This window comes from Acipenser ruthenus, chromosome 1 (genome assembly GCF_902713425.1).
Source record: "Acipenser ruthenus chromosome 1, fAciRut3.2 maternal haplotype, whole genome shotgun sequence".
Classification (NCBI taxonomy): Eukaryota; Metazoa; Chordata; class Actinopteri; order Acipenseriformes; family Acipenseridae; genus Acipenser; species Acipenser ruthenus.
In genome coordinates, this window is record NC_081189.1 from 37,544,940 (window position 1) to 37,689,118 (window position 144,179).

General features: G+C 37.0%; 2 protein-coding genes and 1 long non-coding RNA gene across 5 annotated transcripts; 1 reads left to right on the forward strand and 2 right to left on the reverse strand.

The window, feature by feature from the left end:
* Positions 1–625: 625 nt before the first annotated feature.
* Positions 626–92,711, reverse strand: LOC117964777 (collagen and calcium-binding EGF domain-containing protein 1-like). 3 transcript variants are annotated; one of them, XM_059024762.1, is made up of 11 exons: positions 92,375–92,711; positions 92,053–92,133; positions 17,368–17,420; positions 16,797–16,931; positions 15,915–16,052; positions 12,409–12,515; positions 9,739–9,856; positions 9,079–9,218; positions 8,728–8,763; positions 8,024–8,059; positions 626–5,421 (listed from the first exon to the last, which is right to left on the reverse strand). In XM_059024762.1, exons 1-11 carry the CDS (start codon positions 92,482–92,484, stop codon positions 5,185–5,187), a joined length of 1,191 nt encoding a protein of 396 aa, XP_058880745.1. In that variant the 5' UTR covers positions 92,485–92,711; the 3' UTR covers positions 626–5,184. The 3 variants fall into 3 exon arrangements, with proteins under 3 accessions (XP_058880745.1, XP_058880749.1, XP_058880750.1); XM_059024766.1 differs by lacking the exon at positions 92,053–92,133; XM_059024767.1 differs by lacking the exons at positions 92,053–92,133; positions 92,375–92,711 and adding an exon at positions 21,890–22,137.
* A 4,703-nt stretch (positions 92,712–97,414) lies between these two features.
* LOC131737209 (uncharacterized) lies at positions 97,415–116,798 on the reverse strand. Its single transcript, XR_009328796.1, has 3 exons — positions 116,661–116,798; positions 98,420–98,496; positions 97,415–97,853 (listed from the first exon to the last, which is right to left on the reverse strand). It is a non-coding gene; the product is annotated as an uncharacterized LOC131737209 (long non-coding RNA).
* Positions 116,799–116,907: 109 nt separating this feature from the next.
* LOC117420699 (embigin-like) lies at positions 116,908–134,291 on the forward strand. Its single transcript, XM_059024769.1, has 9 exons — positions 116,908–117,286; positions 119,513–119,614; positions 121,615–121,807; positions 122,441–122,529; positions 123,906–124,033; positions 124,630–124,915; positions 125,367–125,394; positions 131,201–131,261; positions 131,879–134,291. Exons 1-8 carry the CDS (start codon positions 117,046–117,048, stop codon positions 131,256–131,258), a joined length of 1,125 nt encoding a protein of 374 aa, XP_058880752.1. The 5' UTR covers positions 116,908–117,045; the 3' UTR covers positions 131,259–131,261; positions 131,879–134,291.
* The last annotated feature ends 9,888 nt before the right edge of the window (positions 134,292–144,179 follow it).

The window sequence follows — 144,179 nt, forward strand, 5'->3', positions numbered from 1 at the left end:
GCAGTATGGAACACAACCAAAAATAAAGCTGGCGTTAGAAAAATGTAATACTCATGTTAAAGTCATAACGATATAATATTATTTATCTTAATCTATAACAGATTTTAACATTTTGTTTTCGCATGTGACATGCAATTCCAGTCCTCTGCCATTCTAAACTAGGCTTACCAGGTATAGTGATAATAATAAGAGGTTTAATTAATTCAATTAAACAACTGAGGACTGGTTGGAACACAAACCGTACCTAATCTGGAAGGACCAATATTGCCAATCCCTGTGTTAGTGTCAGTGTTGGCCCTTTAATCCAGGTCTTTGTTCAAACCATGTTTTAAAGTAGATAATTATTCCATTTGACCTGTATGATATTTGTAAATGCTGTACATTAATTACTTGGTAGTCAGGAGCGATAAATAAGGAAGTGTGCTATGTGTGTTCTGCTGTATATAGTGAAGTGGTAGTGGAAATAACGGGGCAAAGAGGAGCCATGAATACACCTGTAACTCCATATAACTAATTCTGCTTTATACAGGGTCGCTTATAAGGAGGAAGCACTTGGTAAAAAGGTTCTGAAAAGGAAATGTATTTATAGTAGTACATTGATGTTACAGCAAAGAGGGATCGAAAACATGTTTACTGAATAAATCTGTATTATCTTTACAAAGATTAGATGCCAACGTTTCATGTGCATAAAATATAAAATTACCTTGAGTTCTAGGGATATATGTTGGATATAATATTTAACATCCTGGTACAATTAGTTTCCTTCTGCATGAAACCAGTCTGTAAAACTCTATTTCATCTTGTTACAATATCAAACTGGGGCTGCCGACGGTTTCATCTCCAATCCAGATCTCCAATCCAATCTGCAATCATATATTTATTGAGTCTATTGTGTCACATTTTGGTATAGTTCCCATGTTTAACTGATGGTAACACTAATTCATAGCCCCAATGTTTTCTTTCTTTCTGCAGTTTATCACCTGTATCTAGCAATCACATTGAGCACCCAATTTCCTTTATCGAATTGGAGAGAAAGTTCTGCCAACCTGCAATCTCAATGGGGACTGATGGAGTCATGATTCAATCTTGTATAATCTTGGTCGGCTGTCTGTGAAAATGGACAGGACTGATTTCAAATCGCTTACAGTCTTAGTGGCAGATGGAAAAGTGACATACAGTGTAAAACAATTTCAGTTATATTTGTTACATAGATTACACTATTATACTCATCTTATGATTTAACTATTACATTTGCAAAAGACATCCAGTAGCAGCCAGAATGAAATAGCTTCCACAAAAAAAAATAAAAAAAAATAGCTATTATAAATTGAACACTAATTCTTGTCTTCAGGATAAACTGGGTGTGTCAAAGTTCCCATATAAAAGTGTGTTGCATTATACCGTGGTAAAGGCAGAACAAAGTTAAAGCATGTTAAAGTATGGACATGCATGACAAAATACACAGGAAAGCATGGAAAATGAAAAATTTATATTATGACAACGGCAGGAACCAAATCAAAACTTTGACAACCTGCTAATCGCACTTAATAAAACCGTATTTAATAGTGTTTTTTTTTTTTTTTTTGTAAGTATCTTATTTCTTCTACTCATAAAAAGAAAACGCTATTAAATACAGTTTTGTTAAGTGCGATTAGCAGGTTGTCAAAGTTTTGATTTGGTCCCAGCCAAAGTCTCGTGCATTGAGTTTACTGCCAGTTAAAGGGAAGCCTAAAATGAAACAATTTTAACAGTACGATTTTTACCTAACTGACAAATCTTCCTCTGGCTATTGTTGATTTTAAATTTCAGATGACTTCCCCTTTCTAGTGCTAGCAGGGGCAGACATAGTGGTAGGCAATGGTAGGCACTGCCTTCCTAATTATTTTTGTTTTAGTTGCCCACAAATATTGCTGGGTGTTAAACATTTAAAAGTGGAGCGCACACATTTAAAAAGAACTGCAAGCGCATCTGTGCTGGTGCTTGTGTAACAAAGATGCTAATTTCTTAAATGTATTTCACCAAAATCCTACTCCTAGGCAATAATTTGTAACTATGAGAGCCTACTACACTACTTGGGAGAAACAACAGCATGCATTTTTATTTTTGTAATTCTCAGTGCTTGATCACATGATCGTTTGTGTTGTTTCCAGATGGTATATTCTCAGACTATAAATAGGTAAGTATTTATAGGTAAGTATTTTTCATTGCTCTTTTGAGATTTGCCCTAGAGTTATTAAAGCTTTGTAAAACAAACTTTTAACAAAGTGGTTGTGTTCTACGGTTGCTAAATAGTGATCTTCCACATGTAGACAGTGTTCTTTATTATACGTCTTAATTTTTATAGGAATAGAGGGGCACAATTCGGAAGCTGACCTTTTTAAAATACTTCTTTCTGTATATCTTGCAGGTACATTTATCTTCCTTGTAATTATTTCTGTTGTAATGCCAAGTAGTATTTCTTTAATACTGTTTATTGAATGCACTGAGCGGCCCCCTAGACCCCCCGTTATTATTTGCCTACTTCATCAGTACAATTGCCTACCATTTCTGTCACCCCTATGTCCGCCACTGAGTGTTAACCTCAGCCCTATAGCTTGTATGAACCCTGACTAAATGTCTATTAAAAAGGAAAACAGTGCTGTGAGAAAAATAAAAGAGAAGTAAGGGCTTAGCCCTTTTGTTACCACGCACCCCAAATATCTGTACACTTAGGGGTAGATGTACTAAGATGGGCCAGTCGCAGCGCAAACATACCACAATTTGCATTTCTGTTGCAACAATTTGCAAAGTATACATTTTGTCATATGTACTAAGAGAAAATATGTTAATGAAGAGAGCTGCAATATACTAATTTAAGTATTTGTTGCGTCCTTTTAGCGAGATCTCTAGCATTGCGCGAGTCGTGCGACATTTTTTGGAATAAATAATAAAAGGCAGTTTAATCCCATCAGATTCTATAGTGGGGATCCCACCTTCACCCCCAAATAAAAAATATGTTTCTATCAAAAAGCTTTTCATAATCATACAGCAGCCCCTAGTTAAACCGGATATGTGTGTCCGACATAAGGAGGTGTCGGGTTTAAGAAAATACAATAAAATCGGACACACATACATTTACAGTGCTCAGTGTATTTTAAATGTATAAATCATTGCGCTGAAATAACACTAATGTGTTTTGGGTAGGCTACACATAACATTATTAAAAACATATAAATCTGTACAGTACGCCTATACTGTATACAGTACAGCAGTAAAATTAAATTAATACCTAGCGCACTTTCTTGTTACTTTAGCCTGTAGGCTACTGATAACACAACATAAATCATGCTGCTGCATTGTACACATTATTTTAAATTTAAACTAAATGATTTGAGTGTTTTTTAAATTATAATTATTATTAACTTGACCTACTTAGTAGCCTAGTCAATTAACACAAAACAGATCATGGTGCTGCGTTATGACACTTACAGAAGAACAGTCAATTCTTGTTAATACAATTTCAAGGGACCAGCAACAACTTTTGCATTACAGTCAGCACTCACATATTTGACCCTATAAAATGTTGACTTCAGTGTCTTCAGTGACGGTTAAACGAGTGTGATGCATATCTGATTATTTCATTTTGGCCTGTTCCAACCCTTATCCATTTTTTCAGGGAACATTTTCGTCATGTGAAATTGGAGGAAGCGTTGTGTAACTGCACAATAAAGACTTGGCATGCGAGAAAAAAACAAAACAAAAAAAAAACAAACGCAGGCTGTGACGGATAAACAAGTACATTGTAACATTGAAGAGCTTTGAATCAGAAAACTGGTGACAGAGTCAGAAATCGCGTGTGACGGGTAAGTGCATTAATTTGTTACATATATATAATTGGGATTGATTTTATTCTTAATACAAGGGCGGTAAAACACGACTGACATGTATGTGGGAAACGGCTACATGAGTGCTGACTGTATACCACCAATTCATATTATGATGCGTAGCCTATAAGCCAATGGTATACTGTCAGTTTTTATTTAAGTTAGTCAGTGGTGCAGTGCTAAATTGTGCACAATTACAAACCACCTGCACATTAATAGAACAGGTGTGTTCCCTATCCCTTCAGAATGAGCTGGAGTTTTTAATGCACATGTGTGCCCCCAACCCATTGGGGAAACCAGAAATGTCATAGAAATGTGTTTTCAAGGCTTGTAAGTACACCCTGCCTTTAGGGAAAAATAGGTATTTGGGTGTTCGCCTCAAAAATGCATTGAGCACAAATGGCAACACACGAGAAAAAGTAGACTGGGAAATGCCAGCAACAATTGCGACTGTTTTAAAACAATCTTTCAAAAATTCTTAATGCAATTGTAAGTGTTGCAATTGCCAGCAGCTTTAGTACATCTTATTGTAATATTTGAGAACCCTCATTTGCACGATCTCTGCCCCCTTTTTGCAAATTTATGCAGAAACGCCTATAATTACATATTCATCTAAGGCTGAACCGCAAAGAAAAACTGCTGCCGCAAAGCATTTCCTAAAAAAGTCGCTAACAGCATTGTGCTTGTTTAGTACATTTCACCCCAGACTTCCGACTTGTTTGCAACTGGTTTGTGACTATTGCGACAGACACAACACTTTAGTACATCACCCCTCAGTGTTGTATGAGATTGAAAGTTTGCACAAATTGGGACTGACAGTGTGTTTTCTATCCATTGAAGAGTTACATTTCTAAACATAAATGATTAAGCATCCCCCTTCATTTGCAACACAACTTATGTAAACATTTGGATTAATAGATATATCTAATAATAAACTAATAGCTATACAAATAATGTGCATGTTATGACATTCATTACTGTATGCATTATTAATTTCCAGTAGTTTTTAATCATGCCTCTTATGTTGCAAGCTTCACCTGGGAAGATCTATTTTTTAAGCTCTCGAAAGGAAGTGTGTCAAACATACTTTGTAATTTTGCATATGCGTAATTGTAAATACATATGTGTGTTTAATTACGTATGCACCAAATCATTTGACACCAGACTGAAACAACATGTTTAAAAAAATAAAGATTTTTCCAAAGAAATATCAATTTCACTGCAGCAAAGTCACTTTCAATTTATACAACAGTAGAAGACTTCTTATATACAGCTTAGGAAATATTTAATGTTTTTTTTTTTTTTTTTACTTAAATAAGGATCAGTGTGGGGTTGATTTCCTTCTTCTAATATTCTTTGATGTAGCCCTGTGTCTGTAGTCCTCTCCCGATCCCAAGTCTATTATATCCTGAGGGTCCCTCATGCCTTGAGGAGGAAGGGGGAACTCCTCCCCTGAAGAATGGGTTCTGTGTCCAAACACTTTCTCCTGGAGCTCTGCAATGTCATTTCTAATGTCTGCCATCATCAGCAGCAAGAAGTCAAAGGAGCCTGGTGGGCCCTGCAATGATATAGGAAACAGTGTTCTTAATCTCATTATAATTTGAAGATATTTGTACAGAGTAACCACTTGACCTTTCTTGCTTTTTTTAAATCAATGAAACACTATACTCATTCTTTTGGTGTAAAAAGAATGACTATATGCAATAATTATTCTTCACAAAGTTGACTGGACATTTCCTAATTGTATTAAAATTGTCACTTAACCCTTTAACAGCATGGCACCCCACAGAACACTCACAGAAGGTTCATTAAAACTAAAGAAAAACGTTTCTTGTGATGACATGTATTGCTTTGCTGGGGTTTATTTCAAATTCAGTATATTTAACAGAATCTACATATTTCTTAAAAAAGAACTATTCAGAAATCATTTTAAGGGAACCAGCAGAGGGCGCCTGATGGAGTAGAGCAGAGGTTCCCAAACTTTTTTTGTTGACGGATCCTTTTTCAAATGGAGTAATAAATCTCTTGAAATCCTTTATAATTATTACACAATATTCCTGATCACAAATCTTAAACAAACTAAATGTTAAAGTAAAGTGAAGAACTTAAGTTATACGATTAAGTCAGTGTGGCAGGATAGAGTCACGGCCCAAGCTGTTAACGGAAGAAATTTGAGACTCTGAGACAGAAAGCTGCAGTGAAAGTGCTGGTTCGCACATTAATAAAACTTAAACAGGCATAAGGTCCAAAATAAAAAGTGCAAACAAAACAAATCAAAATACTAACACTACTGCAAAGGATTTCTCCCTTTATTATACATGTGGCCATTCCCCAATTAGCACCAAATTACCTAGCGGTAGCGGAGCAGGAGACCAGGAGACTTTTTAAAACCCCTCTGTGAGGGGGTGCCCATTTAACCCCCGTGGTAACCCCTGGGCTTCAATAAGCGGGTGCCCGTTTAACCCCCTTTCTACCCACTAAGCCTGTGACTTTTCCCCACTTTCCACTTGTCTAAAGAGGTTGGCCCCAACGCTGGCAGCGGTGAGGAGCACATTGGCAGCGGTGGCTGGCTTTCGCTGTGCTCCCCTCAGCAGCAGGTGTAGCGGCTGCTGATATTGACCCGGCTGTTGGCCCTCCGAGTCTAGAGCCAGCGGAAGCTCCTCCCCTTTTGGCACTGGAGATGAAAACTGTTCGTTCCCCTTCTGGCTCTGGAGAACGTGGAGCTTCTCCCTTCTCCCTCTGGCACAGGAGACAGCGTTGGCACCTCCTTGCTTGCCTTCGGGAGCGGCCGCCCCTCCTCTTCTTCCTCTTTCTGGTAGGTTGTTCCTCCTTCTCGGACACTCGGGCGGGTACCTCCACCTGATGTTGGAAGTGCTCTAACTCCCCTCAGACGAGGCACCAACCATGGTCCTCAGGGCAGGCAAGGAGGGCGTCCAGTCCACTATACCACAGGGTGTGGAAAGCAGAGGAGCCCGTCTCGTGTTGTCAGCTGGGTTTGGACCTTCAGACTGAGCCATTCCTTGGGCAACTCCACCTCATCTCGTGTGAAGGCCTCCATAAATTGCGGGTCTTCATACAGGCACACATCTCGGAGGCGCCCAGCCTTGCGCATGCTCCGCAACCCAGTTTTTCTATTGTTTTTTTTTTTACATGCAGTCCTGCTCTGAGTCTCCAGGAGGCATTATCCCACTTCTAAAACCACCAAACAAAGGATTTCTCCCCTTGTTATGCATGTGGCCATTCCCCAATTAGCACTCAATTACCTAATTGGGGAATGGCCACACATGTGATTGTTGGCAGGCAGGGACAGATTTAACCCCATCTCTGCCATCTTTACATTCCCCCACACACTACTTACATCAGCAGGGCTTTCGCCCTGCCACAGTCAGTAACTCATGGTGGATATTTAGTGTTTGCAGACTGCATTTGACAAGTTTCTATATAGTACATTTCCACATATAAAGCATAAATCTCCAAGACCAAAATAAATGTTTCCAGGTGTCATATTAAAAGTACTGTAAGACTGTCACAACTACCCCAGTACTATATGTGTGAAACTAACTGTGCTTGCATGTTTGTCAAATGTCAATGGGTCAAAGACTATGTTTACAACAAAAATAGGGATATTGTGATTATAGTTGCACTATTATTCCTGGAAAAAGCTTTGACAGACCCAGCTTTTTAGTACCACAACATGTATACAACAGAATCTGATATTATGTATGATGTTTAATTGAGCAAAAAAGGCCCAGGCATAACCCCTCCAGGCGTACCATGCTTTGAAGTTGTAAACATAGCCATGTACATTAACTTCAAACTGGCCATGCAACCTGATTAAAACATTGAGGCTTTTATGTGGAAGCTAAAACTGAGATTACCTGAACTGATCAAGATTATGTTTTTGATTTTCCTTGTGCAGAGTATGTCACAAAATCATCTGTATCTGGCATGAGTCCTTACGTATATCATGACTTTTAACACAAAACTTTGCACCATTGTACTTTGCTTTTCAGATGACCCTTCTCCATTTTCAAATATTAACTGCCAGTCTCAATGAAAGGTTCATTATTGGTTCTGCTAAACCAGAGTCTTTTATAGCTTTTGTTTCTTTGAAGTGCCATGTAATATGGTGGTTTAGGACCATTTAAGAGTTTACTTACTGGAGGTCCTGTCGATCCAGGAGCCCCTCTCTCTCCCTGTGAAATAAGTTTTGGATCAACATTATTCTAGGTTTTTAGATCACAGCAGAATAACATCAAAATTGAGCAATAAACAGCAGATGGAAGCACTTAATTTAAAGTGGCCAGGATACTATAACATTATAATTCAATTTATAAGCAGTAACATATTTCTGTAATTACAGCATAAAAGTTTGAAACACAGTACATACAGCTGCTATATTCACCAAGTAAAGTCACCTGCTTTGTCATCCAGTATGCTTACCAACTTCAACATACATCTGTTGGTATGCAAGTAGTAACTCTAACTTCAACTGAAGGTTTCAATACAAATTAAAGACGCAAGAAAATACGAGTGGAAATATAAGTAATCTCTCATAATTTAAAGGTAAATCTAAAATTATATAAAATCGGACAGCTGTTTAATTTAAATTTTTTGGCTGGAGTAAAGAAACAAACAAACAAAAAAAAAACATAAATTATTGTAAATTATTGTAAATATTTAAAACCAAAATGTCATGAATGGTCTATAGCAAAACGTTTCTTCCCCCAATTATGGATATTCATTTCCATGATTTTAGAATTTAATGATGGATATTCCCCATCTCTCCTCCAAGAGACAAGCTTGATAATAATAATAATAATAATAATAATAATAATAATAATAATAATAATAATACTCATACCTTGGTGCCATCTTTTCCAGGAGCTCCAGGTGGACCCTAAAACACATTCAAAATGTTATCTTGTGTTGATCTACAAATAACTTTTACCATAAAACATAAAAGCTCATTTCAACTAAAAACAAAAGTCCCTATCTTAAAATGCCAACTTCAGACTGGTAGAGTTATTACCTGAAATAAGAATTACACAAAGTTGTTGCTTCATAGGTACAAATATCATTTTTGTAGGAAAGCGATTCATACCAAGCATAACAGAAAAATACAACTGTATACTGTAATGATTTTTTTGGGGGGATGTTTCATGAAGCATACAAAATAAATCTGGGTGAGAAAAATGTACAGTAGGTCACTGACCACAGGGCCGCGTCTTCCCTGCTTGATGTGGGACATATCGGGTGATGGCCCTATAGGTCCCATCATTCCTCTGGGTCCAGTTGGGCCAGGGGTGCCAGGTGGTCCCTGGTGTCCAAAAGACCCTTTAGGTCCAGGGGCACCTGTGTTAGATCAAACAAAAACTAGGTAAACATTGAAGACTGTGATACAATTCAATACAGTGCATACAGTACAATGTGAACTTACTGTACAGCAGCCCCATGGAGATTTGCAGTACTATACAATATAGTATTTAGCCAGCAGAGTAAGCTAAAAAGTATTTATTTACTTATTTAACCAGGAGATGTATCAATTGAGACCAAAGCTTCATTTAAAATATTGAACTAAAGAAACTCAAGCTATCACCTTAGGTGTGCGAGTTTAAAAGGGAAGCCCTCACAAGTTAACTGAATGAAACATGCTATCAGCTGTTGTACCAGTTGCTTATTAGTTGCCTCAGTACTGGTATTATTGACCCATGGTGTTGTACTTGTAGAGCATCCAGTGCTACCACAGGAGATGGCTGCCAGTGAGGTCTTGCCAGCTTCAATGTGCAGGCAGAGGAGGTAGAGGGCTGACAGTAAACACAACAAACAGGCATGACTGTATATTTATACAGCCATGAACCATTAAATATCTTACCTGGCGGGCCTGGGAGCCCAGGTTGTCCAGGAGGACCAGGCAAATACGAATTTGACGTGAGCATTTTTTCACTTGTTATCTGTTTGCTAACATCAGCATTGTTGGGCAATAAGGCAATCTGGAAACAAACACATGACATATTTAACATAACAGCTTTGGATTAATAAACTAGAAAAACGGTAGGAACTGATTGCGGAAAACCTTAAGTCGAATTTGCCTCTGTTCTTCACACAGTGCACCAGATTGACTTGAACATTTGGTTCAGTACTTGTCTCTGGTAGTGATTTTCTTATATCTGCCTGTTCTGGTAGCAATGGACATCTCCCCTTGTCCTTTTACTGCAATACCAGCATGGTTGTTTTTGGATGTCTGGTTAGCTAACTGTCCTATAGCTTTTACCACTCAAATGGCTCTTTGGGCTGTATTAGCACCTTCAATACTTGCTATCACTGGTAACTAGCAAATCCATTACATTTGATGTGGTATAGCACATCTGATGCTCTATATCAAGGGTTGGTCCAACACCATACATGTTACTGTATATGAGAAATTGTCCCTTTCCCACCACTAGGCTCAAAGTCCTTCATAATTGTAAAAGTTTATCATCTTTCCAAACTTTATAATAATAATGTTTTTTTAAACTGGATTATTTCTCAGGAGGAGAAAGAAAAACCTCTCACATTATGATTTCAATGATCAGTTGTCTGTGGGATTTGGAATTGCTGCTTACTCCAAGTGATGGCTGAATGTTCATCACGCTCAAGCATTCCCTTAAGGAAACCCACCATAGCAGTTTATCTACCAATGATTTACAAGTGGTCTAGACAAACCTCCAAATATGTGATTGCCAAGTGCAATTAAAACATATTTAAGAGATGCCAGCTGTATGTAGAGGAAGAAGGACACTACAGTATCTGGGAAAAATAAAGCTCATAATTGCTGTTGAACTTAGTCATCTACGCAACAAAGATGGGAACTTCTAAATGCATGCTGATAAGACAATCCAACGGAACCCTAATCCAAAGAAACTCATGCTTACAGAATTGGACAAGTATTTAAGACAATGCATTTCTTAGACCTGGCTCTTATTCCCCTATTTACTTCTTCATTTTAAGACACTTTTCCTATGGACTGTTGTAAGGGGAAAGAGTCTCACTGGATTTGGCTGGGACAGCAACACACTTCTGGTAGCCATGTTCTGTCTGAGTTGAAAACCTTGTTATTCCCTTTCTTTCCCTGGCGGCTTTAGGATGAAAAAATAATGTCTGTATATGTACAGTTGTGGCTGCTTTTCTGTGCCAGAAATGGTTGCGATTGGCGATCCAAGCAAATAAATCCCACAAAAACATAAGGCAGAAGCCTATGAGGATTAAAGTAATTTATTATATCACCACAAATAAAGTGTTTCCCATACATTACTCTATTAACTGATTTTATATTCTGGGCCAGTCATGAAATGTACAGTAGAAGAAAACAATTTCATTTTAGCAGCTTCAAAGAAATGACTTGATGACTGGGAGTTTTTACAGAATTTTTACAGTACATTTTGATGCCCAGATACTACTTCTTTAACAGTATTATTTATATACGCAAATAGGGTGAATAAGTAGAACCTGCTTGCTATAGCAGAACTGTAAGAATGCATACAGTAGTTACAAGTTTGTTTTGTGTTGCACTAGGTCACATGAAAAAACTTAATTTTTTTCTTAAATAGTAAACAAACAACATTTTTTAATGCATTGCAGATTTGGATGGGTTGCAAGTGTTAAATCCACAGTGCTCTTTATCAGTCTCAATGTAAGCATTTCCTTCACTAAAAATGGCTAAATGTCAAAAACACTCTTACTACATACCCAAAGCAGCATATCAAATATATTTAATGATACATCTTGTGACTGTGTATTCATTTTTGGCTGCCACTTTATCATCTGTAAGTATCTTTTAATTGATTATCCCTAGTACTGCTGCGTTTGGAAAAGGAAATCGCTAAGTGAGGGATGGATCCATCAGGGACAGGTTCTGTAGTCTGGACAGCTGTAACAACACACAGTGCCTAAAATCAGATATCCAAAAGCAATTAAATAACCTCCTGTGACCGCAAATAAAAGTTGTTGTGCTGTAAATGTTCCTGCCTGCTCCACAATGTATTTCCACTCTTCTGTCAGAATACTTTTTTATTTGCCACACCAGTCTCTCTAACAGAAGTAATAAAACCCACCCACATGTGCACAAGACACAATAAAAAACGTATTTTCCACAAACACACGCTTCATTACTTACTGTGTGCTAAGTGATTTCATATTCTGTTATCAGTGGCCAGAATGGATAAAACACATATGAAAAGTTTATTTAAAATAGTAATTCATTACTCCCAATAGAGTAATGAAAGGGGTCCACATTTAGTGCTCAGAGGTTCTAAAGACCAGAGGGTGGTGGCATTTTCTAAAAAAATCCTGCGCAACACTTACCTACAAACACAAGCGTGCGTCACCTATCTCTCATTGCACGATGCCCTTTGAAAGTACATGATTTATTTCCACATGACAAAAAAAAAAGTTATCTTTTTCCAGGTGATATCAAGACATGTTCCACCTTTAGCAACAAGATAAATAATGAGCTATTTAAAATTTCAAACTGCAGTTTGCACAAGAAGGATATTAAACTCAATACCTTTTGCTTGAGCTGCAGGACCGTCTGTCTTATCTGCTGAAACTCCTCACATGTAGCTGAGCATGTCCCTGCTTTCATTACGTTGTCTGACTTTTCAAAGTGACTGGCTATAGAAAGAAGTTCATATTATCATATGTTACAATCAGATCTCTAACACCAACATAGGTAACTCATGGTATTTATGTATTACACTACAAGCACATTTGTATTCCTTTCTTTTTCTCTTTCATCATACCACTAAAATAATTGTTTAGTGACATGTACCAGAGAGGCTTGCGGAAACATGAACAGCTGAATACAAACAAATACAACATTTTCAAATGCCATGGACTCGTATGTGTTGCACGGTTACGCCCCTTATTTAGTTAGGGTCTGTGCTTCTGTAACATCCTTGAAATTGAGATTGATTCTCAAGGAATATTCTAAGCTAATTATTTTGTAATAAATATACATATACATGTTAAACAGATTTGAGATATTGTAGTAAATATACCCTCTCTCCCAAGTTATTCGGAGTTGTTTGCCCTAATTTTCTTACTTGTGGTTTTATAAAAAATGCAATTTGGATTAGAAATCCTTTTAAATTTTATCGTAAGATTGGTTTGGTAACCTATTATTAAAATATCTGTAAACTTTAATGGAATGTGAAAGCATTAAAAAGCCATGTAACACTATCATGCAACCAACTGTTCTGAGTGTTCTGCCAGAAGGTCATAGACTTTACAATTTATAAAAGTGTTTGTGCTCTGTTACTAACTACTGGTAAATAGCTAAATATTGCACTGCAGGTGCATATCAGCTGGGAGGCTGTTTGCTCATTCCCCAACTGTGGGAGACTCAATCTAGATTACTATCACTTACACCCTATTCACGCTATCTAAAAAATGCAATATCAACACAATTTGAAAACACAACTGTCATTAGAAGCCTGTTTTTGACCCCTGTTGATTGTGCATTATTTAGGTAATGCGAATAGGGTATTACACAATATGTTGCTAAAAAATGAAGCTCATCCTGTAAATCTTACTACCCTCCACCTGCAAAACAGCTTAAAGTGGCTGCGAGGGTTAGAACCTGACTAATATTTAAATGCATGTTATTGTGTTTATGACTGTTATTGTTATTCTAGTGGCGGTAGAGCCGTGGTTTATTTTCTATTGTGCATGTTGTTGAGCAAGTGTGTTTGCTATATTTAGATTAGGGCGCTTCCCTTAACGAAGTTGCCGTAGCTATAAACGTGGGACAATGGTTTTGTTATCACCATATGTACGGTAATATTCCAAGATAAGGGGTAGTCAGCTTTTACCGGTAATAGTTAGGGACTAGAGAATAATAATGACAATGATAATAATAATGAGTAAACAATAGAATAGTTTAAGGACGGTATTCATACAGGTTAAATAAATACCTATAAAAGGAGAAGAAACATGTTTAATGTATATATATATATATATATATATGAACGTTTGTGTAAATGCTATGAATGTAATAATAGTTTATTTTTGTATAAAATCATTCCAGGTGTAAATGTTTATTGAATAATTAATCCTGTTACGAGTAGGCAGGGCTGGGGCTTATTTAATGCATGTCTTTCTTTAGGAGGGGATTAGTTGGTCAGTCGTGAGATTGTTATGTAAATGTCAGTCATTGTAGTTAGTTGTAATCTGTGTGAAATATATTTCCAGTGCTGAAATAAACATCTATACCTGTGAACACCAAAAAATGCTGTTTTCCTGTGTTATAAAGACATCCTGAAAGGATAATGCGATTGTGGATGGGGGTAAGCTCGGACCATCACCCCATTACAGCTGCGTTAAAAACATATTTATTTATTATTTTATCATCTTATGTTGGCCCAGTTGCATCGAATGTGCCAGCAAGCATTTTCCATATGAAAACATTAACGCCTGCAGAAGGCATCCTTATAGGTGTCTCTGTGGAAAGTCCTTCAGTTTAATTACAATTAAACACTGTGGTTAAGGAGGCCAAACCATCAGTCATGTTGTTGTTTTTGTTCTTATACCACACATGTAGACAGGGAATTGGTGGTTAAAGCAATACGACTGGAGTAGTTTATAATTTCTACATACCACAAAGAACTTTAACATTAAAATTTGCTACAGTACAGAATGTCATCAAAACAACTGCATTTTCAATAAGGGGCCTTGATGTCATTGACCCAAAGTGGTCAGTGGCCCAAAATACAGTACATCTGGAGATTGAAGGACATGCCTAGAACTATATTTAACTCCGGGGATTATAAACCAGAGAGAGACGGAATGATTTGGGGTTGTTGAGTTACACAGATAATGTATTAGTTTCATCAGACACACACTGTACTGTGACCAAAGTATGCACTTTGAGAGTTATTAAATGTGGTTTAAATAGCATCTAACAAATTTGGATTTTAGAATGAATTATGTTATCTAACACAAACCTTATATCATACATTTGGTTCTTCCTGTCTAATTGCATACTAACATATGTGGGCACACCGACATAATGTTAAAATTGTATCATAATATTGTTTCTGTAGTTTTCATCAAGTGTCATCCATATAATACTGATAAGTGTGCTGTATTACATTATTATTGGTTTCATATATTTAAATTTCTGCTTTATATCTGTAATGCTATATTTCCCATTGTCAAGTCTGTGGTGAAGTAGCTTGCCCTGAAATAGGTTGATTCTGGGAAATTTTTACCCTCACGAGAAAACTGAGACTTGGCAGCTGTATTCCTACATATGTCTGCATATTCTGGTAGCAATGGAAAAACAGATCTTTTATGTGTTGGATTTGGGCTTGTTTCAAGTTGCACCTCATATGACCATTACAATTAGATAGAAACCACATATTGTATGTCTGTTTTACTTATTTTATTAAATTTAATGCAACAGGTTGTAACTAGCTTATGGATGCACAGATAGGGAATGAAGTGTTCCCTAACCCAAACCTTAACCCATTTTTTTTTTTTTTTTTTTTTTTTTTTTTTTTTTTAATTAAAACAAAATACCATGGGCATTTTAAAACTCTACATGTAAGACCATCTTCATGAATGGCAATGCATGACAGTTTATATTCATTGATTTTATATTTTATTTTAATATTATTAGCTATACATTTAATACATTTAAGGGGTCAATCTATCACTCCTGACTTGGGCATATGCCATGCAAATTGTACAATGCTGTGTTTGGCACTCATTCAACCGGGTACATATAGTACAAAAGAATATGATCCAAAATCCCTTGGTGCAATTGCTAGGAGACATTTTTCTGATGTACTAATGTGGAAATTACTTGGCTCTGAAGAGAGAGTAAGAAAATACATTGGAATGCCTTTACATTTCACAACCCACATGCTGCGATATGATGCGTTTGTTTGTTTGTTTTCTCACTCTATACAGGCAACAAAAGTTCAAATGATTTGGATTGAGAAATTTTCCGAAGCTAAAGGACGGGGTATTCAAAAAGTAAAATAACTTCTGTCCTCACTAATCACTTACCCCTTTCTCCTTTGCTACAGGTTTTCCCATCATCTTCTAAGAAGTAACCCTTCTCGCACTCACATCTATAACTGCCAGGAATGTTTATACAGACCTGAGAGCAAATAGTCTCATTTTTAGTGGCACATTCATCAATATCTGCAAAAAACAAAGAAAAATAGAAGCTTACCATACTTGCAATATCAGTCACTTAACCATATCTAAAGGTACGGTATGTTCTAGCTTTTTTTAAATTTTAAACTAAATAGTTATATAACAAAGAAACAAAAGGTAGTGTGCTTATGAAAGAGAAAGTACTGTCAAGACTAAAAGTCCTTTATCCAAAGGCCAAGTATAGCAGACTAAAGGATAATGCTGAAAATAATAAGGTAATCCAGCTACTTACTAAGGTGTTTTAGACTAATTTGACCAGTTCTAAAAAATAAAAAAAAAGAAAGAAAAAAAAAAAAAACAGCAGTGATTTGATGTTGCTACTTTGATTTAGAGCAGATTTAGGGAGGTCAAGGACCTGGCGTTCTTAACTCCCTAATAAATGAAAATAACTGCATACCTCAGTGAAAGTCAAATAAATGGTTTATTTTAAACAGCCACTGAACCTTTGAACTCAGCAATCTGTACACATCCTCCCCCAGATTGCGAGTAGGATCAGTAAAGTACACCATATTTCAGAGCTTCACAGGTTTCTGTAATTCAAATGATCTTATAATGTTGAACAAATATTCTCCAACAAAGTTCAAGCCTATGTTACTCCTTAGATCTTTTCAGAAGTTTTGACTGCTAAACTTCATTGTGTTAGTGGTATGTACAAAGAAAGAGAGTAAAATGAAGGCATTTTAGTGTCCTGTCAGAACATGGAAACAGATACATTGCTTCAGTTCTCACCGAGGCAGTAAGGACTTTCTCTGTTCCTGTGCCGATCACGGTCATATCGATACCCAGCATAGCAGGTACAAAGCACTCTGCCAAAATGATCAGTGCACTGCTGCTCGCAAGGGACTCCAGCACACACATCATAATCTGGAAATAAATGGAGAAAACAGGAGTTTTGAGAAGATATTAGACTGAAAATATTGAACTATACTACTCTTATACTGCTTGTTGTCGATCATTTATTACTGGTTTCAGCACACATGGAAATTACCACTACAGGTGTTAACCTCATCCCACCCTGTTCATTTTTTATTGCAAATCTCACTGTTTGGGGATGAAATTACAAGTGCACATCCCTAGTGCACCCCTTGAGGTCATTTTTATATTTTTCATCCTTGCTTAGGTTTGCTCAGGACTATCTCACATGTAAAATATGCTGTTGACTTTATACTTAGGTCAAATCTATTTTTTATTTTATTCTATTCTATACGATGCACACATTTTCAAACACCTGCTCTGTTACTGCAAGAGTATGTATCAATATTCATATTTATAAACATAGAAAAGTAATTTAACTACCTACCTTCAGGGATGCACTGTCCTAGCACAAATTTAAAACCTTCACAGCATTTTTTCCTGTCAAAAAAAATAAAATAAATAAACTTAATGGGTGTTATATTATGGCTACCAGATGAACCCTCATTGATTGCTTGCCCATAAGTAACTAGATAGATAGTTTTGATGCTGCGCAGCCAACTATTTAATGAATAACAACATTATACTGTTCATCATAGACTGCAGAGGACCTTTTAGCCTATCAGACAACATCTTTCACCTGCTGCATTCCATGACACATCACTGAGAAACCACATTCATTACATCAATCTCAGCTTTCAGCATTGGTCCGTTCACTTCTACTTGTGCCAATATTCCCCTCATACACAGCCGTTCACCGTCTTATCCTTCCCCTTATGTGGCAGTATATGTCTCTCCTTCTATATTGTGCATTTTTTACTGTATGATGCACCTTTGCCAAAGAACTGCATGTTCCAAGCAATTCTTTTATGTGGTTTCTCCACATGTATTTGTCAAAATATGATTATTAGGTTTGAGTTCTTAGACTAACCATACGAGCTGTCTGTTATTTGTTTAATATTATAGTTTTGTTTTACCTAAACCAAAATAGAACAAATTGCATTTTTAATGTAAAGACCATGAGCAATCTGTCCTAATGTATGCAATACATACATCATCTAAGATTTATTGATAATCCATTATCCAGGTGAACAAAGGAACATATCAGAGGTTTTGGAAGCAAAGTGGGTAACCAAGTTTCATCAATTGTAGGTTTTGTTGCCATTAGGAAACAAATGGCCTAGGTCTGTGAGAACATTTAGGCGCAGATAATAGGTACTGTATCATTAGTTTCCTGAAACAAAAAAAATCGAAGATGTTTACAGATGTTTATAAGATATTTACAGTAGTGTATACCATTAAACAAATATGTTTTTATTTTAAATGGTCTGTCCCAAGACACAGACTCAGAAGTTTCTTCAGAAAATATTTGGCAAGTGACCAAGGTCAGTAACAGTCTGATTCTCTTTCAAACATTGTCTCAATATAAATACTCTATTCTATTCTACCTATTCTGAACACTAAAACACCATGCTATGTATTGGTAGATGGGGTATCTTGCAGTAATTCACATCTTAAGTTACACTATAAGGTTTAGTCATGTGAATTTGTCTCAGTAAAATGATAACAGATAGGAGGAGAGATGGATAACACCCCACCATGCACTATTTACCAGGGACAGGAACATGCTGCTTAATTATGATTTGTTTCTGTATATATTTTCAATTACTCTACTTAACAAACCAGCTGAATACATGTTTTTTACATTGAAATAATACATTGCTAACTACTGCACATCAGCAAGTATTGAAGGCCCAGCAGGTTTTTTGGGAATTCAATCCATGCATAGTCTTTGAAGTTTTGAAAGCTAGCCAGGAAATTAACAATTTAAAAGAAAAGAGCAATAGCCATCATCCCCCCTATGGACACACTCAGAGACTGGGGTGGAAACGGTCCTTTTTAAGCAAGATTTAATGCCACTCACTCTTGTTTGCTTTTTTTTACACATGAATAAATAATTTATGATTACTGTAAAGCACAGGAATAAAATGGAGCCATCCAGGCAAAAATATGTACAGGACTTATTATTTATTTTTATTTTTTTTACGTTTTTTTCAATAACTGTGAGATAGCATTCTCTAAAGCTATCCTCCTGTATCATGTTCCAGCAAAATATGAGTTTCAGTTTATTCATGCTTGATCGCTGGTAGGCTATCTAGAGACAAATGACGACTATCATAGTGTTTTTTAACTTGTAATTAAAACTTTATTTCAAGCAGAGCCGGACTGTTCCAGAACATTTTTCAAACTAAGCTATGAATAACTAGAACAGTTGTGACACTTGAAAAGGCCTTTTTGAATTACAGATACTAAGGCATATTTGAAGTACACCTGTATAGCAATGACGTAATAGGAGATTAGAGTCAATATTGAATTAGAATGCAGCAATAACAATAATAAAAACAACAACAACAACAATAATATTTTTAGAAACATTCCATTCAGGAACCTTAGATTAGAAACAGACATTTTTTGTGAAAAATTGCTAGGTTTTGTATTTAAGCCAAGTACATGTTTCTAATATGTATAATAAATATACCTATGGGTAATAACAGATTCTTTGTTAGATTCTTTTTTTATAAAATAGGATAATTAAGAACCAAGGTTTAAAAGTGTTGCTATTGAGAAATACACACACACACACACACACAGAGACTTTCCATTGTGTTCATGTAGTCAGTAGTCCAATTCGGAATGAAAGCCAGTATTCCTTTCTTGAACTTTATCAACTAACCAAATGTGTTCAGGGGCAACCTAATAATCAATTTTTTTTCTGACAAAAAAATCTCTAGTGAATCAAACTGCTGTTTGGTTCATAGTTTAAATGATGCTCGTTTTCAAAACTCACTGAACTTGTCGTAGAAACATTCAGCACAGATTTGCTTATAATTCAGTGTTTAGAGAGAATTAGTATTTGGCTGTGCTCTTGTGTATCTGGGGGACCTAGTACATTGACACTAGGATGGAGTACCCTCTGGATGACCCATAGTTTTTATCACAGAATAACATAACTTTACACGCAAACATCTACTGATAGCAAACGGTACTCACGCTAAAATAAACAGAAAGAAATGCCTAAGTAAAGATAAATAAACCAGGATGGAAATAATTACTGGGTTTCAATAAGAAATAACCCTGATGTCTTAACAGGGTACCCCTTACTGTAGCTGTTAACACTCTTTGTTAAGGACCCTTCATTAATTTAGCACATCATTCCATCATTTACTAAGTAAATGTAGACATATTTTACTTCAGTGTAGTATGATTCAGAACTCATTTGGATTCTGCCGCCTCAATAAGCGCCATGGTTTTATTGGCTAACTCCGTTTTAACCAGCTTTGCTTTTGCAGATGGATAGAAAATAAAGAACCGAATGAGTTAGGTTGAGGATCTTTTTGTGTTTGATATTATATGTTTTTCTAATCTAACTCTATTCTTAGTGTCAATTTCCTTTTTAGTATCTGTTTTTTTTTCTGTGTTTTGAGCTAACCAAGCAAACCAAATGAGATTACAATAACAGCATTGCAAATGTTTTCAACTAAAATCTACCATACAAAGTTGAAAAGCAGTATTTTTGACTTTGTTTTAATTATCAACAGGATCATTCAGTTTGAATTATGCTTTCAATGTATTTACACGTGTGTAATTTGTAAACAGTCATTATTCAGAAATACATTACAGCTGAGTCAATGACAGCTTCCACAACATTCCACACACTGTGTGGGAACTGCTGGCATATTCACATCCTTCAAATGCACCGAAAATAAGTCAACTCATAGGTGACAGACATAAAATGTAATGCTTATTTGTTTCTAAACATGTGTTTCCAATCGTTGCTTTTAGCTGTCCGTGTCCCAAAAAAAGAAACAAACAGGAAAAATGACCACAGACTGTAACTAGAAACTATATTTACAAGTGACATAAAGACATTGGAATGGCTTTTGGATTCATATTAAAGTGCCATCAAATATTAGCCATTTTTTATACAAGCTGAAGCACACATGACGCACTGCAGCCCTCCTATTGCATTGTTTCGTCTTCATTTTGATTTACAAAACGCATGAGAGTGAGGCTTCCCAAGTCTTGTATTTTTCCTCTCTCCTGCAAGGTTTCCCAACATGTGTTTCTAATTTCCAAATATCCTGGTAAACACATCGCAGGCTGCCCTTATAAAGGTTTATGCAGACGTGTTGTCTTGAGAGTGTGAACAGTCTGAGTAATGGGTCTGATGCCACTGTTCAACACAATAGCCCTTAAGTGGCTCTGTGACTCAAAGCGCTAACAGTTTGGGTTCCAGCTTGACAGTTGCTAAACCTGCTGCTGATCAGAAGCAGCCATAGATACAGTATATATGTATTAAAATTAAATTATTTTTAGCACAAATCACAGTAATTTGAATTTAGAAATAATACCCACAACAGGTGGCATTACCAGAGAATACTGACTTTTTATGGCTGTAATAAGCCTGAGCTGTAATCTCTGGTAATTCCTGATGTGGAGGGTATGGTACAGTACGTCAGTGACACAATGTATTTCTGCTTTATATATACACACACACACACACGCACGCACGCACACAGTAGGTGCCACTTATTAGCAACCACTCAGTTCCCATCAAAAAGTTGTTATTAACCGGACGTTGTTGTTAAGCGAAAAGCCACATTTTCAAGTGTAAACGATGTATACTATAGTTGTAGAAACAGCGCACTGAAATACACGTCTTGGTTCATTACAGTGTTAAAAAATAAACACGAAAAACACCAAATATGAGAACAAACAGCTGTTTACTAATACTACACTGATGTGTAAAACAAAAAGTATACATAGTACTGTATTGTACACATAGTACTACAACAACATACTATCAGTATCCATAAAAACAGTAAACAAACTTGGTGTACAGTACTTACATTTAATACAGAAGCATAATTTTAAAAGTAGTTGTCCAATGTTGTTTGTTTTTTTACGATTCGCCACCTCCAGCTGTAAATCACTATCAATATTGCGTGCAGCTTTGAAGCCAATTTCAAAATGGTGGATACAACAGATTTTGAGATGCCAAACCTTTCTGCTACCCGTACTTGTTTAGCACCGGGTTCATGTAGTGCCTCCAGAATCCGAACTCTATCGACTATAGAAAGGTCTACACATTTTGAAGCCATGATGACAGACGACAATCAGACTCAATAAACGTACAGCTGCGTTATGAAAACTGATACATAAATAGACGCTGCAATGCGTGCGCGCAATGTATTCGTGTGTGCGCCGTAGCCATAGAAATTGTAAAAAAAAAAAAAAAAAAAAAAAAGTTGTCATTAAGCGACAGACAGTTGCTAATATCTGAAATCCATTAACATTAAAGCATATGGGATGGGAATGGTTCCCGTGAAAATGTTGTTAATAACCGAAAGTTGTCTTTATCAGGGTTGCGAATAACCGGCATCTACTGTATATTTGATGTACTTTAGATTGTACATTCTTCAATTGGGAAAGTAGTTGGTTGTTTTTCACTTTGTTCTCCTTGTCTCCTTGTGGTCATTGGGGATATTACTTCTAACTGATAAGGTAATCGTGTTTTTTTTTTTGTTTGTTTTTTTTACAACCATAGTGTGTGCAAATGCAAAGTGACTTCTTATACAGCAGTGTGCATACTGTAGTGTGTCATTAGCACAATGCATCATGAACTTATCCATGCATTTAGGTTTCCAAATATGATCTGGAAATACTGAAACCATCCTACACAAGCTAACTAACTTACTTCAACTCGTGAGTTGAAGAATAACTTCTGAATAAGGCATGTAATAAATAAATAAGCTCCAAAATGTTATTAGACTATTTTATTTTCTGAATGTAAGGTTGTCTCAAATTCCTGTGCAGGCAGTATTTTGACAGGAAATATTTAGCTGGACTTATTGGGAATTGTTTTCTTTTTCCTCATGTCAAAGCCAATTCAAAATCCTGTCAAATATGCATATTTTATGTCAGACACAAGCTGCGTTGCAGGAGTTGTGTATAAATAACAGACAATACACATGAAATGGTATTAATTTAGCACATCTGCTCTAATTAAAAGCAAACCCTGGAGAAAAGACAGCCCTTCACCATGGAATCAATGAAATCAATCTACAGTAGAAACAAGTAACACATTATTCCAAGTGTTCTCAAAGTAAAAAAAACAGATGTTCCAATGATGCTCTGGAGAGCGGAATAAAGCTGAAATTGATTAGTGGAGGTGAATGTACTCAAGCAATGAAATAATTATTTTGGTAACCAAACACATCTTCCAAGGCTGGAGACTCAATGATGCCCTCTGCCTCTCCTCAATAAGTAGGTGCATCATGCTTCGCACTCTATGGCATATATTGTATACTGCCTAGAATAATAGCCTACAAAGTGTTAAGATGCATGAAACAGTAAATGTGTGAACTGAGGTAATATATAGCATTCAAAAATGTGTTGTAGAAAATGACAAAGGTAGAATGGAAGGTTTTCTTTTTTTATCACTAAAGGCTCAGCAGGGTTCATAAAGTAGCAACATGCTTCTGAAGACCATTTCAGGTACCTTAGTTTAGTATCGACACTAGGGTGTCAATGATGTGAAACCAAAGGTTAGCCAAGAGAGTGAGACAAATCTGATTATTAATCTCACCTTCAAACCCTGTGTTTGCTTTACAGACAATTGTGTTATGATGCGCTGGCTGAATGAATTCCTGCTGTTAACAAGATGCAAAGATGTTTCCGTGACGTGATGAAAAACAAAAACAAGACATAATTAAAAAAAAGAATAACATGAAATGGCATGTGGTTAAAAGAAGTATAAAATGTTATAAACATTAGAATATACACTCATACACTCTTAAGAATAACTCAGACCGGTTGCTCAGGTTTCACATCTAAGCTCCAGTCAACCACTGCATGACCCTCGGGTGAGTCAATTAACCTCCTTGTGCATCAGTGTCAGCCAGCTTTGAAATAAGGAACGAGCTGGGTCCCTGTGGAAATTACATGCAACTAGATAAGCTGAGCTGTGTAAATGATTTTGCAAAAAAGAAATTCCACAAGTAAAGGAGAAAGAAAATATTGCTTTACACTGTTCCTAATCCTACTGACGACCACAGACCACTTGAAAGGCTGCTGTGATGATGTCACAGCAAGTGCCATACATCTGACGTTAGTCGACTTGAATCATGCTGTGGATTCCTGTTCTTTGTAGTGGTATTCGATTACAACATAAATCACCTTTTCCTCACCTTTTCCCCATTTTATGAATTACTCTAAGGGGGACCACCCAAAACATGTTAGCTTCAGTAAAGCACAAATTATATGTTAGGATGAAAACTACTGTGCAACAGCTGCAAAAGGGAATTTAAAATATTTGGTGGACAGTACTGTCAGAGATATTCATTTTACCATTGTTTTAATAACATTTAATTGTTCTGTTGTCACTCAATGTATTAAATCAGTAAATTATTTTAATAAAGGTCACCCCGATTTAGTAAATATTGTGTTGGCCTATATTCTGATCATTTAACATTCACGAAAGCATTATTGTCATTAGGCAGCTAGCCTAATAAAATTAAGAAGCTGCACCAGTACAATACTTAATGCTTGATAAGTATGCCTATCCAAAGGCACTGCAGTGATTTACTTAGATCATTAACTTTTTTAATACTGTATTTACCAAAATAAAAATGCATTAACTGTTGAGTTTGGTGTGTTTTTAGGTGCTTTAGCAGTGAAACTAAAACTAATCAAATACTTGTATAAAACTGGTTAGACTTGTCTCTTTCAGTTCCTGTGGTGTGATTTACATACACAGCCACACTACCACAAGTCTGTGAAACATGTTTGGAACAGCTCAAAAGGCTTTGGTCTGAAACTGGAGGAAAAAAACAACATAAAACAATATCTGACACTATCAAACAGAAGAAAGAACTAATATGAATACAGTATAGATAAACTTTAATAACACATCTGTATTTCTATAAGTGAGTTCAAAAAGTGAGTGATTGCTAGTCTGATGCTGTCATGTGAGCGAGTTGTGTTGAATTAACAATTTGCCAAATTACAGCAGGGCACAGTTGACTCAATGTAGGGTAATTTGCAAGCCACTGTCTAAGGCACACAGCTCTCGACCTCCAAGGCAGTATATAAACACTGACGCGAACATAGTGTACCAACATTCAGTGCCAGCTCACCAAAGGGCCTCATCACCAAAGGGCCATTAGTCTAAACTGTGGTAGTCCAAATGAGGACAAGCCTACATGGACTGGCTGCAAAATGTTCTATCCAACACTGAACTGACGGCTCCAACTCCAGACCAGGTTTGCATACATTTATTTATTTTCTTTTTTTAATTAATGCTCTCGCTTCTCTGTTTTCGCCTCCTTCTCGGCACCACTCTCTCCCATAGCTATTTCTACTTCCTTTCCTCTACTGTGCCCTACCATGACTAGCTTTAATATCCCCGTAATCCTCTCCTCTCGTTCCTGTCCTCTGTCTTCTCCCTGCCACTACAAATCTAACTCCTCTAACCTCATCTCCCTGGACCTCGTCTTCACCAGGGACTGCTTTCCTCCCACCGTCTCGGTCACTACTTTCTTTATCTCTGATCACAACTTTATCTCCCTCTCTCTGTCGCTTCTATCCCTTCCTACTCTGCCGACCCCCTGTCACCTTCCATCGAGACCTCTTCACTACCTTGCCTCCTTCCACACCCACCCCCTGTCCTCTGCTCACTCACTTATTCTCCTGTTCCTTCCTCGCTGACCTGGGACTCTCCAGCACTGCTCTTGCCTGGTTCTCCTACCTTTCTGACCGCACATACTGGGTGCCTGGCGTGACTGTGACATTTTGTCCCGTATTTCTACCTGCCTCTCGGCTATCTCCTCCTGGATGCATTTGCATCATCTCAAACTTAACCTCTCCAAATCAGACCTCTTTTCTTCCCCCTCTTCCTTCCCCACTGCTGATCTCTATTTCTCTTGAATCCACCACCCTCTCTCCCTCCCTCCATCCACCAAGAACCTCGGTGTCACCCTCAACCCCTCCCTCTACTACTGTCAGCACATCTCTACTCTGGCACGCTCCTGTACCTTCTTCCTCAGCAACATAAACAGAATTCGCCCCTTCCTCACTGACTACTCCACTCTGCTCCTAGTTCAGGCCCTGGTACTGTCCCGCCTTGATTACTGCAACACCCTCCTGGCCAGCCTCCCTGCCTCTGCTATCCGTCTGCTCCAGCTCATCCAAAACTCTGCTGCTCGCCTTGGCTTTTCCCTTCCTCGTTTCGCCCATGCTACACCGCTGCTCCACTCCCTCCACTGGCTCCCTATCACTACTAGCATCCAATGCAAAACTCTTGTTCTCGTCTATTGCTGTCTCAACCTTTCTGCTCCCTCCTATCTCCAGATATCTCAAGTTCTCCCTACACCCCCTCTCGGCCCCTCCGCTCCTCCACCACTGGCAGATTAGCTGTATCTCCCCTCCACTCTCCCGCTTCCAGAGCCCGCTCCTTCTTCACTGCTCAGTCCCTGACCACCTTCCGACGCCTCCTTAAGACACAATAGACTATACTGGACTATATTGCACCCAATTGTACCAGTACTTGCATCAGCTTATACTTGCACTGAACTGCTCCATACCCTGCCATATTCTACCATTGCTCTTAACTATAACTACTTCATGTATCTTGTAATTGATTTTACTCTTATAGGTATTCTTATTCATGTTTTTAGTGGGGCTTGTCCCCACTTTAAATCTTCAACATACTTCTTCTTCTTCTTCTTCTTCTTCTTCTTCTTCTTTGGCATGCTACTCCTCTTACACCGTTTAAGCTAGAAACGCTGTTCAAACTTTAAAACATGTAGACCGGTCTGGAATAGTGTGCTTGTATACAACTTTTTGATATCTTTTATACTTTTTAAACTATTAAGCATTTTGTACTTTTTTGTCCATCTTCATTCACTTTAATGTGACTTTTTTCAAAATTCTAAAGCTCCCCATTGTTTAAAAACTCCCAGACTTCTAACATTCTATTTACTGTAAACGATGTAACTTTTGACACAAATCAGCTACTTTGACCACTTTCCCAACAAGTAAGACAAAAAGAGAAATAACTTTTAGCAATCAAGAGGTACACCTGTTTTAGTAACCGCACCAACTAAATTTTCTCTAACTTTTTATAAACAACTGAAATTTTGACCACTTTCCCTAAAGCAAGCCCCACAACTTTACTTGTAAAGTTACCATCTAGTTTGTAATTGCTCTTATTTGAAATCATCTCTTAATCATTTTGTTGTGCTCTTAATGGACTTTACTTGTATATTGTTAGCGTAAGTTAACTGCTCTTAAACAAACTCGCTCTTAAATGTAATTACTTAATGTCTTCTTTATTTTGTTCTTATTTGAATTCAATCTTATTTTCTACTGATTTTACTGTAGTTTATAACAGCTCTTATCGGTAATGTGATATTCTGATATTTTATACTGTGATACTTTGTAACAATTGTATGTCACCCAGGATAAGGGCCTCTGCTAAGAAAGAAATATAATAATAATAATAATAATAATAATAATAATAATAATAATAATAATAATAATAATAATAAATTATGAGGTACATAATTTAACAAAAAAAAAGAATTCTTAATAAAAATGTGCAATAACTGAGCAGTTTTTCTTAAAACAGTGTCCTCGAGTCCTAAAAGGAAATAACAGAAAGTAAACTCCTTTAAAATACATCAAAATCCAACATGTTTTCAAAAGCCAAAGAGGCAGCATCAATTTCAGTACAATATCCTTCATGTTTACGAAAAACCAGCACAAGAAATACATAGACACATTCAATGTTGGTACTGCACACCAGTGAATGTAATTTGAAAAGGTTGTAATGGCAAAAGGAAAGTACTCTTGACTTCCCACACAGCAGTTGTACAAAAGTGACCCCTGAGTTACACTCACCGTGATTTGCAATGTGTTGACTTTGCAGAGAGCAGGTTACCAGCTCAAAACTCAGCATGCTGCCTTCTTGTTAAATGTAAAACAAATCGGATAATGTGATGGTACTGACAGCTCTGACCCAACATGTGCAAATAGCGTGGCTGTATTGTATGTTGTGTTTGGCAAACAGTCTGTTTCTTTTCCTTGCCTTATAGGCTCATCTGATTGACTGAGCAGCATGCAGATCATGGATTAATAAACTCTTACTGCCACCAGGAGACTAGGAATTTTCCAGTTGATTACTAAAATATATTTGCCCATAAATACAGAAGTTGCCTATTTAGTGGGTAAATATTCACAGTAATAACCAAGTGACTGACTGATTCATTGCACTTGGTTCACTGGAGTGTAAAGAGGGTTCATTTATGACATAAGAGTGATTTGAATTATGAGGTTCATGGGACAGTGAGAATGGTACCTGACCTAAAATAATTATTAACAAATACCATCAATATCTTTTTTTAAATGTATTTCTGTGGCAATATGCTCCGCCCCTGTGTGCATTTCTGTGTATGTTACGTGTTGTGTGTAAATGTTGGTGTATAGAGATGGCTGCACGGGATATAAATGGGTGTGTGTGGAGTATTTAAAATGTGTAATTGTATTTAGGCACGGGATTGCACATCACTTCACGTGCATTTAAAGTAATTAATATGTGAGCACGGGGTTGCACGTAATTAATTCACGTGCTGGGATTCAAGTGAATAATTAATTAGTAATTGAATCCCAGCACAACAGTATATATAGATGCACGTTTGACTCACTTGTTGTTGTGTGTTCAGGGCGAAAGAACGGGAGAGAGTGAGGAGAAAGAGAACGAGAAAGAGAAAGAGAAAGTGAGCAATTGCTACGTGGTGCTGGAGGACCAGCACAGTACGTGTTTGTTTAGTGTTCGTCCTTGTTTGTTAGTGTGTGTTCGTTTTTGTTTGTCTCTTTATTCTGGCTACCAGTGCCGTGCCCTGTGTTTTGTGTTACAACCTTTTTATTTTCTGGCTGTTAATTATTAAATGCTGAGCGCGATCACGCGCTCAGCTTCACCAAAACCCCAAATCTCTGTTGTTTATTTCCTGGATCTGGTCTGACGCCACCCACTCCGGCCGTCTTTGTGACAATTACGTACAGTATGTGTACACTTAAAAGTTAGGCATATCAGACATAATTGGTCATATGCAATGCATTATTATTTAATAAAATAAAAATTTATACTGACAGTAGATTTTCTATGAAACCATGGCAGCATTCTATTTACCCTGAGTTGAAACACTGGCTGCTTTCTTTTGCAGTCTAGCTTGCTACACCCCTTGCTACAGTGTTCAGTTTTGCAGTTTTAAGAATATACTATTAAGACCATAGAATACATCATTTGCACCTATTTATTACTCATGTGATGCAAATAAAAGTTAACAATCTCTTCACAGCTCATAAGGTTAATTTAAGTGTGTCGATACAGATTCGGTTCTCCCGTTGGTGAGATGAGAGGAGGTTAAAAGAAGTAAAATCACAATTTCTTAAAATTGGTGCAAAATGTATTTTTAGTGTAAAGGCCATGATAAATCTGTCCCTCTTTAACATAACAAAATGTCTCTTTAACATAACAAAATGTATAAAACAAAGTTTTTTCAAAATAAACATGGATCCACTTTATAATAACACACTTGAAGGCGTTTGATGTTATCAAGACAACCCACTTCTCAGCTGGTTGAAGGCACCAGAGGCATGTATTTTGCACGTGTGGTAACCAACACATAAGTTATCACATAAATGTATTTATCTCCATTGCTGCTGTCGACTACATTTTAACCAAAGATCGGGTTTCAGCCAATCAAAGCTGATATCCACCTCTATCTACATTTTGTTCAGAGGCAGATGGCGATTGCTTATGTTACATGATAAAATCAGATTCATGCTGCTTTTATAGTAACTTTAGCAGATCAGTAAGAAACTGACCAATTATATTATTTTCTCAGCTGGTGAGAGCATAAAGATTGAAAATTACACTTCACCTGCAGCTGTGTGAATATCCTAAACCTATCAGTAACACCCTCATTCCCATGTGAAAAAACATATACAGTCTAACTTCATTATAACGAACCCCCCTGGGATCTGACGAAATGTTTGATAAAAAGGGGGTTCGTTATAAGAAGGGTTCGTTATAGTGAAGTTAGACTGTATAGCAATTCATTAGACAACAGCTGGATGGTGCTCTCCCATTGTTTTCTATGTTACTCAATAACAGAAAAGATGACACCAATTAACTACAGCTGTTCTAAAACCAGTTTACTGATGACATCACTTCATGCTGAGACACAAGTTAACTTTTTTAGTAGACTACAATGATTTTCAGACAGAGGTAAATAAATAACAAACTTTAACAAGCTGTATAATAGTGATAATAGCATTGCTGTGACATGTTCCTCTGTGATAATGAAACTCCCTGGTTTAAATAATGTCTTCTACTTCTGTTCTCATGCAAAAAATGAGTTTTTGTGACCAAAAACAAAGCATTCTTACGGGTCATGTCATACCAAATCAAAGCATTTGTAAAATATCTGTTTAACTGATTTATCTAGAGGTTAACCCTTTCAGTCCTGAAGTGACCTCAAGGTCCCACCTTTTCTTCGCGTTGTATGTTAACATTCACATGGGAACCTCACAGGACTCCTACTGTAGGTCTCAGTCAGAGGTAGTGTATAAATATATGTAAAACATTAACACTGAATGTGACTCGAGAATCAGTGCCACTGATGATGCATTTTTGGTGAACATGATACAGTTGAAAATAGATTTCACAACACTTGAACTCCCCTATTGTCTGCGTTAAGCCAATCCAGGCGCAAAGTAGGCTATATCTAAGTACATGCTGGAACAGACTGTTTTATAAATCTCAGGTATACTGATTAGAAGCAAGCTGTTCCTTTCATCTAGCAATTGCCCTTGCCTCACATAATTTGTTTAAATGCTTCCTGATGTTTCCAATTGGATTTAACTACACAAAGTATAAGGGTGACTTCAGTACACCATGATGCATTTCGGATCTTGATAGCCGGATCAAGAGAAAAGAATGCATCGCTCATATTCCAAGATCTAGCATCTTGGCCAGATGTTTGATATATAAATAAAAAATACCATGTGTACCTCTCATCGGCTTCTTAGACCAAGAACAATCATCATAGTTTGGTTATTTGAACAAGAAATGTTTGAATTAAAAATATTAAATTAGCCACAAAACGTTTCTTCAGTTTTGGGAATGTTGCATTTACAATGTTCTTGCCCTCAGCCAATGTCGTCTAGTTAAAGATGTTTAAGTTACTAATGTCATACAAGTCAGATTGTATAGTTATAAAAATGATGCAGTCAAAGTTTGCTAAAATAGAACATTGTTGGGTCAAGAAGCTAAATGTAAGTGTGAAAAACGGATAGGCACCTCCATATATCCACAGATTCTGAAACATTTGCTAAAGAGCCTCCCTGCCAAGTTTCATCAGAACTGGGTAAGCTGTTCTCTAGATGTATGTACAAATGTAAGTGGTTTTGATGGTGTAACAATTCAGTCATATCCACCAACAAGTATTCAAATTTAAAGTAAAGTAATCATGTCACAATTTTCCATCAGATAAGATACATTGGTGTCCTTAACTAATTTATATATTATCAACACATTTTGTAAATTGAACTGAATGACAGCTGTCAAGATCATTACTTCTGCTGAAATTTAGAAAAAATAAAAACAACAAAGCAGATGTACTATATGTTTAGTACAGGCATACAGGATCTTTTTTTTTTTTTTTAAATACAGGTCTAAAGTTTACTGGGCACAGTCATTACTATAAAATTATGCTGGTCTGTTACTGTTTGCCAAAGCAAACAACCACACAGCCATTCATTCAGTATTTTCCATTGTCTCATCATGCTGCTAATGAGGTTTTCTACTCAATAAAATGATGTTGAGTATTATAAAAGCCCTTCAGTTCCTTTATTATTATTATAATCTATTTCAGGAAAGGACTATAAAGAGACACAGCTTTCAGATAAATAGGTTTTGCTATATATATATATATATATATATATTATATATATATATATATATATATATATATATATATATATATATATATATATATATATATACTGAAACCTGGCCTAAGACTTTGTTATGTTATGATGTTACCAAAACAGTAAGTCTGGTGGAATACTTTTTATACTCATTTTAAAATGTTTTTCCAAGTGTTGTACGACAATGCGCTCAGATACAAACTTGTGCTTTCATACTACTTGTGAAGTGTACTAGTTGTATAGGGATAGAGACGCTGTGAAGTTTCTTTTCCTTCTTGAACTGCAATTCCCACATTACCTTCACTCTCACGTTGAGTCAAAGCGCAGAGCAAGCTGGTTGAAGGCCTTAATCCAGTACTAAACCCACTACATTTAGCTACAGTTTACTTTGGGAAGTAGTCTGTGACTGTACAATAAACAATACTGTTTACTGTAGACCCCTATGCACCTTAATTAACTTCTGACCGCTCTACCCATTTATATTTTGAGCAAGTGCATTATGCAAATATGGCTTAAAGTGATGATTTAGTGCTTTTGGTCTGCTCTGATGGTTAGACAGTAAAATAGTGTATGTACAGGTTTCAAATATTTGTATAAAATGAATATAACAGCCAAATGGAAAAACATCTATAGGAGGCTAAGAATATGTGATAACGTTTGGTAAAGACTGGTGCAAAAGGACAGACAAATGGATGGACAATGATCAGCATACAGTCCCCATTTTTTGAATAAGAACCCTACAAATAATGTCAATAATTCCACAGAATGGTCAGACCGAGCACAGCTGTTAGAAACTGTACTTTTACTAACAATGATAGATTTGTAGTGAAGATATTCATGTTAAATAACATTAAGTGATGTTTTGAAGCAGTTTTCAAGATCATGTTAAAAAGAGTAACATGTACAAACATACAGTATGCAATGCCCCATACTATATCACTGTGCTTCCACTACAGCACTCTTGCCTTAGTGAAAAAAAATGTGTTTGCATGATACATAATTGTAAAAAGTAATGAATCTACCCAGATCCTACCTAATTAACAACTGTCATGTTTTGGATTAAAAAATAAAAGAATCTGCTACCTCACGGATTACCTGGTTCCAATGGCTTTTGAGCAGGGATCATTTTACAGTTCTTGAGGAGATAAAATACATGTATTGTTAGGCTGCCAGGTGTGATTGCCTGGGAGGATGGGTGTATGGTTCCAGATATTCTACAGAAAAAAACTGTTTTAATGTTTATGAACTATGTTTTTATGACTTGTGTTGGTAGGTTTATGACTGCCTGGGGACAACAAAAAAGACTGGGTTGGGTTTACTATTTGAGCACATGGCTTATGCAAATAAGAGTACATAGACCTTTTCTTTATGCACCTTTTTATTTCATTCATGCTCATTTGCCAAGTGTAATATCTGCTGCTTAGGTATTATTTTTGAACTTGATACTGGATTAATTGACCGTGTCCTGATCCAGTCTCCAAACATGGAGACAAAATCTAAATAAAATATGACTTGTTGGTTCCTTGTAACACCTGCCTTCAGCCCCAAGCCCCTCAACAAAAAATAAATAAAACAAATAAAACAGACCCTGCATTCAAATCAAAAACTGTTCATTGTTGCACAACACAGCAAGGACAATGCTTAAAGCAGATGCTATGTAATGTACACATGCACCTTTTTACAACAATCACAAGTCATATGGGTTTATTCGTAGCTGTTGTCAAAAGGTAAGCTTATGAGTTGCTACCCAGAGTCAACTATTCAACTTAGTACTGTACTATAATGTCGAGCAATGTTTCATCTGCATAAGGAATACACTAAGTATTAAAGAATCTGATATACCCAAAGGATACTAGCAGCCAGGAAGTATGAGGAATTATTTCTAAGAAGTGATGGAAGCATTTACATCTGGAACAAAAGTACGAACCCGACAGGAATTTACATGCAAGAAAGACAAATGTATTCGTACTGGAAATCTGCTGTGAACCCATTGTTGGTTTTTAAAGTTTTCAGATGTTGTGGTCAGTTTATTGGAGAAATGTTGGCCAGGCTAATAAATAAGTTATTTAAAGCCTATGGAACAGCCTTTGACAATACGCTTTTCATTGTTTTCATTTTTGGCAATTAGTTTAGCGAAGTTTGCAATTTCCTGAACTTCTGCTCTGTCATTTTCTTTGGTTTACTTAATTTAAAATCCCCAAGACAATTCATCTGGCTGAAGTTATATTAAAGACAAATTGAGGACAATCATCTGATTGTTAATCACTTTCAATTACGTCTGACTATTGAACAATAAAATGAATCTCAAATGTTAACACATTTACTCAGCATGTATTTAAGAAGCCCACAGCGGCTAGTCTAGCACAGTTTAATATCAAACTGTACTTTAATCATAAATGTATTTTAATTTGAGCTAAAGCTTTGTGAACCCATTCTGTGAAAACTACTGACTAAATGCTCGACCCAACCTGAACCACTCCACAGCAGAAAACTAAATAATTAGGATAGGCCCACAGTACATTGGAATACATTTGTATAACTAATTTCATATGAATTTTTTGGTATAACATGTGGGAAATGACAGGCAAGTCAACCTCTTCATTTTAGCTCATGTTACTTATATGTTTCCTAAATTCAACTACAGTACCTTCCATTTTAGAATAAATCAGTGTTGTGTACATTTGTTGCCATGTTTGTTAACTCCAGAACCAGACAGCCAATGTATACATCCTTAAATCAGAGAAACAAAGCCAAACAGTGTAAACCAAGACAAGTATAAATCAGCGCTCCAAATAAGCTGCTTACTGGGTTTTATGCATTGAAAAAATATGCATGATATTTTAATATAATGTGTAATGAATATGCATACAAATTTTGCTGCCCAGCTTACGTATTTTTATGTATTTTACTGGATTTTTAATAAAAAAATAAGGATGTTTGAATCTCACTTGCAATGCACGTTTGTGACTGTTGAATAGCGACTGGATTCTTGATCTTCAAGATTTCTCAGTGCTGTCTTAGTTCCCCTCAACGTAACTTACTAATTTCCCAACTGAATTATTGGAAGGTAAATCTATAATAAATACAATATTCTGTGTTTGGAGAGTCAGGATGCTTTATATTGCTACAGCTAGGAGAAGACTCTGTGAAAGCAGTAGCTAACTACAAATTGACAGTAGCAACTTCTCTGTCTATAATATTATTAAGACAGGACTAAAGGAGGAATAAATACGACCTAGTTTTTGTACAGTAGTTAAAATGAATATTACAGTTTAAAAAATGTAAGACTGTAATTAACGGATACCCCATTAGTTAGCATTAAAGTATGTACTGCATTTATTGGAATTACTCGTGTCTTCAAGGTAATGTTGCTTTTTACTCACCCAAAATACACTCTACGCACATGGGCCCAGATTTTCCAAAGTTAGTAAAGGTGTTTACTCATAAGTAAGGCCTGTTTTGAATGAATTTACACAGTATTCCAGTCTTTAGTATGTAAGATCATTAATGATGTAACTGAAGCCTTGATAAAAATAGCTCCTGCTTTTATTAGATTCCCACTATCAGTGGCTGAGCAACAGCAACTTAAATTAGATTTTTATCAAGATGCAGGAATGTCTCAGATAATTGGACTAATTGATTATACACATGTAGCAATAAAACCTCCTGCAGAATCTGAAGCTGTTTTCAGAAACAGGAAAAAATTCCACTCGTTAAAATGTCCAGTGAGCTCGGGGAAGTTGTCTTCAAAGCTCTATACAATTCTGCGTTTCATGGGGATTTTTGTTTTCATTTAAAAAAATGTTTTTTTAATTAAATTTTTAATTGTTCTGTTCCATTTTATGTTTTTATATAGCATTTGCGTATGTGGCAACATCAATCCCATAATTCCTAGTGACTACTTAAAAATATATTGTAACTGTTTTGCACGCTGTGACAGAAATACAACAAGTCTTGGTAGTAAATCTCCCTCCCGACCTGTGAGGGCGCTAAGCAGCGAGAACAGAGTTCTTTGGACGGGCTGGTCTGACAGTTCTTTCCCAGGGTCGGGAAGTCGGCCAGTCTGGATGAAAGCGAGACTTAGTTGCAAGAACGCATTGACCCGGAAGGTAAACAATGTGGCAGCCACAGATTGGAGAGGTGGTTGCACTCGTTTACCAAGGGGTCATGTGCGACGGCATAAAAAAGGGACAAAGAATCGTAATCTGTTCCTTTGACGGCTAAACACAAGTTCCGGAGCTGTCGCCAGAGGCCAGCACCCACCCGGAACATCACTGCACTAAAGCACATTATCGTTATATTCACCACTAGCACTACTCCACTCACTAAAGGACTGGTGACCGTGTATGTTTTGTCTGTGTGTGTCTATTTGTTTGTGGATTTGTGTGTTATCATTTGAGACTTCCCCGTGCATTATTTATACAGAGCAGTACCAAGCATTGAGTACTGCCTGTATTTCATCATTGTTTTCTGTTTGTCAGTTTTGAATATTAAAAATAAAAGAACCATCATATTACCAGTACTGTGTTTGTCACTGTTTGGAGCCCTGCATCTCTAACCTGCGCACTATAACCCACTTTGCCACACACGCTCATAAATTATTATTCATTATGGGGCAGGAGATTTTACTTTGAATTAGAAGACACTTACTCAACAGTATAGTGCCACAACTATCAATGGAAAATTGCAACATAAAGAACATACCAAACTTTTAATGTAGGTTATTAACCCTTACTCTGAGTAGTTTAGCAGCTTTGGAAAATCAATATTATTATTTGTTTATTTAGCAGACACCTTTATCCAAGTCGACTTACAGAGAATCGGGTGTGTGAACTATGCATCAGCTGCAGAGTCACTTACAACTACATCTCATCCGAAAGACGGAGCACAATGAGGTTAAGTGACTTGCTCAGGGTCACACAATGAGTCAGTGGCTGAGGTGGGATTTGAACCAGGGACCTCCTGGTTACAAGCCCTTTTCTTTAACCACTGGACCACACAGACTCTGATTCTGATAGTGAACTGTTTGCTAAGTACACCACAGGTTACCTAGAACAATATAAAAAAAAATACTCTCAAAGCAGTGTCAATGTAAGTTAGCTAAAATTGAAGTTTAATAGTTATGCTGCAGTTGTAAAATGATAGCAAGTTACAGCATTCAACAGTGATTCACACTGGAAGAAGCCCCTCATAATGGGTGATTCTTAAGGCTAATTTAGCTGCTACACCTTCAGAAGATATTCTAAAATATCCTGAAACAGAAGTTTAGGATACAATTCTTCTACAAGCCTGAGAACAAGTAACATAAAAATGTTTATGGAAAAATGCAGTTCAAAGCCAACTGTGTATTGTACACAGTGGAATAATCACTGCTGTTATTCAAAGCCCTGTATATGCCAAACGGATGGTTTACTGGAATGTACTTGTAGTATTTCTTTCTTCTTAAAATAAGCCTTTGGCATTCTTAAGACATAGGATTTATGATAATCCTAGCTCGTATTTCTGCAGACTTTTTTTTTTCAAGACCACTTTGTTTAAAATCAAATATCAAATAAATGTTTATACTTATTTCTATGTGTTATATGATATCGAAATGGCTTGAAAATGTGACCTTTTCACAGAAAAAAGGTCCTTTGTTTATGCTGTATAACAGATGGGTCAGTGCGTTAAACAGTGGAATGCAGAAACTGGCATTGTACTGTACATGTATCTTTAGTGGTCTGTAGAGATCATTAACAGGCATTGTTACCTTGCTTAAAACTTTTAGTGGAGCTATGTGGCGCATCGGGCTAGCCTGTACATACTGTGATGAACTCTCCATTAGTAGAGCAGTAGAACACGTCTTTATATCACATCACTCAGCAATGCAATCATACGGTTCATCAAGAACCAGCACAATTGGTCCAACACAATTATACATAGTTTTAGAGAACTGCGTACTTGTATCACGTCACACATTTTTCAAGAATAAATAAATCTAAACAAAATCTAAATTGTAACTGTACCACTAATTCACATTATTATTATCTACTTTTATGTAATGTTTAATATTATAAAACACTGTATTATTATTATTATTATTATTATTATTATTATTATTATTATTATTATTATTATGGTATGCAAACGGTTAAAAACACACATAACCAACTGACATACTGACATATTTTGCAGAAACCTGACATTAATTTGCTGTCAAAGATGTACCTATTTATCTATATATAAACAAACATTATAAAATGCTGAATTCATGAATCACACTAAAAACTCATTTTTTCCACAAAAACAATGCAAATCAGCTTTGCGGACTGAATAACTTACTATAAGACCTACAGAAAACATGCTTGGTCTACATTTACACTACTGAAAAGTTTCAATTTTCTGTAGTCAGATTAGGTTGACTTCTAACACGAACTCTGGTTAATCAAAACCAAACTAAGAAGTACTTCCTCTTTCTATACTGTATGCATACACAGTGAAGGTTCTATTCTGTTCTATTAGGAATTCCAAAAGTCCACATTTTGATCCTATGTCAAATAAAGAAATTACAGAACTTAGGAGGGAGTACTTGTAGTTGTAGTTGAAGCAGGCTTTTGGAGTGATGACAAAAATGTTTCATCAATCACTGGTAAAAGAATGAAGGGGGGACAAAGGGTTATTAAAGTTCATTTTCAATCTGTAATGATATGCGCGCTCCCTGGTTTCTGATATTAAAAACAGTTCCTATTTCATCAGTGTCCTAAAGTCAGGATACTGCTGTGATGTGTAATGTACAGGTATTGCAAGATGTGCCTACATGGTTCCACTTTTAATGCACCCATGCACAGCACAGTCTGCCATGCTGGCAATCTGGGCATGCCACCTCCTTGCTATAAGTATGTTTCACATTACTCATCATTGACCTACTCTTTTCATCTTTGACTCATTTAAAGTATATCCTTTTTTAATTTGTTAAATATATATGGAAGTAAAAGTTGTGTGTAAATTGTACTAGGATTATTTGCATGTATTTAGAAGTAATAATTCAATAAGGTAGTTCAACTAACCTTAATACATTCCCAACACTGTGGGCGTAGGCCTATTCATTTTATTATAATATGCAAAAAAAATAAATAAATAAAGATTAAGCAGACCATCTTGAAACTGCTATACTTTTTAATTTAGCAATATGTTGGATAAATGTTTTTGTTTTTTATAACCCACTTGCCAAAATAAATGAGGACATGACCTGTCTGGTCACCTGCTAATTACAAAACATGTACACTGCCTTTTGGATTATCAATAGCTTTCAGATCAGTGATTAGGGAGAAGAGTTTCAAACCATAAAGAAAACTTGCAATGCAGAAACTGAAACACCCATGCATTGACTTAATTAACAATACAGACAGGCAGGGTTGCCGAGAATCTGCCCCTCCACCTTCCCCTCGTCTTGCAGTGTGTTTATAATGCTGTAGCCTACTAGCCTAAATTATGTGTATATGAAGGTTCTCTAGCAGTCACCACAGTCAACACTGGTTTTGTTTGTATTTTCTTTGCTCATCTGTAATTTTTTTTTTAAAAGCAAACATTTTCAAAAGCATAATAAAATACAATGGTGAAAGGCCTAAGCTATAAACACCAGATACATTTAACCCTATAAAAATAATACACACCACTTTCCTTCTTTCCAGGGTCACTACATTTCAGTACAGGACTGAGAAATAACATTAAAACCGACAGAGCAACTTTCAAACAAATCCACACTCCCAAATAAAAACTACGGTAGAATGCAAGAATGTATCCTCACAGTTGCAAGTCATAAACACACATCTAACATTTCTCACTACACATTTCAAATATTGAATTTCAAACAAATTAATATTATTCTGACAGCACCTGCATTGCCGTGTACATTACATTACCACATAAGCTCATTGGTTCAGCGTACAGTACTATAGCGGCTGTAGTGCAGTGTAGCGCAACTTATCCTGAAAAACCTTAATTTTTAATGTGGTGGTGGGCACGAACGCAAATGGTCCTGTGCAGGGCTGAAGGCTGCCGCTGTTACTTGTTTTTTTTTTATTTTTGAAATGCTTGGTATTGATAGACCAGAATTATTATTATTTTTTGTTTTCGGTCAGTGGGCCCTAGGGAAATTTCCCCGGCCTCTCTGCCCTCTTGGTGGGCCTGCAGACAGAAATCTAAGTAATTAGGAACTAAATGAAAACAACACCTACTGTAGCAGGATAAGCCGTAACACCTTCACTTCAAAGGAAGTGTGAACGTTGATACGGGCTAGCCAATCAGAACGAAATAACAGAACTTACTTTTGTAGGAAAATCATATTATCTATCTATCTATCTATCTATCTATCTATCTATCTATCTATCTATCTATCTATCTATCTATCTAAGATAGATAGATAGATAGATAGATAGATATTTTTAATATCCTTTATTTCAATCAATCAGAAACATATTAACATTACAAAACAAATAGCACAAATATCCATACAAACCTTCCATTACAACAATTACAAGCACATTTTTAAATTATCATCTTCCACCAAACACACCACCTCCCCAATTGCCCAAATTGCCTGAAACTTTTCTAGCTGGTGCACCAATTTATAAAAAGTAAAATCAACTTTAATTCTTGAGATTACCAACACTTTAAAAATAGGTATTACCGCATCAGTTAAAACTCCATTCATTTTATTCTTCCTACTTTTCAAAATTGCCATTTTTGCCTGACCCAGTAGAAAATTTGCCAATTGACAAAGATTTTTATTTCCTTTAGCATTCTTCACCCCAAAAATAAAAGTAGTTTGAGTAAAACTCAGACCCAATTCACTAAACAAATCATTCAATAACTCAAACAAAGGCTTTAACCGACCACAAAATAAATAACAATGAAAAACTGTTTCCCTTATTGAGCAGAACTGACATGTATCTCCTCTCCCCGGCTGAATGATGGAGAGAAATGAGTTGGTGGCCACAATGGTATGCAATATTCTCCACTGTAGATCCCCCACTCTCTTAGGAACTGGTGATCTATAGAGATTCCTCCATGCAGGGGTGATGGAGTCCTCTACCTGTAGCCTCTCTCGCCAATGTGTATCAGGCAAGTTCTTTAAATTTTGAAAATGCAACACTTTCACACACATCCGATACATTTCTTTTTTTTGTATCCCCCCGAACTGAACCTTATATCCTTCTGCAAACTTTAGGATCTGCCCCGGGGTATCAGTGGTCTGCCCTACTGCAGGTTCAACTTGCAGGTCCAACTCTGGCGGTTCTGTCTCCAGCTGGCTTTTTCCTAAGAACAACTGACTCATCTGTTTTAACATGTCTGCAGGCAAAACCGCTTTCAACTGCACTAAAAACCCCTCCATCACACGCACTGATCTCACACCCAGCTCACTTGCTAGCAATTCTGCAGTTTTCCAGGCTCGGTTATCAAAATTAATTAAATCACCGACCTTCACTACTCCTCTGGAAATTAAAAGTAAAACAAAACTCTTTGATTCTAAAAGATTGCATTTTAATGCTGAATTATAAATTAGAGGCTCTTCAAGCAACCAATACATCCCTACAGACTTCAAATCTCTGTTAATTCTAAAAACCTTCCAAGCATTCAGCATCCCCCTATAAAAAACAGGCAAGACCGAGAGATTTAACTTTCCACCATCTAATAAGAACAGATGCCTATCAAAATTCAACCTCCCTACTAAACGAAGAAAAGCAAAAGCCACTGTTCTCCAGGGTAGTGATTCTTGGCAGTACAGCAGCCTCTGAAGCGACTGGAGTCTAAAAGCTGTTATTCTGCTTTTTATATCCATCAATCCCTGTCCTCCTTCTTCTACAGGCAAGTATAGCACCCCCTGCTTTATCCAATGCAGCCCATCCCAAAAAAAACTCAGCAATACTCTCTGAATTTCCAACAGCAGAGAAGGAGGGGGATCCCCACACATTAATCTATGCCACAACATTGATGTGACCAGGTTATTAATAATTAAAACTCTTCCTCTATAGGAAAGCTTAATTAGAAGCCACCGCCATTTATCCAATCGACCTTTCACCTGATCCAGTATTCCTTCCCAATTCTCTTTAGCCAGTCCCTGCTCTCCCAAGTGAACTCCCAAATATCTGAAAACCTCCCTGTTCCACTTAAGCCCTGATGGTAAATCCGGTGGTCTGCTGCCCTCCCACTCTCCCATTAAAAAGGCATTACTCTTGTCCCAATTTACCCGAGCTGAGGACACTCTTTCAAATACCCTCAAGCTCTCCTCTATTATCTGAATGTCTCTCTTATTTGTTACTAAAATAGCAAGATCATCAGCGTAAGCCACCACCTTAACAGGCTCCATTGTCACAGTAGGGATAGACAACCCAATCAATATCTTTCTCAATTTTACCATCAATGGTTCAAATGACAGAGAATATAACATTCCCGATAAAGAACAACCCTGGCGAATTCCCCTTTGAACTTTAAAAGGAGCACATAATATACCATTTATTTTAAGTACACTAAAAATGCTACTATAGAGCAACTTAATTTTTCCCAAAAAATTGGGACCAAAGCCAAATGACCTAATAACATCAAAAAGATACCGGTGGTCTACCCGGTCAAAAGCCTTCTCTTGATCCAGAGAGAGCAATCCAGCTTTAAAACCAAAGAGCTTGGAGGCAACTATTAAATCCCGCACCAAAAATATATTATCAAATATTGTTCGGCCTGGTACGCAGTATGTTTGGTCTGAATGCACAATAGTGCTCATTACTCCGCTTAGTCTGTTTGCCAATGCCTTCGACAAGATTTTATAGTCAGTGCAAAGAATACTTACGGGCCTCCAGTTCTTAATAAAACACAAGTCCCCTTTCTTAGGCAGCAGAGTCAGTACTGCGCGCCGGCAGCTCAGTGGCAGTTCATTTTCCACAATGCATTCCTCCATCACTTCCAAAAGGTCACCTCCCAACTCAGACCAGAAAGTTTTATAAAACTCAACAGGTATTCCATCAATTCCGGGTGTTTTACCCGTGTTGAGCCCTTCCAGAGCTTTAGAAAGTTCCTGCAACGTCAGTGCACTCTCCAGCTTCTCCTTCTCGCCTTCTGGAACCTGCGTTAGCCCCTGGAGGAACTGCTTGGCTCCCTCAGATCCATCCACAGCCTCTGCCGTGTACAGTTGTGAAAAGAAACCCACAGTGTGTTCCCTGATAGCCTCAGGCTTACACAACAACTGACCATTCACTGTTCTAAGACAGTGTATTGCTTTACTCTGAACCACTTTCTTTTCCAATGCAAAAAAGTATTGAGTTGGAGCATCCATCTGGGAAAGCTTTAAAAACCTTGAACGTACCAATGCTCCCTGTACCTGTGAGTCCAACAACTCAGCCAAACTCCTCTTTTTGAGCTTCAGATCTGCATAGAGCCTGTCACTGTATGTGGTCTCCAGTGCATTATGGAGTTCAGTAATCTCCTCCTCCAGCTCTCTCATCACCTCACTAGTGCTCTTTGTAGCATTCATAGTGTACTGCTGACAAAACAGTCGGGTCTGAATTTTACTCACATCCCACCATTGCCTTATTGATAAAAATGCCTTTTTCTGCCTCCTCCACCGTTCCCAAAAGAATTTGAAACATTTTAAAAAATGACTGTCTTTTAAAAGTTTAGTATTAAAATGCCAATAAGACGAATAAACACGTGCAATAGGGATAATCATATTCAAACTGACCAAACTATGATCAGATAGACCTGTGGGGTGAATAGTACATTTAGAATAACAATTTAATTGATGCTTAAAAACATAAAACGTATCTAATCGAGCTAAACATATATTCCCATCACTCCCCTTAGCCCAGGTATACTGCTTCACATCAGGATTCATTACTCTCCACACATCCTCCATATCCTGCGCTGCTAAAACAGTGACCAGCTCCTTAACTGACCTGGGATGAGGCTCTGGACCATTTCTGTCTAGCTTGTCGTCAACTGTGCAGTTAAAATCACCAGCTAATAAAACCACTTCTTCAGTCTGACTCTGGGCAATAACTCCATTGAGAGTCTGAAAAAACAGCACCCTCTCTCTCCCATCATTTGGTGCATAAATATTAACAAATACTAACTTCTTACCTTCTACCGAAACCTGCACTTTTAACAAGCGTCCTTTAATGATCTCACTTACATTGATAGAGTCATACTTAAACCCCTTCGCAAATAATATGGCAACTCCAGCACTAAAATTCGTTCCATGACTAAAAATAACCTCCCCTTCCCAATCCTGAATCCACTCAGATTTATTATTATCATCTGTATGGGTCTCCTGGAGCATGGCAACGTTAACTCTCTTTTGGGTTAAATATTCAAACAGAGCTGCTCTCTTTGCACAATCTCTACCCCCATTAACATTTAAAGTTCCTATATTAAGAGTATGCATTATAGAATTTAAAGGAAAAATACACACACTAATAAAAATGTAGACATGAAAAAGAAAAAATGCTTGTGTAGACTTATCCATTATGACTTTTTTAGAGAGGCACGAACTTTACTTATTATATTTTTTAACTGATCTCTTTCCCTTTGCTCCATTCCCAATACAGCTGCATTACGTCTAATTTGTTGTGCCGAATTTAAAAACAATTTTAAATCAGGGAAGTGATCAATAACTTCAATCCCTCTTTTCCCTTTAATAGCACTTAAAAATGCCCGTATGCTTTCAGCACTATACCCCCCTCTCGCTTGCTGACTAGCCGAGAGATCAGAGCTAACCGATGAGTCAGTATCACTACCCCCGTCCTCACTAAAATCGCCACCACTGCCTGTTGCGCAATGCATTTGAGCGCAATCCACTCTCTCAGATAACTCACTCACTAATCCATCAGCCTGGTCGACTCCATCCTCAGAAACAAGGCTGCGTTTTGCTACAAAACTATGCCTAATTTTAGCCTTTCTTTTCCCTTTGGGGAGTTTAAACTCACCCACTTCCCTCTCCTTCTCTAACACTAAAACTATACCTTTATTCTGTGCAAAGCTTTCCTCAATCTGTTCTCTCCCCTCACCACCCTGTCCGTCAACTACCACCCCCACCACAGGTGTTTTTGACGATTCCTGCAACTCACTTTCCCCATCTACCATACCAGACTCAACCAAACCCGGGTTGACTTTTTCAGTCTCTCTCTCCGTTCTAGTACTCTCCGCAGTGCTGCGATCCGAAGGTCCCTCAGCCTGGCTCCCCAGCTCAGCTACGCTCTCTCTCACCTCAGTGACTTCTTCCCCCTCACTTTCAGTTTCTCCTTCAGTCCTCTTACAGTTCTTTGCAATATGCCCTTTACGGCCACATTTAAAACATTTCATTGTATCAGAAGAAGCAAACACTACATAATCGCTACCCTCCACCCGAAACCTAAAAGCTACATTCAGCTCTCCAGTCGGGTCATTCAGCAGCATATATACCTGTCTCCTGAAAGAAACTACATGCTTTAACTCAGGGGCCTTACAACCCAGAGGAATCATTGTAACGCCTGACATTAATTGACCATGACGACTTAGCTCTCTCACTACAAGTTCATTTTTCAGAAAAGGCGGAATATTGGAAATTGTTATTTTCCTAGCGGGAGCCGCAAGAGGCAGAACAGACACTAACACTCCGTCAATAACCAGCCCTTGCTGAACCATTTCGGAAACTATTAATTCATTGCTCAAAAATACAACTACAACCTTATTCATCCGTGACGCCGACTTGATATTCTCACACCCAATTACTTTTCCAAGTTCTACCACACATTTCTCAACCGGGACAGACACATCCACTACAATTTTTATGCCATTTCTCCGTGTCATATGTTCAAAATTGGGAACTGATCCCCTCGGGATTCCCCCGACTTTGGCCATCACGGCCGATAAGACCCAACTATTTTCCCTTCTTTTATTTTTTAAACCTATAACATAAAAAAAGGATGAAAAGTGAAAAAAGAAATGAACAAAAACAACGGGGAAAAAAACCCCTCACTCACTCTGAGCTCCACACGCTGCAAGCACTCCCAACAGACACCTCGACAAACAGACAGCACGAATAGATAGATAGATAGATTGCAGATAGATAGATAGATAGATAAGTTGCAATCGCAATGTGTCTTCAAAACAGCTGCCAAGTTGTTTGGCTGTACCACTGCTCCATGTCATCAAAAACAGCTGTAAGTATGGTATTGTTGCTCCACGTTCTTCAAGCAGTCAGCACCAGGAGGAACCCAGTCTTGTTACCTTAAGAAGCCCTTACTACTTTTACTTAAGAGGATGCTACCTACACAAAGGAAACTTCACACAAGGTTAATGCTTACTGAGGCTAAAGGAGAGTTAAACAATGCTATAGGAGTTGAAATATCTGCATCCATGTGATTAGATAACATATCTTACCATATAAATGTTAGCTGAAAAGACTGTATCCAGTACAATTTGATTTGTCTACGGAAACTACAGAAGAGTTCCCATTGTAATTGTTGTAAATTACGGTATTAATTGCCAAGTCATTTTTAGAGAATGACTTGTATGCAATACTATAGAATTTGCTTTGTCAGATACTAGTGGAAAATATCTTAGAATCAGATACTCCAGGAATGAAGCATTGCATTTTAACAACAGCTTAAAGGGTACATAAGGACCTTTTTATTTTATTGTGTTACTATGTTCCCATGTGTTGCTACAACTGTTTACGTAAGGTGTATTTTTATTTATTTATTTATTTTTTACATTTTGACCACTTTTATATTGTATTCCCTATTTGGTGTGTTTTTTTTTTATTACCGTTATTTCAATAGGCGCAGTGATAGAACCAAACAAGGAGCTTTTGGAAATACGTATTATTATTATTATTATTATTATTATTATTATTATTATTATTATTATTAATTTATTTCTTAGCTGACGCCCTTATCCAGGGCGACTTACAATTGTTACAAGATATTGTTACATACAATTACCCATTTATACAGCTGGGTTTTTACTGGAGCAATCTAGGTAAAGTACCTTGCTCAAGGGTACATCAGCAGGGATTGAACCCACAACCCTCCGGTCAAGAATCCAGAGCCCTAACCACTACTCCACACTGCTGCGGGAACAGTAGTTAGAAGCTCAAAAGTGGAAGCGCTGATCTCTTCTTAACAGTTATACTATTAATATTTCACATACATTTTAAAATGGTTTGTAATGAAACTCTGTTAAATTGTCACACTGTTCTATTATTAAAGTACTATTCATATGGTAAAATGTGTCTTGTTCAATATATGAACACTAAGTTATGTAATATTTATTATTGCTTAAAAATGTGCAGAATAAAATAAAATACTCTGGCCCGCCTTTTTCAATCTGGCTCCCTTAAATTTAAAAAACTAGTTGAGGAGCCCTGCTCTAACTAAGGCAACTCTATCTGTCCAGGGTATACAAGAAACACATGCAAGCAGTTTTACAGCAAGTACAGCATAAACCAGTCTGCGTTGTTGCAGATGAAACTACAGATGGGAGAGAGAAGTGTCCTGAACATTGTATTTAATTTGTAATTTTATGGAAATTGTATATTTTTGTAATAATGCCCCTCGTTTTCAAATAATCTATATATTGTAATGCCAGCAATAAGCTGTTTTTTTTTTTTAAACATCTTATTTGTTGACTGACCTACAGTACATTATTACTAGTGGACTGCTTTAAGTAAGACTCTTCCTGAAAACTGCAGTATCTCAGGGACTTAAATAAAAAAAAAATGAATTCAATAGATTTTTAATGTAAAAATGTTATTTATGTTCAAATTACTTTGTTAATTCTTAATAAATTGATAAAAACTGAATTGGTCATTTTGAAAAACAGAATTTGTCATTCCCAAGAATGGAAAATCAGGAGCTCTACATTCCCCTGGGAAACTACTATATATATTCTTCCCACCCCTTAAATCCCCTTTAACAGCAAAAAGCATCCAATCCAAAACCTTAGTATTAGTTTATCATCAATGCCACATGTTTGGAGTCCATTTATATGTGTCCTCTTTTAAACATTCTTTCAAATCTATCCGCCTATATCTCAAATACTTGAAAAGGAAGGAAGAACATGTCACAATGAATCACTGTAACAGTTGGTGCCAACTACCTGAGTGCTCAAGAAACAGCTTAACCACAGGCTGACCCCAGCACTCAGCCTGCTGCATTAGTTGTAACTGGGATTGCATGTACCCCTCTTTTTAAATGGAATGAGATTCATAAATGGGACAAATCTTCAAAGCTTTTACTCTAAATTGTTAATAGTGCAGTTTTGCTTCTGAATAGAATACATACCAATTACAATTCTGAAATGAATAAGTAACAACTTAAGATTACTTACAAACTCTTGAAACTCATGAAATGTCTGGTCTGGTAGTGTTATTTGCTGCATTGCTCCACTCTGAACATTTTAAAGAGCTGTAAGAATCTAGCCCAAAGTACCTGGAAATTAGGCCTTGTTATTCAAATTTGCAAGGGAAATGTCTTAACGGTGTAGTGACCCCCGAAATAGGAGGTAAAGGAAAGGATTCAACACTTCAACACTTCAAGGTGTTTATTGAAGCACAAAACAGAGCTCTGAAAAATCAACTGCACACGGCCAAAGGTGTAGCAAGTCAGTTTTTTTTTGTTTTTTTTTTAAATGTAGTCGTTGCCAATTATTTTTACTATTTTCTCCCCAATTTGGAAATGGCCAATTATTTTTAGGCTCAGCTCACCGCTACCACCCCTGCGCTGACTCGGGAGGGCGAAGACGAACACACACTGTCCTCCAAAGCGTGTGCCGTCAGCCGACTGCTTTTTTTCACACAGCGGACTCACCATGCAGCCACCCAAGAGCTACAGCGTCGGAGGACAACGCAGCTCTCGGGCACCACTCAGGAGCCCCCCAGCAAGTCAGTTCTGCCAGTGAATCCTTAAGGGATGCTTTATATACAATTATGATTATATGTCCCTTTATCCAAACCCTACACCTACGCACTTTATATTCATTCATTAACCCATCACCTGATATGTCGCAGTTTAATAGCCCCCCTCTGGTTCTTGTGGTAGCACGTACTTCTGCTGAGACATCTGTTATTGCCCAAGTTGTTATTGCTTATCGAAAAGAACATTCTGTCAACCTTGTCCTTCTGACACTTTATCTGTGTATTTGAGTTTATGCACAGTCGACCCATTGTTCTTGTTTCATTCTAGAACGTTCTAGCACATTGTGGTTTCATCCAGTGGTTCTGCCTTGGTGCAGGAGATTTAATTCCAGAACGTTCTAGCACATTGTGGTTTCATCCAGTTGTTCTGCCTTGGTGCAGGAGACGATTTCAACATTCGGTTTCTACAATGGTATGAAATGTGTGCTTCTGTTTGAAGCAGGGTGTGGTGGTTTTTTCACCCTTCAGTCATTTAATGTATTTGAGGATTATACTTTTACATTTTTAAGAATGTACTTGTGCCTAATCATGTCATTTTTAGAATTGTGAACAATTCTAAAAATGTGAACAACCTATAATTTGTGCAGTCGGGAATATTTTTCAACATCACAGCTGATTTAAAAAAAAATGTATATGTACTTCAAATCCACATTTTTTTAATATAGAAAATACAATTACAATAAGAGTTACTCAATAGGCAGAGCGCTGTCCGAATCCAGACTGTCAGTACATTTTGACCGGACCATTGGAAATGTTGTGAATTTTTGAGACAACATAGGTCTTATGAGAGTTATAGTAAGTAGCAAGTTTTCCCTTGTGGCTCGACTATTTTTCCCAAAATTTGTTCATTCAACGTGTGCTGGTAGTTGAGTCAATACATTCTATTTAGTTTGATTTCATTTTGCCCAATGAAAGCTCTTGAGCTTAATCACATAACATATGCATGCAACAAACTTTGTGTTTGGCGGAAGGACAGAGGCTCTAATTAGAAACAGTCAGCGGACGCCGCTGGTTGCTTTAAAAAAACAAAAAAAACACATGGCATCCAAACGGAAAAAGAATGTTAGAAAACAAATTGTACAGGCCAATTACCAGAATCATGTTGTAGCCCAAGGGATACCAGTCACCCATGTACACACAACTAAAATATGACCGTGCTACTAGTCTCAGGGAGGTGAAGCAGTCATGGTTTCAAACATACCCTGTGGTCCCGAAAGAACATTTTCACAGACGGCAAGCCAGAAACACGCTGCTTCAAGATCAGTTTTTTTTCCCCCACCATTGTTTGCTATCTCTTTAAAATGAGTGGATTCGAAAAAGGAACAATTTAATAAAATAAACACATTTATTATTTTAAAAAGTAGGATTCGTCTCACTATGATTTATTGAGTTTTAATGTCAGAATCAGTGCAATATTAGTGTCAGTAGTCACAGGTGAAAGAACACGGTAAAAAAAAAGAAAAAAGTTTTTTTTTAAACACAGTAGTGGCTTTACAATCCTACTAATATTATTAATCACATTAGTACAATCTTGTGTAACTAGAGCTGCAGTTGGTCAGGGAGGCATTAATATTAACATACACTAATAGCACTATCTACTGGCACAATTTTGCTTTACCGTTCTGTAGTGGAAAGAAAACCGTGTCACAATCAAAATAATGTAAAGGATTATGCAGTACATGAATATCTCTGCAAACCTATTCAGAATTTAGGAAATTTGTAATGACGTTTTTTCATGTGGGACTAAGTTTGGCATTTATTAAATGGGAATCAGAGCTATAGTGCAATTTCAATATTTATGTGTATTGTAAATGGTAGGGTCTGGCATTTAAATATCTACGTGTTTTCAAATAAAATACAAGTCTTTTTGCCTGGCTGAAACAGTATTTTTATAACTTGTTAAGTGGCTAAAGTTTTTCCAGTGTGCTAAAAAATGTTAAGTTACTTTAGCCACAGGGGCTACCTAAATGAAAGTCTTAGAGGGAATGTAGTTATGGTATAATAATAAAGATCTGCAGTGGTGTTGGTTGTTACAGAGCTGTGTATCAGGGGCACACCCAGGATCTAGTGAAGTTCAATCTCGTCTCCGTGTCGCATACATTACACGCACCAAACTAAAGAACACGCTGTCACAACCAGCCCATTGAAGAGTATTGAAAGCTGAAACAAGTATTTTAAGCAAACCAGTTTCTCACATAAACGAATAATCAACGATGTTTCACAGGATTATTATTTTTTGGCCGTTACGTAAACTGAAAACACAGCGCAACGGCCTGAATACAGCGTCATTTTTCCGGGTAACGGCCCGTTACGCCCAACAGCGCTGGCGAGAACCCTGCGGTAAAACATAATATAACGTTTTTTTTAAAAACATTTACAAATCAACGTGTATTCGTGATATTCTTTAGCATACTCCAGACACGGGGAAAGCATACAGTATTTAAGCGGTATGTGTGCGTGGGTATTCGTTCTCCAACATTATTCATATTATTAATATTAGCGTTCTGTTTTGACTGATGCGTATCATTGCACCTCTCTATTGCTTTTATTCAGCTCACCTGTAACTCAAATCCCTTGACAACCTACCACTGTGTGTATTAGCGGATTACAAATGTACTAATTTCTTATTTCTACGATTTTTATATTTGTATTTGAATTCACTTTCAATTAATTTGTTTTGTACTTCACTTCTGTTTGTTACAATAAGCTTTGTTTTTGCAATAGTGAAACACAATATTTGGGTCTGCTAACACAGAAACATATAAGAATACAGGTGTTATACCTCTATAGTTTGGGCAGGGAAAGAACTCCTGTTGAAACAAAAAAGGCAGACTAGCAACAGTTGTTTTGATTACCAAAAAGCAAAAAACTCCTACTGTATAAACCAAGTGAAGACCAAACAACATGTGTAATAATTTGTGTAGTTATGTGTTTGTTTGTGGGTATGGGGATAGGGGTCAGAGTTAAAATATGCTCCGGACCTTCACCTTGCTGTAACTAAGAATTCTGGACTGGACATAATGACTACCCCTGGTAAAAAGCGTTAAAGTTTAGGATTATAGTAAAAGAGAACAGCATTTTAGAGAGAGATGCAACTTCTAGATTTATTTTTATTAATGAATGTTTGGGTTGTGTGGGATTTTATAGGGAGTGCTTATGCTTACCCATGTTTTAGGACAAAAGGGTTTATACACACCCACCCACAAACTTGTATTTTACACCATGAAACAGATAAAATAAATTAAAAAAAACATGCATAATAAAAAAAAACAAAATGTTGTGTTACTGTAACAAGCTAATTACAGAAAATACAAAAAACATGTATACACAAATTAACAAAACAAAACAAAAAAAACAGAATGAGTTTAACATTTTCTAAAAGCTTTAAATACAGGAGTAAAGAAAATAGCTACAAGTAAAGTTTAGATTCTACTAAAGAATAAGGCCTACCATTTTTTTTAAAATAGGGTCTTTAGCTGTCCTGAAAAAACTGCACAAAACAGTTTTTAGAGAGAAAGAGAGACATGGTCCAAAATGAGCGAGGAAATGTTAAGCTTTGTAACAAACTTTAAAGTTGTAAGTGTAAAAAGTTGTCAGGATGTTAACAATGAAAAGAAAAAAATACAGTTGCAGTATGACATGCAACGCTATATTTTTAGGAACCCCACCTTACTCTTTAAGGGCTGTAATAGCCTACTTCAAATACATTATAGAAAAGTGTGAACACGGAAAATATGACAAGCAATCTGTTAATTATTTAAGCTTATTTAATGAATAATATGTCAGATATTTCTGTAAACACTGAAAGTGTGCCTAACCTCATGTGCATGTATGAGAAAAAAAAGTATTTGCTATATTTATTTTGCTGTTTGTTTTAAATGTTCAGTTTCCTTTGACTCCAATTACCAAGATCATTGCTGGTTTCATGTAGGGAGTTTTTCCTGGGATAAATAACCTTGAAAAGAAATATACCATTAGATATTTATTTTCCTCCCCGTTTCCACTACATTCATCCTTCACTAAAAAAGAACAAGCCAGATCGGGACACACACAGGGCTAGAGTGGGTTCATGGCCACAGTTCTGGTGTTTCTGTTGACATAAGGGACCAACGTTTTAGAACATGTGTGGATGTTTTTCTACTTTGAAATGAATATCGACATCACATGGAAACCAATATACTAATTAAGTTTGGCATGTGACCTTTATACAGTAAAACACTGGTTTTATGTGACCACGGTAATGCAATGGTTTACCGATGTGTATTGGTTACAGGGCCGGCGTTAGGGATAGGCAACATAGGTGGCTGCCTAGGGTGCCAAACAATTGGAGGCACATTTTTTTCATATTATATATATATATATATATATATATACAGTGGTTTGCAGAAGTATTCACCCTCCTGCAAAAATGCATATATGATATACAGTAAATAAGTAAGATTTACAGAGAAAAACAGATTAATCTCAGTTGCATAAGTATTCAAACCTTTTGCTACTGTAGCCCTAAAACTGCTCACGTGCAAATTATCTGTTTGAAAGCTCACAAAATTAGAGAAATGGTTCAGGATGTCACTCTGAAGCCAACAATGACCTTGAGAGATCTGCAAAGTTCTGTATCTGAGATGGGAGTCAGTGTTCAGTGGTTTTGTGGTCAGACGAGACAAAAATTGAAGCATTACGTCTGGCGCAAGCCCAACACTGAACATCAACCAGTCAACACCATCCCAACTGCCAAGCATGGTGGTGGCAGCATCATGTTATGGGGATGCTTCTCTTCAGCAGGGACTGGGAAGCTTGTCAAGATAGAGGGGAGAATGGATTGTGCAAAGTACAGGTGAATCCTTGAGGAAAACCTGTTTGAGTCAGCCAAGACTCTGAAACTGGGGAGGAAATTCACATTTCAGCAGGACAATGACCCGAAGCACAAAGCCAAAGCCACACTGGAGTCGCTGAACAAGAAGATAATTAATGTTCTTGAGTGGCCCAGTCAAAGTCCTGATTTGAAACCAATCGAAAATTTATGGCGAGACTTGAAGATAGCAGTTCATCGACGATCCCCAACAAACTTATCAGAACTGGAGCAATTTTCCTGTGAAGAATGGGCAAAATTGTCCCCATTCTACTGTGCAAAGCTAGTAGAGACCTATCCAAAAAGACTCATGGCAGTAACTGCTGCAAAAGGTGCTTCTACCAAGTACTGACTTAAGGGGCTGAATACTTATGCAACCAGTAAATTTCATTTTGCACATTTTCTTTGCAAGTTTTGCTGACATTTAACCTCCTCCTTATATAATAGTGTTCAGTTTAACCACTACAGCTTTGAATAAAAAAAGTTTGTTTGAAAAACTGTGCACACATTATTTGTAATTCAACAAAATGTGATATTATTGGTAGGGGGTGAATACTTCTGCAAACCACTGTATATATATATATATATATATATATATATATATATATATATATATATAGTGTTTGAAAGACTTTTGGCAGAACACAATCTTGCTTTCCGTGGTTCTAGTGACAAACTGTACCAAACGAGCAATGCCAACTTCCTAGGTTTGGTTCAGCTTCTTCCTAAATTTGATCCTGTAATGCAGGAGCACATCAGATGTGCAATGTCACATGAAATCCGTGATCACTACCTGAGCAAGGACATTCAGAATGAGCTGATACAGCTCATGACAGGTAAAGTGAGAAACGAAATTCTGAAATTTCGGCTTCATGTCTTGCACAAGGCTTCATGTCTTGCACAAAAACTGCAGGAGTATACATTCCAGGTCCTACTCATTGTGTGGTAAGATATCCTGTTTCGCATGAAATCAGGTCAGTAAAGTAATGCAAAGCAAATCATTCGACATCAGTGCAGCAGTCCAAGTTGTTGAGGCAGCATGTTAATTCCTGAGAAAGTACTGTGAAACAGGATTCAATGATGCCAAAATAAAAGCAAGAGACCTTGCTGAAGAAATGGGAAATACACCAGAATTCCCAGCAGAAAAAGTCAAACGACCATGCCACAAGAAAAAGCAGTTTGATTATGAAAGCAATGACCTAGCAACGCTAGATCCTGAACAGCAGTTTCGTGTTCAGTGCTTCAACACTCTGGTCGACACTGCCTTGCAATCTGTTGAGCATCGCTTTGAGCAATTACAAGAACACTGCAGATACTTCAGTATTCTGTATGACATCCACAATGTAAGAGATCTGGATAAGGATGAGTTGCGCAGTATGTGTAAAAATCTTCAGACACATTTGATGAGTCCAGATGGCGGAACTGCCGTTAATTCCAACGTACTGGTACCCTTATTATTATTATTTGTTTATTTAGCAGACGCCTTTATCCAAGGCGACTTACAGAGACTAGGGTGTGTGAACTATGCATCAGCTGCAGAGTCACTTACAATTACGTCTCACCCAAAAGACAGAGCACAAGGAGGTTAAGTGACTTGCTCAGGGTCACACAATGAGTCACTGGCTGAGGTGGGATTTGAACCGGGGACCTCCTGGTTACAAGCCCTTTTCTTTAACCACTGGACCACACAGCCTCCTGATAAAACCTTAGCGACTAGTGACAGTGAAAGTGTTGACAACACTGAGGATGTCACCGACAGTACCATCGTTTTTGCTAAACGCAAAGCAGTCACTGTCCCAGGCAATACAAAAAAAAAAAAAAAACGTAAATCAGGTGTGGATCCTGCCTGGAAATCAGATTTTCCCTGGCTGCTTGTGACTGATTATCAGTCTGGTAAGACTGGTAGATCTAACAGTTAATTACCAATACCTAGTAGATCTAGATATAATATTTCTTTGAAAAAAAAAGATTAGACTTCAACAATTAAAATGCTAACTTTTGATCTAGTCTAGGCTATACATTGTACATTTAGTTTTAAATTTAATTGCACCATATTGTGGACAATGGTTTAATGCCGAAATTAACTAAAGGCCTGACTGATAAGACTAAGATAAGTCTAAGTTACACACAAAAAAAAAAACTTTAGCTTTAGGACCCTAAAAATATCTATATTTTTTCTAGGTATTAATGCTGCACCGCCGTGGAGGTATCAATCACCTGCTTTGCGTATCATCAGTTTGGACATCGAGGAAATCCTATTGGTTAAGAGAAACAAAGAGCTACCTAGCAATAGCCAATCAAATGTGTTTTAAGACATGCAGTGCCCACCCACCGATCTCTCGACATAGTGTAAAACTTAACACTGATGAGAAGACGCTTGCTTGCAAATCCTTTTTTAATTTTGTAATTTTTTATTATTATTATTCATTTGGACTGCATGTTAAGTTACAGCAACGAACACAAAAGGAATGAAGAAAAGGTAGGCGGGTATGACAACGTTACAAAGTTAAGCGGTATTTTTTTATTAAAAAAAAACAAATGGAAATAAATTGTATATTTTTTTTAGTACATAGAAACATAAATCCCTACAACACAAGCGACCTCACTATCTTAAAACTCGAAGAGAGGGCAACATCTTTACAAAACCATTTAAAATAAAAAATAATACAAATGCAGAAAAGTTATGTTATAGTAGTACGTGGACTTTTTGGTAACTGCATTGGTGTGTGATTCCTGCGTTTCTCTTTGATCGTAGATAATACTGCGTGTGAGTGCGATATGTTATTTCTTTGGTTTGGTAATTAATAGGAAGGCACTGAAAGGATGGAAAGTGTGGTCGGACAATGTTAAAAGCTTATTTTATTTAAAATCTTGAACATTTATAGTGCCTTGTTCTTGCTGATATTTTCGAGTTGATGGGCATGAATTTATAAAACAACATTTTCACAGACTGGAGGATGAACATTTAAAAAATTACATTATCTTTCCTTGAATTTGCACCTTGTATATTTTGCTCCCAGTTACTCACTGACCGCTACGACACAGAAGTGACAGCAGAGGACATGTTCAGTGAGTAGAGTGCTGTCCACCCTCCTGCTGAAAGAGTACAGCACCCTGACCACTAATCAGGTGCTGCAGCAAGTTATGAGAGTTCACAAGGAAACCATGCCACACTTGGCTAAGCTGGCTGCAGCCATTGCTGTGATCACTGTTTCAACATTTTATTTATTTCACAGCAGTTTAATTAAACAATGATAACAAATTACTCATTTTAAATGATCTACATATTTAATCCAAGAAAAAAATTGGGAAATTTAGTGTTCAGATTATTTAGTATCCCTTAGATTTGAAAGTAGGGCAGAATTCTCAACACTTAATTAAAAACAAATCATAAAAAATAGGAATTTTATAATTCCTAGTTTTAGAGGCTGACTTTTCATTGTATTTATTTCAGACTGTGAAAGAGGCTTCAGCACTATGAAACGAGTGAAGACACCGTCGAGGAACCATCTGAAGCAGGAGACTCTGGACAACCTAATAATGATTTCCATTGAGAGAGCCAATCCAGAGTCCTTTGACTTCAATGCAGCCTGTGACAGCTGGGCCGGCATGTCAAAGAGGAGGCTACATGTCACCACCTAAATACATTAAATACTGCTTTTGCATCTCTAATCCAGTGTTTTGTTCCTTATTTCATCTGAAGCATCTGGATTTGTCTATTTTGAAATGTAGACCAACTTTTTACACGTTCTGTAGTTTGTTTGACATGTTCTGTAGTTTGGTATGTAAGCATGTGTATGACTTGTCCTGCCTCGCCTGCAGCCGGTTGCGAGGATCTCTGTTTCTTTCACAGTGTCGCCGCCCCCGCCCCCGCCCGCGCTCCCGCCCACCCGCTCCTCCCATCACCACACTGTGAAAAATTCCTGGTGAGAACCCTGTGATGTGGTGAAAACTGGCACACTGTTCAAGTACACAGCTTGTGTTTTTAACAATCACAAGTCACATATGAGAAAAGGAACGTTCAAATAATTTTTAACACAACCATAGCCAAAGAAAGCCTGGTATTCTATTTTAAAAGCTGTTTCCAGTTTCCTTAATATCTTGGCTCCCAGTTCTCACAAGATAGGAAATCACGTTTTTCAATTTAAGTCCATCTGGAATACATTTTTGAACCTGTCATCCACTATAAAACATTATGGTGCTCTCACTGGCAAAGCCAGCTGTATAGAATCAATACTACATCTCCTGTGTTCCCAGGTTACTTTAGTAATAAAAGCTTATATCACTGAGGTGCACTACCACAAAGGTGAAACGTTTAGAACTATTTATTAAAGATTTAAACATTAAGAATATACACACGCTATATACAAAAGGTGTATATGACTGAGCCGGCTATCTGTTATATTGTTCTGTTTTAGTCCTCTAGCTCTCTGCACTAAATTGTAAAGAAAACCGGCAAAATTGACAGATTATGAGAAAAAGAAAAACAGTAAATTGCATTTTAATACCCCATTTCATGTTTTCAGAGGTTTACTCTGAAGTAGATAACCCTCATTTTAATATCAAATAGCCAATCAGAAGGCAAGATTTTGACATATGGCCCATAATCCATTCATCCTTCACAAACAAGTGTAATGTTTACCATTACAAACATACAGATAGACTTATTTAGTTTCAATTGCAAGGGGAGTGAGGCAATGATTCGGTGTGATTTAGCACAGATATTAATACTTCTTGTGAACATTTCTTTCATTTTAACAAATGATATATTGCCCCCAAAGGAAATTCTGGATGTTACACACTATTTAATTCAACTGCAACTGAATACGTTGAGGCAAGAACTATACAATTAAAAATCATACCTTGATGTTTATTGATTCCAGAAATTCTAACAAAAATACCACAAATTAAGCAATGTTCTAGTCTAGAAATTATTTTATTAACCATGTCCAGCGGTTTTCAGAGGACGGCAGAACAAATAAATCAGCACAGCAGAACATTTCTTTTGGCAAGATAGTAAAATAGATGAATTTAAGCCACCAGAAACTAAAGAATGAAGAAAAAAGATAACAAAGTAAAAGGAGAGCTTGTGAATAGGAAAGAAGATGGAAACATAAATATAATGAGCAATAAAAATAGGAAGAAACTAAATCATGGAAAGAACCATCACAGATGAAAAAAAGAAGATAATTTAATGAACACACAGGAACAGATTTATCTATCTGGGTAGCTATTCAATTCATTAAACATGTACTGTTACAAATGAGTTAACAATACCAGGCAGCATTAGATACATACATTTGTTTTTTGGGGGCACATTTTTGTGTAGATCAGATACAGAATTGTAACAAACGTAAAGTAATGTAGTCACTCAGTTTGTAGCTCTCTGTGTCCAAGCAATTTAGGGATGATATTAAAAAGTCTACCAGCATTATATAGTAAAAAGTGTTAATCAAGGGAGGATATGAAGAGATTCTGTAACTCCCTGGTAAGTCAACACTTGGAAAACAGTAGTAAGTCTTGATTTCCACACTGCAGAGAATAAACTATACTAATAACAGTGATCAAGGGTATAAGATATGAGACTAAAATTATGTAACAAACTAAAGAGAGTGATGAATGTCTTGAATGGGTTTCCAAGCCATATCCTTGCTGCCTAGTCATTGGGATCCTTCAAGAGCTGGCTATATGCAGTCCTGGTATATTATCTTTTAATAACTGGACAAGCAACAATGAGCCGAATAAGCTCCTTTGTGTATTAAATGGTCTTACATTGCACTGATCAACCATTTGACATTGCACATAAAATCACAAACACTATACCAAGATGTTTCACTTTAAAAAGTTGTAATAATAAGAATGAAACAAGTACAGTTAAAAGTAAAGACATCTGAAAAGTAGTTAATTTATTTTAAACTAAGAAAAAATAAATAAATAAATTGTGATGAATCATTTCCAAGAGTTTGATAACAAGACTTGTAACACAGGTGAAACATCGTGACTTACTTGGCACTCTGCCTTACATACTGCTTTATAAAGATTCTTCTAGTTTAACAAGTGTTGGCATGCATTTCCTGTAAACTTGCATAATGAGGTCTCTGAACATCAAGGACTGGCGAGTACATACTATAGGCCTAGTCTTGAAAATACTCTAAACAAATCCCTACATAAAAACCCACTGTATGTGTTTAGATACACGTTCAGGTGGGTTACACCAGACTGTAAACAATAACTAAAAGGCACTAACATGCCTATAGAAAGGATGAAAAGACCCTTTTAGTGTGAAACACAAACAATTCTTGCTGCACCTTACAGTCCCTTCAAAGCACCATTGCCAAACTGAGCATAAACTAACCACACTTCAAAAGCAAAAACAGAACACATGGCAAAGGTCCAACTGAAAATGGTCTTGGGCCAATAAAAGAAGCATCAGATAACCAGGCTGTCTGCATTGATTGTACTCATTTTACTATTTTGCATCTACAAACAGAGCCTGGATGTCTTTTTTTTTACTGTTTAAAGATACTCTCTTTGCACTGCATGCAATCAGTTATCTTATCCTGTTGAAATCTGACTAGCCAGCCAAAGCAAAAAGGTACTTAGATTACATAAATTACATAACAAAAAAAAAAACAACACTGTGGCACTCTGTACTCTGTAGCTCCTATTCACACAACCTACATGTGATCAGCACATTGTAAAAACACGGTTGCGAACAAAGTGAATGGCAATCTCGTGGTTACAGCACTTGTCGGTCGCACATTATTTTGGTAGATTTTAGGGTTTTAATCAAAGTATCAAATGAACAAATGGCTGTCCAAGAACAGACAATACTATTAAAAGTAAGTTAAGGCTGAGATGAACAATTTTAGGTGCTGTTTTCTTGCAAAAGGAATGTAGGGCTGCGTCCCATGCAATAGCATGCATGAATTACTGAAAATGTGTCTCGTCTGCCATAATGTATTATAACTCAACAAGCTGCATAATCAACACACTTTTTAAACATGTCATCTGAAGCCTTGTTATGTTTAAACAAAACAACAAAGACCACCAAGGAGCAGATTGTGTATGTTTAATCACAACCTCCTAAAACAAAAAGAATAACATAAATGTGTATCCTATTAGATATTTGAAGAAACAATTCTGCCTTTTTTTTTTTTTAATTAACTTTGGTAAAGACTTCAAATGGCTTGAGAGTGTGCAGCATATGGATGTTTGAGTGTCACGCTGAGATTGTTTTTCAAGTCTTTTGAACAGGACCACTATGAAAGAAGAAGCTCAGTTTGAAGCCGCTGTATCATCTGGCTGTTGAATGTAGGAGGCACATCACCACATCAGAGAGAGAGCTACTGTACTCGAGTTGCAAAGAGAACACAATACCTGTAAAACTCAACTCTGCCCTTAATGCACTTTAACTTGCACTTATCTGCTCCATATTTTACTGTATTTAATCCTGCACTTAACCCAATCTGTAGTATTTTGTATTTCACTTGCACTCGTATCTAACCCTTGATGTAACTATCAACACTGTTATCTGCTCTTGAACTGCCCCTATATCAAATTGTACTGTGTTTTGTATTTGCTCTTATTAGGACTGAAGTCATTGTATTTTGTATCTTGCTCTTAATTGTACTTTAGCATAACAGAGGCAGAAGTGTTAAAGGGACTAGGAGCTCTTAAAATAAACAAATCCTCTGGGCCGGATGAGATCCTCCAAATAGTACTCAAAGAAATGAAAGAAGTTATTTACAAACCGCTAACTAAGATCATGCAACAGTCTCTTGACACAGGGGTTGTACCGACAGACTAGAGAATTGCAAACGTAATACCGATCCACAAAAAGGGAGACAAAACCGAACCAGGTAACTACAGACAAATAAGCCTGACTTCTATTTTATGTAAATTTATGGAAACTATAATAAGATCTAAAATGGAAAATTACCTATATGGTAACAATATCCTGGGAGACAGTCAGCATGGTTTTAGGAAAGGGAGATCGTGTCTAACTAACCTGCTTGACTTTTTTGAGGATGCAACATTGACAATGGATAATTGCAAAGCATACAACATGGTTTATTTAGATTTCCAGAAAGCTTTTGACAAAGTCCTGCATAAAAGATTAATTCTCAAACTGAACGCAGTAGGGATTCAAGGAAATGCATGCACATGGATTAGGGAGTGGTTAACATGTAGAAAACAGAAAGTACTGATTAGAGGAGAAACCTCAAAATGGAGCGAGGTAACCAGTGGTGTACCATAGAGATCAGTATTAGGTCCTCTGCTGTTCCTAATCTACATTAATGATTTAGATTCTGGTATAGTAAGCAAACTTGTTAGATTTGCAGATGACACAAAAATAGGAGGAGTGGCAAACACTGTTGCAGCAGCAAAGGTCATTCAAAATGATCTAGACAGCATTCAGAACTGGGCAGACACATGGCAAATGACATTCAATAGAGAAAATTGTAAAGTACTGCATGCAGGCAATAAAAATCTGCATTATAAATATCATATGGGAGATACTGAAATTGAAGAAGGGAACTATGAAAAAGACCTAGGAGTTTATGTTGACTCAGAAATGTCTTCATCTAGACAATGTGGGGAAGCTATAAAAAAGGCCAACAAGATGCTTGGATATATTGTGAGAAGTGTTGAATTTAAATCGAGGGAAGTAATGTTAAAACTTTACAATGCATTAGTAAGACCTCACCTAGAATATTGTGTTCAGTTCTGGTCACCTTGTTACAAAAAGGATATTGCTGCTCTAGAAAGAGTGCAAAGAAGAGCAACCAGAATTATCCCGGGTTTAAAAGGCATGTCGTATGCAGACAGGCTAAAAGAATTGAATCTATTCAGTCTTGAACAAAGAAGACTACGCGGCGATCTGATTCAAACATTCAAAATCCTAAAAGGTATAGACAATGTCGACCCAGGGGACTTTTTTGACCTGAAAAAAGAAACAAGGACCAGGGGTCACAAATGGAGATTAGATAAAGGGGCATTCAGAACAGAAGATAGGAGGCACTTTTTTACACAGAGAATTGAGGGTCTGGGACCAACTTCCCAGTAATGTTGTTGAAGCTGACACCCTGGGATCAAGAAGCTGCTTGATGAGATTCTGGGATCAATAAGCTACTAACAACCAATTGAGCAAGATGGGCTGAATGGCCTCCTCTCGTTTGTAAACTTTCTTATGTTCTTATGTTCTTATGTACTGTAATTCTTTATATGTATTTTTTGTATACAACTGTAAGTCACCCTGGGTAAGGGCATCTGCTAATAAATAATAATAATAATAATAATAACTTTGCCATGTGTTTCACGGCCTTAAGTTATTTAATGCGCAGTAAGAAACTGTACACAAGATGCTGCCAAGACAGAAATTAATAATGATGAGACAGCAGTTTTATAAAAAAAAAAAAACTACAGTTAAACTAACTTCATTGTTTACATATCCCCTTTCATTGGTTACCACATCTGACACTGCATAATTGGACTCTTCATTATTACTGAGGAGATTATGGGCCTGTGGCAAAGTGGTTTGCAGTGTGCTGCTGTAGAGGTGATGCAGTGCTCAGGAATAACAAACCCAACAACAGTTCACGGTGAAACAAAGCTTATTGTTGCTTAAATAATAAGACTGGCTCTACACAGCAATGTGTAAAGCCCAGTCAAAACCCACGCGGTTCAGTCCTGAAATAATAATACTAAATAACAGGCACTTGATACACATACACGATCACCAGTCCAATAGTGAGTGCTCCTAGTGCAAGTGGTGAATTCATACAATAACAGTGCCAACAGTAGTTCAGTGCAGTCCGGGTTTGGTGCTGGCCTTAAAACGACAGCTCCCAGATATTTAGCTGTCTATAATGACAAATACAACAATGAATAGACAGACAGTTCAACACTTAACACTCACAGTTATTTTACGTTTCTCCTTTACAGGTCCTTGCGTAACCATAACAAAGGAACAGATCGCTTCGCCACATCCCCTGATATACCCTCAGTCACGCCCCCTTTGCTTTTGATTGTAGTCACATAGCACTGTCACCCCGATCCATGGAGCCTCTGCAGGGTGACAGTGCCAACAAGGAAGAGAATTGAGGCTACGTCTCACCAATCAATATTTCTTGAGTAAGCATAACAAAAAGAAAAATATGCCATTGCACAACATGACTTTTATTGTATACTCATTAAAGGAGAGTACGGAGTTCTGTGTCTGTTGATCGCTCATTTTCGATCAATGTAAGCCACCTCCACCTTTCACAATAAGCTTCTATAGATAACTTTCATGAATACGAAAAGTGATTCAATCCATCAAAACTGAGTTTCTTTATATACAGTTGCTCATGAGTTAAAGCTTTAGGAATAGGGTCTGATATAAACACACACACTCCCACAACTTTCGGCCCCCATAGTGAAGAGCAAATGTTCTCTCCATAAATGTATTAATTTTGAATTGCTTGTTTGACAGGTAAAGTTAATCATTTTAACAGTTTTTTGGTATGTATTATGACAGCCACATTTCTATGTACATCTCTTTGTTTGGGGCAGCAGTCTTGCTCTAGGGGAGGGTGGCAAAATAAATTGCAGTCGCATATCTCTATGATGGCATGCTTTCTTATATAATGCCTACAGTGTGTAAAATATAAATTACCTGCATGCCAGTATGATTACCTGTCTGACTCTCTTCCTCATTCTTTTCCCTTTTTGATTAAGACTTGAAGCAAAAATATAATATGTTTAAAAAAGAATCAACATTCTGGGATTAGTCTTCACAGTTTTTCAGGGGTGTTACAATCTTGGATAGAAATGAAATGTTTTTGGCATGAAATAAGACACTGCTTAGCCAATTTTACAATTTAATTTGGAGATATCATATAAATGACGGTACAAGCTGATATTGGCATATGAATGCATAATAAAAAATTTGCAACTTGTGAAAGGAAAATGTTATTGTTAGGGCCACATTTTAAATTGATAAGACACATTTTTCAGGCCATACAGCACCTTGACATTTTTAGTTTCTCTGATTAGATGTGAGTCTGAAGAGTACAACAGATCTGTATTTGTCTTAATGTATTACTTACATGTGCATTGCATTAAAATAGGTGTTTATAACAACTTTGTAAGCTGTTCATGCATAGTTAAATGCCATTATTTGGTTCTCTTAAGATTCAGCACAAAAGAGATTTGTTAATGCACCAATAGGCTATCGCTACTATAAATTCAGCTGACATTCAACGAAAACCTGTACTTAAAACAGTGTGTTTATTTTAACATACTAAACATAGTGCTTACCTGGAATTCCGATTTCCTCACTTATATTTTCTCATAATTTCTTTGTATTCTTTATTGAGATATTTCTTGTGCTGCTTATCATAAAGAACAGGCTATTGCTGCACTACTATAATCAGACGTTCCCCCATTTTGCCTGTGATATTTGGAGCACAAATGAGCATGAAGAACAGGGTTGTGAAAAACTTTGTGTTTGACGTTATTGTTTGTTTTCCTCCAGGATTATGTTTGTGACACCGTTTTTGCAGCCTGCTTGGTACACGTGAGGGACACTAGACTTGGGGGTGGTGTTGGAAGGGGAGTTATGATTGGTTGCATTGTTCAAAATGTTGCAAATGCTGGGCTATAAAATGGTGGTTTTAGCAGCTTAGAGACTTTTGAGACAAAAATTACATGTTTTCAAGGTATGCACTTGTATACTGTTAGAGTGCACCCTTCTGCGTCCACTAGTTGATACACGGCCCGTTGATCAACCTCTATCTAAGGTAGGTAACTGCTGCCTCCTGGGTGGCAACACAAATAGAAATTGAGTATGCAGCTGTGGCTGTGTTTGTCTCTGTCCCAAAATTTCTGCACCTTAATTATCACTTTCACTGTCACGAACAGTAACCTCATTGTGATCACAGTTGCATCACTGTCTCTTGGTCTGGCACGTTTTCGTGTCCAGATTCGTCTTCTGATAACTCCTGAAAGTACTGCAAGACTTGCTGTGCAGTCCTGCATTGTGTTCGTCTATTCGTTTTCACTAGACAATACGGATTTTAACAGTTGTTCATAAATAAATGACTTGTCTGAAAAAGTATCCTGTTGTAGCAATTCAAAATAAACGCGCAGCTTTCAAGTTCAGCAGCTTGATCACACGCAATAAGCCGAACACACCGTTTTTACTATGAGGGGAATCACGCAACGTACGTGTGACGTGTCACAGTTGCTAAGGAACATTAGCATGTTAAACAAAAGCTTTTTGCTTTATTTTGTTTTAGTTATTTTTAAATATAATACATAATATATATATATTTTTTTCAAATCATCCAACCTCTCCAAAAAAAAAAAAAAGGACACACAGCTTGTGCCTCCCTTGACACACTGCCACACCTCATAGTTTGAGAACCGCTGCTTTAGTACAACCGGCCCCGAGGCCGGATTGAGCGCTAGAGTAAGTGTGACATAATGCAGATTTAATGAGAGGGATTAGAATTGCCCTTGAAATATATTTCTAGAAACGTTGAGGTTTCCCCACAATAGAAATACTTACTTACTTGATAAATACAGGTTTTGCTATTAAAATTATGCTAGTATGTATTGGTACAAGAAAAGGGTGTTTTTAAAAAGCATTTTCAGATGCAAGAGTCAAATAATTTAGAATCAGTAATATATCGTGATTAATTTGGTATAATAATTGTGTAAAAAGTTATTGGTAATGTATTTAGCTTTTATTGATGTCTTTATTTATTTGCACAAGGCACAAAGGTCATTTAGCTGTTTTAAATTTACTGTTTCAATTTAAAATGAAAAGTTAAACTGTAAGTAGACAGAAACACAAGCTATGATGAATTAAAAACTTAAACCATTTTACTGTGTTTTGGATACAGCAATGTAGTGCATCCTCCTCTATCTTTGTCCATCTGTTTGCCATTTTTCCCACAACATTACTGTGATCTCAGGCTGTATACAAATTTGTCAGCCGGCATCTTTAAAGTACGTGACATGTATGTTCATTTCTCATTGGTCAGTTTCCCTAGTTAAGGTGTGTGCAGCTCCAGGATCGGATCAATATTACGGATCAGTGGAGCCTGATCCAGATCCTTGTAGTAAAACATCATTTCATGATCCGGCTCCAGTGATCCTGGATATGATCCAATTTTTCTTCCCATTGACTTCTATACTGACTAGTGACTATACCAATAAATTATCATGAAATAAAAGTTTTAGCACTCCTGCAATGTGAGGGGGACATTTCCCCATCACTGAAAAAGTGGGGGGGACATGTCCCCTGTGTAAATTATGCCTATGTTTAACACATATATTTAGGAAAAGTAAAATAATCACAGATGCCTAGCTGCCAAATCAGTGGAGAAAAATGCATTGAAAAACCTCCATCGGTCAAAAAGACCGCTCCGGTAGTTCTAGTGTTAAGAGTTGTATATAGAAAGCTGTGGCAAAATATCCCCCCAAATGAGGGTAAATGACTAGTGGGGTTTAAGTTTTTTTTTGTTTTTTTTAATTCGTGCTGTCTGATTTCTACCCACACACCAGATAATCGTAAATTAGCATTGTACACGTGACGTTATCTAAATAAATGTACATTCTGCATGACAAAATGCATAATTTTAAATGAAGTTTAATAAAGATTCCTATTATTTTTTATTTCCATTTGGCTGCTGCTCGCTGGTGGGACAGCCGTCTCCCTGTATGCAAGTCGTTTCCATAATAGCGAATTATGGAATTATGGAGATTATTCAGAGAAATCTGTTGTGAAATTCCTGAGAATGTGCTTTTGACAGTCATGGTGAAGCACTGATGTAGCTCTGTTCCATTTCATTGGTTGGCATTTATTTTTTCATTGGCTCTTGCCTTATTTGTTCAGCAGTTCTGTGGTACACATTTATTATCACAACATTTGCAATGGGGTTACAGGAGATAAGGAAGTATATTTATAAAAAAACCTTCTTAAACCTGTAAAACAAATGTCTATTAAACTGTATGGAACATTCATTCAGTACCTACCAAGGAATTCCTGTAAAAGACCAAAAAGGCAGTCAGGATCAAATTTAAAACATGTGTGCCTAAGGCAGACAAATCTTTAAAGCTGCCACTCAGAACACGAGTGCCTACATACAACTGCTGTTGAAGTTACACCTGTCTCATTATCAAAGTTTAACAGTGACCTTGGCTGTCCTGTCACTAAGTGAGGTTGTCACAGCCCATTTGCCACTAAGTGTACACCAACATGCTGATCCTCTGGTGATCTGCTAAAAAATCTGCAAGGTAGGTGTTACTTTCAAGTCAGAGGTCGGCAGAGGTCTGTGCAGCCATTTTTTTAAAGATGTCCAGGAAAATTTCTTAAACTATACAAGAGGAATTTCTATAAGCAGCACTCTTGTTTCACCTGCTGCCCTCCAACCTCCCCCTGTTGGAAACAAACCGGCATATGTTTCCTTTCCATTAATGTGAAATAGCATCGTTTACAAGCACAGGCCTGTTTAATATCTACGGTTCAGTTTTTTTTTTATATAGTTGTGGATGAACGTCATAAATAAAACTGATTTAAATGTCATCTAGTTGGCTTAGCATGAGACCAAGAGAACGAGATTAACTTTTCCATTTCTAGCCAACACTTTTTACTACAAGGTGTTGTTAACAAATATCATAACAAGTTGTAACAATCCGCACCAATTACAGTAGGATATCGGTAGGGCTCCTGAGTTATCGGTGACCATTCACCTTCCAAAGCATTAAAAGGGAGTGTGCTGCTTAGGTTCCGGCAATAATACCTGCATTCCCGGTCAGATGCAGCTCTGATTGCAGTGGTTGGTACTTCCAGAAAAGACAGCATGGAAAAGGGAATGAAATGAAGCACATCAGGAACTTCACGTGCATCCTTGTCTACATAATCACCAGACCCTCAAAATAACTAAATGCATTTTCTTTTCAATAATGTAGGTATGAACATAACTACTATTTATACTATTTCCATGAAGCAGTCCCTATAAATATCTGGATGTGATTGAACACTAAAATGTATTTGCTGTTTTAACTGTATTCTGCACTGTTAAATTAGTGATTAAAGTCATGCTACATTGGTAAAAAGACACATTTTTTTGTCAAACAAAAAAATTAGTGTCAGAAGTCAGCATTCTGGTTGATTAAATCTATATCACTAAACTCACACAAACACCGTCAAAACGACAATTCATAAGGTAAGTGTCAGCCAACTGCCTAAGATTGTTTTACAAGAACCATTTCAGATAGGCCAACAAGGGTGGGCATTCATGGCAACTCCAGACAGAGCTCAAATCTATGTTAAATAAACACACCCTCTTGCTGCTGAAGCCCACGCATGAGACCCGACTTCTAAATCACGTTTTTGTGAGCTATCGCAGCGCTTCGCAAACGCAGTCATTTTTGCCCTAGCAATAGCGGCTGCACACATATTTGCTAAATAGGGCTGTGGCAGTGTGTCCCGCCCATGTGTGTGTTTTGTGTTATATGTGGAGTGTGGTGTGTTAATGTTGGTGTATAGGTACTGGTGCACGGGATATAAATGGGTCTGTGAAGCACAAGTGATTTAAAATATATAGTTGTATTTAGGCACGGGGATTGCATAATCAAATCACGTGCAGATAAAGTATGTGAGCACGGGATTGCACAAATTAGTTCACGTGCCTAGATTCAAGTGAATGATTAAGAAGTAATTGAATCTCGGCACAGCTGTATATATAGAGGCACGAAGCACTCACTCGGGGTTGTGTGTTCGATGAGTGGAGAACGGGTGTGGACAGAGGAGAAAATAAAAAGTAAGAAAAATAACAAATGCTACTCTGTTTAGTGTTCGTCCACTGTCTGTTTTGTTTGTCTATTTATTTTGGCCTCAAGTGCCATGTGCTGTTTTTGTTTAACTCTTATTTGTTTGTTTATTAAACGCACTAAGCACCGCAGCGTCTCAGTTTCACTTGCCAGTACTGCCTGTCTGTGTGTTCCTTTTTGGCCTGATGACACCCCTACAGCCAGCCTGTTCACAAGGGCCCTATGAATTTATATTTACTATATTTTATAAGGCACAGTAATACTGCATCCAAAAATATGCCAAGCTTCATTTATTGTTGTTCATCAGAGCGTGATTAAGAATCAAAGTCAAATGCCAGTTGTCCTCCCAAACCACATTAAAAGTCAGCATTTTTTTAAATAAGAAACAGTAAAAATGTGTGATAAAATGTTATTTTACTACTGGGGAATCACTTCTTTCAATCTGTATCCAAGGTAATACAATGAATACAAACAATATGTTTTACATAACAAAGTTATGACTTCAGCTTCATCAGACAAAGTTTACTTTAACCCTCAATTGAACTTTAAAAAATTCCTCTATACAGTACAGCCCTATAGTTAATTGAATCTATTTTATATGAATAAAAACAATGGCACTGAAACAAAAAACAGTAGTTTTAAACTTAAAGTTCTTTACATTTGTATCAAATGTCTTAAGCATACAAATACGAGTGTTCTACTGCCAGATCACCACTGGTTTAAATATAGGACCAGAGTACATCAATCAGATCTCCCCTACTTTTAATTAGCAAGCTGTCACATGGTTTTACACACTGTATAACTGTACCTGCAACTACTAATTGGAACAAATTCTGACTTTATAGGATCATCCTTCAACTTCAACCCTATTTAAACAACATTGTTTGCTTATCTAAACACCCTCAGCAACTGTTATTCTGATGTGCAAGAAAGATGTTTCGCACCTCCTCTGTCTGGGTGTACGTACAGTATATCCCAGGAGACTCATGAAGTTATTTTTCCTGGAAAAAGTATTTTATTACGCAGAGAAATATGGTGCCTGCTAACCCATAATCAAGGAATGACTCAAAAGTCACCCTGATGCAGAGCATCAAATAGCATACCAATGTTTTGAACCATTACACCAACTGCCGATGACTCGGTTACCGCACTGCATCACAGACAAAGTGTACTGTATGTCCATTACCAGTTTAGCCATTTCAGGGAGATTTTATGTTGAATTAAATGGCATTCCATTACACTGTCTCAAGAAATTGCATTTTTAAGTCACGCAAGCCTGACATTTTGAAGCAGTGCCTAGAACTCAATCTAGGAAGAACCAAGATCAAAAGGTATGGAATACAACTTTGTCGATTGAGGAAAGGAAACATACTGGCTTAGTGTGTACAGAATGTCTATATTCATTTCAGCAGCTTGGATGGCTCTTGCTTGACCTGATCTTTGAAAGCTTATAAATAGGAAGCATTTGCCCTGGCAGATATATTTCAAATATTTCCTCCCTAGGATAAAGCAGCTCTTATACAAACATAGCAACGGCTTGTTTCTGTGCTATGACATGTGCTGGGAGTGTTGCCATAAAGAATAGAATAAAATAAAATACTGAGATAGGGCAGCATCCCAAGCAACGTGTAACTATTAATCCTTCTGCACCCTGAGCAATAAATTCAACCATGCTGTGTTTCATTACTGTCAAAAATATCTTGGTCACCAAGGGGATTAACAGTTGAAGAGGCATTCAAACTTTAAAGGATTGTGAAATAAGTGTAAGAAACATATTAGTTTTTCAATTATATCACCAAAGAATGCTTTATATAATGGTCTATATTGTTACCAAGCTAAAGGCTGCTACACACCAGACGCGATGTGGTTTTTCATTGGGCAGCAAGATATTTTAGCAGCGACCTGAATATTTCCGGCATTTTGGATACTGCTTCACCCTGCTGGACCACATGCATTGAAGCTGTTCTCTGATTGCTCAATTCCCTAGTTGTTGCGTGACAAAATTGCAAACAAATAGGATTCAATCCTATTTATTTTGCGTTGGCCCCGCATTGTCTGTCTGTGATTCAGTGCTCCGGAAATGACAGACACAAGACAGTTCACAATTAAACAGCTCTTTATTTGGCTGGGTTATGTGTCAACAACACTTAAATAATAAGCACAGGCTCTACACAGCAATGTGTATCGCTCCGAGCAAAACAAGGGTTTCAGTCCCGAAATAATAAAACACTAATAATAACACACAGCACAGACACGGTCACTTCTCCAGACAGTGAGTGCTCTTTGTGCAGGTGTGCCGCAAGACAACGATCGTGAAACAGTGGTGCAGTGTAGTCCGGATTTGGTGCTGGCTTGTAGCGATAGCTCCCGATTAGTGTTAGCCGACTAACAATGACAAATAACAACAGTTAGAAAAACAAACAAACAAAACACGAAACACTCACGGTATGTTTACTCTCTGTCTCCTTTACAGGTCCTTGCAGTAACCATAACAAAAGGAACTGACACATCGCTTACCATATTAAGGCGATGACTTTTGGTATTGTGACTCGTCCCCTTCCTGGAAGGCCAACTTCCGACTGACCCTGGAAAGAACTGCCAAACCAACCAGTACGGGGCACATTGTTCCTGTTATACAGCACCCTCACAGGTCAGATTGTTGACTATGATTAATTCGCTCTCTGTCACAAGGTTCTATTAATTTTTCACGTGTTGCATAGTGTCTGGTGTGTAGCGGCCTTAACTCACATAAAGTAGTAGGTAAACTATTTAATTATTATGTTGGCGCAAGACAAAAGATATTTCAGGCACAGCTGTCTTATTGACTGCATACGTCTGTATGAGATACAAATGTTTGCCTTTAGGTCGCAATTCGGGGGACGCCGTAGAGAGCGTTCACACTGCGTTTTTCCCGGTTTACTTCATTTCTCTATGCCGTCCACTTTAACTTTCCTCAGCCGCGCTCCGCCTGGGGGAAGTGATCAGCCTGCTCAATCACATCTGGTTGGGGGGGGGCAGCTCATTTCTAGTCATCTCTAAATAGCCTCGCGCAGCACTCGCCACGTCAGTCAAGGGGCATGGCTAGGGCAGCGCCGGGAGTTCTGTTTGCCAGCTCCGCCTGTCAATCTCCCCCTTTTTCCTATATTAACCTAGCACTACTTCCTCTCTTTGTCTTGTGTTTGTTTTTTGTCCTCCTCCGCTCCTTTCTAATACTGCATCGTCCGCACAGGGATCCCTCTGGGGGGCAAGTGAGTCTCACCCACCCAACCGACTGGGTCGGCCTCCTACCCAAGTCACTGCCATCCCCGGTGGTTCCTCGCCGGCCACATAGATACTTTTGCAGCTTATGCGCTAACATCATGGAGGCCACAATCTGCTATCACTCTCCCTAGTTTCTTTTTTAGGTCCGAGCACCTTTCTTGCCCCCTCTGAGGCAGGCCGTCCCCCACCCACCGAGTTGGGCCCCGTGCAGGGGGTGGGGGTTCTCTTCCTTCGTCTCTCCTATACAGACCCGAGATACTTTTCCATAACTCTCCACGCCACCCAGCTGCCAGCCGATGCTGCCTGAGTAGTGACAGGATCTGTCCTTTTGTCCTCTATGTCTCATTCTCCTTGTCGCCCAGCAGCCAGAGGATGCTGCCTGACCCGGCCTGGACTTGAGAGCTTTGTCTTTCGTATGTTCTGTCTCTCATCCTCCTTGGTGAGAGTTCAGAGTGTCTTGTTTGTATGTCTTGTCCTGGCCCTTACTCGTCTCAAGCCACCCAGCAGCCAGAGGATGCTGCCTGATCCGGTCCTTTGAGTACAGGGATCTGTCCACCCTATCCTAGGTCTAACACTATTGTCACTCAAGCACTCACATGCTTCAAGCTCGCTGCCCCTCACACCTTTCTTTACTCTCAAGCCCTCATAGGAGCCCAGTGAATTAAAGGTTGATTACCGGACAGAATGATGTCAACTTAATCTTCTAGTGCTGCGGTTCAAAAGAATTTTAACCAACGGAAGTTAATGCATCACGATCATGAATCATTTAATTACACTTAATCATAATAGTCATATAATAAGCATTGTATATTTATATACAAATATAAACACTCTACACATTAAATTTTTTAAAAAGTAGTTAGTTACTTTTCTTATTTGTGGAGAGGTTGGTTGGAAATGGCATTGTTAGTGAGTTTTTGGAATTGTTTTTGGCAGCACGCTTTTTAAATTAAACTGTGATGCTGTATGTGTGTCTGAGAAATATGACATATGTGAAACAAGTTCAAAAGCTCAAATTGTGAATGCTGTTAAAAATAGGATCTTATTTTCCACAACATCAGGATTTTGGTGGAAGTATTCCATCATAGAATGCTGCAATTATTTTCTAAATTATTTTGATGACTATCAGCTGGCAGACTATACGTTCCAGTAACTAGCTTATAGTTATTATAAGATCCTGTAACAGGGCGAGCAGCCCTGTACATTGTTTATTTTTAGATCGGGGTCTCCCCCTCCGCCCCTGTGCAGAGTATTGTTTTTGTTTATTATGATTTATTGTATTGTATTTATGACGGCGTAGCGCCGTGTTATTGTTTTGTTTATTTTTAAAACGTGTCCTGGCAGAGGCGAGATCGGTGCTCGTCCTCTGCCAGGAGTAATAATTAAAACTCGTGCAGAAGGTGGCCATCTCCCGAATTAATTAGGTGATTTAATTTGTTGCTAATCGGGAGATGGTCACCTGTTATAAAAAGCCTGCAGATCTCCAACTCGGGGTGGGTGTCAGAAGGAGAGAGTGTGTGAGAGGAGACGGAGTTACTTAAAACGAAACTAAATCATAGCATACAGGAACAGTGACAGCGACTGCCCAGCCTGACCTGTATGGTTTATTTATTTATTTTGTGTTCGAGATTTATTTTTGTTTACTTGTTTTATTTCTGCTCTGCGAGCAAGTGTTTTTTTTGTTTAAATATTTTATTTATTTTTGGTTGCATTAAATAAAACGGCGCCCACGCCACTGCACAATACCTTTTTGTTTTTGTTGTCCCTTCTTCTGCCGTGACGTCAGACCAGTCAGCCATTCCTGTCACAGATCCATACATTTGGTTAAGAAATAGTGGATATAGGGAGAGCTTTGCTGCACACAAGATGTTGAACTGATTAATATAATATTAATAAATAGGCATTAAAGCTCCAATGGCATCTTTTATTTGCTAGTCTTAAGTGACAGCCAACAAACAGAAAAAGATGACTCGGTTACCCCACAAGGTGTCTGCAACACAAACCTTAATGCAGAACTGGAATGTAAACTATACATAATAGGACATAGATGCCTTGAACCAAAATTCTTCTATTAACAATTATTCTTAATTCCACACCAATGCAATTTGTAAAATAGTGTCACTACTATATTGTATGAGTAATAACTTCCAAAAAATAAAACAATGATGAGAGACGGATTCGATCCAGGAATCTGCAGTAAGTTGCATACTGTAGGATTTATTTGCAATAGGGACTAATCTGGCATTTTTAATGTGTGATGATTTTTTAATGATAGGCTACGTATGGATTAAACAAAATGTACTATGACAATAATTATTAGCTAGGCCTGATGTGAAGTTCTGTGTTTTCATTACAATCAATGTCGAGCACTTAAAACTACCGATGTTCTTTCTCCTTTCCAATGTTTTGGCACTCATGTTCCTAATTAAATATGAAAAACAACACATCTTGGCTTCTATTCTACTTAATGTGGAACCTTTTAAGCATATTCATTGCTTCTGATCAGATAAGTGTGGAATTATAAAGCAAGTGTGTGCCAACCGTATCTAACAGCCTCCTTGCCAAATAAATGCCTTATAAGTTCTTACTTTGTTTTTTTTAAAACAAAAGTCAACTGGTTTTGAATGGTAAAATGCACTGTAGTCTGTTTTTACTGTTACAAACTGAAAGCACACCAGTCTAACTGTATCCAGTGTGGGGATGGGAGATACGGTTTGGAGGAAAACACACATAGCACTTGGCCTTTCTCCTCCACTCCCAAACCCCACCCAATTTTCTTATTTGTCCTTGGTTGAACTTCCTTGCAACTCCCTGCCATTCCTTGGTAGTTTGGGGAATGTAGTACTGGGAAGTTTGAGCAAGTCAAGAACAATTGGTTTCAGTACTTTCCTGCAGGGCAGTTATTTTGATCAACTTACCCCACTACACTAAACAAACACTAAACAAACAATCAGAATCATATTTAAATCATGCACATTTAACAAAAATGTATTTTCTAAAAACACATGGTAAATGCCATTCCTGGAGCACAGAAATCAATAACAGACTAGAAGACATAAACTATACAAAAATCACTGATACAGTAGTATGATAATAATTTGTATCTGTAAACAGAACATCACAATATACCATACTTTTAAGTGAAACCCATTTGCTGTCAGCAATGAGTCTACTGGAACACTGAAATGTTTCTAGTAGTGGGCTTATTGTAATTTGGTACCACCCATTTGGTATTTGAATTTTTGAATGGCCAGCATGCAACACTTACATTTCTATATAATTTTCAACATTTATGAATAATTCTAAATGCCTCTGAATTGCCTGGTTTGTAATAGCAATCAGAAACCATTTAACCAGGAACCTTTGTGTGTAAAACTTCCTAATCTGAACAAACATTCTGTACATTCCATGGGTCAGAAGTATTGAGGGTGTTACTAAGAATACTGAACATTACAAGCAGATGCTTCGTAATTATCCTTGCTATAGTAACAAATTATTGTTTTTCTAAAACATATATCTTTTTTTATTCTTTTCAGATGACAGACTGGAAACTGTGCCATTTTAAAAACAAATACAAAATTAGAATTAAGAAATAAAACAAGTTACCCACGGTAATCTGCCTTATACTACCTTTATTAATCAAGAGTCATTTTTCAGGCAAAACTGAATCTTTGAGGAGACTAAATTATAATACATTTCAGTTAAATAGCATACCTGCTGAGCAATGCCCATTTGTTATTTAACAACTTAAAAGAAAGTTGTTTTGTCATACAGATTTTTAAAAAGTGATACAAATACATTAGTCACTTGCCCTGTCACCGCATACTGGAAATAAATCTGGCAAAAATCAATAATACTTCAGCTGTACGCTTCACTTTTGGTAAATAATGTATTACTAAGATAGGGATAGCATTCTAAAGCATACAAGACATACAATTTGCAATATGCTTGTAGTTACATTTAAACACTGCCATTGAAGTTGAGAAAACCATGGAAATCTTAAATTGCCTCATTTAGGAAAGTGATTCCACAGATGAGCACATGGGATCCCACTTCCAGTAATCTGATGCACATAATTGGTAAAATACCGTATTTAACTAACGCAGAACATCTGGGCATGTATCTTTTAAGGAGATTATTGTTTTCAGTAAATTAGGAAACAACTCTTCTTGGAGACTATCTGACTAAATAACTGTCAAATCCGTGTTGATTTCAAGACTAATTCCATCATTTGATTCACTTTCTAAAGCGGTTACCTTGTTACATTTTAAGAATTATATACACATTGGACTGTGTTTATGTGGTGCAAAATATATTTTAAGGCATTTCTAAAACTCAACTTTTTATTGTTTACTGTATAGGGACCATCCAAAATTATCACGACTTACGATTAAATAAAAATACAAATCATTGTTCAATGGCAAAAGAAAATGTGTTTTTATTTTTGTCATTATATTCCCCCCAATATACAAGCCCTACTGGATTTATCTGTCGTTGCTAAAATATAACCTCTTGAACTAACTAGGTCTACAAGAATACAATCCTGTTTGACACAAATATGTATTTTTCAATATTAATGGTAAACATGCTAAAATGTACACAATGTTTGCCATGCACTTAACTTAAGACCTCCTATACTATACATACATGATTTTACGAGTCCTGCCACAGAGGGGCCATGGTTACTGGGTAGTTGAAGCCCTCAGGGAGGGCTGCACTTAGCACAGGTGAATGTAAACAAGCATACACTTTTCTAAAAGGTGAAAATAATTAAATAATGAAATTGAATCATCATTATATCTAGCAAAAACACAAACACATTTTCTAATTAACACCTTTATGTTTTTATAAGGAAACCGCTGTGTCATGAAATAGCTAACAGTTTGCTTACGTATGTACATATGCTATCATTACAAAATAGAAAAAGCAGGGGTTACTTCTGTACCCAAACATTCTTCCCTCTGAGCTTAAACCCTCTAGCACCTGTTGTTTTCAAGCATGAAAGGGGAAAGCTGAAACACTTTTACATATCGTAGAAGACAAGGTTGCTTGCAGACTTGATTCGCCAAGGCAAAATACTTCAATAATACTTAATTAGTTTAACTGTGTATAAGAAAAAATCGGTTTTGATTTTAAGTAACATAATTAAGATAAATGAATGTTTATATTTAATGGTATCCCCCTGGTCTGTACTGGAAGCAAGACCCTCGGAACAATGTCCTGTATAAACATTGTAAAATATACAACAGCTGGACAGTTTACTAACCAAACTAAACAAAACAGTAAACACAAAACAAAATTAATTTGAACACATTAAAAGTGCCTTATAGTTGATTAAAGGCAAGGATATGCTGAAGGATTTACCATGGACATCACGCTGAATACAGGAAAGGAGCACCAGAGTTTAGAACATTAACAAAGAAAATAATAAGACATCAATTATCTGTGGAAAATGCTGTTAGGAAACATGTTCCCAAATCCCATATGTGTGCACATGTTTACAACTTTCATAGCCTGATTTATTTATATATACAGTTGTAGTCAAAAGTTTACATACCCCAATGGAAATTTATTATTTCTAGAAATTTCTCAAAAACAAAGAATTTTAGGAAAATTTAGGAAAAAAGTTTTGCTTTTGTGGATGAGGAAAAAAAGTTACAAGAAATAGATGTTTCAGTAACAACCCATTAAGACAGTGAGTTGAGTTTTTTATGCATATCACTAAACGTAAGTGTTATTCTGATGGCAGGCAACCGAGCCATTTGCTTGCTCTAACTTTAAAACATCAGGAAAGTAGACTCAATATCCAATTGATTAACTCCCCTGTAAAGGGTCTTATTTCCAACCCAAAAGATATTAATGAAACGTTTAGATCCTTTTTTGTTAATTTGTACTCTTCCAAGAAACGGTCCTCTCCTGACTCATGTCAAGCTTTCTTTTATTATTATTATTATTATTATTATTATTATTATTATTATTATTATTATTATTATTATTATTATTAATTAGCAGAAGCCCTTATCCAGGGCGACTTACAATTGTTACAAGATATCACATATTTTTTACATACAATTAACCCTTTATACAGTTGGGTTTTTACTGGAGCAATCTAGGTAAAGTACCTTGCTCAAGGGTACAGCAGCAGTGTCCCCCACCTGGGACTGAACCCACGACCCTCCAGTCAAGAGTCCAGAGCCTTAACCTCTACTCCACACTGCTGCCCCTTTCTTGCAAAACTTGAACCATCCCATATCTCTCCAGAGGAAGCTGAGCAGCTGGACTCCCCAATTTCATTAGACGAATTGTATCAATCCGTGAAATCTGCTGAAAAAACGGGCACTCTCCCGGAATTGATGGTTTGCCAGCTGAGTTGTATTTAACATTATGGGATATACTGGGCCCTATCTGGCTATCCACCTTAAATTGGGGTCCTAACTTAATTTGTCATCCAGTAGTGGATTAGGTACTGGGGGCAACGTTCAAAAGCATGGTCTCCCGCATGTATACGTGTCTCGCAACACTCCCCTGCTCTTTTTTCTGCTCCAAAGCTACAGGAGAAAGATGAAGCACAATGGGTTGGAACTATAGATTGGGAAGCTGTGTGGGAAAATATTTTTGGAGCATCAAAGAATCCTAACCATCAGTTTATACACATAACATTTGTCACAGAACCTATATGACGCCTCGCAAAAGGTATTGTATGGGGCTAGCCCCCCCATCCCTTTTGCGATCTGTGTAACCTGCAGATACCCGGAATCTAGATACATGTGCTGTGGGACTGTCCAGACATGCAGAGTTTTTGGGGACAGATAGTCAACACCCTTGCCTCTCTTATTGGGAGACCCCCCCCCCCCCTCCAAAAATGAAACACATTTACTCTACAGAATGTGGTGTATTTGAAATAACTGCAGCCAATCTCTGAGGATGTATATTGAAAAGGGATTATTCTGCGTGTAAGACCAGACATATTTTTGTAATATTTTATTTTACAACTATTTTGAAACACATAACTTTTGTTTGAAGGATTGTGGAACACTGATGCTGACAGTGTCTAACATACGAGACAGCCAGAATTAATCAAGACTAATGTTTATTTATACTATTGCATACACTGCGAATAAAATATATATATATATATATATATATATATATATATATATATATATATATATATATATATATTAGTTGGGAACTTTTTACATTGACAGTTAAGAATTTCTACCAAGCTGCCTGTCAGACGAAACCGGCACCTTTTTTTAATCAATTAGAAACAAAGGCTCAAAACATAAAGAGGACTTGAGGGGGGATTACTGAGTGACCATTTAGATGTGTGCTTGTGGTCTTGGTTATACAAGCCTTGCCAGCCTTCACATCTGTACATTGGCATTTCAATATTCATGAAATTGCACAAAATATTCCAAAGTACACTTTACATCCAAGGAACACAAGCTAGCAAATGCTAAGAAATTCTTGTTTTGCCAATTTTCTGTGAAGGGGGATGACTGCTTAAATAATTCAGAAAGTAGACATCCACCATTAGAATGAAAATGAACTTTTTATGATGAATAGATTTTATTAATTAAATGATTAACTAATACCAGTGGGCAGGACAGGTGGCATTCGAGGCCACCCTCCCCTAGACAAGGCACACTGCAAGGTGGAGGCAACAAGGGGGTGTAGACAAAAGGGGGCTACATAAATCGGGTTTGATGATTACATATTTGATTAATGGATGCATTCTCCTTTCAGAAATACAACTAAGTTTCCAATAACAACAACATAAACTGCCTTTTTGTTTAAGGTTTTTTTTTTAAATTAAAGTGATCTTTCAGGATTACTTTCTAGAGTGTATCGAACCAAAACAATTACAATTAAAATTGGCAATTTATTCTATTCCAACATAAGGAGGAAGGACTTTGGGTGAACCAGCGCAGAAAGGATGAAGACAAACGCAGACTACAAAGCTTATAGAGAATTTTGATGGAAAAAGCAATAGTCAGTAAAAAATAATTGGGTTCAAGCCTACTTGTAGCTTCAAAAAGTATTTTTATTGTGGAAGAAACCAATTAAGAAAAAGCCATGCTGGTTAATAACAACATACAGCCAGTAACTCACATCGATGTTAAACCTAGAGCTATGCTCTACTAATTTTCATCTCCAGTGAAAAGACTTCTGTCCCTTGTCATGTATTTATTAAATCAGCATGTCTTCTCTCTCAGCCTTTAGAGCTGCTTTCAGTGCACAGGGCAGACCCAATAATAAGACTATTCATTACACAGCAAACCTACTGAAATAAAACATTTTGAGTTGCACACGTTCAACCATCGCATACCATTACAATCAATGGTAACATTTTTAAATCTTTCCCAAGGCACCCTCTAGCAGGGTTCCCAAACCTGGTTCTGGGGACCCGTCAGAGTCCTGCTCAGAGGAGATTGTTGCGACCCGCTTCTGACACGGAACTGCAACTACAGGACCCGACCCGAACCCGCAACCCGCTGCAGCACAGTCATCTTACACGCAACCCGACCCAAACCCGCAAGTGTTTACCCTTTACCTACTGCCTGCATCAACGGACTATCACGCTCTCACATTCACACACAGACAGCTCTACTATTTCTCCACAGATTGAGTTTATACAATAGCTATACAGCATGGTAGGTAGCTCCCTCTTGATCTGGATATGTTTTAAAGGGTACATAAGGACCTTTTTATTTTATTGTGTTACGTGTTCCCATGTGTTGCTGCGACTGTTTACATAAGGTGTGTGTATTGTTTTATATATTTTTTTTACATTTTGACCACTTTTTTAACTTTTAAATTGCATTCCCTGCCTCAAGATGGCTTCCCATGTACCCACACGGACCTCTCAGAACTACATTTCCCATCATCCTCCTGCTCACTGGTGAATCCATCTCAGTTACATATGTGAGATTCTGCAGATATCTCCAACAATTGAGTGTAATTTCTTTATTGTGCTATGTCGACTACCAAAACGATGCTTTTACAATACACTTCTATCCGATTTAATAAATACAATACAACCAACATTATACTAAATACAAACCCAACCCATGAAGGCATTAGTCTTTTTGCGTTCTGTAAAGACACGACTGTGTCATACTGTGACCAAAATCAGCAGTGGTAAATCAAAGGCAGCAGTAGTAGGAACATATCCTCTTAGAATCTAAACATAGGTCAGTAGTTATTCACCAGATGACACTGTAAACCATTGTGTTGTTTACACTGACTACATTAAAGAGCTTGTTACATACTCAGATAAGACAGTATTTATTTATCGTTTATTTTAATAAATAGACCCTTGAAAGTTTATTCAGTGGAGGCCGGAGTCTGAGCTGTGCTTATGTGACATTTTGTGAAAGTGTGATATTTTCTGACGTTTGGTTGATCACAGCATATTGATTCTGTATCGATATAACAACTTAGAATCCCTACAGAAGTACAGTAATCTGTCTCATATCCAAATGTGGTGGGACCAGAGTAAGGGCGTATATGTAAAAAGTCGAATGAATGAATCCTGTTTTAAAAACCATTAACAGCTATAACAATTCAGACCATTATTGTTTTGAGATTCAGCTTTTATTACGGACCTCCCCTAAATCTTATGTTTAGAAAAATACAGGGTATAAATGCTTGTGACAGGGTAGCTGTCTGCCGTGTGGGTGCGTGCATTCGCTGCTGAGTGACAGGCACGAGATTGAGACAGAGATTGAAGTTGATACGCCTGCAGACGAACAGGATTTATTTACATATCAACACACTGAACAGCTCATGTGACACTACCTGCAATGGTAGCACAAGGAGTACATACAACACAGTGTACGAAAACTTTGGTAGGATCTACAATATCTGAACTAATCTTCGCTGTTCAATAATAAACTAATGTTGCTGAAGAGGTTGATCATGGCAGATAAACGACAGATTACTGTACTGCAAGTGGTACATCAACTCCACTGTTGTATAATAAATAATATTATTGAAAATTACAGCTATTTTATGGACAATACCTGCCAAATACAGTATTAGGGAAATGGAAAAAGACTCAGATGGTTAGTACAAATTTACAGGTGCGTGTGTGTGTAGGGGCGGGCTTTAAAACCCTTTAACCCTTAGCGGTCCTATGTCGGACCTGGTCCGACATTGCAATTATTCCTATCCGGTCCAATGTCGGACCCTGTCCGACATCATCAAAAAGATGCAAAAAACGTGTTTCTAGTCGTTTTTTTCTCCGGAAAAAGCCGAGAAAACCATTCAATGGCCGAGTGGGAGCGACAGAAGCCGAGAAAAGTCAAAAAAAAAAAAAAAAGGGCGTATCTCATGATTAGTCATACTTGCCCCTGGCATCAGATAACGACAGCCATAAGGAAACAAGCTGGCTGCTACTGCATCAGCGCTCAGAGAATATCATGGACATTTGCAGAGCTTTTTTCAGATGTTATAGTAATAAAATAATGACTCTGATCGCATTATTGAGGCGTTTGGTGATAAAACGAGTGATCAGGAGATGATTGAGCGGTATGTACGACTATTATTATTATTATTATTTATTTCTTAGCATATGTGAAAGCTATAGCGAACGAAAGGGTGGGGTGGGGCTGGAGATGCCTAGTGAGTGCATTGTTGATATGCAGGGCCTTTTAAACCCGTTTGACTGTGTAAAAAAAATACTTTTAAACAGCGCGTCTAAAATTAACTGCGCGTGTGAAAATAAATTGGACCTGACGCGCACTTAATAAATGGACTGCAAAGGGTTAATCTGGCTATAATAAATCTTTTGCTGAGCCTTGTTTTTTTCTCGGCTGGAACAGATCTAAATAGGGTAAATGCTGCATTATGCAGGGACAAAGGTTATGTTGCACCACAGCTGTGTACAACAGAAACAGACCTAGCCTCTGCTCCTTTAAGGCTTCCCCGTCCAGTAACTATTACAGTATTTTGTATAGACCAATGTGATTTGTATGTGATTGCATGCATTTCAAATAATGTTAAACATGTTTTTCTTTTGCCTCAGGTCATTTCCTATGTGAAATGCTCTATTTAAATGACATTTGGTAATATTACAGCCCCTGGACAGTCTACTCGGAAATGATTCAACAGCTTGTCTGTCTGCCATTACTTCTTTGGTAAACTGAAAAGCGGACGATCAAAGTGCTTTTCCAGATTAAACACACCTTCACCAATTTATCAAAGATATGCACATAGACAGTACAAGCCATGTATCAAAACAATCAGATTCAAAGATGACATGGGGTTCACATAACACAAAGTGTATACTATAGGTAATATTAGCCAAGGCTTTACAAATCTGCCACCAGTGGGTTTTAGTTTTAACCTGCATTGCATTATAGTACACACAAAAGACAGCACCTAAAGTCTGACAAAATGGAAGGTTTAGTAGAATCAGTCGATTTTACAGTGCTGTGTTTTTTTACAATCGGAATTATATTTGTAGTGGTCCTCAGTTAACAGCAGGATGTTATTTATGTGGTCAATCTTTTTTTTTTTAAATAAGGTTCCCCAGAGAATCAGCTACTTGACCCCCTTTGCATGCCACTCTGTGTTATCAAAAATGTCCCTCATCACAGTTCTCTATCTTCATCGTTAAAGAGGGCAGGAGGTTAAGAGAAGAAGTGCTAAATCACCATTCCCTAAGCATTTATGTTAGCTTGCATAGGGACAAACTTATTGAACAATATTTTACAAATTATTGCTGTTCTATTGAGTTACTTTGTAAAACTTTATGGCCCTTGTTTGGCCAAATGATATAACACGCAGAATGGGCTTTAACCTCTACACATTTAATACATGTCTAGAATTTGAGTCTATGGCCAATTTGGATTTTTAAAGCAATATAAATAACTGCTAAATATATGTTTGATTGACTGATAAAGGCTTTCTTGTGGGTCATTTTTTTCAGTTGCCTAAGGGAAACCTTTGTAAGAAACCAAGTCAAGTAATCACACATTTTGGCTAGTACATTTTTCAGTGTACTGTGCGCTGCCATCAGAAGACATAATTGCATTACATTGAAGAAGGCAGCAGTAGAAATGATTGTTTACTTAACTTAGTTTCTTACAGGATTTACCTTAGAATTCTGACTAAGCATTTTTTTTTAAAGTTATGAATGATTTATGTAAAATGACAGTTGTGGGAGGAAGCCAATTTTATTTTAAGTTTGAATTTTATTTCCCACCGCAGCAAAATACAGTGCAATGTAAAGACTGGAGTGCACACATAGTGTACACGAATGTATCATGGCAGTAAAACCATCAGTAACATCAATGCTTATGTTACTGGGCCTGACACATCTCTGTGTCTGGTGTGTAGATATACAGAGAGCTTTAGTCTATATTGGTTTCATTCCTTACCTTTTACAATTTATACATTAAAAGATCAGACTACTCAAAATCTGTAAAAGACCACCAAACTCGCACAATGAGCTTTGACTGGGTGAAATTCCAATGCTTACTGTATGTCTGTTACCTTGTGGTATGAGAACATAGACTTGCAAAATTTACCACTGAAGAGGGGGTGTATTGTTTACAGATTAATATGATTTCTCCATATTGCTCAAAGATACCATCTTGATGGGTAACCTAAGCGTATATACACGGTTATGTTCTGAAGTTGCTCATTGACTTTCAATGTTTTGAATTTAACCAAATGGACTTGGTTTATTTTCCATGAGATAAAGGACCAGGCCTGAAACAAAGTACATCTATTGTGTACATTTATTAAACCACATTTCCTTTTTCATTACATTCTAAATGTTTTTTGGTGCCACAGAAAATCAACAATAAGTCACCCTCAGCTTTGCACCATTTATTTAAAGTCTTTATAACATTTACATACCTGTCTGTGTTTCAGAAAACAGTAAGTATTTTAATTCGAAGTACTATGGTCGTAATCGTGGTAAGTGAATTTTAAGTAAATATCATGGGCTTTATATACAGTTGATTTTTCCTTCGTATCTTGACTTTTCGTAGGTTTTTGTGACTTCGTAGACCTACCCACGATGTTTTAAAGTCATTTTCATTCCTGTAACTTAGTTTCATCCCTGCTGCGGTAGTTGAGTTACGACTGTTAATTTCAAACTACTTTCGAATGCAAATGTACAAGTCATTATAATATCGAAGTTTCGCACTTACCCTTGATGTACTACATTTTGTCCTGATTTACTTTGGTTTGTGCCTGTTATTTTACACATGCCTTTGACTGGTGTAGATTCAACTAGCTGTTTGTATGTGAAACTTCCTGTTTAAACATTTATGGGCTTTTAGTTACTTTAAAATAAAAGCACCTTAAAATATAAAATAAACCCCCAAAAATGTATTTATTAATAGTCTATATTAAATAACAATGGTAATAAATGCATTTTGTTTTGGTTTATTTTATATTTTTAAAAGGTGCTTTATTTTAAACTTCACATTAGTAAATGGAAGGGAAACAAATCATTGCAAAGTTTTTTATCCACACACTGAAATCTTTTCTTCTCCGTAATTATGTAGTGCACAGACAAAACTGAAATACGCAGAAAAGTATTTACTTGCGTAGCCTACTGTATGTACTGTACTTTTTTCCTTTACACAACTAAAATATACATAGACTCAAACTAAAGTTTTCTGCCATACTGAAAGCACAGGGAAGCATGGTTAGGGTACAGATGAGTACAAACATGGTAAACTGGATAATTACCATGCAAATTTACCATGGTTAACTTCCATATATAGAAACAAGCTTAGTTTTGTTTATGCTTTCTGTTTTTGAGGAGCCTTTCTTTTTAGATTTACGTTTTGGTTTGTTTTTGCTGTGCCAGGGTCGGCGCTACATTTAACACATCACATTCATTTTATCCTGTTTGTTTTTTTATATTCTGAAGCTTTCTTTTTTGTAATCCTCCTAAGGTCAAGTATCTGTCGCTTAGTGTCCCAGTGAATTTATTTTGTTAGTTATTTCTTTTCATGTTTCTTTTCTTAATGTTTTTTGACCCTGCGAAGTGTTAAATAATATTTCTTGCTTTTTTTTCCCATTTCACTGACTAACAGGTCAATTTCATCTTTGTGAATTTGTTTTCCTTTTCTTTTTGGCCAGTGCCATAGTTGCATCAAGGTCGGAGTCTGCAGAAGCCGTAGCCCGATCCTATTATATTTGCCAACCTACTTCTTTCTGTTAACTATACCACTAATTTATCTTTGCCAGAAGGAAGTTCTAAACCTTGACATTACTCTTTTTCATTTCATATACCTATAACTTGATATTCATTACCTGGACTTTTACTTTAAAGCAAGTAAATGCCAATACATTATTTATTGTTATTTGTATTTATTTTATTAAAAATATTAAACGAAAGAAAAAAATAATATAACTTACTGTAGAAATTGATTTAATGTTTACAGAAAACGCAACAGAAACAAACTTCTGAAAACTGTAAAATCAACAGTGTTTGAAATCGCAGTTCTTCCCATGTATTATTTATTTATTAATTTATGTATTAATACATTTGCGCACTCTCACACTCGGTAGTTAATGAGAAACAACGACATGGGAAAGTATACTCAGAATCATGGAACACTAAAAATAAATGTAAGGACTGGTTGGTTCCATGAATATTTTTAAAAACTTAAAAATATGTCTTGTTAATGTAAAGGAAAAAAATGAAATACATGTAAAAATAGAAAACAAAATACAGTTTATGGCTTACCTTTTCTGTATTCAAATTTACTACCAATTAATACAGCTTCTTATCGTCTTTTAATTTGGAAATTGCTTCATATTTTTCACTTCTGTTGCACTTGGTATTATGGTATTATTATTATTTATTTCTTAGCAGACGCCCTTATCCAGGGTGACTTACAATTGTTACAAGATATCATATTATACATTATTTCACATTATACAGATATCACATTATTTAACATATAATTAGCCATTTATACAGTTGGGTTTTTACTGGAGCAATCTAGGTAAAGTACCTTACTCAAGGGTACAGCAGCAGTGTCCCCCACTGGGGACTGAACCCACAACCCTCCGGTCAAGAGTCCAGAGCCCTAACCACTACTCCACACTGCTGTGTGTTAGTTTTGTGCCTGAAATATAATTTCCCTGTTTCATTGGTTTTTTTCTTTAAATCTCAATGCCTGAAAACATATTTTGAATTTGGGGTCCCTATTAAGGCACATATTTAGGCCCAGGATTTAAACCCCTGCAAAACCCTAAAATTCGTTTTCAGTGGGGGGTGTTGCCACTTGCACCAGCGCTGGGGGAGACCCCCATACCCCCTGCCTTCTATTTGGGATTTCTAGCCTCCTACTTTAAATGAAAATGAAAAGACTGCAAAGATACTACATCTGGGTTACATTACTCCTTAATGTCAACCCAAACCTATATTAGATAATTGAAGTGCCTGCTTTTTTATGCTGATAGTTCCTTTGATGTATTTAAGAAAGAACAGCAGCAGTAGTCTTCTAGATGGACTCATTTAGTGGTATCGAGTCTCTGGTGCCACTGGCTTAGGAGCTCTTGTTAGTGAAGAATAGAGGTCTTCACGGGTCCAAATTAATCAACCCGAACCGACAATTATTTACCCAACCCGATGTAAAATTCTTGTTGTTAGACTCGGATCCGACCCAGCCCGAAAAAAAGCACTGACTAGATACAGTGTTAAAGCAGTGGTTTTTTTTTTCCCCAGTCAACCTGGAAATCTGGCTGAACTACAGACATTGTTTATTCCATCATGAACCTACACAGAGGACTGTAAAATGAAATATTAATATGTTTATGTAAAAGATCTAATTAACTTATGTACGATCTCGTAAATGCGTGACTTTATTACGAACTTAACACAGAGGAAATGGAATTGAGGTGTAAAATGTATGTTTTGCAAAACCTGTTTTCCTTCTTTGTCCACAATAACAACAAATGATTCCTACACCACAGACTTGCATTTTTCTGTGAGCTTTTGTTCATGGAATTTGTTTTTAAGTTTTTCTTTCATAATTTTCATAAACAAATCAATTACTCTGACTTAAGAATGATCTAAAAGAACACCTTCGATATGGGTCACGTGACTGCTGCTGTGCTCTGCAAGCCATGTCATGTGCTACTGGGGAAAGCCAATCCACGCAACAGGAATTATAAACAATTATTTTTAGTACCAAAGAGCCTCTTTAATAGTAAATCGACAGTCTGAGTATTACTGAGTAAAACTCGGGTCTGGGTAGACCTCTAGTGCAGAACATACAGTAGATAAAGGAGAACAAAGCCAGTGACATGACGTTAGTTTAGTTACGGTTCTGTATTCTCAACTTAAATTGTTTGTGAATAGATAGGAATTTTATATCAGCCTGAGTTTTACCAGACTCTATACACTGAAATGCTTGTTAAGTAAGGGATAAACAACGTTGTGTTGGGGCACAAGAAACTGTGGATTATTTTCATACCGATTCAACACTTTGAGTTGTTTATGCCACTTAAAACATTACTTCCTAATTGATACTTGTTCGACAATGAGATTCAATTGATTGCTAATTTGGTCATTGGATTTGGTTTTTGCTCTTTTGTTACTCTTAGTTCAAACAGTTAAAATGTTTGTCTCTCACATTGCGGGAATGTTGTTATGAGTTCCTTGGAGTTTGAGCTTGAAATCCCACTTATACAGACAAAATTGTCAAAGTGAACACAGTTGCAAGAATTATGATTTAGCTGTAGAACATGCAAATGGCATTAGCAAAATAAAAATGCAAAAAACAACACCTAAACATCATTGCCAGCGATCAGTTTTCAAGTTTTCAGGCAAAATGTAAGAGGGCTGTAAGTTTGTTTTAACAATGCAAAAACTGAGTTTAAATCTAATGTCGGTGTAATTGAGGGAGATTTACTAAGTGATGATGAAATTGCTGTTAATGTAAAATAAAAATGAGTATGTTTATGTGGAAGTGAATTTGTATGACTTTTTTTTAATCATGTTAATGTATAATTGAATTCCTTTTCTTTAACAATACGAAATGCTAAATTGAAATCGCAAGCCCTTTTCTAAGTGTTACGTTCTAAATGTGTATAATTAACTAATTGTTGAAATGACTGTTGTGTAATAACATTTTTCTGTTGAATTGTTCTGACTGTGGTTTTGTTGACGAATCAACAGTTTTCTATGGATTTGTAAATCAACAACATATATGCCCAACACTCCCCTTCTCTTTGAAGCCACACAGCCACTTTTATTAAGAAGATTTGTAGAATAAATCAATCAAAAGATCAACAGGTGATGTCAGAGAAATCATTCAAAAGTTTTTTAAATACATATCATGAAAAAAAAACTGTGGTTAAAAGACGTATTAATAGCAGTACTTCCTTTCAGTAAGAGAATGAGACGGTCCCTATGGACGACTTGAACTTGTCTGCTTTTCAAAATTTAAACACACAACTCATTAAATGGTGATTTACTGTCACTAAATAACACTATTGACAAACTAGGCCAAGTCCTATAAGAATTTTAAGCGAGTGTCAGTGTTTAACCACAGAGAAGGTATAGAAAATATGACATTGACAAACACGTTCTTCTTGCAACTTTCCATCTAAGAAACAGACTAGACCCCTTATAGAAACATCTGTTTACAGTTGTACAACAGCAGCAAACAAAGAAGCTCTCTTGGGGGTTACTTTTGTTGAGTCGGCAGAAGACATAATTGTGGGTTTATTTAAGAGATTGACAGACTTTGTCATTATGGGTTCCTTTCCTAGTGATACTAAATGTTGGTGATTAGGGGTAAAAATATACCTTGGACAAAATGTGTTCTGTTTTTAAATATATATTATGCAGTCTATTATTCACAAAGCCAAAGTATAATTGGGATTTTTATTCTTTAATTATTGTGCAATACAATGAATTTTCTCCAAGATTTGTATTATTTATTTATTTATTTATTTTATTAAAGTTAAAAGAAGTTGACAGAACTTGAGAAATGTTAAAAGTTTTTTAATACACCTTTTCTTATCTTCCAAATAAAAATGTACTTGTATTATGCCCCAAGGGAAAACGTTATATTCTGGTATATGCATTTGACAACATGCAGTATCAGTAGCTATCAAGCTTAATCAATCAATCAAAAGGAGCTGGTAATGTCTATGTCACAACATAGAATATTTATTTCTTAGCATCTTTGACATTTTCACTCAAAATACAGTACTGTGAGCCTCAGAAGTGCACTATGTTTTCTGTATCCACACTCTACATATTTATGCTCATGCTTGCACAATGTAAATAGCTGATTCCAGCACAAAAGAAACACATAGCTTGTCAAATACAGACTTTAACCCCTAAAATGCCAGGCATGTCAGACTTTACTTGGCAATGTTTAAGAACAGTAAAACTCTTTTGGATAGCCTCCAAGCATTGAGTGCAATTAAGAAAAGCAGAATGACTGCCAGTGGGGCATTTATTGCAGTTGCCCTTATTTCCACACAGAACCACTGGTCACTAAATATCTGTCTTTAAATATTTTTTCTTCAGATTTTAATGGGAAATCCAGGACAGTGATACCCCAATTATAACTGACTACCAGTTTGACTGGAAAGACTGGTATGATATTCAGTGTGTACATGGACAATAAATGCTGTGTTGCAAGTTGCAGTGCATTTATCTATCTTAACCTTACATTTTGAATCCTTACAAAAGACAGTATCTGCCATACTGTATATCGAGAATATGAAGCGCTAGCCTTGCCTCCTTATTTCTGATTTGGTAACCTTGTTTCAGGAGCATCAAGGCTACTCATGTGCATCATTTTAAACACCTCACATGTCCAGAGTTTAATTAATAATAATAATAATAATAATAATAATAATAATAATAATAATAATAATAATAATAGATGCGTTTCTATAGCCCGAAATAGTATTATCCTGCTGTAATGATTAGCTAGTGAATGCCATAGCGGTACATGAAACGCCCCCTCGCACACCGACATGCAAATCTCACCAAGGCAGTATTAGTAAACCAGTAAAAGGACTGCTGTATTTTAAACACGGAAAAACATGAGACAAAGCCTTTTCTAAATAAAACAAAATTTACAAAATCAGGTCCATGCATCAATAAAACACGACTAAAACAGTAGCATTATCCAAAAGAGACATACCTAAAGCACGTTGTCAGTTCCCCAGTGGGTTTTAAGCAGGGATACTTAGTTGTGGCAACGTTATTTTCTGAACAGACCTCTCTGTACGAAAATAAACAGATTATTTAAAATTAGTCAGGGTTTCAAATTCGTTTTAAGAACGTCTCTATGGTTAGCAATTAAAAGACTTCTTTTAAAAAAAAGTACAATTACAATTATTTAAGTAACACTATTTTGTAAACTATTTGTTCAATAGTCATTATTAAGAAAATATTATGTAAACGTTTAGGCTGTTCATTTACCATAAGTAATACACATAAAGAAGGTCATTCTACATACAGACCTGTCGGCAGTGTCGTTAAATTGTTCCCTGTAGGTCCATGATAATCCGCAAAACGACAATGTTAAAACCAGTATAACTCCTACACTAATCCGAAGATTTGTGTAACACATTTTCCACAGGTAAAGTAAAACAGAAGTAATCCACACCGCGTAGCAGTTGTAAAAATGTGTTCCCTCAAGTAGTAACGACAGCTGGATGTTCTCCGAATGACTAAGTGGCTCCGAGATGCAGCTGTTTTGTGTGTCTCACTTTTTTTTGCTCGCGACGACGGTCCACATTAAATGCATTCTCTCTCTCTCTCTCTCTCTCTCTCTCTCTCTCTCTCTCTCTCTCTCTCTCTCTCTCTCTCTCTCTCTCTCTCTCTCTCTCTCATGAGGTGCTTCTAGTGGTTTCTCTGTTAGACAGAGAGCTGCCTTGTTTGGTTTAGATAAACTTTTTTTTTGTTTCATTGCAAGGGGTGTGGTCATATGGGAGGGACTGGGATGTTAACAATTGCCCAAAGGATGAGTACCAATGGGTCAGTTCCAAATTACTTCCTATTTGTTATCATGTTAACTTTGAGCCACGATATATGTTTTCCAGTCTCACTTTCTTGTTTTGGAGTTATGAGAACTTTTCTTTCATGTGGGTTACAACACTATTAAAAATATCAAACCATGCCCAAAGCCTAATCTGGAACATTTTACTTTTAAGTTAAACATCCAGTTTCAGAAAAATTACTGTTGGAATACTTTGAACAAAGTAAATTAAATAAAAAGAAAAACACTAGCACAATATATACCATGTCAATTCAATTGATGTCAATTCAGTGATGCAATGTTTAAAACTATAAACCATCTGTCCATTAATCCTATTGCAAGCGGCCTGTTTAGGTAAAAGTCTATCAATAACGCCCATTTTAAATTCTCCCCTTTCTTTGAATGTATGTGCAAAGAATCCCAGATTAGATACAGTATATTTATTGATCATATCTGAATATCTATTACAAGTTCAAACTGATTTTGTGTCAAGCAAATGCTGACACAACAGTCTGATGAGGAAACAAACACATTGTACTGAACTATTTTTGACACTAAGGAGATGTTATTGTGAAAAATGTGAATCAGATACAGCAGGGGAGCTGGCAAAGTTCTTAAAGAAACAGCAACCCTTAGCAGTACGGTTTTGGTTTGGGTTGCTCAATATTATACAAAATGTATTTCAAAATTAGATTTATTTTCTTAACACAGCAGGAACAAACCCATGTACAGTGTAACAATGTTCAGTTGTGAAAGAGTAGCTAAAAGTGTCCAATTGGAAGCGAAACTCGCCAATAATGCACCACCAAAATAGGTCATAACTTATAGAAGTTTTAACTGTGCATCATAAAAATGGCATTCCACTTTTGAAACAGTGTATGACAGTGGTCAATGACCAGTTGAAATAAATGTTGTCTCATAAGCCGTCATTTTAACAAAGGTAACACTGTGTTGGTCTTGACTTGGATCGTATCTATGCATGTCAGCAAACCCTACTGGCATTTTGTTTTCATCCAATTCCATTCATATACCATACTGAACAGTACGCAATTACAGGCATGGCGGCTAGTGAGACTGAATTTATTTTAACATCTTAATGAACCATGCACAGATGTACCCTCTAGAAACTGAGGCCTTTTTCTGCTCTTACAGCCTTAACTGGCAGGTATTCTTTCTGCTGTGGGTAATGCAACAAAATGAGGGCACCAGTAAACCATTGTGGTAGATGAGGAAACAGTTTAATCATCCAATTACCTAACATACTGCATAAAGAATGAGGATACTATACATTCCACCAAAGACCAACCAACACACATCTCCAAGCACTCCACTGTGATGAAATACTGGACTGCCATAATGGTTGAAAAGACAAAACTGTGGAACTAAAATATTTCAAATGCAAAATAACAATGCTATGAAGTTCGGCATGCCCAAATATTGAAAATGAACCTATTAGGGACAAGTGGTGGATACACACAAGTGGCAATATAGTTATGCAAAGACAACGTTTTCAGAGATGAATGAAATCCATTTTAACCTTATAAAACAAGCACGAAACTACCTTCCTGTAACTAAGGACCTAATTCAATTAACTTTTAGCTAGGTACAATTATTTTAGGACAATACAAGTGACATTAGATGTACATTAGATCCATGTTTATTTTGATTAATGAGTTAGAATAAGTTAATCAAATCAAAAATTTAAAAAATGTTCCACATTGGCTCTGTTAATTGCATTAATTTGTGTTTTCCTGAAATGCCCTTTTTCCTGCTTAAAGCGAATCGAATCATCCCCGAAGTTGTTTCTTGCCAGTTTTGCACTGCTACAATTGTTGTATTATGCTGAGAACATTTTGTACTTGCATTTGGGAAAATACACAAGGGCTTTGGTATATCCAATATTCATTTTTGTGCCATTTGTTTCAGATTTCAACCTCTTCTGTTTAGTGTCATGATGTAACAGTGCAGGGAATGATTTAAGACTCCCATTGCATAACAGTTTGAGCCATTCCAGGTTCTCCTGTGAGCCCTTATTGTAAGTCACCTGTATAAAATGTGTGCGGTGTGTCTAATTAGGCTGAGGTGTGTTTAAATAAGCTTGCTTTAAAAGCTGGAATGGCTCAAACTGCTATACAATGCGAGTCTTAAATTATTCCCAGCAGTGTGCATTTATACCATTAAATTGTATAACCAGTTATGCCCTTGGGTACAGAAAATGGACCTGGAACCTGTAAATCTACAATCTAGATATGTTTAATGATAGAACTTGTGGACTAAACATTCTCCTAATTATAAAAACACTGTTTATGAAGAAAGTAATAACACACTACAGGGCGTTCAAATATGGTCCAATATCCAATATCTGTATGCCTAGGGTGCCGTTTAACAGACTAAAGGCCTCTACACACCAGACGTGATGCGACAAGCAAATATGTCATACAACACACCGCACCCACGGACGAGGCCATAGGCCAAATTTATCATTCACTCAGGCCTAAGCCCCTCACAGTCAATTAAATCATCTGAAATTGCAATCAATAAATCATTCATTCATTGAGGATTCTCTGTGCTGAAAATGACATTCTGTAATATAGATTTCTTTTTTCTGTCAATGTTACATAAATATATTATTTTAGCTCTCTACTTCCATTCATAATCATATTTATATGTAAATCCCACCTCTAATTTGTGTTTATATGAAAAATTACACCACTAACAGATTCCCAGTTTAGGATTAGCCATTATTTCTAATGATCTGACACTGAACATGCACAGCACCAGCTGGGGGCTCTTTCCAGGGCATTGACCCAATTAGTCTTAAGTCAGATCTGACACAGCTACTTAATGCTCTTTTAACTGGTTTCTATAACGGTTCATCTTGACAGTGTACAGGACATCAAAGCTACATTTATTTTCAAGTGGGATTTAATTACAAAGACATGCAAAAAACATACTTTTTTAAAGAGTCAAATCATTTTTGTTATTTTCCAGAAGATATTTTCTTCACACAGAGGGATACAGTCCATGGCAAATGGGGAAAAAAAACACATAATTATGACCTGCATTTTATATGGCTTAGACAGTATTATCATTATGGATATTATATTCTCTGCCATAAATGCAGTTTCTGGATTATAATACTCGACTAAATGCTAAAATAAGATTGACCACAATTGTAATTTACTACCTAAAATACAATTTATGTAAAATCTATATTTATATATAAAACAAAATGTATTTTATAGTATGATATATCAGCATTGCGTGACACTTTACAATTAGAGATGCTTTATGTAAAACTAATGCTTTAAGTAAATTAGGGTCAGAATTGTGCGTAGAAATTAGCTTGGCACTGCAAACTGGTCATGCCATTTTTGTCAACTCCTATTTTTGGAAAGGAGAAAAAATCATGTTGATGTTACAAAATGAAAAACAACTTAGTTGTTTGGTTCTAGTTTTGTGCAATTAAATTAAATCAATTGTTGTTAAAGCAGTATTAATTCTAATCACATATTACTATTGCTTATATTTATATTAAATATATAGTGGGTTAATAATAGTATGCTTTACCGTACCTTGCTGGTCTTTACAATTTTTACAATTTTATGTGTTTACCATGCTTTCACTATGCTTTATTACACTTTGCTATGCTTTTACAATGGGAAACTATTATAAGGGCGGGTTAGTCATGCATTATTTCATACAGCACCATGAGGTATGCAAATTAAGTGTATAATAGTTAACCCTGGCCAGTTGTTTTGGTGAAGAAGCACTCACACAGACAAATTGAATAACAGCATTTTGGTGGAGGTTCAACTGGATTTCAAGTAGATGGTAATTATATACACTTAAGGGACAACAAATGACTGTCATAAAACAATTCAGTGATTTTTAGAACAATGAGGTTTTAGCTGCAAAGTTTAGTAATCTACTCTCTTAAGTTACTGAGTTTTTAAGTGTGATGTTGTAGGTGACTACTTTATTGTACCACATGCATGAAGTCCCCCACCAAAACTTTTTGGGGGAAAAAGGTAAACCTCCACAGAAGAATGAGAACTCATGCTGGTTATGTCTTTTTTACATTCAAAGTCTCAGTGCAAGTACTATATTAAAGTTTTTTTTTCTTCTATTGCAATATAACATTATGTTCCAGATTTGGAGATATATTTCTATTCTTTTTAAATGCAATTTTAAGAAATACTTTTTCTACTACTGATCACTCATTTCCGAGAATTGGTTTATTTTTTATTTTTAACTTTTGGCATTCAAAATAGGGCTCAAGTAGCACTACATACAGTATCTACTTTCAAACACAAAGATACACTGAAGAGACGCATACACAGTGTTGGAGAGGATTGTTTTTATAACCTTTCATAAATCAATGATCGAGCACTGGCACTGATCCACAGCTATTTAAGTTAATGGCATAGACCCCCCAGTGTGTAATGTGCATTTTAAACAGAGGTCAGTATGCTCAGGCATGTCAAGTGAGGAGCCAAAGCAAACATATATATATATTTACAAGGACTAACCCCTACCAGGGTCAATCCAGATAGGGTCAATGCAGACATAAATGCAATAGTTATTTTATTATTTCATGTTTAACCTGTATTACTTGTTTCCAATATAATAGCTTGAGTATGTTTATTGAACCATAACAGATTCATACAAGATGATTGTGAAGGTTATTGGATGACCTTTTACTGACAAAATTTAAAAAAACTAACTCTAGTCTAGTGACTTTATGGACTCAAACTATGAGGTCAAAGCCTGGTCAGTCTAGACTTGAGTGTCACATGAGAAATGCTGAGTAGACACACCACCTGTCTAAGCAGTAGGCAGATATCACTTCACAAAGGTCATACTTGAGCAGCGAAGGAAACAGCCCCAGAAATCAGTTTGATGAAGGAAGTGACCACATCAGCATCCAATCTGAGGGACATGAGAGGTGGGCATTAAACCTGCAGGAAAAAAGGAAGACTGAATGAAAGGCTGTCAATTATTTTTACTGTCCAGAAAATATTGAAGGTACATGAATGACTTTGTATATGCCAGGTATCCATTATCGATGTATATGGGCAATCTTTAATGTTTGTGTACTGTATATTTACAAAAGTGTGTCATTAAGGAATATCTAATATTGTACAAATAGTGTGTTCTTACCTAAATACCTGGTTTAGTAATTTACTCTTACCATGGCCATGAGCCTTAAATTATATATTGGACAAAAACCTTAACTCATACTTTATTTAATAAAGTATTATTCAGATAAGTCTACCTAAAATGTTTATATGAACCCAACCCTTCAGTAAAATTCACTATCAAAAAGTAATCTGAGATTTGGGTTGCGCAGATCCATTAAGGGTTTATGATTCCTTGTCAATGTAGCTTCTAAAGATTTTTATAATTGTAGCATATTGTTTTTTTTATTTTAGGAAGGAAAACAGGATCCAGGTCTAAGAGGAAATAGTTTTGTTATTATCAGACCAATTCTTCTGTCTCAGGGGTAGGTTCAATGAAAACATACAGCCTCTTTTTCATCAGCCATGCGGTTGCTCTTTAATCAATCTTTTAGACATGGGAGGACACGCTCTGAAGACACCACTGTGTAAACAAAATGGGAAAGAAGAAAAAAACTTGTTAGTAAACAATATCAATAAAAACACATACACATCACGCCATTGGAAAATGTGATTGTCAATTCAATGCTGTCTTCTTTCTTTTCCTAAAGGATATTATCTTCAAGTATTTCTCATCCTTGTTAGACAGATTTTTTGGTCTTTAATCCTGGGTTTGTCAATTACAGATGATGTTTCTCTGTACTTGTTGATTATGCTTCAGATACCACACCTTGAAAATCAAGCTATGCAAGCTATTTCACTTAATGTTTTTCCTTCTTTATGCAAGTCAATGTTGTTATAATACTAGAAAACACTAGTGGAGGCTTTGAGTAAATTGTTGATGCTCATAATGCATCAGAGTAGAACAATGCAACATATCTAAGACTTTTGCACAGCAGTATGTATATATGTATAGATATATATATTTACTAGGCATATTCTAGCACATAATGATAGCTGTTTAAAATAATGACATGCTGTACAATTTAGCTGTAGAAACAAAATACAGTTTAAATTGGTGTATCCACAACTGCACTGGTCTTTGAATAAAATTTGCGAAGGGTATCATTGGCAGAGACAAATATTTTGGACAGCCCAATACATTGAACTCACCAAGCTGAAGTGCAACTCACATAGCCAATACTGTCTATATGCCAACAACAGAAACATCCTACAGAAAAGACTTGTTTACGCTTACGAAAGAAAGTGAACAATGGTCTTTTTCAAAGCCTGTTTTGGATTTTCTTGAAATATATATTTAGCCCCTGAACTAAGTTACAGACTCATATAAGGCCACTTTATTTTTAGATTATGTCACATGGCATTGACCTGTGTTGTTAGGTAAGCCTTTTTAAATCAGAAACCATCTTGTTGCATTGGTCTACAGTGTAGCAGATTGGCTTAAGCTGCAGCATGTTTGGATGCAATCCAGCTCCGGTAATTATTAGTTCAAAAAGAATTGAAATTCCTACAATTATTAGTTTTAAACATAATTCAAATTTCGTCAGGGACTTTAGCAAAGATCAAACACCGATCCTGCTTTAATGCTACACACCACCCTTGAAGCTCCATGCATTATGAAAACTGCAAAATAAATAGCAAGAGCTCCTTTGACTTGAATACAAAATTACATTGCACATAGCATACAACTTGCAACAACGATTCTGTACTAATTATGTTTACAGTAAGGAAGTTAAACTAGAAATCCATAGCTATATTCCTAGAGCTTGTTCTTGAAGATGTTGTAACATCTTTTGATGCCTAGGAACTTCAACTTATTTTAGATGTCTGAACTCTTAAACGCTGGCAACCCATTTATTTATTTTAATGCCTTCCATGCTGCTCTGGCTGTTCTCTGACAGTGCAGTCAGATCTGATTCATTCCTGGTTTCTGCCCTTGTTTGCCCTCATATTCACCTAGCAAGATGAAAACAAATCCCTGTCAAGCACCATACTGATAGAAATGACCACTAATGACACACCACAGTGTTCAAGAAGAGTAACAATTATTGTTTAGATAGATAGATTTTTTTACAACTTTACAAAGATTTTTGTCAGTTTTTGATAGATTGTAGCCTAGACCCTTATCTACATTGCCTGCAAGTTTAATTTCATTAGTTCGGGACAAACACCAATCACAACATGTTTTAGTACAAATATTTATTGGGAATAATGCAGAGTATGCAAAATTACATAGAAGTATGTTATATATGCGCATTCATTTGGCATCAAACCTAACTCATTTTGAGGGCTCGCTGCCTGGCCGACGGGACGAGGTGGAGACCCCCAAAAAGAAGCAGGTCTCAATGCCGCGAGTAGTACTGGATATAGCCCACTTGAAGGTTTAGCCAACCTTTAACAAATGATCGTCAGTGCGCAGGAGAGGAAAACAAAACCCCAGTTGGTAAATAAACCTCTGGGAATCCATGGCTGATTCGATTGCCCTTTCTCTGGGCAGGCTACTAACGCTTAAGGACACATTTCTGTAAAAGCATTTTTAAGATCTGTAATATTTGTTCTAATGAAAACTTGGTATTAAGGGACATGAACAAAAGGATGATACTACAGCAGACAAGGATGCTGCAGAGTGGGCAGAAAAATATTAAACAAATTCTCCTTACGTGCTGCCGATTTGAATGGGATGTTGTTGCTATGGAGAACATGCTGGAGCCTGGGGATCATCCAGTCTCTGATGTCAAGTGGAAGAATGAGTGGCCAAGCGGGAGCTGCGGCGGGAAGGAAAGCAAGCTGGTTGCTGTGCTGGGCGACAGGGTAAAGACAAAGGATCCGGTGATGGATCTGGAGAAGCAGACATCTGAGCAGAGAAGGTTGGAGTAGTAAATACTGCCGATCGAAGTTGTCGTGGAGTTGACCCGGGAGGAGCTGGTTGAGCTGGTTGAGTGGATCTCGGCTCCGGGGAAATGGCAAACAGGTCATCATCCGATGAAATGGAATAATCGATGATGTTCTCCATGATGCGTGCATGTACGATGATATCGAAACGCAAATGAGAGGTACGTGAAGAGGGTATTTATAGTGCTAACAATCTTAATTAGCTAAAGTGTAAATTGAATGATTCAATTTGGTGACGCGGAGATTGGTGTCTGACCCTCCTCCCGAACTTTAGTTATAAACTTCATTTTATGCCTGCCATTGGTTGAGGCACAGCACAGAGCTAAATGCAGAGTATCAGGTGAATCTTCTAAGTGAAGCGATTACACACCTAAAACAATATACTCTCCTCTCCTGTTAAATTGAAGCTGCAGTGAACTGGTGCAGCTGTAACAGCTATTAATATATTAATGAATTAACCAAGGTGCCTTATTTACACAATTGGCTAAAACAAACAAATACAGGTGAATTAAATAGAAATCAATACTGAATTGTGCCTGTTTAATTTTGTCCCCACCAGTGGTACTTCTGTCAGCGCATGTGTGGTATTTTAAGTAATGCTTCTGCAGGAGCTGCAATTACCACTGTTCAAATCCAATGAATTACTGAGCCTGGAAAAGAAAATGTATTGTTAGAAGTGGTGGAAATGTAGATATTTCATTTTCAGGTCTCTGTCCTTATATTTCTGCATGTAACACAATTTACCACTCACCTATGCTTAAGTTACCCTTTTCCTTCAGCCACTCTGTCAAGGCTTTTGATGCTTTGGCCATCTCCTTGTCTCTCAGGGTGTATGTCCTTCCTGTTGCAGTTGTTGGCTCAATGATCGTGCTGGTCCATTCGGGTGCAGGAAGTTGATTTCAGCCTCCCGTTTCTTCTGATCAGCAGACACCACCAGCCCAAGCCACCAGTGACTGTCACACTGAACAGTAACATATCCTTTCACTTGGTCAAATGGTAGGACATCCTCTTAGACTGTGATTTATTCTTCTCTGTTTTGTTGACTGGGAGAACTCTTGTACAAGGACTTTTGCTTTAGAAACTGGTTGAAATAAGTAGAGATGCTGTGTGCCAGGAACAGTTCTTACCTTGAAGAATTTTTGCTCCAGAAAATCTTGCTCAGCTTGCCATTGTGCAATCGTGAAGTATGCTACTTCAAGAACAGGAATGTTGTCTTTTTCAAACCTGTACAATTGCTGTGGAGTCTGGATCTGGTCATGGTATTGTTGCTGCAAACTGGCTTTTGTTCCTATTCGTTTAATGGTTCCTCCTACACCATCACAGGGTCTTTTGCCATGAGATGTTGCAAATAAGTTCCACTCTGCTTCAACACCAAAATCTTCCAAGTGCTGGCAAATGTTGAGTACATTTTTACAGTTCTTATATTGCCCAGCACATACGTCAGAGAAGTAATAGATTTTTCTTGGGCGCCTCCCAAATTTGTTCTCCAAGAACCTCAAAAGATGCTTTTGAAAGAGATAAACAGCAACTGTGTCATGAGTTATGCATTCTGATATTTCAACATATGAGATGTGCTCAGAATTCTCATCTTTGTCTCGCCAATAGCAAATAAAGGAATGTATGGTTGCCTGAGAGCTGTTCCAATGGTGTGATTGTGCTTCACCTTGCACGACGAAAGTGACGTTTTCTGCAAAATCACCAACAACTAAGAATTAATTTTCTTGCAGGAGTTCATCCCTCAGCTGTTGATAATATGCAGTCTGCATCTTTGAGATGAAATCATGTCGACGAAGATGTTGGAGATGGCTTGTGAAAGTCTCTATGAACTGATCAACAGGTTCATTGATTGTCTGAAGGGTGGTTCTGTCAGTTGACGTCCACTTCCGATACTCCACTGCGTCCACGAGGCTATCCTGAAAGAGCATTTGTAGATGGCTCTTGAAATCTTCAAGTGATGGACAATTTTCACACTTTCCTAAGTGGCAATCGACTTTAGGTGGGGAACACATGAGATAAGATAAGCAATGCCGATAGTGATTCAATGGCACTTCTGTACTGGCACTCAGTTGTGGAAGCTTAGAACAAACGAACATCAGCTTTACATTCTGGTGTGTTGTGTAGACACACACAGCATGTGTACCGCTACTGCCTGCCAATACACACTCCTTTGGTTTCAGCTCTGCAGATCTGGAGAAGCCAATCTTCATGTCAGGATGCTGTAATTTGTAGAAACGACAGGCCTCTAAAAGATTGCAAAGAACAAGCCGTTTTTGTTGGTGCTCCCTCCTTCACGACTCTTTATTGTAAACAGAAACAAAATCTTTCTTTCCAGCCATGAGTCATCTAACATCTTACTTCTTGTGCAACAATTTTACCATTTGAGCAATCTCCTCTGTTAGCGTTCTCTCCCCCCAATTTTTGGATTTGAATCCGATAGGCATCCCTTCTCTTCCTGTAAAGCCTCTTCCTGCTGTCCTGGACATGTGGTAGGTAGTACCAAACTCAGCAGCAGTCCTCCGTATAGACCACGATATTGGGACAGCTGTCAAAATCTGAACTTGCTGACTTCGACTGATATTTGAATTACATTTTTCCTTCAGCTGGGCCATCATCTCTTGATATGCCTGAGCCTGCTCCTTGATTGTTTCACGGGCTTCCACTTCTGTTTGTGGGAAAACCTTTTTTTAGCTTTCTCTTCATTTCTTCTCTGACCTTCTTTACCTTCTGAGCTGCATATACCTTTTATGACAATTTCCTTCTCTTCAGTGGAAATTCTTGTATTGCCTCCAAGGCTTTGTTTATTTGTGAAATCTCAGGTTCCTTTCCAGCTTCGAAAACTTTGTTGCTTTCAGGTTGTTTGTCTTGAACAGCATGAGGGCTGGATTCTCTGGAACTTGACTCCTTGGGGTTACTTTGTGTTGAACATGATGTTTGGTCTTGGTCAGGAGGACGGTGGGCTAGCAACTTCATACAAGGGTAACATAACTTCTGGCCATACACAAAGTTGAGCTTCTGGTGGTCCTTGACCTGCTTCTTTGTTAAGGTGCGACCTTTAGTGCGGCGCACTCCACAATGCTTTGCAAATTGGGTCACAGCATGCTTTGATGTCTTTAATGCCAAGAAAGTCATTTATGCAACAAATTGTCTTCAATATCAAATACACTGCAAAACTTGCAAGAATTTTAGCTACAAACATTTAATGCCAAGAATGTTAACCTGATAAGTATAATATATAAATGTTTTTTTGGAAGAGTACCAGCTTTAAGGATACACCTTAGTTGAGTTATAGTTGGGTTATCTTGTTTTTCACTTTATAAAGGGCACATTTCAGTATTGATCTGTAGTTAATTCACCTGTGCTACACTTTAGTCACATGTGTTAATAGGCCAAATTGGTGAATTAATTAACATGAAGCTGTTACAGCTGCACCAGCTCACTACAGCTTCAATTTAACAGGCGAATATACTCGATTACAACTAAATATTTTGGTTTAATTGTATTAGGTGTGTAATCGCTTCACTTAGAAGATTCACCTGACACTGCATTCAACTCCCTGCTGTACCTCAACCAATGGCAGGCACAAAATAAAACTTGCAGGAAATGTAGATAAGGGTCTAGGCTACAATCTATCAAACACTGACAAAAATCCAAGGCTACGTGATTTGACCTGGGTGAGGTCAAAAGTCACAGAATCTCACAACATTTTTATCTTACACTTCACAAAGAAAATATTGGGATCTTGCTCCTTAACTAAGTTAATCCAAGTAAGCAATACTGCAAGGTCAACTAAGTTACAATTCCTGTCAACTTTATGTGTCAGGGATGGTATTCAGCATTGTGAAATTATTTGGAACTTGAGGAGGCAGTGCACCCTAGTGGTTAGAAATAAAAACCATACATAATAGTAATTTAAAAAAAAATAAAACTGCCTCAGAACAACACATTATAAATCTTTGTAAATACAACAATAGGGTCAGGCTCCTGAGAACCATACTTACTGCTCTCAATAAAGAAATAATTACTGGTATGCAATGCACATTTCTATAGTTGGAAATGAAATGCAGTAAAGAATACCATTTTAAGCCAATTATTTTTAGCTGATAAAACTCCTTTGGGTACATATCAATTCCTACTACAAATAGGACAGAATGTGGAGCTATATTAATTTGGATTAATTTGACACTTCATTGACACACCAATATCCTCCAATATATATTTATTTATATCTCAACATTTTTATTTCACAGTTAATTTAATTAGACTCTAAGGCCCTGTCCACACTACATAACCAATCTTGATAACCGTACTCAAAAACATTTTAATTAATCCAGCTCAAAGCTTCCACCCTAAAGTACCATTTCATGTTTAGTCGGGCTTAATGCGTACAAACACCATTAAAATAGTTTGGTTACAGTTCCTAGCAGCGCAATGGACTGTGGGACTTAATATGACATTTTCCCAGCATGCACTGTATTTTATGTTTACAACCAGACAAACATGGAGCCCGTGCCCACGGAAGACAGCGCTTCTTAGCATGAACATTATGGCTTTGTATCTTAGTAACACAAGGTACATTTTATCATAATGTCTGCGTTTCGCTTTGAACTTCTCCTTGACCGATTTCATTGCTCCAAAAATCAATGTGCCTTGATTTCGGCATCTGATCACATCGTTCCATGATCCACTATTTTAAAACAAGCCTCAGAAAATGTATACGGTACAGCATTGATTGTCGTTCTCAACTCCTTCAGGTGCCTGTTCTGAGTACTGTGTAATGTTCACACGCCAAAGCATATCAGAAAGCATTTTGGAATATTGGAGGGTACACAAAAAATGTAGTTTGGTATTACAGTGTCCTTACTTCCGACAAAGCGCACTACCTGATGTGATCTGAGGTGGTCTCGAGTCCGGTTCTTGAGTGCGGTATTAAATGAATATGAGTTTAAAGATTTTATTTATGATAATGCAAATGCAAAGAATGTGACCGTATGTGAAGGTTGGCTGGACAACAATGTGGCATCAAACCTGCTTGACCCCCCCCCCCAATTAGTGATTGTAATTAGGATAAGCTCCTGGCAGAGATGGAGGGAAGTGAATGATTAAACACAAGAGAGGGTGAATTACATGGGTATTTATGTATTTTGATAGGTTACAGTTAGATGAGGTAATGTGTAGGGGCCATCCCTCCTCCCAAACTTCAGTTTTATTAAACTTAATTTGGTAACTTGCCAGCTATTTTCTCATAGGTTAAAAAATGCAATTCCTACCTTCAAACACAATCCAGATGGCCTAGCTTGTGCAATAGAGTCCCGGAGTCAAAGTTTAGAATAAATCTTCCCAATGTGTTGCAACAAATCTAGATCATGAAATTCCCTAGTGGCATTGTTGTTGTAAATGATGCCTGTCTGGATGAACCATTAACAGTAAAAATGTGACAAAAAAAAATCTGTTAAAGGATTTGGGGGTCAATTTACTAAGCTTTTGTTATTAAAAGGTAATATTTCTAGACTAGGAATATACAACTGTTTAAAATGCTAAATCATTTACTCCTGTGTGCATGCCAGAGCTGCTTAGTTTTTTTTAAAAGGAAATAATGGGGAAATACTTACTGTGATGCAAAAGGCTTACGTTCTTTCTTCATAATACAATATGCTTTCTATTATCTTGTTCGTGTGGAACCAATCCAGAAAACACAAGTCTTGCTAGGATTGACTTTTATGTTTAATAGCTGTTTTTATTAATGCCTTGTTATTAAATGTTTGTTTCCCCTGAGTAAAGCTAGGGCTAAATGAGAGTCTGATCTCCCCCCCACATGCTAATTAATTTAATTTAGAACATGTTCAGTGAATAATATAAAGCACCACACCATCAACAACACAGTGTTTCAATATATTTTGTTAAAGATTGTTCTTATTTTAAAGGTTTGATAGCCCTTTTTAAGAAGACCCAGGGACATGAACAGTAGCGGACTGGCCATCTGGAGCACCGGGAGAATTCCTGGTGGGCCGGTCGACCTGTGGGCCGGAATATATATATATATGTTCAACTGGGCCGACCCAATGGTCCAATTAATGGGGGGGGGGCTACAAAGTTGAGCGACACGGGGGGTTGGGGGGGTGGTTTAGAAAGTTGAGCGACGCGGGCCAGCCCATCTCTCCCCCCCAGCCCCGGCCCTATGGTCCATTCCTCCCTCTGTGCAGCGGCTGCAGCCCTTAACCCCAGCCCTACTATTTACATTAGTCAGTCCTTGACACAGCACAGCCGCCTTTTATTAATTAAATTCATGATGATTCAGCCTGACTATAAGCTATTGTTTACACTATGTTGCTATATTTATAATCTGTAGCCAAAACAACTATGAATTACAACTGAATTTTAGTGCTAAGTTACTTTTCTCCAGCCCCATTCATGCTATACAAATAAAGGTTTATTATTATTATTCATTCATTCATTTGATCAAATGGTGGGGCTGCTGCTGCGTTTTTGTATTTTGTCAAGATATTGGGCCTTTATAATTAATTAGTTTATTCATTAATTCATATCCAGGTTGAGGTTGATGATAGGCCCAGTTCAGCTGCAGTGGAAGAGAGAGTCAGGGAGAGCCAGGATGCCAACCCAACTTTTGATTATTTCAAGAGACCCAAGTCAGATGACCTAAATGCATTTTTTAGTTTCCACCCTCAACAGAAATCAAAAAACCCTGTGGTGCAGAAGGTTTTCTGTTTTAAAGATGGCACCAATCGAAAGTGGCTGCCATACAGTGAAGAAAGCCATGCTTTATACTGTTCAATTTGTATGGCATTTGCCAAGCCCACCGACAGCAGTATTTTCATGAGTGGAATGACAGATTGGAAACATATTCACCAAAGAGTAGAAGAGCATGACAAGAGCAACATGCACAGAAGTAGTGCTGAGTCGTATGTTTTAAGGGCCTCCAAAGCAGATATTGAAAATCTGCTCAGTGGCAGTCAGATGTCTGCTCATAGAGAGCAGGTTCGCAAGAGGAGGCATGACAATTCAGTATGTGTTCTGTAGAACTCTTATAACAGTGTACAGAGTGTGTGTGTTCTGTAGCACTCTGAAAATAGTACTGCATTAGTGTACAACAATAGCTGTGATGCAGCTAGGTGGTGGTATTAGGGGCTGGTGTGTGAACGTACGTGCGTGCGTCGGCGGGGCGGGGGTGGTGGAGTATCCGAGGGCCGGTTGTGGTGGGCCGGTCTGGGTCAAAGTCCAGGGCTGTTTTTTAGTTCTAATCCGTCCCTGGACATGAATGGTATTTTAACAGCACTTCATGCCTTCTTTTATTAATTACAGAAATAAAAGAAAAAATGAAAACACAAACCTAACTCCCACAAGGAGTACTAACTAAACTTTGAGTGAATTCTTCTTAACTGTCACACTGGACAGCTAAGCTGTTTACCAGTCAGAACACACTTTATATTCAGGTTACAAAACAAACAAAAAAGATTTACACCTTTTTCCCAAAAAAACCCACACAGGTCACTTCACAGTGACAGCCTCTCTCTTCACACCAACTGGAGACTGCCCAGAAAAAACATTGTCCTCTGTTCAAATACCTGCTACAGGCATGTGACAATTAACTAACAGAAAAAATAATGACACCTGTGGTTGTGCAGACACAGCCACACCCCCACCTTTATCTGGCAGGAACAGAAATTAACCCTATCCCTGCCAATCCCCAACACATTTCTTACAGGCAGAGATCTACTCTGCCACATATATATATATGCATGGACACAGTTAGTGATGAACCTAATGATCCTTGTGAACCCGGTCAGACAAACCAGCATAAGAGAGAAAAGAACCTCAACGGGCACAAGCCTGGAGTTAAATGGCCAAGAGCTTGTGAGAAAACTGCATGGGACACAGTAAACACAGATCTCTGCGTTGCATTGGAAAGATTAAGTGGAACAGTTGAAAAGAAGCTGGATAAATTTGGGGACATCATCTACGCATATGGAAGTGAGAGGTTTGGAGTTGAAAAAAGGAAGGAAAAAGTACAAACTATTCCTGGAAAGTCTAGACGGCAGCAAGAGATTGAACGCTTAGTTAGAGAAAGGAGACAGCTGAGGAACCAATGGAGAAGAGCAGAACAAAGTCAGAAGGAGGGACTCATTCTCTTACAAAGGGTCATAAAAGATAAGCTTGCAACATTGCGCAGAGCTGAGCGCCTACGGAAACGCTACAAAAAGAAGGAGCATGCGAGAGCTAACTTTTATAAAGACCCATTCAAATTTGTAAAGAAGTTATTCACCAGTGAGAAGAATGGCACACTAAAAGCATCTAAGGTTGAGCTGGAGAGATATTTGGAGGAAACACATACAGATTCAAAAAGGCAGGAGCCTATGTCAATTCCGTCAGACATCCCACCTATCAATCCACCAGAATACCAATTGGAGGACTGTGCACCTAAGTGGAAAGAAATAGAGCAAGCTGTGAAAAAAGCAAGGGCTTCATCATCTCCAGGGCCTAATGGAGTTCCGTACAGAGTGTACAAGAGTGCTTCAGGAGTTCTACGAATTCTGTGGAAATTGATGAAAGTGGCATGGGAAAAACAGGTTGTACCAAAAGCATGGCGCCGAGCAGGTGGAGTCTTTATACCTAAAGAAAAAGATTCTACAAGCATCAGTCAGTTTCGTCCCATTTCCCTATTAAACGTAGAAGGCAAGATTTTCTTCAGCATTATTGCTCAGAGATTGTCAGCTTACCTATTAAAGAACTGCTTCATTGACACTTCAATACAAAAAGCGGGCATTCCAGGTTTCCCAGGTTGCTTAGAACACATCAATGTGATCTGGCAACAAATTCAATCAGCTAAAAAGGAGAGGAAGGAGCTCCATGTGACATTCCTGGATTTGGCTAATGCATATGGTTCAGTGCCACATGAACTACTTTGGGCAGCATTTGATTTTTTCAGTGTACCGATGACAATAACAAATTTAGTGAAAGCCTATTTTGGAGATTTGCAATTCAGTTTTTCAACTTCAGAATTCAGCACTACATGGCAATGCCTAGAGGTTGGAATAATGGCAGGATGCACCATTTCTCCACTGGCTTTTACCATGGCAATGGAAGTAATCATTAGGGCATCAAAATGGGTAGTAGGAGGAGAGCGCTTGGCTTCTGGAATGCGACTACCACCAATTCGAGCATACATGGATGACATGACAACCATGACTACAACAGTAGCCTGCACTAATCGATTATTGGGCAAATTAACCAATAACATTGAATGGGCACGAATGCAATTCAAGCCCACTAAATCAAGGAGCATCTCTATAATTAAAGGCAAAGTAGTAGATAAAACATTCTTCATTAATGGTGAGGCAATACCAACAGTGTCTGAGAAGCCAGTGAAGAGTCTTGGGAGATGGTACGACGGGGATCTAAAGGACACAGTTCGTGTGGGAGAAGTTAGACAACAAGCAGTGGAAGGGTTGAAGAGCATAGACAGCTGCGCTCTACCAGGTAAACTAAAACTCTGGTGCTTTCAGTTTGGTCTACTGCCGAGGTTGCTGTGGCCACTGACTGTGTACAAGGTTTCTTTGACAACAGTCGAGAAGCTGGAAGCTTTAATCAGTTCATACATCAGGAAATGGTTGGGAGTTCCACGCTGCCTCAGCAGAGTGGGACTTTATGGTAAAGGAATACTGCAGCTACCAGTCTCTGCTCTAACCGAGGAGTTTAAGTGCGCCAAGGTCAGACTGGAAATGACTTTAGTAGAGTCACGCGATAAATGCGTAAGGGAGGCAGCACCTGTGTTGAAAACTGGAAGAAAGTGGGCGGCAAAGAAAGCTGTGGAAGATGCAAAGGCTGCCCTTCGAATTGGTGATATCATGGGGCAAGTTCAGCATGGAAGAGGGGGTCTTGGTTTCAGTTCAACTCCTCCTACATGGCACAAGGCGGCCCCAGCTCAAAGGAGGAAGCTGGTAATCAACGAGGTGCAAAAGCAGGAGGAGAGGATGAGGTGTATAAAGGCCATTTCCCAGGCCAAGCAGGGAGAATGGATGAGATGGGAGAGTGTGGAACAACGCAAGATTGGCTGGAAAGACCTATGGTCAATGGAACAGAGCAGGATCAGTTTCCTCATCAGGTCAACATATGATGTTCTCCCATCACCACAGAACCTAAACCTCTGGGTAGGAGAGGATCCCTCATGTCCTTTGTGTTCATCACCTGCAACATTAAGGCACATTTTGACAGGATGTAAGGTGGCTCTTAGCCAAGGACGGTTTACTTGGCGCCATGACCAGGTGCTGCGATGTTTGGCCTTAGCATTGGAAGACAAGCGTAACATGACCAATAAGTTGTCACCTGTTCCATCAAAACATTACACACAAAAGACAACATTCCTCCGCCCAGGAGAGCAACCACCAAGAAAAGGTGTTAAAACCAATTCTCGCCCAGGACAACTGGAAGCTGCTAGAGACTGGAAAATGCTGGCAGATGTTGGTCAACGGCTTATTTTTCCACCTGAGATTGCCACCACTAACCTTCGACCAGATATTGTCTTGTGGTCTGGATCAGCACGCCTTGTTCACCTGGTAGAGTTAACAGTGCCATGGGAGGATGCTGTAGATGAGGCGTATGAGAGGAAGAAACTGCGGTATGCTCAACTAGCCACTGAAGCGGAACAGCGAGGATGGAGAGTTCGGGTTTACCCAGTGGAAGTGGGTTGTCGAGGATTTGTGGCACACTCTACAACCCGGTTTCTCAGAGACGTCGGATTCAGTGGCCAAGAGTTGCGTCGCACAGTGAAGAACTTATCTGAAGCAGCAGAGAGGAGCAGCAACTGGCTGTGGTTGAGACGGAAAGATTCTGGCTGGGGACAGGTAAGTAAGCTGGGCTGAGTTGAGTGGGGGACGGAGGGGGGTGATGCTGGGACGCCAGAATCACCGTCGAGCCCTCTTGAGGTGTCGTGGGCTAGTCGACGAAACACTGAGGATGGAAGGTGCCCACTTGAAAACCCCAGAGATGTACCCTACTTAGCTCAATCCAGACGGTTGTCATGCTGATGCGCTGGGGAGGCCGCACTTTGGTTGATCCCCGGAGCCAGCATCGCAGCCGTTGTGTGTGCTGATGCGCCAGGGAGGCAAAATAAGCTGATCCCTGGAGCCAGCATTACACTTCAGCCATTAACACCAGACAGAAGGATATCTACATCATCATATGGAAGGAAACGTAAATGGATGGAGACACATATGGATCACATTAGTTTACTGTAAAGCTACGTCTTAGTTGGTGCTTATCTTGGCGAGAGCCGAGTTCAAATCAGCATGAAGTTTTAACATCTACTCTCGTGTAATGGAAATCATAATTATATATATATATATATGCTTAAAGTATGGTATCTGATCTTAAGCCAATTTCTGTTCCTAGCAAGACGTCATATACAGGAACGAATATGTACAAAATCTGACAGGTGTGATTGCAGTTTTTGTAAGTCTTAAGTGTTCATTCAGAGCCAGAAAGAAACAACATTTTACAATTGTTTGTAAAAGGTGACACAATATTTGATGGTCTTGAATAGTTATTTTATATCATCTACATTTTCCTAATATTTAATATTTTACTTTTAATATCTTGTTATGTGTGTTCAGTATGATATGCTGTTGTTGTTCCACTTGGATCATTATTTGCCATGTTTACTAACTTTTACAGCAAAAAATTGCTTCTGAAAAGAAAAAGCCTGTGCACTGCTTATATGTTTTCCCACCTACTGTAACCCAGGATCTGATTCAGCACAGCAATGCATCCTATGTTTCTTGCTTCACCAACAACACCAAGCAGTTCAGACTACATTGACTGCTTGCTGCAGCTTGACTCCTTTTAATTCAGCTAAACCAACTAAACTTGTTAAGATTAGTTACATTTCTCAGCAGAAAGGTGCCTGACAAATCAAAGATGAACAAGGTAAAACTTGGTTTTAAATATTATCTTTTTTAAAAAAGTGGTTAATTCATGGGTAAATACAAACAAAGTATGTGTTGGCACAAAGTAGTAGACGAGTGGAAAATCAAAAAGAAAACGTTTTGCACTTTTAAAAAATAAATACACAAAATATTGACTTTGGAAAAAGACCTCACATTATCCAGATATTTAAAGTTTACGCACAGTAGCATGGCCCAGATTCATAACCTGAAATCATATCGTTGACCTGAAAAAGTAAAGTAAGTGTTCTACATTTCTCATGCTCTAGTTCAGGTTGGGCATAAACCCAACTCTGCTGTAGTTTCACTTGGAAGTCAGGCTTAAAAGCAATTCTGAAATAAGACGGGGCATTCACCTTCACCGACCAAGTTACCGACGATGACAAACACTCACCTAAACACCACCAGACAAAGGATTTCTCCTTCCATGTGGCTGGAGCCTAATTAACAGTCAATCATTCACTTAAGGCTCCAGCCACATCCTCACATGTATTATTATTTTATTATTTGTTTATTTAGCAGACGCCTTTATCCAATGCGACTTACAGAGACTAGGGTGTGTGAACTATGCATCAGCTGCATTGTCACTTACAACTACGTCTCACCTGAAAGACGGAGCACAAGGAGGTTAAGTGACTTGCTCAAGGTCACACAATGAGTCAGTGGCTGAGGTGGGATTTGAACCGGGCACCTCGTGGTTACAAGCCCTTTTCTTTAACCACTGGACCACACAGCCTCCTGGGAGGGATGATTTTTAGCCACTCTCTGTCAACCCAATATATATAAATTTCTACATTTCGGGTTTTCGCCCTGCCACAATGTCCTTTACTGTAACACTAATGTAAAAATGCTGTAGACCTGTGTTACGCTTTTGTTGAGATCATCTGAATATACTACAGAGCACAGGTTCAGGTCATGGTGTCATACACCAAGCAGGAAACGCCCAGAGTGAATTGTCTGTATTTTAAGAGTAGCGTCCAAAAGGGAAGCCTAATACAAATGACATGCTGTGGTTTGTGAGAATTATTGAAGAGTCATGGTAATCCTGCTGTATGTACTGTAATATAGTTTTTCAAAGTGTTCAATTCGTTTGTCATTTATAACTAGGTGTAGTATTAGATTTGACAGTACCTCTATAAACCAGCATGTTTTACTATACATTATTGGATGCTGTAATTCTGATTACAAATGCTCTGTTGGCGAGTGACTGCAAGTAACATATTTTACAGTCTGTCAACATTGTATGAAAGATATTTCATACAGATATATTTAGCTGTTGTATAATGACATTAGTTCTTCATACGATTATCATTTGTAATAAAATAAAAAAGTGATAGTCTACAAATTTTATTTGTGGAACTTGATTCATATATCCGTACTTCACATTTATAAATATTGTAAAAGTATTGGAAAGAAAAAACATGAAATCCATTTATCCAAATATGTACTGCAAAGTACGGTGGTCTCCTAAGTCCAAAGAACAACGCACATTTATCCTGTGTAGCCTTAAGCGTTTTACACTTAAAATAAAAAGCATTTTAAGATTTGTTCAACTAAATATTTTGTGTAAAAGGACAATGTTAAATATAAACCAATTCAGAGTAGAATTTGTGTTTTTTTTTTTTTTTTCTGAGGTGAAGGCTTTTAAGAAAAATGTGTGCTTTTACGATCATACATTCCGAGCTAATACAGTCATAAGTTCAAATGTATGGTTTACAAAAGGTAAAAAAATAAAAACAAGTTGACCTCAACTAAGACTGACTACTGAGTGCTGTTATTATTTATTCATTTGCCAGACTGCTTTGTCCAAGGCAATTCACACAAGAATGTAGTAAATACAAAAATAAAGAAAAATTTATGGTGCAGTTACCTAGCATGGAGTGGTAAAACAACAAAATAATGCAACAACTTATATAGTAAAATAAGGGATTACACAACAACACACGAAAAGCTGGAAGTCCATACCAGCAAGCTGAGAGAAAACCAATAATAAAAGTAAACGTAGATTGAACACTGATTAAATTTGACACTGAACATTTAAACTTCAGAAATTAGGTTTAAAGTTGAACATTTTTATTACAATAAAAATATGAAGGGACACAGAATCACATTCTTTCTACATGAACTAGCAGTTTTATACAACTTATTGTAGCCAACTATATAATTAATACATTTTTGTGACTGTTTTATTTGTCATTTTTTTTACACTACATAACACATTGTATTTTTCTAATGATACATAACATTTCTAAACAAATAAAATAATAGTAACCAGGTTTTTCTCATCTTATTTTACAGATATTTGAGTTTGCACCACACGTGTCAGTTCAAAGGTGTGTTTTTTATTTGCTTTTTTTTTTATTTAAGAAGTATACAACTGTATGCATTTGACTTAAAGACTGCTATAATGAGTCATTCAAAATTACAATCAAACTGGACAAATCATAGATCAGCATTTTACAGACATTCTTGTGCATTCTTTTTCAGAAGCAGTACATAAAAATCCAGTTTCGGAAACAGCCTCAGAAGAAGAAACTGACTTTGGTACTCCAAGGACGGGAATGGTATGAGACAGCAGCGCGCTGATGCCAGACACATTATATATATATATATATATATATATATATATATATATATATATATAAAAGCTAAAATACACAACAATGTGATATTGCAACGTTATTCATTACACTGCACATATGTGGCACATTCTTTGGCTGGGACCAAATCAAAACTTTGACAACCCACTAATTGCACTTAACAAAACTGTATTTAATAGTGTTTTCTTTTTATGAGTAGAAGAAATAAGATACTTACAAAAAAAAAGAAAACACTATTAAATACAGTTTTGTTAAATGCGATTAGCGGGTCGTCAAAGTTTTGATTTGGTCCCAGCCTTTGTCAACTATCTTCTATTTCTGTGTGTGTACATTATATATATATATATATATATATATATATATATATATATATATATATATATATATATATATATATATATATATAACTTCTTGATCTCCGTTTTTCTTTTGATAATGAAATATGTTATTAATTTAGTGCTGGCTTTCTGGTGTTTTTGTGATCTCTCGTGTGTACCACAAACATCATTCTTGCTCCCATGCCCCACCATTAAAATAAACGTCCTGCATAGTTTACAGAAAGTATGCTTTTTTCGAATGGTGCTTAGGATTGTGTGAGAATATGCTCTTGTCCAACAAGCTTGAAATTTGCATCAATATATTTTTATTTATTTTTACCGGGAGGCGTAGCCATCGTGAAGTTTGTGAGCTTGCCTTACGCACTCAATACATGCCTGCCACAGGGCTCCCCTGGGTCCTAAACCCTGTTAGGTAAGTATCACAGACCGTGCATGACTTTTGCAGAAATTAAATGTTTACTGACATAAAGAGGTTTAAGAGTTGAATTTTTAGCAAAATACAGGAGAAAATTTGTCCCGGGAATTGTCCCGGAGAAGTGTCCAAAAAACAGTGTAGTCCTTGCAAATAAAGCAGAGTTGACAGGGCTGTTTACATACACTGTACAGTGATTAGGATATAGGCTGGAATATGCAAAGTACCAGGTTTGGATTCAAGACTCTGCCTGTGCATTGGGTTACTTCGCCCTGTCGATCCCCACTACTGTGGTAAGAACACCAACACCCATTGGAACAGTTCAAAATGTATGTGCAAGCTTTTGCCTTGTGGGTTCATCTACAGGCTTATCTAATATTCCAATGTTATAGTGTAGATCACCATCTGGAGCAATTGATAGGGCAGTACAAACGCAGTGTTAAAAGGGTTTTAAAGAAAACAACAGAACTTGTTTGTAGAGCAGCACTTACCTTGCATCTCTGGTGGCCTGGCTTTGGTGTTCTCGATCCAAAATCAATTTGCAGTCTCTGCTTGAGAGAGACCCAGGACTGAATGGCATATGGGGTCATGATTGAGATGCTCTGCCGGAATATGAGGGTAGGTTCTTATGGTGTCTGCTGGTACTGTGTCTGACTGTTGCCAAAGTGCACTGTATCTCACCTTTCAGGACTACTAAATTCACATGCATCATAAAAATAACTTACTATTTAATGAATTACAGGAGGCAGGCAGCATGACACAATAAATATATCCCTACTCTGATGAAAGGCTGTGCTGCATCTTGAATTGAATTCTGAAACTATTGGATTTTGCAGAGTAAACCTAGACACAGAGACAGCTTGATTTCCAATCCATATGGTTCGTCATGTTAATAATTTATACAAATCCAGCAGCTGTTCCTGTGTTGCGTCAGCAAGGTTACTGTGCAGAGAAACCTCTAGAGAATTCAATTCTAAACGACGAGCTTTCAGACATCAGGGTGACTCATTCACTGCAGCATCAGGCACAAACACTGCAGATAAAATGCTCTCTACATGGATCTCAGTGTTGATTGGAATCGTCCTGTTTGTCGTCTGTGGATCTCAGGTTATATCAGGTAAATAATCATTGGGTTAAAGGTTTTAATTTTAGAAAACATCATTTTTCTGGTTGATTTAAGGTGACCTTGACAGCACAGCACAGCTGGTGTGCTGATGTAAACTCACCGAGGCATAAATCAGCTTGTCTGTGCTTAAGAAAAGTGTTTTATTATTATTATTATTATTATTATTATTATTATTATTATTATTATTATTGTTAACATGTTATTATCCTGTTGTTGTCTTCATAAATGTTTCACATTTATTTATTTATTTATTTTCCACATCACTTTTTTCCATTTAATATACCAACTTACTTATTTGTGTCATGGTATTCCAGCATTTTATTTACAACTATAAATGCATACACATTTTGTATATAACATGATGTGTGTTAAACCCTTGCCTATGCTCATGATCATACTTCATTGGATGAATTGTGTTAGTATTTCAACCATGCATATTTTACATTTTCTTTTTATAACATGACTACAGAGTTACCAATCATGGGCATTTCTTTATGGTTCAAAGCATAAAAGACAAAAGTTGAATGACTAAATAATACTGTGAAATTGAATTTTGTCTCCCTTTCTGCTTCCTCTCTTGTCTGCTGTATCCATTCTGAATGATTTATGTTACTGCCACTGACACTGTTGGACCAAAGCCAGATTACCCTACCTAGACAATAATCGTTTTCAGCCTATATAAACAACAGTGAATGAATTGGCAGTCTAAATCAGTTCACACCCTTTAGGCATCACAGGTCATAGTAGATGTGAATATGGAGGATGTCACTCATTTCTGACTTAGTTGCTGTTCAAACTGTGGGACCACATTATCACAATTTAAATGCACACCGTTACAAAGCCAACATTTTAATTTTAATTAAACTCTTATTTATCGAAACGTAGAAAACAAATTATCCAAACAGGACAGTCAGTGTATTGCAAACAAGTTAAGTGGAAATTAAAATGGGAGAAAGTAATTATGTAAATTCAATATATCTTATTTTTAATGCATGAATGAATGTAAGTGTCCTCTGGCAATATAACTCATTTTGATTACCAAAATACACAGAACATGATTAGATTAACATATTGTGTTTTTTTGTTTGTTTGTTTGTTTGTTTTTTAATAATACTAATGTGTTCAGGTGCTTTTGTCTGCTCTTCAGATCTAGTAGCCATATACATATATAATACAGGTTATATCAACCACATTGTGCTTATATTAGAAAGCGCCAGCAGTATCCTGGGCATCCAAAATAGTTGATCACGAGATGGCTCTTAGTTCTATCATTCTATAATGATCCTTTGGCTGATCTAGTCTAGTCTATGTTACTGTATATATCTATAACTGATATCATGTCTCTGAACACTGTTTATATGTTTATATGTTACATATATTATTTGAGTGAGGGAATATGTAGCCTACTGTAATTTTGTTTAGAGGGGAAGATATTTATAAATAAAAATAGACAAGTCTATAAAAACACAGACTTTCCTGAACGTCAGAATATGTGCATTTATTGTATTCTGTTTTATATTTTAGTAATAGACTGGAAGTGGTTCTGATCTTATCATAAGCAACCATGCTTTTCTCATTCCAATTCTCATTCTAAAATCTCAATCTTCATGTAAGTCCTAGTTTAAAACTGAGTGACAATATTTTCTTTAAACTATCACCCCTAAATACCCTGTGAGAAGATTCTATATTTGGCTTTTGCTGCCATTAAACGATAAAAGCATCGTACTGGAGCCAGTTGTTCGTTTTTTGTAGGTGGTGCGGAGAAATGTGCCTTATTAGACTTCCCAGATAATAGTTTTAAAACATCTCTTGTTTTTAAGGTATGAAAAGATAAATCTGCTTAAGGTGAACGTTTTTTTTTTCTTGTCTCATGCTTTTGTCCTGGAATACAACCCTCCCAAATATGAATTTAATCAAAAAGCATGCTGAGGAGGAAAGTACTTATAATAAAGTGTACTGAAGCTCTATGCTCTTGTGACATGACTGGAGTTCCGATCTGGCACTAGGATTTAGAGTATACTATAATGAACAATGTATACTCAGTTGTTTTATCTTTGGTATCTGTTTCAGAGTTGCCGGGCTCATTTGAAAATGTTAATATAAAACCTGTTTAGAAAATGTATCTCACTCCCATGTTTCTCATTCACCTCATTCTAAAACAATGGTAAATGTTTTTATTGATTAAATTTGCTGATTTTTAATATATATATTTTTTAGACAAAACAACTATTGCTTCTCCAATTCAAACTGACCAACGGGAGATCAACATAACTGAAATTGCTGTAGACTCGTCAATAGTGAAGAATATTGTTATAAAAGGTACATTTATTGTTGATCTTCACTCATTTCACAATTTTAAACTCTGGTAATTTATGTGGTAAAAAATAATATAGCTCTTCACAATTTTAAGGAAATGAAAAGAAAAAATTGCAGTGCCCTTTTTCCTCTTTAGGACATTGTGATTCAGTGTGGTTTTCAAGCCTATTTACCTGTTCACTTATTAGTCATTGTTATAAAGCTTTCTTTATTATAGCATTTTGAGTTTATTATCAAGTTTCAATACAACTCTAACTTTGAAGGAGTGATAACAATGTGTAACAATTTTTTTATTTTTTTTTTGGTTCCTGGGTAGTAAGTGTTATTTCCTAATTGCTTATGCCTCAAAAGTATAGAAAATGGCTATTATTCCCCACAAACTTTGCTTTTATGACCAGGACAGTGATATTTTGAAATGTACCTATTTTCCAGAACATTCCAGATAGATTCAGTGCTTGGAGTAACTTCTAGAACTTTCTAGAACTTTCCAGTAATATAAATAGTAGTATAAATACTACTAATACATCATATCCTTGATGCTCATCTTGATAAATTCAAGGAGAACATGGGAGCGTACTCGGAGGAGCAAGGCGAGCGCTTCCACCAGGATATAGGATATAAGGACAGTATAACGAGAACATGATGGGAGACTACATTTGGGGGCTGATTCGTGAAAGTGATTTACAGTATAATCGTAAATCTCGAAAATCTACTCACTTCTAAATCTTTTGTAGTCATTTTTGTATTACTTTAGTATAAATACAAGTTAATTTGGATTCATATGTTGTTTTTTCTAACTTTATGTGAACAAAAAGACACAAATTCGCCCATTTTCTCATTGGAAATAGGTATTTCAAAATATCACTGTCCTGGTCACAAAAGCAAAGTTTGTGGGGAATAATAGCCATTTTCTATACTTTTGAGGCATAAGCAATTAGGAAATAACACTTACTACCCAGGAACAAAAATTGTGTTACATAGTGTAACCAAGATTTTAAAATCAATTTTCTTATCTCTTAATAGCACTAGCTAATTGTCACTTGTTTCCCTTTTTCTGGTGTTGAAATTATTTTGGTTATTTGGCTTGCTTCCTGGTACAGGTAACCTAATGTAATTCACTTTATGATGTTTTAAGTTGTTAGGTATTCATTAAATGGAATAAAACATGTTCATAACTCAACACAAAACAAAACACTCCCTCAGTTGCTATTGTTTACACAATTTTTGATTACAAGTCAATAACAATTTGACAGTGTGATTTAATATACAACCTGCTGTGATCAAACTAATGAAGACTACTCATACTTTATAGCAATTGCTTATCTTACCTATTGAAAAATAGTGATTGTAATTCTGGGAAAAATTTCCTAGTATGCACAGCGGTAGTTCATAAACTAGGTCTAAGGAAAAGTCACATGCACGTGACAAATGAGTTACATTTGCTAGTTTCACAACTTATTTTCATTGTCAGTTTACAGGCTCGTTATGGCAATATGGCAGTAAAAATGTCTTAGAAACTAATCAAATAACGTTGTAACGCTGTTGACAAGTCATTTAAATCGTAATGTGTATTTATAACATTAAGAGTGCAGGGATAACACTGGAAGTTCCTCTGCTACGGATACTCGTATATACTCATTACTCGGCACACCCCTGTTTTTTTTATTGTCCTCTTATCTTTAATTTTTGCAATTTTAAAATGTCATTTTGCTAAATATGAGTTTCTTTGATATTTTTGTATAGCCTTAGTAAGGTGCTTCAAGCTTTTCTGAAAAGTCAGGTCAGACCCAAGTTTCTGTAACTTTCCTTCTTCCCAGTTCTGTAGTGGGGTACAAGACTGTTGAAATGGCATTTGAAGGTAACTTTCTTAGTGAGGATGTTTAAAAAAACAAAACTAAATGTTATGTAATATTTGTGAAATTGACAGCAGAGCTTATATAAATCTATTGATGGTACAGCTACAGGTGTAATTTTCTTCCTAATATCTTCAATAACATTTTTAGGACACACAGATCCCTGGATCAAAGCAAACATTGATGTTACACAGCCAACCAATTTAGACTTTTCATGTAAATTGACTGGTCTTCTATATGAACCATCGTCCATCACTGGATTTTGGAGAAAAGATGGCAAAGAGATCCCACAGTCTCGTGTTGTCATACAGAAGAAAGAGACTCAGTATCATCTCCAAATAAAGCAAGTATAATTCTGTTTATTGTATTTTCATATTTACCACAATTCAAAGCACCTTGTCTCAGTTTATTAGGGCTATCGATTAATCACAGTTAAGTTCGCATTAATGTCTTTGGAGATTACATTTTTTAATCGTGCTTTGTATTTATTATTTCTTGACATATCATTTTTTTAAACTGATTTTTGTATAAATACACCATGCCTTTATCAACATCTAGTTTGTTTGTGCTCTGCGCCGGTTACTTCCTGATCCTGATTTCCCCTGTTAACGGAGGGACAGGGATTGGAGAAGTGCGCACTCAAAAACAAAAAAAACCTCCCTCTTTGCACTATAGCCTATTCACACTTGCACACCCGAGCCGAGCTCGACAAAATGACCAGTGTGAAACTAGCCGTACCGTGATGGCTCAGCTCGGATTGGCTCGGCTCGGGTGTGCAAGTGTGAAAAGGCAGAGAGGCAGTGATTCTAACAAAAGAATCACACCCCCCATCCATCATCTGTTTATATTAACACACCAGAATGCTGGTCTTTGATTAGATTAACAATTCAAAATGATATTTGATATACTGCATCAGTTGGAGGAAAACATCTAAAAGAAAAGGTCTTCTCTTGAGTTACAATGTTATTTGTTGCAGGTTTCAAGTTACCGATAACAGCCAACTTGGGAATTACACTTGTGTTTTTGATATTAAACCTGAGGTAGTCGCCAACTTTGTTGTTGAAGGTAAAAAAAAAAAAAGTTTTTCTTTTTCTTGAAATGCTGTTTAAATAATAATAATAATAACAAAACAACCTGTTAGGGGAGACTGCAGCTGACAATAACAAGGCAGATTTCAGCAATATGGCTTCAAACTGTATTTTGAGCAGTAAATAAAATGTGCATCTTATCCAGTGTAAGACTGAAGGTTGCACAAAATGAAATTACTTGTACATTTTGGAACTTTTGTTCAGTCTTTAAGTTACTCTTATTTTCTGAAGAGACCTTATATACTCTGGCCTTGAGAATTGAGAACTGACAAACTTGTAATTCATTCTTATACCTCAAAATGTCCTTATAGTGATTCCAATCAACTGATATAAAAAATAATGAAGTAATTAACACCTTATTTACTGGTCAATTAAAAAAAGAAGAATCTTATTATTGTAATCTGACTAATAAACACTTTTCTACTCAATGTTTTACCCCAAATCGGCTGTTAAACCCATTTTCTTCACTAGCCAGCAGAGAAAAGAAAACAGTAGCCCATCACAGCTTATTCTAATAAACATAACTCTTACACACTGCGTATGTTTAAAAATGCACTGTATACAACAATAATATAGCATTTAGATTTCAAGACCACGTGACATCTTCAAATCATTCTATACATATTTACAGAGATGTCAAATTAAAGAAAGCCACCTAAAGCATTCTTTTTAATAAACTGTAAATCAGTTATTTGTAGTTTGATAATCAATTCAGTAATGGGATGATTGTTTAATTATGTTGAGTCTAAACTGACATTGTGTGGTTGTAGGACTGAATTATAGGTAAGCAGACAAGGCGTGAAAAACTACAGGCCCTAACTATTACTGTTTTGGCTCTTGTTTTATACAATTAATTGTTTTTCTCCTTAGGAGTAAATGCTTTGAAAATATCCTCCTAAAATTCCTTAACTTAAGGAAAGAAAATCCTATAAATAAGTTTCTTGGATGTCAGGTATCCATTAGCATGAATATTGTGAAAAGAATTAGGATTCAGATATTCAAGTATTGTAAAAGATTTTATGTGTTTTATGGGCACACATTTATTGCAAGGGTTTTAACTTTGCCAGCTCTAAATATAAATTGATTCAGTGACCCTTCAACTTTGCTGACCCCATGGTAACAGTATCATGTTTTATACAGTGCATTTCAGTTTTCTTCTTTTATGGAACATTTGAGAATATTGTGCAATGAAATAGAAACCATGCACCAAAAAAGCTTGGAATGTGTTCCGCTGATCTTCTCTTATTGAGGGTAACAGTGTTTTTTTTTTTTTTTTTTTTTACTGTAGATACAGGAGTAAGACATCCATGTTACTTTTTATTATATTTTAACTTTTGCATATATTTTTTTAAGTTCCAGACACTGAAGGCAGAGAAAAACCACTTGTATGTTATGAAGGAGATGCAGTTGTGATGATCTGTAAAAGTCATGAATTTGTTCCAAACACTTGGATTTGGCACAAAGTGAATGGCACTGAAAAGGTAAGGCCTAGAAATGACTGTTTAGTTATCTTTAACAATAAGGCAACAAGACTGCATATGGACAAGATTTGTTATGCAAGATTTTTAAAAAAAAATTGCGAATAAAATTTTTAAAAAATAATAAAGAAGACAAACAAAACAGGTAGCGTCTGAGATAGGGTGTCTACCTCACTGAAGATCTGACTGGAGTTCTCCGCTTTGCACTGTGGATAAGTACGGTGTAAAAATGTCCACCTTTTGCCTGGTTAGGCTTTTTTTTTCTTGTTTGGGGTGTAGGTGGCTGTTGGACATATTTCATGTGAAACCTTGTTAATAAAAAGCTCTTTAGAGCATTTAACTTAAATTCTGTTCTTTCTTCTTTGTTACAACTGGTGTCAACTGAACCCATCTGCCCGATTTAGACATAAGACCCTGTTGTCATGGCCTACCTGGGGTAAGCTTTAATAAAAACAACAGTGTGTCTGGATAAAAGGGTATATTTGCATTCAAGCGTTGGCAGGGTTGTTTTGGCTATAATAAAGGAGGGTTGATTCCCCATGTTGACTGTGTCAGAGTAAAAGACAACTTATATTAATAAAAACTTCTATTTTTTTCAGGCTATTATCAATGCAACAGCAAACCCAGATCGATACATAATGAATATATATAAGGATGGAAATAAAACATCCCTTAAAGTAATGGGTTTAACAGGGAAAGACAGTGGTCTCTTCGGGTGCAGTGCTGTGTATGAGATCGGATCAAGTGAAGGCCATGTTAAAGTCAAAGTTCTTAGTTACATGGTGCCCCTCAAGCCCTTCCTGGCCATCGCTACTGAGGTTATAATTCTGGTATCTTTAATTCTGCTCTATGAGCGGCACACCAAGAAGAAAAAGAATCTTGCAGGTGTGAAAATGTTTTCAATGTGTTTGCTTTTTGATAATTTAACAGAAGCACCAGACTGCAACATGTAATATCTATAAATATATGTATAGAACACAATCTTTTGTGATACCATTTTTTAATGTTTTATTTCACTGTTACTATACCTGTAGGTTACTGTGGGCAATGGGTTCAGTCAGTTATGTGGAAAGGTTTATGGTTGATGTAAAGTTACAAATCAGAACCAGTTTTTAAAATGGATTTAGGAAGAAATCTGCATTGGAACTAGTATGAACATGTTATGTAAAACAGTTTGGAATACAATATATTTGCAGCCTTTAATTGAACATCAATAGTAACTGACCAGGTATTGTATTAGGTGGTTTAGGGGTCGGGGTTGATAGTTGATCACTTTGTTTGTTCAAAACAACTACTGGTAATACATAATTTGCTTTTATTAATTTATCTTTCCCAGATAATGACACTGAACACATGGAAAAACTGTAAGTATTTTTTTAAACTGGATTTTGAGGGGTGTGTTTTCTCGGCCGTTTCAAAACGGATCGGTACTGCATTTCATATGCTCTGTGTCAGTGTGAAGGAGAATTTTTTTGTCGAGTAAATAGTTTCGTGAAAATCTGTGCGGTAGTTTATAAGTTACAGAACCATGAAAAAATGTCTTTTTATGAATTAGCCAGAGTTGTTTTGGCGCTAAAATAACTTAAAAATGGCTGCGTGTTTAAACATCATATCGGGCAGGTGGATAGTACTCATTGGCTAGGAGTGCCTTTTTTTGGAGCCGAAAATATTGATAAAGTATTTAGCGAGTTATTTATATTTTTCTTCGCACATGCACAGTTTATTTTTTGCTAACTGATAAGTTACACATGCGCAGTCGGGCTCCACCACCAAGAGTACGTTAGTGGGTATTTGTCAGTTTTTATTTATTTATTTTTTTAAATGCTTCCGACCTTAACTCAGTCTGTGAAGCTAAACCCTGGATGCAGTACCATGATTGATAGTGCTATCGCCAGTGGGGACACCAGTAGTTGATGTAGCAACTAATTAAATTGTATCTCTTTTAAATATTTACAGCCAAGATATATATTTTGTTTATATGCATTATATACACTTTAAAACATAAGCATAAAAGATCTATAGTCGTAACACTAATATATTGTGTATGATAATGTATTACAAACAATATAATGTTAATGATAATTAATATTACAAAATGTTTGAGGGTTTGTTTCCGAACACAACAATAACGTAATAAATTGCTCACAAACAATTATGGATTTGCAATAATTGACTGAGGATTTATGTTCAAAACCCTCCTTCCGTGTGAACTGTGATGCACAATACATACAGTATAGTTGTGAATACAGTAGGGTAGCTCAATTTGAACAAAAATAAAGTAAAAGCGGTGCTTAAGAGTGTTTTTTCTATAATTTTTGTATGTGATTTAACCCAGCGTTTGGTTTACATGTTGAAATCCCTAACGGAGTTACAAGTATCCGGGAGATCCTGTTGTTCATGATTATTAGGCTATTATCTTGTTTATATTAAGCGATGAAATGGTTGAATCGATTGTATGGAAATGTGCTGCTCTCCTCCTAATGATGCCATTTGAATCATTTTAAAATAAAGTATACATATAAATATAATAACAACATGAATAAAAAATAAAAAAGAGAAAAACCACAACGAAAGTGATTTCTAATTGTTCTATTGAACGGTATAAATTAAAGTAGAGATTCAGCTTTATAATAAAACAAATAATTATTACATAACAAGCATAAAATGAAAAATAACATTGGAAACCTAATTTTATACTTTGACAAAAGTATAAAATTTTGTGTGCCCACCCTTTGCTTCCTTTACAGCTTGCAGTCTTTTTTTGTATTTTAAAACCAGTTACTGGCATCTTTCCGGAGATATTTTTGCCCATTCTTCAACACCTACAGCTTTGAGTTCTGCAATCGACTTTAGGTTTCCTTTTTGCAACAGCAGCCTTCAAGTCAATCTACAACATCTCAATGGGAGATCTGGAAGAGTCTGGGGACTGAGATGGCCAATCCATAACTGTAATCTTCCTTTTTTTCAGAAATTCCTTTGTAGACTTCGCAGAATGCTTAGGGTCATTAGACTGCTGGAATACAAACCTCTGTCCAATAAGCCTTCTAGCACTGGGTAACAAATGAGGGGCCTATGTACTAAGAGTTGTGCATGCGCAAATATCAAGTTGTGCATGCAGAAAAATGCGACATATGTACAAAAGGGAAATGCCAAGTGCATCTCGAAAAATGTGCATATGCAAATTTGCAAGGGCAACTTTACGTCTCTGCAACAAGATGCTCCAAGAAGTAGGTAGATAGGTCATTAGCATCTCATTGGCCTCTGAGGTGCTCCTGATTACACATGAAGACCAGATGCACCTGTGCATAATGATATGCACTAAAGTGAGCATCTAATCGCTCCATTACTTGCACACGCTTAACTTTGCGCCACGTAGGACGGCATAGATTATGTGACGGGGCTATAAAAAGGTGTGCTTGTGTGAGTCTATTCTCCAGACAGAGAAGTCATGAAAAACTCATGCCATACGGTATTTCTTTTCATGGGCAGATGTATCAATAACAAAAAATGCTGTATGTCATGGCCTTTAATGAGATATATTTTATACCAAGAATGCATACAGCAGTAACAAGTAAGTTTTTTGCACGTTTTATCATCATCTGATATTTATGATGTACAGTATTGAGATGGTTTAACAATGGTAATGAAAATTTATATATAGTTGTAAATTAAATAAGGGTGTTTAAAATATTAAAGGTGCCCCTATCAAAACCTTCATAGTTGTTTTAAACAATACACAGTATGCAATATAATGCATTTGCATTGCAGAGCGTCGAAAGTTTCTGTAGCCATGAGAACGATCTATTGATTGCCATTATCCCTTTGTCTGTGTGAAAGGGTTATGACAGCATTATACCAACATAGTTTGCGCAATTTTGTGCTGTGTAAATGGGTATTTTAAAGAATTTATTTAAAGTCTCTGAGACGGCTCAGTAGCGGCATTTATGTGTGAAAGAGGTATTGGACATGGTGCCAGGATTTCAAGCAACAGCCACACAATTCCCCCTTGAGCCAAATCCAGAGCCTACATTGCTCTGATGCGCAGCGCATTCACTTCATTTAAATACTACGGCCCACATTCTGATGCACAGGTGCAGTTTTCAACACTCCGCAGTTAATACGTAGCCCGCAGCTTTTGAGATGCGCACTTGCACAGCTCAAATTAAATACAGACCTGCATCTAATTGCACTTGCCAGTACATAGGCCCCCTGAAATCTTGATATTTCGTATCATTCATTGATCCTTCTACAATACAAAGGTCGCCAGTGCCTGAGGAAGAAAAGCAAGCCCATACCATCACACGATCTCCACCATGTTTAACACTGGGATTCACTTTTCTTTAAATTTTTCTCCTCTCTTCCTCCAAACAATTGTTGCTTTCTTGGTGAAAAAAGTTATATATTTTGGATTCGTCTGACCATAAACTCACCAGGCTTCTTCAAGTATTCAGTGGAAAACTCCAATCGCTTTCTTTTGTGTAATGTTTTTAACAAAGGTTTGCATCTTGGTTTTCACCCATGGACATTCATCTTCTTATGGTATCGTTGAATTGTTTGTTCGTGAATTTCTTGACCATCTTCCTCAATTGTCAAATCTTTTGCAGTAATCCGAGGATTTTGCTAGGCTGCTCAAATGATTCTTCTTCCAGATTTTGAAGAAATCTTTCTTGGTCTTCCACACCTGGAGCTAGTTGCAGTAGTTCCTGTTCTCCTGTGTTTGTCAATAATAGCCTACATGCTTTTTGGTAAACCGAGTCTTTCTGCTGTTTTTCTGGCAGTTTCTCCTTTTTCATTTAGTTGTATCACTGTTATTTTGAGATTGTTGCTGTACTCTTTAGTTTTAACCATTTGTGTTGCTTTTTTGAATCACAAATTTCCAATTTATTTTGATGATTATGTATTTATTTATTCTATAATTATCACCAGGTGTTGGTTTTCAATCATGATAATCATCAATAATAATCAGCAATGAATGGGTTTCATACGAAATATGTTGATTGCCCATATAAGTATGAAATTAGTTTTTGCATGTTATGTAATAATGTGTTGTTTTATTAGAAAGCTGAATCTCTACTTTAATTTTTATCTTTCAATAGGACAATTATAGAAATCACTTTCTCGGTTTATATATATATATATATATATATATATATATATATATATATATATATATATATATATACACACACACACACACACACACACACACACACACAGTCAATTCTCATTAATACAAATTTCAAGGGACCTGCAAATTTCAATTACAGTACAATGAAAAGCATTATAAATGTAAAAGTACTTGATTGATTTTCATTTGATTGAAAATATGGTGCACTTTTAAAAAGTATACATTGCAACTTGAAATCTGCATTTCCTGTTCTGATCACAGTCATTTTTAAACCACAAAACCAAGGAATCCTCCACATCAAAGTATTGAGTATTGACTTGCATCCACAGTTTTGCTGTTCATAGGCCTTTATAATTGTATCCCAGTTTTTCAGAATGGTTGAGAACTGTTCACAGGAATGTTGAAATCTGCAGCAACATCTTTCTTTTTTTGTACGGTGGTGCATTATCCACCACTTTTGTCTGCAAGGATAATGATTTTTTTTTTTGATCTGACCTCTAATTTCTCTGCTTCATGGAAATGGCATGAGCAAATGCATGAACACTATGGCAAAACAATTCGGATCAGCAGTCCCAAAACAACACTAAACTACAGTTATGAACTAGGGCATTCATTTTCAGTGTTGGGCATGTTACTGAAAAAATGTTACTTCTTACACGTTAATTCATAAAAAAAAAATAATATAATGTCCTTAATTATTACTTAATAAAAAAGTATCACGTTATATTACTCGTTATACTTATTTCGCTTGTCTTATCCTGCGAAACAGTTGTTTACTATTTAACTGTATGTCTGGTAATTTATTTATTAAATGTGTCAAGCAGGTTTTTAAAATGTTTGTAGTATAAGAAACAAACTGACTGGATACAGGAAATAGTAAACTGTAATCATTACAATACATGCGACTTTACGCAACTCATAAGGAGTGGAAAATAAAAAAAAAAAGTTACATAAAGTTTTTTTATAAGAGAATAGTGAGCGTTAGTTGGGAAAAACTGACAATTACTTAGCGTAATAGATATACACGTATTTTGCAGATACATACTTATGCATCGATTAAACTAGTATTTTTCGTATGTATGCAATTTCAGTTCTTCAATGCTTAGATTCAGTCAAACTATTTTAAACGTTTAGTTTATAAATCTAAATAGTCGTTGTTGTTATATCAAAATAGCTTAGGTTACTGGAAAAAAAAGCTGTTTATGTACCCGCCGCGATCTTTGTGATGCCTTTATTAAGCTCTGTACTCAAGCCAGTTAATCTTGATTGTGTGCACTCACACAATAAAAGCTGTGTTCAGGGTTTCCAAGTGTTCAAGGAAAATAGCAGTTACATCTTTAGGGACTGCTGTAAGCCGAATTGTTTCCTGTTTGACTGCGTGTCATGCTGACTGGAAATACAATAAAGAGCAGTTCACATTTCCGGTTGCAACTGAACTGAAATATACTTTGGCTTTAAAACAAGAAAAGGCCACCAATGTAGGTGTATATCAGAGAAAAGGTATCGAGACAAGCTTGTTTATTTTTTGTGGAAAGTAACTAATATTATTACTCCCAATAAAAATCGAACAAATTATATTACCTTGTTATTGGCAAAAGTAATATCATTACATGAATGTGTTACTTAGGTAACGAGTTACCCCAACTTTGATCGTTTTATTAAAATTTTTCTTCCCTGGGGGTTGCAAAATAATTTGCACAAACAGGAAATTTGTGTTACGTGAATACGTATTATAAGAAGTCATTTGCTTCTTGGACGGGACCGTGTAGAACATTCGTAGTATCAATAAATTAGTTAAATTCAAGTTTTTCTTAAGAGCATTCATATATGTGTGTATATATATATATATATATATATATATATATATATATATATATATATATATATATATATATATATATACACACATTATATATATATATATATATATATATATATATATATATATATATATATATATATATATATATATATATATATAATTATTCATTAGTATTAACAATAAACAATTACAATGGTAACATATTTTCATTCCATTTAAGAAAAACTGAGGAAAGTAATGGAGTAGGAGAAAGCACTACAAGACACAGAAACGTTTAAAAGGTAAGATAGTTCAGACTTTTTAACCTTATGGAACAAACATATATTTTTAATATTTGGTAGAAAAGTATGATCCTTATGTCTGTAATCCATATATTTATTTTATATGGATTACAGACTAATGAAAATATATGATGCACCATATATTTTCAACATATAAAATAAATATATGGATTACAGACTAAAATATATTTAAAAGGGGCTAATTTCTATATATGAAAAATATAAGGATCATACTTTTCTACCATATATTAAAAAATATGTTTTTTTTTCCATAAGGGTAAACAATACAGCCTATATTATCATTTAGTTGCTGTCTTGAAATAAAGAAAGGTACAGTACCTTGTGTGCAAAAGAAGCAACACATTAAAACAGATAAACACTTCAATGGTGTAATGTGAAGTAAACTCCTTCTTTTGGTTTAGTGCTTATTTATGCAACATACAAATTCTCATTACAATGTGATTCGCAATCAATCACATAATTTTCTATGACATTACATGTTTTATATTAAGAAATCACATCACAAGTAAGAAAGGTGTTTTTAAATGCTTTCATTCCCAATGTTTAGTCCTTTAGAGTCCTCATCAATCCTTTTACAGTGTAGTTTTCTTTTACAGGAAAACCGAAAGCAGAAAGCATCAATTATCAACATTAATTCCTAAGCAGGTTCTGATACTTGCTTGTTGTGAGAGTGACATGAAGTTGTGTAGCTGTAGTTTTCACTGATCTCTTCTCCCCCTCTAAACCCATATGGAAATATCCATGCATAAACAACCTTCAATGTTAACATAAAGCCAAGGCCTATTTGTACTCTGTGTGTATCTCAGATTATGTGTTTATCTCAGATTTAAAAGGATTACTGTATCATATCTGCTGGCCATGAATATATTTCAAGATGACTGACTAGCCATGTGGATAAAGGTATTATATAGATGTACAATATTGACATTTTATAATTATAAACATTTATCTGGTGAATACTGCAATGTTAAATATTTACAGATTTTATCCAGTTTGTTTAAATGGATTGTTTCACAGTATCCCCACCCAGTCCTATGTGTCTTTGGTTTCCCACAGCCTGTCTATCTGTGTTATCCCTGGCTCTGTCTGACTCTCTCTATCATTGTAACATTGCCTGCTCCTTAAAACAAGTACATCTGCAAATCATTCAGGTAAATCGTCACGTGGAGTCCACTGCCCAATTCAAATAAACAAAAGGGCAATTACAGCTCAGAGAATAAAATAATTAAGGCCTTTACAATATCACCTGAAGCAGGTATAAACTGAGGTTTCAGCTCATGCTGATTTGATGTTGTAAAACACAAGCTCCTGTTTTACTGCCATGAGACAGGTTTATCCAGTACAATGCAAATGCTAAATAGTGAAGCAATACCTATCAAATAAAGAATCACATGAGTCCACTTTTAAATAAAACTGCCTTGCTGAGGAGGATCTTATAGATGCAATCAGACCTTTACTCCTTTTTCTAGATGTCATTATACACATACCAGACTAAGGCATTTACAATAGGACGTTTTCACAAAATGTAATCTGGGACTAATAGAAAAAAATGATGCCACGAACCTTGATGTGGATATGCCATAATAGAATGGCATAACTTATCAGGAAATTATCATTTTAAATTGAGAAGCACTAAAACACCGATTCTTAGGGCAGTGTCGTTATTTATTCTGTATGTGGGATTTCAGTGTAGTTTTTTTTAGTAAAACCCCACTGTTAATCGTAGGTTTGCTATGTTAAGTAAGTACTCTATAAATAGATTCAGGATCCTCAAGGCAATATTATTTTATTCATTAAAACACAGTAACAAAATAATACCCTGTGTGTAGAAAAGATAAAGGTAACACCATTGTTGTGATGCTGATGTTGTGTGTATTGTAGAACATCTAAATATGCATAGTAATCATTCAGGGATGAGTCCAAAATGAATAACGTGTGAGCTTCCCTGCAATCTTACTACAGTTTTAAAGTTCAGTGAAAAATGAAATTTAAACTGTTTTGCTCACACCTTTGCAAGGCAGTTATGCGTGACCAAAGCAGTTAAAAGGTGTATATATGTTTTTAAAGCTTGGCAATACTAGATTTCTGACATGCAAGTACTGTATTTTGCATTGCTTATCCAAATTCTGCAACCACGCACATTTTCAAGCTTGCCTTAACACACAAAACAAATTAAATGTCAATAAAAAAATTTGAAGCCTGGCATTTGAGATATGTTTTGCCTTTGAATGTAAAACCTTGTATATAATGTTTTACCTCCACTAGAATCTTTTTAACTTATTTGGCCAATAAACTAATTTATGTAATGTCATTTGTTTTCAATATATGTGTTCAGTAAACACATTTTAAAACAGTATGGCATGCTTTATGTCTTTTTTTAACTCACCAAAAGGGCTGAACCTGTGGGGCTGTGAAACAGGGGTCTTGCTACCTGTGATGTACTTGATTTGGAATAATTGATTGATTTCGCTGGATGATGTGCATGCGTGTTCACTGCTTGATTGACAGTAGATGGAGAAAGATGTCTGGGATTGACTCGCCCCGCAGGCGCGCAAGTTTATTTACACAGTACAGGAACCCCACGTGACACTACCAGCAATGGTAGCTCATTTGGGACATACGGTTTGAAGAGGCAGGAAATATGTGATATGATATCTAAAGGGTTAAAAACGGTTGTGTGGTGTTGTGAGTACTGTGCATTATCGTGTTGTGTTCTGAGCACAGCACATTCTGGTGAGACTTGCTCGAGATGTGTTTCTCAAAAGATAGTTAGGACGCTGTTATGTCTAGTTTGAAGCAAAGCTGCTTAGTTAAAAACAACCCCTTATAAGGGAATCTTCATCTTTGAGAAAGTTCTATAATCATGACGTGTTAATTTGCCTATTTGTTGCTATGCTAATCCTGTATAAATATTGTGCTACCTTGTCAATAATCAAAAGAGAGTGTGTTCCTGTAACCGCTGCTGCTCTTCCCATGCTCGCATTGTATTAAAGCTTCTTGAAACTGCTATCGAGTGGAGTCATCAGTCATTTCACATTAAACAGGATTTTACCAACTACAGATCCCGCTTCCACACTTGTCTATAACTCGGGCAGTTCATCCAACTCCAACCTTGGATATACACTTGATGCTGCGTTTCCTTAACCCAGTTGTTCAGCAGCACAGATGGATCGATGCTTGCGCAGTTGAGGCGAATGCAACCACCACAGCCAGACAAAGCTCTGACCCCTATGGCTTACAGCAGCCCCGATCTGTATCGGGACCCTTTTATTCCTGGCGCTCTGCTGCACCACACCCACCTGCTGATTAGGAGCTCATGATTTTGAGGGACATTTCCAGTAGGCTGAACAATCACTGTCTATCACTTCTTTACAACACTTATTCTTACCACTGGAGATCACCAAGAGCAACCTGAAAATAAAATAAAGTGTGTCAGCCTGGGAAATACTGTATATAGTGTATTCTATGACTGATGAATGTGCATATTTATTGATATAAGTTCTTCATATCTTCAATGTCATCAAAATGAATATTGTGTTTTTAAACCACAGCAATGTCTTTGTGTAAAAGATGTAGGTGTGACAAGGTAATTTTGCTTCAAGCACACAAACATATCCTTCTGCCCTTTGTTTTCAAAAATAAGACATGGCTGTAAACCCATTTAACTGAATTTCCCACGTTTTTAGCTGTTACTAACATTAGTGTTTATTTGATGGCTTCTATATTATTATTTAATATTTAAAACAATCACTAATTCACAGCATTTTTATGCAAATGAGAAGCTTTGGTTCATACAGACAGCTCTTTCTGTCAGAAAATCAAACATGCAACTCCACAGAAAATGATGAAGATATCCGAGCACCTGGTTCATGTTGACAATTGTATTAATAAGCTTTTCCAACTGGCAGTGGTATTCCTAACGCAGGCATTATCTTGAAGACTGTATTCATTTTATGTTTATAAAGATACCCCTTTAAGTAGAAGAAGGACTACTGGAATTGAGGGTCCTGGATTACTCTTGGGGCAGCACGGTGGCGTAGTGGTTAGCGCTGCTGCCTCACAGCACCAGGGTCCTAGGTTCGAATCCAGCCTGTTTATGCCGGGTTAGGCTGTGGCTCACCGCAACCCTGTAAAGGAGTAAGCGGCTAATGATAATGGATGGATGGATAGATGGATTATTCTTGAATGTCAGTGCCTCGGATAAAAGGAAAATTCACCTCCAAATCTGCTTTTAAAACACTCAATGAGGAAGTTAATTTCCATTGATTGGTAGTCGGTTTTAAAGGTGAGGAAAGGGCAGTTTTTCTTGTTTTGAAATCAGCACATTAATGAATGGATTTACCTGCCTGTAACAGGGAAGATCTGTGCTGACTGTCTTGCGCATGCGTGGTACTGTAGGAAGGGGGCAGCAGCCTCGTAGATAGAGGGGTGGGGAAGAGGGTGTGTTGGCTTTCCCTCTCCGTGTGTGGTTGAGAGGCAGGCCTTGGGGGATTGCTGACCCTATAAGATAACACTCTGTTGTTCCCTCAGCCTGCCCCTCTAAGACAAAAAACTGGCCAGCGGAAGCGCTGTTGTCGGACCAAGCAAAGCTGGAGAGGAATGAGAACAAAACAAAATAAAAAGAAAGAAAAGGGATTTATTTTTAGTAGCGGAGAAAAACTTGGGCAGACCCCAGAAAGTATCTGCATAGCAGGTTGAGGGAACAGGTGAGCATAGGACGGAGACCTGGGCCATGCGGATAGCGACGGTCGGGATAATGCTGCAGAGTGCAGCACCTTCATTTTGTAGTTTGTTTTGTTTTCTCCTTTTCCTTTGTACCTTCTGTTTTGGATTATTATTTCTGTCACTTGCATATGCACCAAAGGTGACCAAGTAACCTGCTAATACCATCGTTCGTACAAGCAGTACCACAGTGCCACCTTGTGGTAAAGAATAAATCGGGCACCCAAGTGGTGTTAAGAACTCAAACTTTCTGTCTCTGGTGTCGGTGAATTCCCCACCCTTCCACACTGCTGATAAATACTTCTTAAAGCAATTACGAGTATGAGTATCAACATACCCCTGCCAATAATATTCATTATTTAAAAAGTCACCAAGATGTGATAACTGAAACAAAATGATATAAAAAGCAAATCTAAACCAGAAGAATACAAAGTTTATTTCATAACAATAACCTAACCCTAAACCTAAGGTTTGTGGGGTATTGGCCGTAACTTTAAATACACACAACAATAACCTAACCCTAAACCTAAGGTTCGTGGGGTATTATGGTCACATGGTAGGGGTATTGAGGGTCAATGAAGCACTATGCTGTGTGAGCTACCCTGTGGGAGCTACCCTGTGTGAGCTACCCTGTGTGAGCTCCCTGTGAGAGATACCCTGTGTGATACGCTGTGTGACCTCCCTGTGCCAGCTACCCTGTGTCAGCTACCCTGTGTGAGCTACCCTGTGTGAGCTCCCTGTGAGAGATACCCTGTGTGAGCTACGTTGTGTGAGCTCCCTGTGTCAGCTACCCTGTGTGAGCAACCCTGTGTGATACGCTGTGTGAGCTCCCTGTGTCAGCTACCCTGTGTGAGCTACCCTGTGTTAGCTCCTTGTGAGAGATACCCTGTGTGAGCTACGCTGTGTGAGCTCCCTGTATCAGCTACCCTGTGTGAGCTACCCTGTGTGATACGCTGTGTGAGCTCCCTGTGTCAGCTACCCTGTTTGAGCTACCCTGTGTGAGCTACCCTGTGTGAGCTCCCTGTGAGAGATACCCTGTGTGAGCTACGCTGTGTGAGTTCCCTGTGTCAGCTACCCTGTGTGAGCTACCGTGTGATACTGTGTGAGCTCCCTGTGTCAGCTACCCTGTGTTAGCTACCCTGTGTGAGCTCCCTGTGTCAGCTACCCTGTGTGAGATACCCTGTGTGAGCTCCCTGTGAGAGATACCCTGTGTGAGCTACGCTGTGTGAGCTCCCTGTGTCAGCTAACCTGTGTGAGCTACCCTGTGTGAGCTACCCTGTGTGAGCTCCCTGTGAGAGATACCCTGTGTGAGCTACGCTGTGTGAGCTCCCAGTGTCAGCTACCCTGTGTGAGCTCCCTGTGTCAGCTACCCTGTGTCAGCTACCCTGTGTGAGCTACCCTGTGTGAGCTCCCTGTGTCAGCTACCCTGTGTGAGCTACCCTGTGTGAGCTCCCTGTGAGAGATACCCTGTCTGAGCTCTCTGTGTCAGCTACCCTGTGTGAGCTACGCTGTGGGACCCTTCGTTCTGCAGCTAGATACTCTTGTAGAATACAAGAGTTACATTAGTTGGCCAGCAGTAGCTAAAGCACAAATAGAAATTAATATTAGAAAAAGATGACTGTCATTATAAAACTGTCAAAGGAATGATTGATCTTTTTCTGGGAGTGCAATGGAGGGGTCTATGTAAACATATGTGAAGGTATTCATCTGTCAATTGTGCACATTCTGAGTTGGGTTTGGGTTTAAAATGGTCTAGTAAGACATTGTAGTCTAGCCTTTGAATTACTTGCTGGCAATCAGATTACAGTCCTATCACTATGATGTTTATCACTAAATATGAATCTCCATAGTTATGTCAACTGTCACCCAGAATGTTCTGAACAGGGACTAAATGGCCTGCTAGAAGTGATTCAAAAGATGTGTGTTTTTGATTCTTTATAGGTGGACAACAGTGCATTATACATGTGTGAAATCAAATGCAAAAGGGATGAGTATGTCCCATGTAATATGTATGGAGAGCCTGTTGCAGTATTTTTTTTTAATTTTTTTTTTTCATTACAGTATGTAACTTGAGTTTCAGTGCAAAGTTACCGTTTAGGGATACAAAGAAACAAAGCTTTTATGATATACCAGGCTATGATATGCTGTAGAATTCAACAATCAATGGTAAATAAACAGAGCATTGATTCTCCAGCTACATTTTGATGGTGAAAAATATTAGAAAATACTGGCATTAACGTATAAACCGATTGTGTTTTTACTCAAATATCTTGACCTCATTTTTGATTCTGCAACACTGGGTGCAGTGCTTAGCTTGACCACATGGTGTCACTTAGGTGTCATTTGAAACCAAATGGAATTTCACCCAGCTATCATGTTTTTACAAAATGGATGACAATCTGTGGGTACATTAAATCTATTCAAAATGTGCACAGAATGTGCAAGGAGGTATATATACAGCAGGTTTCAAGTACTGTACATTACAAGTGACATGATTAATCTAAAAACTTCTGGCAGAGCTTTAAACATCAGTGTTGTTAATTAAAGCTTAATTTATTTCATAGGAATAACCGTGCAGGAACAAGACCTGTGTACTGCCTTTTCTAAGAAACAACCTAGAAATAATTTTACTGAGGAAAGGGTGTTTTCTGTTAAAGAATAAAACAAAATGTTAATGCGGTTTAGTGCTTACAAGTAATGACCTTGTAAAGTGCTTTCATCCTACAGATTTTCTGTACAACCCTTTGTAGTGAGGAGAGAGTCATTCAAACATGACAAACCTAAAAGAGCTTAGGGAACTCATTCACATTCTGCCAGCATCCTCCTGTCTGCCTTACCCAATGAAATTCATTATTTTCCAAGTGTTTTGTCATGTTTGTCCACGGCTTAGAAAAAAAACAACTTGTGAACATCCCAGAGGGGCATTTGCCAGATGACCTTAATCACTACCAATAGCTGTCCTGTTAGAACCCTTCCATCTCTACCACCTGATAACTGTGGCATTTCTGTCATTAATATTCATTATGAATAGCTGTTGCAGCTGCAGTGGAATGTAAGCTTCTTGCTGGTTTTGAAATGCTGTTTAGTAGATGTATAGCCTCTGTCTCTCCACGCACACAGCCAGGTCAAACACACTGGTAAGTCTTTCAATCAGAGAATGTGCATTTGAGAAATCCCAGGTGTCAGATACATTCTGATATTATATGCCAACAAGGAGTTCACTAATAAATGCATACATTATCAATTATCAAACAGTAATTTAAGTGGAAAACAATAATCAAGGTAAAGATATGCCTAATAAATAAATCTAGCAATGAATATATAACCAAACTGATCAATGAATATAGGTCAAGCAATTTTACTGAATAAGCAACTGAATATGACATTTATATTTTACAATATTGTGCTCTGGTGGTTACATTTTATATCAATTCAATATTATTTTGTGCTGTAAAGGTGAAGTACTAAATGGTTCTGAATACTTTAATAATCATTATTCATTAAATCCTGCATTGTTGGGGTTGAAGGGTAGTTTCTTTGGAATATTAGGTGTTTAAAAGAGGGCTGCAGTTCCCATCTCCGTCAGCCTAGGGATTTGGAATTACATTTCCAGTTATGCTCAAATGACATCTTCTACAGTTATTACTTTATATTTGTTGGTAAATTCTGGTTTAAAAAGTCTAATGTATGGGATTAAGATATTTTATATATATATATATATATATATATATATATATATATATATATATATATATATATATATATATATATATATATATAGGAGGCTGTGTGGTCCAGTGGTTAAAGAAAAGGGCTTGTAACCAGGAGGTCCCCGGTTCAAATCCCACCTCAGCCACTGACTCATTGTGTGACCCTGAGCAAGTCACTTAACCTCCTTGTGCTCCGTCTTTCAGGTGAGACGTATCTGTAGGTGACTGCAGCTGATGCATAGTTCACACACCCTAGTCTCTGTAAGTCACTTTGGATAAAGGCATCTGCTAAATAAACAAAATAATATATATATATATATATATATATATATATATATATATATATATATATATATATATATATATAGTGACAGAAATACAATGATTCTAGGTAGTAAATCTCCCTCCCTCCCCGACCTGTGAGGGCGCTAAGCAGCGAGAACAGAGCTAGAAAGGGGGCGGAACTCCAGTGCATTAACTCATCAACCTGGAAGGGAAACGATGTGGCAGTCGCGGATTGGAGAGGTGGTTGCACTCGTTTACCAAGCGGTCATGTGTGACGGCATAAAAGGGGACGGAGAGATGCAATCTGTTCCTTCGCTTTGGTTTATGAGATTGAACCTGAACAGACCTGTGAGAGATGTTTGTTTGTGTTGGCCAGCACAAAACCCAGAACAGCACTGCACTACTGTCACTGATAAACCTGTATCACCCATCACGAGCACTACTGTCACTGATAAACCTGTATCACCCATCACGAGCACTACTGTCACTGATAAACCTGTATCACCCACCACGAGCACTACTGCACCCAGGACTGGTGACCATGTTAGTATATTGTGGGACGGATATTTGTGTGTATTATTTAGGACTGCAACCCTGTTATTTTTTACTCCGTGCTCTACACATTGTTGTGTATTGCCGGGGATTATTATTATTTGGTCACCAGACCTGGATTATAAAATAAACCATTTCCAACTGGATTATAACCTCTCTGTCTCTTAATTACACACTGCATCACTCCTGCACCTGTACACAATAAACCACTTTGTCACTATATATACATGTGGCAAAGTGGCTAGTAAGGGGAACAGGTGTAGCGGTGATGTGATGCAGGAGTGACAGGCAGACAACGGTAATCCAGTGAAATGAAGTGCTTTATTTATAATCCCGGTCTGGTGACCGTAAAATAATAAATCCCCGGCTATACACAACAATGTGTAAAGCGCGGGGATAACAAAACAGGGCACAGTCCCGAACCAAATGCAAAACACGGTCACCAGTCCGGGGTGAGTGCAGACGTGCAGGTGCTTGGTGCAGACACAGTGGGGTGGTGTGTAGTGGTGCTCCGGATAGTACCCGATTTCGACAGCTCCGGAGGTGCTTTAACTGTGTAAGTGAAAAACACAGAACGTTAACACACAAACACAACACGTAATCTCTTTTTCAATACGAGAGTTCCTCTCTCGCTCCTTTTCTCTCCAGCGTTTATCCAAACAAAGGAAAAGATCAGCGTTACCCTGGCCCCTATATGTAATCCCGCATGATATCTAGGTAAACGGTTGCAGCTACTTTATTACTTGCAGCTGCCCCTCGTTTACCTTTCAAGTCAATATGGTCTTACAACAGAGTCTCGCTTCTTTCCAGGCTGACCCACTTCCCGGTCCCGGAAACGAACTGTCAGGCCAGCCCTTCCAGATACTTCTCCTCCCGTTCTTTAGCGCCCTCACAGGTCGGGAGGAAGATTTATCACCAGAACTCATTGTATTTCTGTCACAATACAGCAGTGTGGAGTAGTGGTTAGGGCTCTGGACTCTTGACCGGAGGGTTGTGGGTTCAATCCCCAGTGGGGGACACTGCTGTTGTACCCTTGAGCAAGGTACTTTACCTAGATTGCTCCAGTAAAAACCTAACTGTATAAATGGGTAATTGTATGTAAAATAATGTGATATCTGTATAATGTGAAATAATGTATAATGTGATATATTGTAGCAATTGTAAGTCGCCCTGGATAAGGGTGTCTGCTAAGAAATAAATAATAATAATAATAATATATATATATATATATATATATATATATTATATATACTGTATATAAACACTGCAATGAGCACTGACTTGATGTCATAAAATGAATTCAATGTTTTTTGCATTATCAGATCATCATGACTTTATCCAAAGACACTGCAAGATACAACAACAGTGTAGGTTTTGTGTGACATTGCATTATATTAAACACAAAGTGAGGCTACAATTGTGTTTTCAAAAGAGTCATACCTCTGTAGTATCTGGGGATGAGAGCACTGAGATGTATTACTTTTTCTGCATCATAAAAATATCTGAGTTATGCACTCAACCAGAAATGACATTAGTTGATAAATGGCTTCCATACAGGGTGCTTTGCGCAGCATTCTTGAACATATAAGATACAGTGGGTTCATTTTCCACTGATAAAGCGTGACTTCATTCTGTAATTATGACTGCTTTTCTTTTTACCAACAATAAAAAGAGTTTTAAAAAATGAGAACAGGGCAGGTTCCAACAAAACCAATCTCATTATATTTAAACAATATAATTATATTTCTCTTTTAAGAAATCTTTTTACCTCACTGGCCTACTGTACTATTAATTTAAATTCTAAAACAGATTTTTAAATAGGAAAAGCATCTTAGAATTATTTGTTATCAATTTCTCTGCACAAGGCACCGTATGAAACACATTTGCATATCTAAACAGCTTTGCGTCAACCGTGTTACCTCCTTTTTACAGTGTACTTTACGAACATTTTGACGAGCACTAGGTGACAGTGTTGGGACTATGCATACGGTATTAGTCACTCAGTCACTTCTTACAAGTATATTTCACAGTTGAGGTAATCAGGGACCCATTTTAATCCTTGCATTCCTTTATTCCTTTATTAAAACTAGATTGGGCTTGCAATAGCAAAGCTTCACTAATCTCCAAATGAAATACCAACAAAAAAATCAATCAATCTAATTTTATATGTATTATATTATATCATCATGTAACAGCAGTGTTTAGGCCTACTAAATTGTCCTAACAGCTTGCGTAACATGGGAGTACACACAACAAAATCTGTTTTCATTAAAAGATTATTGAAATTCTGCACAACGAATGTTAACTTTACCTTCTGTGCTATTATTATGCAAACAGTGTACGGTACTAGAGTTTAGATTACCATTTAACTCAAAATGGAAGCAGGAGGAAGTCAGAAATAGTAACAGCAGTACACTATAACCCTCACAGCCACAGAAGAATAAAATGAACACATTTCATTTTGTAAAAGTGGTGCATATGAAATGTATGTTCACAGTAAAATGAATATCTATTGCATAGATCTATTACATTAGAATTCTGGAACTTTCTAATAAAGCAATAGAACCTGAAGAGAGCTTTACCGTCTGGTAAGGCCTGTCTTGTGCAGTTAAATGTCCCGAGCCGACAGGGACTGTGTTGTTATTATGGTATACTGAAATAAAGTTGCTGAAAATAATCAGTCTGCATCCAGCTGTTTGATTTCTACACCTTGTCATTGAAACCAGAGACTAGTTGCTATCACTGTTGTGGTTACTATATTTCCACTGACAGCAAACACAATTTTTGATTTGTTTTACTTTATTTGCTATACTAAATTTAAATAGATATATTGAACAAACTTTAGACATAATTTAGAGAGAATGTACTAGTACAGAGATCACCAGTTAAATTAAAAAATGGTAAATTAAATAAATGTATACTGTAATATATATATATATATATATATATATATATATATATATATATATATATATATATATATATATATATTCCAGGAAGCTTAGTTTGTAACAGAAATTAAATATAGTCTGAAAGATAACATTCAATGCTTTACCAGAGGTTAGGGACCTCACATTGACCAATCAGGTTAACGCGAATAATAATGCAGGTAACACATTGGGCCTCATTTACGTTTTTTTTTTTTTTTTTTCATGGTGTTCCAGCTAAAGCAAACTGCACTGCTGACCGTAGGGTCCTGGGTTCAATACCAGGCCACTGCTGCTGTACCCTTGAGCAATGAAGTGCTGACGAAAAACCCGCCCGAACTGACCTTTATTTCACATTACGATAAAAACCTACCATTATTTATAAAACTGCCCGGAACACTCGGTTCCAAAGTTCCATTTGGGATGAAAATGATGCACTTGAGTAGAACAATACTACTACTGAAAAAAACTACCCAAATGACCTTTAAATACCTTTATTGATCAAACCGTTAGAAGCACATTTTAACTGTTTGTCACAATGTTACAAGATTCATCACAGTTGTAATTAAACATAGTTACTAACATTTTTCTGTAGGCTCTTTCTGGCTTTAACAATGTTGGGAGATTACGTTGAAACAATTAATCTTGATTAATCTTGTAAAATGGTGTAAAACACTTGAATTGAGATCACATTCTGGTAA

What these genes read in the sequence shown, in the direction of transcription:
- LOC117964777 (XM_059024762.1), bottom strand. Translation starts at nt 92,484, where the DNA reads ATGTGTTACACAAATCTTCGGATTAGTGTAGGAGTTATACTGGTTTTA. An exon ending in AGAAAGTCCTTACTGCCTCG is followed by an intron (nt 16,053 to 16,796) that starts GTGAGAACTGAA and finishes TGTTTTTTGCAG; the next exon opens with ATATTGATGAATGTGCCACT. An exon ending in CTGTAGCAAAGGAGAAAGGG is followed by an intron (nt 12,516 to 15,914) that starts GTAAGTGATTAG and finishes TTCTTTCTATAG; the next exon opens with CCAGTCACTTTGAAAAGTCA.
- LOC117420699 (XM_059024769.1), top strand. Translation starts at nt 117,046, where the DNA reads ATGGTTCGTCATGTTAATAATTTATACAAATCCAGCAGCTGTTCCTGT. An exon ending in CAGTATCATCTCCAAATAAA is followed by an intron (nt 121,808 to 122,440) that starts GCAAGTATAATT and finishes TATTTGTTGCAG; the next exon opens with GTTTCAAGTTACCGATAACA. An exon ending in ACTGAACACATGGAAAAACT is followed by an intron (nt 125,395 to 131,200) that starts GTAAGTATTTTT and finishes ATTCCATTTAAG; the next exon opens with AAAAACTGAGGAAAGTAATG.